The sequence below is a fragment of the Mya arenaria genome, chromosome 3 (genome assembly GCF_026914265.1).
Source record: "Mya arenaria isolate MELC-2E11 chromosome 3, ASM2691426v1".
In the NCBI taxonomy this organism is placed as follows: Eukaryota; Metazoa; Mollusca; class Bivalvia; order Myida; family Myidae; genus Mya; species Mya arenaria.
The window spans coordinates 86096022-86212674 of NC_069124.1; the positions used below are offsets into that span (position 1 = coordinate 86096022).

The 116653-nt window shown below is 37.5% G+C and overlaps 9 protein-coding genes across 9 annotated transcripts; 4 read left to right on the forward strand and 5 right to left on the reverse strand.

Annotated features, from left to right (window-relative positions):
• Positions 1 to 8539: 8539 nt before the first annotated feature.
• LOC128226861 (uncharacterized) lies at positions 8540 to 15301 on the reverse strand. Its single transcript, XM_052936947.1, has 2 exons — positions 14757 to 15301; positions 8540 to 11774 (listed from the first exon to the last, which is right to left on the reverse strand). Exons 1-2 carry the CDS (start codon positions 14815 to 14817, stop codon positions 8902 to 8904), a joined length of 2934 nt encoding a protein of 977 aa, XP_052792907.1. The 5' UTR covers positions 14818 to 15301; the 3' UTR covers positions 8540 to 8901.
• A 28050-nt stretch (positions 15302 to 43351) lies between these two features.
• Positions 43352 to 46331, forward strand: LOC128228342 (uncharacterized). Its single transcript, XM_052939602.1, has 4 exons — positions 43352 to 43488; positions 43757 to 43846; positions 44098 to 45442; positions 45681 to 46331. Exons 2-3 carry the CDS (start codon positions 43783 to 43785, stop codon positions 45432 to 45434), a joined length of 1401 nt encoding a protein of 466 aa, XP_052795562.1. The 5' UTR covers positions 43352 to 43488; positions 43757 to 43782; the 3' UTR covers positions 45435 to 45442; positions 45681 to 46331.
• Positions 46332 to 56189: 9858 nt separating this feature from the next.
• Positions 56190 to 57565, forward strand: LOC128228816 (P2X purinoceptor 7-like). The gene is made up of 3 exons (XM_052940315.1): positions 56190 to 56468; positions 56838 to 57068; positions 57279 to 57565. Exons 1-3 carry the CDS (start codon positions 56272 to 56274, stop codon positions 57427 to 57429), a joined length of 579 nt encoding a protein of 192 aa, XP_052796275.1. The 5' UTR covers positions 56190 to 56271; the 3' UTR covers positions 57430 to 57565.
• A 2620-nt stretch (positions 57566 to 60185) lies between these two features.
• LOC128226366 (uncharacterized) lies at positions 60186 to 64091 on the reverse strand. The gene is made up of 7 exons (XM_052936245.1): positions 63714 to 64091; positions 63034 to 63126; positions 62707 to 62808; positions 62285 to 62392; positions 61563 to 61646; positions 60950 to 61043; positions 60186 to 60309 (listed from the first exon to the last, which is right to left on the reverse strand). Exons 1-7 carry the CDS (start codon positions 64089 to 64091, stop codon positions 60302 to 60304), a joined length of 867 nt encoding a protein of 288 aa, XP_052792205.1. The 3' UTR covers positions 60186 to 60301.
• Positions 64092 to 64524: 433 nt separating this feature from the next.
• LOC128229175 (P2X purinoceptor 7-like) lies at positions 64525 to 65900 on the forward strand. The gene is made up of 3 exons (XM_052940901.1): positions 64525 to 64803; positions 65173 to 65403; positions 65614 to 65900. The coding sequence occupies exons 1-3, from the start codon at positions 64607 to 64609 to the stop codon at positions 65762 to 65764; spliced, it is 579 nt and encodes a 192-aa protein (XP_052796861.1). The 5' UTR covers positions 64525 to 64606; the 3' UTR covers positions 65765 to 65900.
• Positions 65901 to 68521: 2621 nt separating this feature from the next.
• Positions 68522 to 72426, reverse strand: LOC128226368 (uncharacterized). Its single transcript, XM_052936246.1, has 7 exons — positions 72049 to 72426; positions 71369 to 71461; positions 71042 to 71143; positions 70620 to 70727; positions 69898 to 69981; positions 69285 to 69378; positions 68522 to 68644 (listed from the first exon to the last, which is right to left on the reverse strand). The coding sequence occupies exons 1-7, from the start codon at positions 72424 to 72426 to the stop codon at positions 68637 to 68639; spliced, it is 867 nt and encodes a 288-aa protein (XP_052792206.1). The 3' UTR covers positions 68522 to 68636.
• An 11814-nt stretch (positions 72427 to 84240) lies between these two features.
• On the forward strand, positions 84241 to 85922 carry LOC128229294 (uncharacterized). The gene is made up of 2 exons (XM_052941127.1): positions 84241 to 84330; positions 84446 to 85922. The coding sequence occupies exons 1-2, from the start codon at positions 84295 to 84297 to the stop codon at positions 85346 to 85348; spliced, it is 939 nt and encodes a 312-aa protein (XP_052797087.1). The 5' UTR covers positions 84241 to 84294; the 3' UTR covers positions 85349 to 85922.
• A 3609-nt stretch (positions 85923 to 89531) lies between these two features.
• LOC128228916 (follistatin-like) lies at positions 89532 to 110619 on the reverse strand. The gene is made up of 8 exons (XM_052940463.1): positions 110152 to 110619; positions 97546 to 97740; positions 97108 to 97326; positions 96155 to 96379; positions 95133 to 95378; positions 94596 to 94787; positions 90028 to 90104; positions 89532 to 89739 (listed from the first exon to the last, which is right to left on the reverse strand). Exons 1-7 carry the CDS (start codon positions 110234 to 110236, stop codon positions 90043 to 90045), a joined length of 1224 nt encoding a protein of 407 aa, XP_052796423.1. The 5' UTR covers positions 110237 to 110619; the 3' UTR covers positions 89532 to 89739; positions 90028 to 90042.
• A 3908-nt stretch (positions 110620 to 114527) lies between these two features.
• Positions 114528 to 115472, reverse strand: LOC128226369 (collagen EMF1-alpha-like). Its single transcript, XM_052936247.1, has 2 exons — positions 115089 to 115472; positions 114528 to 114902 (listed from the first exon to the last, which is right to left on the reverse strand). Exons 1-2 carry the CDS (start codon positions 115470 to 115472, stop codon positions 114528 to 114530), a joined length of 759 nt encoding a protein of 252 aa, XP_052792207.1.
• Between the last annotated feature and the right edge of the window lie 1181 nt (positions 115473 to 116653).

A 116653-nucleotide genomic window follows, 5' to 3' on the forward strand; every position in this document is an offset into this window, starting at 1 on the left:
ATTTGTTTAAAACAAGATTAAAGGGAAAATTTGGGTAAAATGGTGTTTTGTGTCAATAAAGTCTTTCGACATACGGGGACAAGGCAAGTAACATAGAGTGTGAACATTGAGTCATACTGGGAGAAGGCAAGTAATCTAGATTGTGAACATTGAGACATACGAGGACAAGGCAAGTAACCTAGATTGTGAACATTGGGACATACGAGGACAAGGCAAGTAACATAGAGTGTGAACATTGAGTCATACTGGGAGAAGGCAAGTAACCTAGATTGTGAACATTGGGACATACGAGGACAAGGCAAGTAACCTAGATTGTGAACATTGGGACATACTGGGAGAAGGCAAGTAACCTAGATTGTGAACATTGGGACATACGAGGACAAGGCAAGTAACATAGAGTGTGAACATTGAGTCATACTGGGAGAAGGCAAGTAATCTAGATTGTGAACATTGGGACATACGAGGACAAGGCAAGTAACATAGAGTGTGAATATTGGGACATACGAGGACAAGGCAAGTAACCTAGATTGTGAACATTGAGTCATACTGGGAGAAGGCAAGTAACCTAGATTGTGAACATTGGGACATACGAGGACAAGGCAAGTAACCTAGATTGTGAACATTGAGTCATACTGGGAGAAGGCAAGTAACCTAGATTGTGAACATTGGGACATACGAGGACAAGGCAAGTAACATAGAGTGTGAACATTGAGTCATACTGGGAGAAGGCAAGTAATCTAGATTGTGAACATTGGGACATACGAGGACAAGGCAAGTAACCTAGATTGTGAACATTGGGACATACGAGGACAAGGCAAGTAACCTAGATTGTGAACATTGGGACATACGAGGACAAGGCAAGTAACCTAGATTGTGAACATTGAGTCATACTGGGAGAAGGCAAGTAACCTAGATTGTGAACCATGGGACATACGAGGACAAGGCAAGTTACAAAGAGTGTGAACATTGAGTCATACTGGGAGAAGGCAAGTAATCTAGATTGTGAACATTGAGTCATACTGGGAGAAGGCAAGTAATCTAGATTGTGAACATTGAGTCATACTGGGACAAGGCAAGTAACATAGAGTGTGAACATTGAGTCATACTGGGAGAAGGCAAGTAATCTAGATTGTGAACATTGAGACATACGAGGACAAGGCAAGTAACCTAGATTGTGAACATTGGGACATACTGGGACAAGGCAAGTAACCAAGATTGTGAACATTGAGTCATATTGGGAGAAGGCAAGTAACCTAGATTGGGAACATTGGGACAAACGAGGACAATGCAGGCAACCTAAATTGTGAACATTGGGACATACGGGGACAAGGCAAGTAACCTAGATTGTGAACATTGAGTCATACTGGGAGAAGGCAAGTAACCTAGATTGTGAACATTGGGACATACGAGGACAAGGCAAGTAACCTAAATTGTGAACATTGGGACATACGAGGACAAGGCAAGTAACCTAGATTGGGATATTGGGACATACTGGGAGAAGGCAATTAACCTAGATTGTGAACATTGGGACATACGAGGACAAGGCAAGTAACCCTAAATTGTGAACTTTGAGTCATACTGGGAGTAGCCAAGTAACCTAGATTGTGAACATTGGGACATACGGGGACAAGGCAAATAGCCTAGATTGTGAACATTGGGACATACGGGGACAAGGCAAGTAACCTAGATTGTGAACATTGGGACATACGGGGACAAGGCAAGTAACCTAGATTGTGAACATTGGGACATACGAGGTCAAGGCAAGCAGCTTAGGTTGTGAACATTGGGACATACGGGGACAAGGCAAGTAACCTAGATTGTGAACATTGGGACATACGGGGACAAGGCAAGTAACCTAGATTGTGAACATTGGGACATACGAGGACAAGGCAAGTAACCTAGATTGTGAACATTGGGACATACGAGGACAAGGCAAGCTGTCTAGATTGTAAAAACTGGGACATACGAGGACATGGCAAGCTGTCTAGAGTGTGAACATTGGGACATACGTGGACAAGGCAAGCAGTCTAGATTGTGAACATAGGGATATACGGGGACAAGGCAAGTAGATTGTGAACATTTAGACATACTTGGAGAAGGCAAGTAGCCTAGATTGTGAACAATGGGACACACGAGGACAAGGCAAGCATCCTAGTTGTGAAAATGGGGACTTACGAGAACAAGACAAGTCGCCTAGATTGTGAACATTGGGACATACGGGGTCAAGGCAAGTAGATTCTGAACATTGGGACATACTGGGACAAGGCAAGTAGCCTACATTGTGAACATTGGGACATACGAGGACAAAGCAAGCAGCCTAGTTGTGAACATGGGGACTTACGAGAACAAGGCAAGTCGCCTAGATTGTGAACATTGGGACATACGGGGATAAGACAAGCAGATTGTGAACATTGGGACATACGGGGACAAGGCAAGTAGATTGTGAACATTGAGTCATACTGGGAGAAGCCAAGTAACCTAAATTGGAAACATTGGGACATACGGGGACAAGACAAGTCGCCTTGATTGTGAACACTGGGACATACGGGGACAAGGCAAGTAGCCTAGCTTGTGAACATTTGGACATACGGGGACAAGGCAAGCAGCCTAGATTGTGAACATTGGGACATACGGGGACAAGGCAAGTAGATTGTGAACATTGGGACATACGGGGTCAAGGCAAGCAGCCTAGATAGTGAACATTTTGACATACGGGGACAAGGCAAGCAGCCTAGATTGTGAACATTTAGACATACGGGGACAAGGCAAGTCGCCTAGATTTTGAACATGCTTCTGTTGTAAGGCGCACGGGTCAAGGTCAAACAAAAGTATCAAATAGGAGGCACAACGTTACAAAACAGTAAACATCAAAGCGGTTTGCAGGCTGCCCAACGTCAGACTTCAAAACCAATTAGTGAAAACCATATCAAAATAAGCCCCATCGAAGGCAGGCTCGACTTTGGGGCGATGAAGCATAACACAAATACATGATTTTAAGCAACATATTAATCATTTTCAAGACTTCCTTGACCATAATTTGAGTATTTTTCTATTAATTTATTTTATTGAATTTAAATTGTGTAAGGGCTGCCATCGATCCTATAATTTCGTATATTTTGTTCGAGTGCTTCAATCGCGTAATTTCCCTGGAGGTAATATGGCTGAGCCATTGGTGGGGTAATCGGACTGTCTCGGCTATTTCTTTCGAAACAGTCTCTGATGAAGGCTGGGACATCAGTAGAAGTACTTCGTTAAAGCAATGATAATACAATAAAAAAAAATTATAGTGTTTTAACGTGTTATTTGCATAACTAAGTTCAAATTGATTCCCCGAGAAGTGTATTTTTGAATAAATAATTAATATTCCTACGATTAATTACTACGCGATCTACTTAAATGTTAATAAATATGACAATGTAAACCGTCCATATACATCCGAGGTTGTTTTCGATGGAAATGGCCGAGGAGTTTCGATTGATAGTGGGGCCAACATAATTTCATAGTAAAACTTAAACATTGTGGTTAATCTGTGTATTGTATATATCCGCCCTTCGACCCCCCCCCCCCCCTCACACACACACCAAAAGAAATAAAAATGAAAAAAAACTACATCTGACTGACTGCTCGCGCCCATTAGTTGAATAGAGGCTTGGCCACGCCGTGGCGCCATCACGACTTACAATAAATTATATTTAAAGCGTCAGGAGTTTAATGTAAAATCAACAACTTAACCCCGAGTGAATGACTGTCATCGGAAAAGGGTGCGAAAGTTCCATAACAATCGTAATAGTTATACGATCAAGCACATCAGCCAAAAGCGTAGCTATGCTCTTCTTATATAGGCCTAGTCGAGACTAGACTACAACTAGCCTTAAACTATGGAGTCTCTAGACTAGACTACTTTTATCCAAATCAAAAATCAACGACACTTGGCTCTAACAACCAAAACCCTAGTCGAAACCTAACTACACATACTCAAACCCAAGGGACACTGGATTACAACATCCCAGTTCTTAGTCGACATCCGACTGAACTAACCCAAACACTAGCAAACACTCGACTACACTAACACAAACCCTAGCGAACACTCGACTACACTAACCCAAACCCTAGCGAACACTCGACTACACTAACCCAAACCCTAGCGAACACTCGACTACACTAACCCAAACCCTAGCGAACACTCGACTACACTAACCCAAACCCTAGCAAACACTCGACTACACTAACCCAAACCCTAGCGAACACTCGACTACACTAACCCAAACCCTAGCGAACACTCGACTACACTTACCCAAACCCTAGCGAACACTCGTCAACACTAACCCAAACCCTAGCGAACACTCGACTACACTAACCCAAACCCTAGCGAACACTCGACTACACTAACCCAAACCCTAGCGAACACTCGACTACACTAACCCAAACCCTAGCGAACACTCGACTACACTAACCCAAACCCTAGCGAACACTCGACTACACTAACCCAAACCCTAGCAAACACTCGACTACACTAACCCAAACCCTAGCGAACACTCGTCAACACTAACCCAAACCCTAGCGAACACTCGACTACACTAACCCAAACCCTAGCGAACACTCGACTACACTTACCCAAACCCTAGCAAACACTCGACTACACTAACACAAACCCTAGCGAACACTCGACTACACTAACACAAACCCTAGCGAACACTCGACTACACTAACCCAAACCCTAGCGAACACTCGACTACACTAACCCAAACCCTAGCAAACACTCGACTACACTAACCCAAACCCTAGCGAACACTCGTCAACACTAACCCAAACCCTAGCGAACACTCGACTACACTAACCCAAACCCTAGCGAACACTCGACTACACTTACCCAAACCCTAGCAAACACTCGACTACACTAACCCAAACCCTAGCGAACACTCGACAACACTTACGCAAACCCTAGCGAACACTCGACAACACTTACCCAAACCCTAGCGAACACTCGACAACACTTACCCAAATCATAGCCGACTCTCGACTGAACTTACCAAAACTCATGCCGATATTCGAATACATTTCTCAATTTCACCATCATAAAACCTAGCCAACACCCAATTCCACCATCATAAACCCTAGCCAACTTCCGACTACACCATCATTAGCCCAGCCAAACACCCGACTTCACCATCATAATCCCTAGCCAACCGCCGACTACAGCATAATACACCGTAGCCAACACCCGATTTAACAATCATAAACCTTAGCCAACACCCGATTTCGCCATCATAAACCCTATCAAACACCCGACTTCACCATTTTAAACCCTAGCCAACACCCGATTTCACCATCATAAACCCTTCTCAACACCCGATTTCACCATCATAAACCCTAGCAAACACCCGAATTCACCCTCATAAACCCTAAACCAACACCCGATTTCAAAATCATAAACCCTAGCCAACACCCGATTTCACCATCATAAACCCTAGCCTACCGCCGACTACACCATCATAGGCCCTAGCCAACACCCGATTTCAACATCAAAAACCCTAGCCAACACCCCATTTCTACCATCATAAACCCCAGCCAACACCCGATTTCACCATCATAAACCCAAGCCAACACCTGATTTCACCACCATAAACCCTAGCCATCACCCGATTTCACCATCATAAACCTTAGCCAACATCCCATGTCTACCATCATAAACCCCAGCCAACACCCGATTTCACCATCATAGACCCAAGCCAACATCCGATTGAACTATAATAAATCGTAGACAACACCCGACTTCACCATCATTTACCTTAGCCAACACCCGATTTCACCATCATACGCCCTAGCGAACACCCGAATTCACCATCATAAACCCTAGCCAACACCCGATTTCATCATTATAAATCCTAGCAAACAACCGACTTCACCATCATAAATCGTAGCCTACACCCGACTACACCATCATAAATCGTAGCCGACACCCGATTTCGCCATCATAAACCCTAGCCAACACCCGATTTCTCCATCATAAACCCTAGCCATCACCCGATTTCACCATCATAAACCCTAGCCAACACCCGATTTCACCATCATAAACCCTAGCCAACACCCGATTTCACCATCATAAACCCTAGCCATCACCCGATTTCTCCATCATAAACCCTAGCCAACACCCGATTTCTCCATCATAAACCCTAGCCATCACCCGATTTCTCCATCATAAACCCTAGCCAACACCCGATTTCTCCATCATAAACCCTAGCCAACACCCGATTTCTCCATCATAAACCCTAGCCAACACCCGATTTCTCCATCATAAACCCTAGCCATCACCCGATTTCTCCATCATAAACCCTAGCCAACACCCGATTTCTCCATCATAAACCCTAGCCAACACCCGATTTCTCCATCATAAACCCTAGCCATCACCCGATTTCACCATCATAAACCCTAGCCAACACCCGATTTCACCATCATAAACCCTAGCCAACAACCGATTTCACAACATAAATCATAGCCTACACCGACTACACCATCATAAATCGTAGCCGACACCCGATTTTACCATCATAAATCCTAGCCAACACCGATTTTACCATCATAAAACCTAGCCGACACCGGACTATACCATCATAAATCCTCGCCGACACCCGACCTCATCATCATAAACCCTAGCCAACTCGCGACCGCACCATCATAAATCGTAGTCGACACTAGACCACACCAACAAACCCTAGCTCACACTCGATTACACTGACCAAAACCCAATGTGTTAAAGCTTTCATTAATTGGGCTAAGTTTAAAGAAGGTTTTTTCTCACAAAACCATTGTATGTCACACTCTGCAAAATAGCGACAAATGTGACACTTGTTTTTTAACAACTGCAAACGTGTGTCAGTTAAGCTTGTCTAATTGAAAACAGCGCAATTCATTCGTTGATGAAAAAAATGTCTTGTCCTACTCCGGGGCATTGTCGTAATTTTTACACAGGATGCAAAAGAACAATAAGGTAATTATCTGACTTGCAGTGTGAATTCGACCAGGAAATAAATCTAAGCGTAACCTGTTTCTAAATGAGATACATTTGTAACTTTATGAGGATATGTCACGATGAAAGATTAACGAGGACATTGTTAACTAGGGGTGATAGATGCTTGAAATAGTTATCGTTTATCTAAAAGTTAATGTATCTTTGCTGATGCATCATGTTTCCATTATGGTATTATAGTACCACATATTACATAACTCGGTCGACGGGACTTGGCGGACATGTCACATGAAAGACGTGCAGTGAAACACGCGCCTTGATATACACCACTTACACACGTCCATAACGGAAGTTTATTTTTGCATGTTTGATGCTTTAACTTTTTTGTACAATGTTACAGGTTTTTCATGGAGTGATTGTGTGCAAGCTCCGAGTGAATGCATCGAATTATCATGTTTGTGTGTTAAAAATATAGTGTCATTGTTGCAGTACGTTGCTGTCTTTTATTGAATATTCACTTTTGCATATTTTTTTATATGAAGCTTAACAGTTAAAGCTTATATTCTTTCTATTGTTTACAAAAAACCGACACGCCGGCATGTACGTAAGTGAACATTTCAGCATGAAAGGCCTGCATCGTTTTGAACTGATGAAGCGTTGTAATATTGGCATTAATTATTTCATCTAAACGTCGCGAATTCAAGAAGTATTTATTTACATTTTGCCTTGTTTTATAAATATATAAATAAATAAACCACACTTAATTAAAGTGTCATAACTTACTAAACAAGAGGTGAGTTATTGCGCGTGACTCATCTAAAATAGATGCTAGCACGGCCAAATTAATCGAAAATGCCTATTAGGTGTGCTAAAAGTGATCACATTAGTATTTCTACTTTTGATATGTTTTGTCATTGTGACACTCCAATCTAAATATAAAATATGATATCTTAAAAATATTGATTGAATTTATACCTTTTCTCAACAAACTAATCATCACTTCGTTTTCGTCCGATGAATGTTGTGAAATTTACTTTCGGGTGAATATTTTGCCTAAGCAATCGACTTAGTTTTCTTTTTACATAAAGGCGTGTATTTGATTTGGTATTTACATGCTATTATTTTACTTTGAAATGGATGAAGTTTCAGTTAAACGTTCCGACGAAAAAGTTTAGAATGTAAAAATTAGGGAAAGGAGAAATAAGATTTGTATTATTATAATAACTATTTAAAAGTAAGTTATAATGTAATATATTCTCCATAAATGTACCCCTCGCAATAAAAATCCCTGCCAAGTAGGTTTAGTTGATAAACCTGTTCAGGCTATGGACCATTTGTACAGGATACGTGCGTTTATAAAAAAGCTGGAAGATTCACAAAAAGCGTTGAAATTTAAATTGATTGTAAAATGTTAATTTTTTACCTTAATCATAAGAACATGTTTCTATTATCTTTCTATAAGGCATTTATTGAAAGTGAATGATATCATTGAAAATACTTGACACAGCATTGTAATGTTTCTATGTTTAATTCTTTAAAACACTATATACATTGACAAACAATTTATTTTTGTTCATCTTTTATTTTCCTGATATTGCAACTTGATATGTTATACAAGTATCAGTACAAAGTGTGCTCCTTTCACTTCAACTGTACAACGATCTATTGCTAGATATTACAAAAGAAAACAAACAAGTTATGCCATTTACAACCTGGACACAAATATTGCACAAGGACAAACTCAAACACACTGCCGCGGGTACAAGAGAGCCGTTGACGTAGAGATCAGCTTAATATCCCACAGATGGGAACACGGAGGAGGGCTAGCAGTATGTCAGACAGCAGTTTCTCCGAACACGACGAGCTGTCATGGACACACCCATGGGTTGAAACAGTGATAAAGAATGAGCCGGGAACCATCCTACTGTCTAGATTCACTCCTGTTGGTTATTAGACGAAGCCCTAGACGCAAGTATAAGCGCTCCATGCAGGTTTGTGTGATCTGCTAAAAATTCATCAACAGAGAGTACCAACATAGCATCTAATGCATTGTTTATAGCGGTCTGTTCGTGGATATTAATATGTTGTCTATTATGAATGTTGTTGTTTTGGGATGCAAAGCGTCGAGCTGATGTATCTGGATACACTGGTCCATCAAGCATGACACCGGCTCTTTGAGACGGCCTCATGTCAGATTGCCTAGGAGACTGCCTTGCTAACATAGTATCGAAGTTATTATTCTGTGCATTAAATCTTGCCATATTATGTAGTTGTATCCTGCGGATATCATTTAATATATCAGACAGGGACTTCACTTCTTGCGGTGACCCACCTTGTACAGCATTTTCCCCTGTATCTGTCCAATGCCTTGGGTTAATGGCAGACAATAAATTGAAAGACGGTGGAGTTATCTGAGGGGCAACAGTTGTTGTTGAGACAGTGGCTCCTGTAGCTAAGGTCGTTGGCTGATGCTTGTTAAATGAATCGAATAAAGTATTTGTTGTCGATTGAGTTCCATATGTACTTCCGAACAAATAGACATTTTCTGTACTACTTGTAGCTGGAAACAATATTGAATCGGTAAATTGTGATTTTTTATTCGGACTAGGAGTTGATGTCTCCATAACATTGGTTAAGACTGGCGTTGTAGTTCGCATTTCTTCTTTCGACAGACTAGGCTCTGATGTTCCCTGCGTCGTGTCGTTATCTTTCAAGTTTTTCTCCAATAAACTACCTGTTACAGACTCCATTTTCGATTTTTCGCGGGCTGACGGCTTTTTATGGATGAGCAATTTTATTAATTCTGTTGTCGGTTTGATCGTTGTTTCTACTATTTCTTCGGAATTTTCACTCACAGATTGAGTTGTGTAACGTTTGGGATCCAACGTGCTGTGAACAACATTACGCTGCACTTTAAGTTCGAAGTTAAACGCTGCTTCAGCGTTAGTATCATTCATGACTTCTGTGGAACTATTAATAACACTACTGTTTTTAATCTTTTCTAAAACTGCTTTAACTTTATCAAATGGATCAGTCGCATTTGCTATGAAGTTAAATATTTCTAAGTCTGTTTCATCATCATTTTTTACCTTTGTACTTTCGTTATTCTTGCTAATAGGAAACGGTACCACCTCTGTTAGATTTACATCTCGCCATGGTGAAAAGAAACGTTCAACATGCTTTATCTCCAAAGTACCATTTCGCACTTTTGGTTTATGGTTATGTTCCGAAACGGTACTTGTATCAAACAAGAAATCGTTAAGAAGAAAATCACTCACAAATGCTTCTAGCGGATCGATAGTTGTTTCAAGCGTTTCAGCTGTAGTAGTATCTGCAATGAGATCTTCAGACGTTGTTGAAGTAAGTTCCATACTTGTGGTCAATACAGTTGTTGTTTCAGTGGCGCTTGTAAATTCTCTTGCTGTCGTAATTGTCGTACTGGGGAATAATGTTGTTGATTCGATAGCAGGATCTTTTGTGTACGATGATGGTTTGTTATGTGGAAGCTGAACTTTACTCGAATCATTCAGAAACATCATATCTATTGAGTTATTATCTCTTAACGGGTATACAACAAGGTATAGATGTCCGTTCTTTATCATAGCTGTTCCAACAATTTTATCGACACCGGCTGATTGAATACTTGTGCTGGCTTTGCTGGGTTTACCAGGAGGTGAAAGAGAAGCTGTGAGATGAATTGTTGGAATCGTTTTACTTTTGTTTTGTTGCCCGTTTGAAAAAGCTATGTGTATACCTTTTAAATGAATAAAATCTTTTGCAGATATTTGTTGTGGAGTTGGCCCAACAGTTGTTTTTGTATCTAAGATTACACCAGTCCTCTCTGTGGTCATTGGTTTTTGACTGGCTTGTGTAACGGAAACGCTCATGACAGGCTTACCATAATAAGGAACAGAAGGTAAAGTTGTTGTGTCTCCTATTTGTATTTTCAAAACGTTATCAATAAGAGTTTTGTGTGTTTTTGGTTCTTCGTCTTGTACTCTTCGTTTCGTTATTGGTTTAGAATGAGCTGTCGAGTGCTGATAATTTTCACTTGTACCAGGAACTTCTGTATTAATTGATACATCTCTATGTATTGGTTGTTTCAAAGTTTTATTCTGTAATTCATATTCATTCGCTTGATATTGATGGAACATACCCATCACTAATGAATTTACATTACCTGAATGATTGTTTTTTGCAGTATTTAACCGTTCTGTATTTTTGTGTACAACCGTGTTTGTGTTTGTCTTGTTTACCCCCTTTTCATAGTTGTCATTCGCGATTTCTTTGTTATATAACAACTTTTGTTTTCTCCGCTTATTCAAAAACTGTACATTTCCAATCCTACTATTTGCATCAGTGGTCACAGGATAGTTTCTATGAACATCATGAAAAGATGGATGTCGCACAATTTTTGTTTTAAAAGGGACGATTGGCTGATGACTTGTCTGTCCATGCAGGGTAATACTTGATCCAGTTAAGGCCTTCGCTTTTGCGGGTGACTGATGATCAAGCCTCCCATCAACACCGCTATTTGCAAGTGATCGGATTTTTACGTCCAACTCCCTCATACCAACTGTCTGCTCTCTCCTAAACTGCCTGTTACTTGGGACCTCATATATGGCGTCCAGGTTTGTGCTCGTCCCGCCAGCGCGAAGAAAGGTATTCAAGGAGTCCGTCTGGTGTGACCTCTTAACGGGCGGATGATAGTGGATGTGCCGATGGGCCCGCTGCGAGTGCTTGTCGCGGTGATAGTGAATGATATGGCCATGTCTGCTACCAAGGTCGGAAGGGCGCAGCGGCAAACCTGTAAATTCATAGACCACCATTAAAACACAAATAACTTTGTCGATGCATTTATAAGAACCACGCAATATTACAGACAAAGAAATTATCCGTACCGTACATAATATAAGTGATGCATTACAAAACTCAACCTCATTATAGAATAACGGTAATCAAAAGCTAATGTAAATTGTGTGTAACTTTTTAATTCAATTTAATTGAAAGATGATGTATCTGGGCTTAAGATCAGTATATTGTATTTATTCAAAGTTCGTTTCAATCATAACACGGAGTATACGTCACAATAAATCAGAGAAGAAATCGCGGAATATGTCACCACAGAAATAATCAATTATACTTTAATGGAACAACTTATGGTGAAAGGTTGTCAGTGTGAAATGATTCATTCTAATTTATATTCAACATTTGAAATAATTGCATAATGTTATCAACCTGTTGAAAATGCTACTGGGACAGTTTATTCGTGTGAAGCAAATGCTTCCTGGTATTATTATTTCATGGAACAGATATTTAAACACGTTCTTGAAATGCAAACTACACGATCAATTCATGCGGAAAGATTTAAAAATCTAGTTACTATGCATTGGATCCCAAGATGTAAGTTTCAAAGCTTAGAAAAAGGTTCAATTGTTTGTCTACCTCGTTAAGATATTAGAGTTTAGGTAATTTTCATGGTAGCCACTTTTGAGAACATAATCCACGTTCTACCAAAGAACGCCTCTCAAACATAATTGTAAATGAAAAAGGCACATTCATTACGTAAAATATGCTATGCAAATCAACCAACATAATATACCATAGTCAGAAAGTATACTTTACTTAAGTCTTTAAGTATCATTTACTATATCTTAGATCTGCATTTTGTACTTAAGATGTGCATTCGGTAAGCAGGGGCGGTTCCAGAATTTACCTTAAAGGTGCCAAGGCCTTGTGACGTGCGCCCCTCTCTGAGAACATAATTGTTGCGGTTATTTGTTAAATTATGTAAATAAAAACGAATTATCGGCCATATTTTACTCGTTTTGACAATTCTATGACAATTCTATGCATATTTTGAGAAAATACTGTATATCGCGAATTTTGGACCATCTGCTGACAGGTCCCTTTAAAATCAGTGCTTCATTTGATTAAATACTTCGGTTATTTATGTTTTGATGGATCAAGGCATGAATTGATCGTACAAGTTTTATTCATATTTGATATAGATATATATATATTATACAGATTCAAACATTCATTTTAAAAAAGAACAGAACATAAACTTTCAAATCATGAGTTCTATTTACATAAACGTTTATTCTTAACAAACTCACTGAATAGTTAGCTTAACTATTGTACATCCGCTCTTAATTTAGTTACTTATTAAATTGGCAAAAGCTAATTGACAAGCAACAACAAAATTATGGTAAAGCAAGGTCACTGTATTAATTAAGGTCTCGTCGGCCTATGTAGTAACTTGTATAGTCTTGTCTCACATTCGTAAATAATTTGTAGTTTACAAGTTTACATGTATTACGATACTAAACATTCGACCTTAAGCAATCTAGTCATTTACATAATGGGCTATAAACTCATTTCTTTACTGGTCTGCAGTAATACGACTTGACCACCTATATATTATCTAGATGGCTATATTGTAAGTTTAGGGACTCTTGTGAAGAAGCTGTATTGGTGAAAGGTAAACTATCGTTACCGTTTTGAATCAACAGGCTGGTTACATAAATGTATTCATTACAGAGTAATGTCGAGCAATTATCAAAACGAGACCAAATTCAATTTATCATTCATCAAATTTTTTTTATCCAATCATAACCAAATTCGGACACAGGGTTTATAATATACAAAGCCCATAAGTGTTTCCCCATGAAGCAGGCGATTAAACTTGCGTGATATTAACTGCTATATAATCCGGTTGTTCATGGAACCAAGTTTAATACGCATTAGTTAACATATGCTCAAGTTATAAGGCAAGGACAAAAACCATTGGCTTAAATTCTGAATACATTGTATTGCGACATGTATATGTTGCTTGATCTCAGTGTCGAATATATAATGCCAATATTCCATCACACATAACTAAGTTAGAGAGCGACCATGGACGTGTGACGCAGCGGGCGACGACGACGCCGGTACACCTAATACATAGATGTCTGTCATAATACGCAGGCGATAAAGGTATGTGTTAGCAAGTTATTTAAAATGGTACCTAAATGTAGACCTCTCTAGCGCCTCTTCTTCGTGGAGTTTAGACATTAACTTTTTTACTGAATGAATACATGGCGCTGATTTCAAATGCTGGCTGGTGCCATTTGCAAGACCAACTGACAGATCCCTAACAACTTTCAAGTTGCAACGTTTTTGTAAACTATATTGTTTTGTTTACAGATTTGTCTTATGCAGTAGGCGTTATAAGCCTTATATAATTTAAATTTGCAATTGATATTTAATGTTGGGACAAGTGTGGACAAGGTTGTGGTCATACACACTCGTGTTCTTTATTGACCGTTCCAAGCGGTGATCCCGTCATACATCGTAAACGCTATTTTTATGCGTGTGTGGTCGATTTGTGGTTTGCATTGTGTAGGTGGTGTTGATGCGTTTGTGTCTCTATATTTTATTGTCGTTTATGCCTTTGCATTGTGCGTTTAAACAGCGTTCATTTATGTATTTTCGACGACTTGGCTGTAGATTTCATTGAATTTAAAGAAACAGCAAAGCAATGCAGATAGCATTCAATTATGTATATCTATCTATAACACAAATGCGTTTCAACGTCATTTTTCTTAAGATAAAAAGCGTATATTCTACATTTACAATATCATAATTTTATTAGTGTAAAAACACTTGGTCAGCTGTAAAAAATCAAAAACAAAAACAGATTGCTTATTAAATCATGTGTGTTTAATAAACGATATTTCGTTTATAAGTAATGTTATCAAGTGAACATTTATCTGACTGAAAGGTGGTATTGGGTGGTACTTACAGAGGAGAGATCCGGCGAGAGACAGTAGAAATACAGGTGTCCACACGACCATTGTTGTCATGGTCCATGTTGTCTTCCACGATATGACATATGATCTTACTACAAATGCATTTCGTGTAATATAAATCACAGTTCGTAGATGTTCTTGCACATTTAAGCTTATTTTTAAATCGAGTCTCGGGTGTGTTATTCTGGAGGTAAAGTAAACTTAAGTTAATTTTCGTTGTGGTCAGCGGTCTCTGTCCGTGAAGATCAATGGAGGGTAGATTCCTCTTGCCTGAACGAACGATTCCGTAAACAACAGTCCGCTTAAACCAGGTGTTATCCCGTGTCTCTATACCATGGTGCACTGAAAGCCTACGTCTGCAGCTCGATCTAAGTACTGTCTCAATCTGCTTCACCTGATATTCACAACACCACAGAAACCAATTAATTTACGAATTTCACTCGCCTGTCTTCACGCCTCTGTCTTCAGCGTTACAAGAGATATTCTCACAGTTGGCAGCGTTGTTTGAAAATTTACACTTCACTGGTATTTCAACATGGTTAAACTTGTCGTGGCGTTTGCCAAGGCAATTTACATGACACGTCGTTTAAATCACAAGTACGACCCTGGGCTGTCATCTTCGTTTTACTTCAAAACAATGATAGTTGTGGTAATTCAACTAATTGGTACATTTAATTTGTACAATGTTTTACTCACTGCAACACGTAATCAACTTCCTGTGAAACAAATTAACGATAGAAACCTTAATTTATTCATATAATTTTTGCTTTCGTAACACTGGATGACTTGTCTTTCTATCAAGCGTAGGAGAGAAAACAACACATCGCCTAGAAAAATTTGATATTTCAGCAATAATCATAAAGGAGAAAAAATAATGATGGTCAAGCAATATAGCTCCGGTCGGCGATCTGTCATGACAGTCACGCCAACACTGCACAGGTCAACGCCACTGTCAATGCACTGCCCCATCTCATCTTATTAACATTAACGCCTTCCTGACGGCAACATCATATCCATAATGCATTATATGGCCCAGCAGTCTTAATGGCGACCGCAGGCAAGCCAAGGTTGTTTACTATCGTTAACTGCGATAATGGCATAAATGGTAAGACAATATTTCTCTACCGTGTTTGTATGTTTGATTTATATAACAAAAAAACAGCTGATATGTCCGGGGGGCTCTAACTCAAATGCATTCTGTCAACACTGATCACGCAATGGCAGATTTTGTTTTTAAATAGATGTGTGTGCTTCCATTTTCTGGGCCCTTCCAAACGTGCCTTTTTGTTTACGTTTTGAAAATGTCACGGCATGATACAAATAGACGTTGGTGTTATACGGCGGCAAAATGATAAACAATTCCAGCGATGCCATGGTTGGTGCAAGACAAGAACTCGAGCAATATTATGGTTGTTGCAACGCTACAACACGAGCGAGCAGCAACTGGACTTATGTTATGGTTGGTGCAACGCTACAACACGAGCGAGCAGCAACTGGACTTATGTTATGGTTGGTGCAACGCTACAACTCGAGCGCGGTCATGGTTGGTGAATCACTACAACTCGAGCGGTGTCATGGTTGGTGTTTTGCTACAACTTGAGCGATATAATGGTTGGTGGAACGCTACAACCAAAGCGTTGTCATGGTTGTTGAAACGCTACAACTCGAGCGATGTCATGGTTTGTGCAACTACAACTCGAGCGATGTCATGGTTGGTGCAACGCTACAACTCGAGCGATGTTATGGTTGATGCAATGCTACAACTCGAGCGATGTTATGGTTGATGCAACGCTACAACTCGAGCGATGTTATGGTTGATGCAACGCTTTAACTCGAGCGATGTCATGGTTGATGCAACGCTACAACTCGAGCGATGTCATGGTTTTTGCAACGCTACAACTCGAGCGATGTTATGGTTTGTGCAACGCTACAACTCGAGCGATGTTATGGTTGATGCAACGCTACAACTCGAGCGATGTCATGGTTTGTGCAACGCTACAACTCGAGCGATGTCATGGTTGGTGCAACGCTACAACTCGAGCGATGTCATGGTTGGTGCAACGCTACAACTCGAGCGATGTCATGGTTGGTGCAACGCTACAACTCGAGCGATGTCATGGTTGGTGCAACGCTACAACTCGAGCGATGTCATGGTTGGTGCAACGCTACAACTCGAGCGATGTCATGGTTGGTGAAACGCTACAACTCGAGCGATGTCATGGTTGGTGAAACGCTACAACTCGAGCTATGTCATGGTTGGTGAAACGCTACAACTCGAGCGATGTCATGGTTGGTGAAACGCTACAACTCGAGCGATGTCATGGTTGGTGAAACGCTACAACTCGAGCTATGTCATGGTTGGTGAAACGCTACAACTCGAGCGATGTCATGGTTGGTGAAACGCTACAACTCGAGCGATGTCATGGTTGGTGAAACGCTACAACTCGAGCGATGTCATGGTTGGTGCAACGCTACAACTCGAGCGATGTCATGGTTGGTGAAACGCTACAACTCGAGCGATGTCATGGTTAAATATTTTTGGATTCTTTCTTATAGCACGTTCCTTTTACTTTAAAGCATGGCCATTCGTTGATAAGTTATATTCTGTTCAAATGTTTGACATATGATATTTATTTTAGAGTACTTTGGTAAACATTTTGGTAATGATTTTATAAACTATTGATCTGCAAATCCTTAAAGATTACGTCATACAACCGTTATGACAACTCACGAAGAGAGGTGCATATTTCAATTGCAAAACAATCGGTCTAGGAAGTAATTATGAATACAAACAATGATTTACTATGATACAGTATCCACACGATTTAGGTACTGATGAGTTTCAGTAAAGGAAACTCCATCATCTAGTTATACACTATATAGTGCGTAAATCAAATAATGTATAGAGGAAACAGATTACAGGTTACCACTATTGTTTGGAAAAGTTTAAAGCATTTCATCGAAAACAAAGCGCGTAATTACTTTCCACGCCGAAATTATATGGACATGCTCTTGTCCGTTCGTCACGTGGATACGTTCGTCTCGAAGACGCACCCTTTGAACAACCACGTGCTTCTCTCATTTAACCAGAAAGTTTAGTGTCTCCTATGTATCCCAAAGAAAGAAAGAAGGAAAACATCTAAATTATCGAATTCATATTGGTACAATATTTGTTCAAACTTACAACGAGGGTCATGCTGGCATCGCACGGAGACGATTATAAAAATTAAATGATATTTGCGCTTCGTTTATTTAGACCAGGCGGATTTTTATGTCGAATGCTTATGCAATGTGGCAAAAACACGAACTCCAAATGATAATGACATACATATGCATAATAATTAAATAGTGTGAACGTACGTGTAATTTGCGGTACTTTAATGCGCAGTCAATTTCAAGCTTATTTTTGTATACAGTCGAACACCGTTGGCTCGAACTCGCTTGGCTCGAATTCCTCGTCGAGTCAAATTGGATGTATAGGACAGATTTTTTTATACTGGTGGTTAGCATTCCCTAACGATGTATTTACGTCGGCCCCTGGGAGTTCGAGCCATCGATGTTCGACTGTATATATCAAATTGAATAGTTCTTTTAAAATACAGTATCTTTTGAACATCATTTTATGACTAAATGTATGGATTATTTTATCAGCGATTTGTCTATATTTGAATATTAAAGTTAAAGACAGTTTGTCATCGGTCAAATAACAGACCCACGCTTAAGTTTGCACTATGGTGCTAGTGTTTAAACACAAGAGAGTATATAACCCTGTTGGAATATCCCTTCTTCATCTGAATTCTTATCCATCACATATAATACATGCACAAACCCCTTCTATGTAAAAATATTGAAAAGCTGGCTTCCATTATATTGTGGAGTTTTTTGTTTTGTTTTATCCTGTAGATCAAGTTGTTTTTGCAAAATCTTGATCCGATTTCATCATCTCCATCTTAATAATATAGAATTTATTTGCCTTAAAACGAAACGAAGGTAGTGATCATCTTTGACAGGGACAACATACAGTCAGCAATTTGTTTATACGTCACAAAGTTTAAACATTGTTTTCTTATTTATAAGCAAAAAGGCTATAGCTTATCATCGTGTTTTTGAAGATAATATAATGTTATCAGTGTAAGTTTTGTTGCGTTGCCTTTTAACAAATCAAACGAACATAATTTAATCCTTGTCTCCTCATGTGTACACTTTTGTAATAAAGTACTTGAAGAACATCATGGACATTGAATTTCTTTTCTTTCTGATTAATACTCCGTTAATCTGTCAGCATAACATGGAGAATTAGGAAGAATGACGACCACTTTTCAGATGGATAATAAATAGGTTTTGAATTTTAAACCTTATGCTTCAGAACATTAATTAAAATATTAATTACAATGACAATAATTGGGCGCATGTACTTCAAACAATGTTTAACGATACCAATAATACTTCCATATATTGCTATAACTTGGAACATAAAGTTCCTTGTAGACCTTGTATCAAAAACGTCAATGTCTCGAAATATAGAATTGCCTGAACACAATTCAGATTTTCTCCCAATAAATAAGCACTGTAGACTGGGAAATACAATTATATCTCTGAATATCAAAGACACTGATGGTATTGTTATATGAGAATCATAGAAATAGAGAATCATGTTCTATTAGAATTTCCGACACATTGTCATCTATTACCTAAAATGTTTTGAGCGTTCTTGCTGTAGTTGGCCTTCTTTACAGAAAACAAAAATGCTAATGTTCCTGAATAAGTCCAAATAAGCAAGCCAGAAATAAAGAAAATTAGTGGTTCTAAATTTAATGTACTTTGCATCATCATCCTGTTTGTTGCTCGCCTTAAACTATGTAAGCTTTCATTCAAAATAACAATTGCATTGTATTGTATGGTATTCAATGGCATTGCCTTGGATTGGCTCTTATTGTACTGTTACAATACAACGGTTTATCAAAGTATCCTTTCCGGTGGCTCATCAATGTTTATTAATGGGTTATTATTGAATGGGATTGTGTTAAACGGGGAAGCAACCTTAAATGTCAGCTCTATATTGAACAACCGGCCTTTTTTCTGTCCTAAAAAGGCCACGAGCGCGCACACAGCTGTCATAAAAGGTCAATGACGTCATTTTTAATTGATGTGACGTAAGAGTTAGAATTATCTTCAGATTAAGGTATTAGCCATGTAATACAACTCGGGAAACATCGGGTAACATCGACATATATCGCCACTCGCCGTAACAGATCGCGACGAACATCGGGCGTATTCGGCCTGTACCGGATGTTGCTATTTTTAGAAACAGAAGGTATTTCCCGGATATTCATAGGTCAATAATGGAATTTCTACATCGTAGGATTTGGAAACATTGTGATGTTTTTCTCATGAATATACGTTTAAAATAAATAAACACTAAAAGTACACGCTGACAGTTGATTACGATACATCCAACAATTTCAGTCATTACAGTTAAACATGGATTATAAGTGAAATATACGCGTAAGAGAAGATTTTCTCTCGAAAAAACGAACTGTCAACAATCGGCATGGAACTGGGATATTCGTATAAAAGGGCTCTGAATGTAAGTATCCTTGAGCAGTTTTGTACGTTGATGTGTTCAAAAACGTTTGTTTTTTAATTTATCTTTGGAATTCTTAAATCATTTTTATTAGCTAAATGTTTAGACAGCATGTTCATATTTTACATGTACTTATGTACATGTTACATATTTTTATATGTACTTATGTACATAACTTATGTTTAAGATATAATATGAGTATGTAATCTTTAAATTGATTGTTTTATCTTAGAAAAAATATTAGACTTAATTTTTTGTTTAAAAATGATGTGTTTTGGTACGTGACCTATTTCTAACATACCACAATACATGTACATACCCGTTATTTGTTTACAAAATGCATCTTTTCAAAGTTAACCTGTGAAAAAAAGTTGTATGTGGTTTGGGGCTTGAAGCTGCATCTGCTAGGACACTATTGACATTCATTGGCTTGGTGTAGGTCTCGTTAAAACCCCATACTGTTGTGAATCATTATCAACCATATGCACAACAACTACACATTTGTGCCTACCAACCCTTACTCTTGGCTAAAACAGATATTAGTGCAGAATGTATAATACTTGTGCATTTGTATTTTACGGTGGTAGTTTCTGCTGGTTGATTATCAGAAGTCTAATTTCTTCCAGGCAGGAAAATGACTGAATATTACTTAGTCTACAACACTGGGTTATGAAGAATTCCAGGCTGCATTAAATACTATGTTGGATCCTTGAGAGCGGATTTGACAGCCATGTCCATCCACAAGGCAGTCGCATCTGATCGAGATGATGTGAGTATTTCATATAAAACATATTTGACTTGGTTTTTGTTTTTATAAACCTACTGTATTCAATAATCAAGTGGTGGTGATGGTGGTGGTGGTGGTGGTGGTGGTGATGTGATGATGATGATGATGAATTTTATTGATAAATTTAATAATTTTCTTTATATATATACATGTATGTATCAGCTTGTTGTTGTTTTTTCAAAATAATGTCGAGAAATATTAAACTGTTTATATTTTATTTTGTATATGTATGGCAGTATAATTATCTATACTAATTAGTTAGAAAGGCTTTAAAGTACAACTTTTTTCCTTTACAGCACTAAACATTCTTGATGGGTAAAGTACCTAAGGTGCATGAAAACCAAATCAGCATTGACTCAGCATTGAGTAGTTATCATCTGTGCACACACTACAAGTACAAAGCATGGGAACAGACCAAACTTCAAATGTTGAAGAGTGAAGAATTATTGTGAAAAAAACTAATTGTTAGAATACCAATGACAAAATAAAACAGATGTACATCAAATTACCACAGAGATTGTTTACATGTTATAATATTAAAAAAAAACATTAGAGAGAGAACTTTCACTCTGATATTTTTGGAGGGGCGAGCCCACTTAGTGTTCTTGTTTCTTCACATATTTTAGCTTAAAAGTACACTCATTTGTTTTAAACTCTGTATTCGGAGTTAATATCATAAGTAAAATTCATTTATTTGAAAGAGTACATTTTATGAATAAGTCCAATTAAGCTTTATAATTTTTTACAAGAAAAAGGTTGATTTTTAAGCATTTTATTAGCTATAAAAATGTATGGTAACATGACATTATGTATATTTTCTTCAAAACTGGACGGTAAACTATCATAAATTGTCTTTTAAATTGTTCAATAGACATCATAGATAATATCTAAAATGATTTCAGCAGCTTGCCTTATAGTTAACTATTTTTTATGAAAATTCAAATATAGACAAAATATTTACTTGTCGCTCTTGGTAGCCCTTGGAGTTTGGGGGTGGGTGTAATGAAACATAAATAACTTTTTTAATTCACGGTAAAAAATCTTCAAAATTTGGATAAAAGTCCCATAGTGTACCGTGATAATAACTATGTTGTCGGTTAAAGCTTTTAAAAAAGTGTGTATTACGCGGTTAATACCTTAAATAGTAGTCCATATCATTTAAAATAAGTTTCTAGCATATAGAAAAGGATTTGATTTTGTTTCAGTGAAAATCGATTAAAATTTAACTCGTGATCACCGAGAGTTGAAATGTTCACGAGTGGCGCATCATTGAAATGTTCACGAGTGGAGCATCATTGAAATGTTCACGAGAGGCGCATCATCTATATCAACAGTTTCTACTGAAGTAAGTACAATATGTTTATTAACATGACATGTGATTTATACATAAGCATACAAATACATTATAACCTCAAATAATAAAAAAAATAGCACTATACCAAATGGACCTACAAGTCACATAGATTTAAAGCTTAAATAATGGTTGCTCGCGTGAAACAATCATACATACTGAAATTCAATTACATCAAATATATCAAGAAATTCATTAGTAAATGAAAAAAATCCGAATATTACATACATTTATGATATAAATAAACTGAAACCCAATCCATTATATAATTAAACATTTGTATTGTAGATATAATTTCGTGAATTGTTCCTTTGAATCGTTTACAAGTCAGGCCAAAACGTTTATTCCTTCATATTCATGTAAATGTACAACATGAAAATATTGAGGTATTAAAATTGACAATATAATGCAGAGAAACTATAATATGGTTATATATCTAAAATACAGAATTAATATTGAATACAAAAACAGTGTTTCGACTCAATGGTTATCAATGATTTTTCCGAGCAAAAAATACAGCATATAGTATAATAATTCAATGTACATCATATAAACCGAGAAAAAGTTTCGAAGCCACAAATATTTAATATATTTTGACACTACACATATGTTATTTCATGACATTGATATTAATTAAGTTTAGTGCAAATCATGTAAATTGGCAGTTTGCAACCTCTAAATTAAAAAAGCGGAAAAATAGCTTTACAGATACGGACAGAGGAGCAATTTCACGTCACAGTTTGCTGTACTTCTATTGTAACAAAAATAGAAAACTAATAACCTGTCCAACGTATGTTCATATAAATAGCTTGAATGCACAGACTATGCATATTTTGACAGTGATAAATTAACCTGGCTGTCAGCTGTACAATAATAGTATGCCTAATTATAGAGAAATGTCGACCACAAACCTTAAAATATATGGTCCCATAAAGTTTGAAATGAAAACATTGCCTTATATGGTTCTAACAAAGTAAATGTTGTTTTTTAATAATTCATTTTCTAATCTTTTAAGAAATTATTAAAGCCAATTTGTTGAATACATAACCCGAGGCTTTCATTACCGCTAATGTCAGATCATTAACATAAATAACATAAAACGTGCAAACCCCACCAATTCAAACGGAACGTTCTATTTACAGATCGTGTTTTAAACCTCAAGATGGTTTAAACAATTTAGTTGTACTGTTTTCACAGTATTATCTATCTATTATCACATAATACATGAGAATTGTCTTAAAGATAATTGTAGTACAGTTGATTGTATTTTTATACTACACTCCTATACTGTCATAGGCTTTCTCGTGGTGTAATTGACAACGAAAAGGCGTTTGACACGGCCATTCCTGACGATCATTCATGATGCTCTATGGATTAAATTTATACAATTAGGCATTAGTAATAAATTGTTAAATATGTTAAATTCTATATGTTTAATCATGTGTTTAAGAGATATTGATAATATGGCATACCCGACTTTCCTTGATGTATCATTTAGGCTGAAACAAGGCGAACCCTTGATTATTCAATATAGGCTGTCCTCATAAATGTTACCTCTTGCTGATGACATAGCCTTATTTATTACAGATCACCAGTCTACAAATTCCGCTCTATTGTATAAACAATTATTCACATTAAAGGGGTTTGAAAATTAATGCTAATAAAACAAATACTTATATTTTTCAGAAGAGACCGACACAAATATATTTTTGTATGATTGAATGATAACTTCAAATTAGTGGACCGTTTTGCATAATAAGGAATTCGATTTTAAAACACATAGGATTTTAATGTTGCCATTGAAACACGAGCATTAAAAGCTTTAACAATATCTTCAATATCTTATCTAAAGTTAGAACAGATTATGTTAAGACTTAACTGGTATTGTTTGACGTGTGTGGGTTTCAAGTATTGGGGATTTATAATTCAAATGAGGTGAAATGACAAGTTACTTTACAAATTGTTTAAATATATAATTTGGGTGTACGTCAGCAGACCCCGAACGCGGTGTTGTGGGTGAACTTTGCTTTACTGTTGTATGTAAAGAGAAAGTTCTCAGGCTTTGGTGTAAAGTTATGAATTCCTCGAACTGTTTATTTATGTCTCTCTCCTTTTATATAAATGTATGTAGAGACAACTCATTTGTAAACGTAAGTGTAAAGCTGAATAAAGTTTGAGTTATATTTGGTGAAATCATACAATGTTACAAACTGTGTACCCATGCCGAAATAAAGACTACGTAATCAGTATATTCAAATATGGTTTGATATTGTTACTTCACACACTAAAATAAAGGATTACATAAATAATTAACAGGAGGGACAATATGGCCCTGAATCGCTCACCTGAGATATGCGAAGAAAAACTTTACTTATATGCATCGGTCGGGTATCACGCACAGTTGACATGTAATACTAACGTTAGTATAATATACAGTACAAAGTGCATATTTTAAAAAAAAAAAAAAAAAATATTTTTTCACATATTCGGTATTATAATTTTTAGTGAAAATCCGGTGCCAGTGTGTAGCACAATGGTCTACTTCAATGGAACAGTCTGATTGAAAAAAAATTAATGTTAGGTAAAAAAGTGTAAATTTAGGAACTTACGAAACGAATATAATAATGTTAACCTATAAGTCTTTAATAGGAAAAATAACGTCGAAGTGACTGATTTCAAGTTTTTATTAAAGTAAAAATGTATTTCCTCGTTTTTAAAAAAGTATACTGGTAAATGTATATAATTTCCGATGTAAAAACATATAAATTATGTTCTAAGTAATAACCTACACAATGTAGCAATATTTGCTAATCTTGTTTCTAGTGTATAGTTTAACAATGATATTTTTTGTATATATTTTTAACTTACAATTTAACTATAAACATTAAATGGAAAAGAAGTTCAGAATTTATTGAAGTATAAACAGATATTAATGTGCTCTGTTGTATCTTAGATATAGCTTGAGGAACAGGATGTTTAAGATATTTTGTTGAAAGCAAAACCGAAAATCGCCGATTTTTCGTTTCTTGTATGACAATCGAGACGTTGTAGCTGGTTACCCTAGGGAGATTCCTGTAAACTTATTATAAATTTTACTTACTTGTTTCCGAGGAGATGCTTTAGGATCTTTAGGATGTTGTTGTTGACTCTTTATTGAAACGTCTTGTTGTAGTTTTCTAGGAGATCACCTTAGGAAGCTTCCAAGTAAGTTTCATTGCATTTGTTTGGCTGACGATTTTGCCTAATATATAAAAGACTGTTCTATTTTTTTATTCATTTCGTTTTTATATCTCGAAGAATATAAACAGCATTTATATATAATCATTTTTATTGTTTTATTATGTTTCATTGTGTTTTTCCTCCTAGTTTGTACAATGATACTTTCTTTATTAAACTAAATGAAGACATAATTTAAACCTGGTAAAGACGAGTTATGTCTGATAGTTGTCTTTGATGGACTTTATTGTATCTCTAAAGAGCTTGCACTGTTGCTCCGGCTTTCGTGATGTTTGTATCCGTCATTGAGTACCTGAAATCAACCAGTTAATGTTTTACTTTATTTTTCATTGCGTTCAAGTTGATGAGAGTTCTGATGGGGCTTACAGGTTTTAGTTTAGTAATTATTGATACATGTTAGGACAAGTGTGAGGTTATGGTCATGCAAACTAGTTCAAACCTCCAGTAGACTCGAGTTCCAGTGGACTTTTGTTTCACTGACAGTTTCTATAATTTATCAGAAAAGGTGTGTGCTCTGTATGTGGTGGTTGTACTTGTATCGGTGTTAATACGTCTCTAGTTTATTGTAGTTTGGGCCCTTGCCTTGTGCCCCTAAACAATGTTTACTTTTGAATGTTCTACTACAGGACTTGCCCCTATAGGTTTTATTGTATTATTAATTACCATCACGATTCAGAAAATATGTCTTTCAAGCAATTGCTGACGGGCGGACGAATGCCGAAAGAAAACCAATCCGAATCGTTCGCCTTAAGAAACTAAATTGAAATAGTTGATAACAAATACCATCGAACTGCTTTGTCAAGATTTAGATCGAGTGAATTACAAATAAACGTAGACACGATGGCAGTGTTCGAGACAACAGAAAATGTAAAATGTGTAATACAAAATCGGTTGTATCAGTTTTTGTACATTCGTCATCTGTGCTAATTACGTGAGCAATGTTTTGATAATGTAGAAAAACAACTTTCTGCAAATCGTCGAAGAGGGCGATAACTTTTTGTTTTTTATGTTAATCTCTGAAAGAAAGAAATAAGAAATACACATGGCCAATATATAAATTACTCCAATTCTGTATTCTAAAGTAAAAACATTCATTCTGTTTTAATATCTGCATGGTCATTTTGTCATCGATGTCTGAAAGTAGTTTAAACAAATTGTTCAGATTTATACAGGACTTCGTACAATTTTTCTGTCAAGCTTCAACAGCTGAAACTAAGTATTCATACAGACAAAACGGTGTTCGATTGTAAGTTATTCTCGTTTCATTGGAATGACGCAAAAAAAAATATTTTTAATAAGTCAAATAACGCATTCTCAACTTATTTGTGCTCGCTCACTTTGTTCTTACCTGCGACTTTAAACATTTCTGTACACGTTTTCGATATCGCATTGACTTGCAAATCCGATTATTGGTATATTATGTGCACAAGGGTCGACATATGACATGGAAAGTTCATCGGTTCGCCGATTTTACCATATAAATCTAATGCATATATATATATATATATATATATATATATATATATATATATATATATATATATATATATATATATGCTCTCGATTGAAAAATTCCTGCAAATGGAGTACAATCTTTTTAATTATAATTAAAACAATTCAACATCCATGTCGAGGAAAATGGGTCCTAACATATGTTCGCTAAAATTAAACACAATATACTGATTAAACATACAAAAGAAACATAAATACTTAACGGTTCTCGTCGGAAGTTAGTTTCCTACTAAATGAAAATAATTGCCACGTATTTGGCAGCCATGATACTGACCTGAGATTAAAAGCATGACCTGAATCGACACTATAAACAACTTTGTATCCAGTACGTACATAAAGTAGCAAATTGTCACATGTTCATTTGTTTTTTTCTTTGCATGGCCATCTGTGAATATATTATGTTGTTTGTGTTAGGCCAAAAGTATTTGCCAGTATTGCCAATAAACTGACAATTGAGGAAGCAACTAACATGAATTAAATATATATATTAACATTTAAAAACATAAAACAATCAGCTTAGGAATGTTTTCGGTATGATAATAATATTCACAAAAGTATGAAAACTGGAACCTGGAACTGACAAAAGTTCGCTTTTAGATTATAACAAGAGGGCCATGTTGGCCCTTTATCGCTCACCTGACCACAAAGGATTCTTACAATATTTAAATTTTATTTGCAAAATTTCATTAACAAAATAGCACATTGTTACTGTGAATAAGTTCATGATGTTTGAAGTAGATAAACAAAAATAATAATTAAAACTTATATACAAAAATGATTATAAGTATCTACCATGGCCGAGAGCGTAAGATAGGTTAATTCCGACCCTCGCGTAGGGTGTTTTGCGGAAACGAGGTTTACCGAGTTTCCACAAAACACCCTGCGCGAGGGTCGGAATTAACCTATCTTACACGAGCGGCTATGGTAGATGCTTTTTCTCCCACCTCAGTTAAACAAAATTAAGTAAAAATGTATTTTTTTTGCTGGAACTCTTTTGTGCTTAGTGAAAATAATTGCATATGGATATGCGATAGCACGTGGTTGTCATGGATATGCGCGCAGTGATCCAGTTAATGTTGATAGTCAAATCGGTCTTTTTAAATAGTTCTAAGGAGAAGGAAGCATTATTTCTTGAATGGTGCGTGAAAACTGTTTTATGGTGACATTTGAAGCGAGTAATAATTAATCAGCGTTCTAAATATTACCATAAGACAAGATTTCCATGATGCTTGTGACGACAATCTTCAACAAGGGAGGTAATTACAATGTGGTGACCATTAAAAAGGAGTTCCATACGGGCATTTTATCTTCGCCCGTGGGCAAGATAAGAATATCTAGCATGGTTAAATCATTGGATCTGAGGTGGGAGAAAAAAGGGTCGCCTAAGGAACACTTGAGTGAAAATATTTTGAAATCGGAAAAATGGTTACTGAAAAAAACGATTTTCAAACTTTTCCCCAAAGACATGTTAGCCCCGCCCCTGGCGGCCCTATTTGTTATGAATCACAATGGACTGAAGGAATTTGGTATATGGTCTAAGGAACATTTCTGTGAAATTATTTCGAAATCGGGACAAAGGTTTTTGAAGAGAAGATTTTGAAAGTTTCCCTTAAAGACATATAGTGGTAACTAGCCCCGCCTCTGGTAACCATGTTTTTTTTTTCTTTTCGAATGCCATAGCCGTTATGTTATGCATATAACAAATTTTATTAATGTCATCTGGAAGAGTACCACCCAAGAAACATTCCCGTGAAGATTGGTTGAAAATGTCGAGTTGGTTTAGGAGGAGACGTTGTTTGAAGGAAAATGTTTATGATGGATGGACGGACGGAAGACGACGGACGACAGACATTCACCCTAACACAATAGCTCCCGCCGCGCAATTCCTGCTCAGGCGAGCTAAAAATATCGCCAACCCTAGAATTTCGGAGGATCTGGATTCTTTTAATATTTTGTTGTAGGAAGTATGCTTAACTTCTTAAAGGCGAGTTTAATAAATGACCAAAATTACTATGGTAAAAAAAGATCAGTCTTTTCGCAAAACAGTTAACTAATAAATTATTTATGACGAATGTTACGTGTTTGATATTTATTGATGATCTTTTAAATTGTTTTCTAGACACCAGAACTGTGAGAGGCGAGGACACGGCGTGATATGCGACTGACAATGCATATTCCTGCACATCCACATCACACAACGGACCTACATATGACACAGCCTATAAATTACACCGTCTGTATCTGCAGGAAGTCAAACTCATAAATTACAAAAGCAATCTCATCTGATATGTACGTTACTTTTTGCTGATGTAACTATGCGCGTTACAAATCAGAATTAATGTTTAATGAATGATAATGGTAAATTTGTTACCGCATAACAAACTAATAAATATCATATTAATGATTCAATGTTTGAAGAATGAATACGTTGTAATATCATCTTGGTTTTGAAGAATTACATCATATTGAAGTACTGAATCATTACTTCATGAAAATAAAATCATGTGTTTGTGTCGTCTGACTATTGAGATATTCTTTGTTGAATTCAGGAGCAAAGAATCTACACCGTGATTTAATTTTTAAATAACCGACTTTTTCATGTTAATCAAACATCTAATGGTCTCTAATGTACGGGAGTATGCCACTCGTGTTAGTAATAAAATGGGTTCGCATTAATATTACTAAAATGTGCCTAGTCATGTCAGTAAAGAGATGTTTTAACAATGAAGGTAACTATATTGTTGTTGAAGCTCGGTCGTTCATCAACTAATACAGACATATTTGACATATTGAGAATAATAATTTTAACCAACTATTTATGTTCAGGACGGACTTCAAGTTTTAAGAAAATGGGGGTTCTTTTGCGAATTTGGTTTTAGCATTTTCTTATACATGTGTATGCATTTGTGTCGGATAAAAATAATAGCAGTTTGCAGTACTGCAATATCATTCACCACATATTACACTCATGTGTTGGCACCAAAGATGAGTTTTCCCGGTTATGTTTCTGAAACCACTGATATCAAAATTAATAAACCTCTGATACCGAAACTGCTGTAAAATAAAATGACAGTATAAAACCCAGGCTGTAGTGGGGAGTGAACTGTAGCCGGTACAGTCAAGAAAAAATAAATAAAAAATGATACCATATCCACTCGCCCATTAAGACAAGTACATAAGTTGACGGGTATTTTAATCTTTATCGAATACATTGGTAGAATAACGAGATAATGTCTATTAACAAATCCCGTCTTTTGCTGATTCGCGTTACTAACGCTTTTAAAAATCGTGGACTTATAAGACAATATTGGAGCATATATCAACATTTGTTGAAGGTTCCATCGATCAGTATCTTAGTTTTTACACTTCTTATGATTTTTTCCACATTTTTTTCCGTAATATATGTTTTTTAATATAACGTACATTATACAATTCATTAACTAGAAGTGTAGATAAGATTTCGATGCCTCTCCAATGTCGATGCCATCGCTTTGAAACGAACAGATTTGTTGTGAATATGTTATGAATGTCTAGATATCATTTGCGCTAATACTTTCACAAATTAATTTTCTAATAGCTAATGGTCAAATATGCCCCCCGTTAAAAATATCGCTTAATACATTTTTATAAATACAAACATCATGTGTGTTTTAGTTAATGTCAAACGAGTTAAAAATAGTAATGCATTAACATTTATACGTTTAATTTGTCCATCTTTCGAGTCTTTGTACCTTTAGGCACAGGGATCAAGGTCAAACAAGCACTTAATAAAAGGCTTAATAAATGACTAATATTTTGGAGTAAAGAAATAATATGGATGTATTGCATCGTGTTCAGTCCTGACAACGATTGTAGTTCCTTCGTAAAAATAGTAAAAAAAAACTAGTACATATCATTTAAATTATAGAGTACAAAAAGAGAGACAACCCAATACAAGAGAAAATAAAGGCCTTGATAAGTTAAGTATAATTGTACGTACATTTTAATTGTTGCCATGAGAAAAGCAAAGTAAATTTTACAAACCTTGCGCGTATAATTTAATTAAACACTTTAAGTGTTAACGCATACCAAAGCGTAATATAGCTTTTTATAGGGAGCATATTTCATAGCACAGACACAGGTACAGAAGAGTATCTCTACCATGTGTCATGCCAAATAATCCACAACAATAGGTTTTGTTCATTTCCTACATAATTAATAGAAATACGTGTACGTGTCCATGTTATTACATTATATCTACTCTAAAGTAAAAGTAGTTAGAAAGTAACGATCAGGAATTTGAAACTAAAAAAGTATTAAGATACTTTGTCGTAATGCTTATTGAAGACGTTTCCTGAAATTGCGGTATTTAAATTCTTGCATTCACAGTTTACTTACGCGAACAATTGGGAAAAATAAATGCACCGTAGGAGGGAAACATTGAAACATCGCCGGTCAAAGAAAGATGATTCATAATTTAAAGTTAAAATCATCTCGAAGTTAATAAAAAATAATGGTCAATTTCCCATATTTGATAAGTTAATGCTCTAACGATCTAAAACGAATAATCTTCATAAAACGTGTATGATTCGTCAAATCGTAATTCCGAAGGGGGTAAATTATTTTGATATTATCAGATAATAAGGAATTATCCGTACTTAAATTGTCATCACTTATTTAAACATGTTGTTAAATATCTCAACAAGAGCCATATTCCCAGATTTTGAACATTGATTTACTCTCTCTAAAGTATAAAAATATCTACAAGTAAATGTGAAAAGATTGATCATCCACACATCGGGGTCGAATTAACATCAGATTTAACCTGGAAAACTCATAATGGCGACATTATCGGAAAAGCAAAACAAATGCTCAACCTATATGGAGGCTATTCGTTGCCAAAAGTCCAGACGTGTAATTCCCACAATGTGCTTCTTAATCGTACTAAACACAATGGAGAACCCACGTGACTTATTTGGTAAAGTGCACGGCAACAGATGTCAACAAGTCTCGATCCAGGTAAGGTTTTTAAAGATAACTTTCTTAATATTTGGAGAATTTGTGTAAAATAAAGACCATAAACTCCGCATTTAAGAGCTCTATTCACGGTAATAAAGAACTTTCTCTAATATTCTAAAGTTTTCCTGAAAATCTTGACCAACTGGTTTCTCAGAGTTGAAATCTAAGGCAAAGTACACGGTTTTAGTTCATTTTTACCTTTTAAATAACTAGAAGTTAAACAATACACGGTGAAAACTATAAAAGAGATCAAATTTGCTTAAAATAAGAATTGTGTATGAATTATTTACGGCTAACATGAAGTAAAACGATAGATTTGTCAAAACCCGTGTACTTTGCCTTAGATTTCAACTCTGAGAAATAAGTTGGTCAAGATTTTCAAGAAAACTTTAGGATATTAGAGAAAGTTCTTTATTACCGTGGATAGAGCTCAAATAAGTCACGTGGGTTCTCCACCGTGCTAAATATCTCTTACATTTGTCAATGTAGACGTGCTATTTGTTGTTTCTATTGGTCAGTTTTTCCGTATTCCGTATTGTCATTTGTCATTATAGTAGTCAAAATGTATATTTGTCAGGTCTACCCTGTATAAACTCACTAAAACATAGATCGTATAACTTGCCTTTAACAATATGATGGTGTAATTTAGAAAGCCGAATCATGCATATGTAAAACTGCAATCCTACAGTCGACACTCGCATTCCTAAAATGAACATTTGCAGTCCAACAAGTCCAGGTTTACAAAAGTCAATTGACAAGTTCAGAATTACAAGGATAGACGATTTCGCCTACATACCTTATATGGTAAATGTCACCGAAAGAAACGAAGATGAATGGGCGGGGCTAACGAATAAGATTTTCTTTCGTTTATTTCCGTCAAATCAAGCAAGGGAGATAACATCTTCGCCTACCTCCTGTAAATTCCTGTTGTAAGTCAGAGTACTCTCTCTTTATTTCACAATAAAAACTTAAATTAACTTCATCTTTTATTTTATTTTGACGATCAATGTTCCTAAATGGCTTATAAATCACCATATTATTTAGTCAATTGCAGTTGGGTGTATCTGAGCTGGGCTCACGGACCCAGATTTATACTGCCACTGTCAGTTTTCTTTTACTTATATACACAAGCAAGCAAAAATTGTTCATTTATTTTATTTACAAGTGGACCATGGGCGGATCGTTCAGTGGTCAGTGTGAGTGTGTGTGTGGGGGGGGGGCTGTATAGCCTGTGCCCCCCCCCCCAGTTGGACCGCAAGTAAACTTAAAGGTTATTTTTTTGTCAATATTTCTCAGAAAAAAATACTTAATTACGCCATAATGCACCAATTCAGACTAAAAATATTTAAAATATCCTAGAGGGAGTACCCCTTAACCCCACTTCCCACATTTTAAACATATTAATGTCATGCCCACTCGAGGGATCATGTTCAAAAAGGTGTGCCCCTAAGTAACGCCCCTCTAACGCAAGTCCCTGTTCAAAATCTGATCCAGCAAACCCACGAAACTTTTGATGGACATCATAATGATATCCACCTAGTTTTATCTGACATTTCCGATCTTAATAAGCATGTATGGTGTAAACGTGTAATTTCAATACATCATTGAAACAAAGAAGAACAGCCCTCCAACCCACTTGTGTCCCCCAGTTATGAATTACGGGATCTGCCACTGTGAACCATTAAAAACAAATGGGGGGATTTCAAGAACATGAAAAAATAAATATCGTGAGTCTTAGATTAGAAAACAAACGCGCGATTTTTCCCCTCCAAAAGGGCTAGGTCCGCTTCACCTAAATGTGTAAAAAAAGCCCTGACTGTTGAGTGTGGGTGGGGTATAAAAGGTAGCAGCAAGTAATAATTGTTTATTAGCAATAAATTGACTTCATCATTAAAATACTTTAGTAATTACCAATAAAATAATATTCGTTACATTATAATGTACGAGTTATATGAAGTTGTAATCTAAGTGTATTACAGTTCCAGCTACCAGGTAAGAAACCTCTGGGGCATCTTAGTGAATAATTTCAACTTAATGAAAATTTAGATGTTTTTCTTCGTAAATTTTAAATTATCTTATATTACTTGCAATCTTAAACATTGCAAAAAGGCAAGAAAGTGTCCTCTAATGGTAGAATTTAAAATAGTGTTTAAGTAATTTAAAGCTGCACTCTCACAGATTGACAGTTTTGACAACCTTTTTTTGTCCCAGACTCGGCTGATTTTGGCAGCAATGCTTTCTATACAAATAATAAAATTACTCACACTAAAACAGATTTAAATTGATTGGAAAACTGCCGACATTTTTCAGTTTTCTTAAACCGTTACTGTAGGATCACTTTTAGCCATACAACATCAATTTGCGAACGTAAAACTGAAAAACTGTATCTGATCTTTTGTCAGCAGTCTTATACCACTGGTATCCAGACATTTACGCACAAAATGGCTAATTACAAAACAAAAAATAAAAGTAGTTGTCAACACGGTCAATCTGTGAGAGTGCAGTTTCACGGCGGGGAATCCACGTGACCAAATGGTAGGTTTCAGTGCAAGATGGCGTCACCAAAATGCTCGACTCGAGCCGAAAATCAAGGCAATACATATAATTATAAAAGTTTCTTTATTTTTTAACATAGTCTATCATATGCCCACCTACCTAGTGTGTATTAGCATATCCATGTTTTCCTTGAAACTTTAACCGTTCTCGAGAACACTTCTGCAATGATTCCAAAATGTACGAAATCCGACTGGTAGGTTACAGTTCCATTTATCATTTTGGTTCGGATTTAGCAGAAAATGAGGTTGTAATTTGGGAAAATCGCAAAAAAAACACTTAAGTTGTGTTTAAACATAACAGGCATATGGATTTGGCAACGAATATTTTAATGATTTGAAGAATAATTTAATGCTAATGACTTACATTTTGTTGTGTTTGAGTCAAGTATCATTTTGCATACATCTCATTTCATGTCATATGTGCGTCTTAATTACTATTATGTAAACAAAAACATGTTGTTAATATCATATATTATTTTATTCGACATGAAATAATTTATAATCCATCCTATTTCCAAATCATAGTCCATAATGTCATAATATAGATGATTCGTAATGTCCATAATAACGTTCGCAATGTCCATGGTCCTAAGTATCCATAATATCTATAAATAAAATTAATTTCATCTCGTAAACATGTTGAACTGCGAATGAAAAGTCACCACCATACAATGTACTTTGTAGAACTACGAACTGAAATCTGTCTTCTGCACACCGCAATGTAAAACTCGGCATGTGATTTTCACAGAATGACGTGTGTTTAACATACACAACTTTATAAACACGACTGAATCGTCTGTTGAATAGATACAACGAGAATAAAACTCCAATTGGTACAATGAAAAATGAAAATGTGCAGTGTAAAATGTAAACATACAACCGATGAGTTGGCGGTTGTAAAATGTAAATTGGTAAATCATCAATGTTACAAACCTAAAATACACACATACACGTCTGGACTTTTGGCAACGAATATCCTCCATAAACCTACTGAGGAGACATATTTATTACTGCCACCAAGAAAGCATTTAACTCTCTAGTACGACCACACCTTGAATACTCCTCTTCATTCTGGGACCCATACTTTAAACAGGATATCCAATCCCTTCATAATGTCCAACGCAAGGTGCCCGATTTGTCACCTGGAACTACTCTTATCGAGACAGCGTAACATCTATGCTCAATGACTTGAACTTGCAACAAACTCAACACATACATAAGAATAAGAGACCGACCCATTGCCATAACGCAGTTAGCACCCTTTTGCATTACCGGGCTATGCTACTCCAGCGCATTACCATGGTTCTAGGAGACATAACAAAGCCTACACTGAACGCTAGGACATCCACGAACAAAACAAGAACAGCCTCCTGCCTAGGACCATACGAGACTGGAACCCCCTTCCTTCCACCTGGTACCGATCAACTATGTATACGGCTTCAGCACCGCTCTGCAGACATACACGGCCTAAGGAACACAGACGTTTTATTTTCAATTTTATTTTCAATTTTAATTATTAAAATGCCTTATATGATATAAGATTTTTACCGCTTTAATGGCGTCACTTGCCTGCGATGCTCTAATGCCTAAACAGTAACGAGGTAGAAGTAGACGGCGACCATAGGTTTTACCATCCGTTTGCCTATTAACTCATGCCCAAATTTAGCAATGTTTGAATAAGTACGAAACAAAACACCACACTTTCCAGAGTTTTCATTCCCGTCTTACAATTGTTTTTAGTATGTGTTTTAAATGCATTTATGTAAGATGTTAGCAAAACAGAAACTTGTTTTGTATAACAAGAGAAATAATTCGCTTATATGGTGCTCTGAAATTTAGGTAGCCACTGATTGTTGGGATTCTTGTATTCTCTTCCTTCAATTATTCAAGTTATCCCTTTAAGGATAGCTTTCGTTATTGGTATCTTTGTAATGCATTTAACTAATGGTGCTCTTTTACCATATCCCCAGCAATCGCATGACGTAACTTATTATACTGGTCTGATTGGCCGCAGTGTGCACCCTCTACAAAGCACATGGTTATCCAGGCCTCTTTTGCTCCAATCATATTGAGGAAAAGGTCAGCCTTTGGCAGCTCTTTGATTAAATTCCGGTTTATCTTAATTTTTGATCTTTTCTTTAACAATCTGTTTAAAACATTATCTAGTTTTATAGTGGCACAGTTATTTTATATTCAGCGATATTAAATAATTATTTACAAGCTTTCATGCAATTTCTGAGTGTAAATACAGAAAGTGTATTTTCGCATGTTGACAGTGACTCGTCTGCATACAAATTCTAATTTATAACAAAGTAAACTTGTTTATTCTTCAATTGTTTTAAGCGTTTTAATTTTTTATCTTTCGTGTTTCATGTCGAGATGACCGAAACGTTCCGAATCGTCGAGCAGATCCGGTCAGCCAAGCGCGCCCGGCTTAATCCTCAGGCTGTACCAGTACGTTCCTAGGGAGGGACTCCCGCAACAAGAACCCCAACATGTTGTTACAGTCCAAAACGAGGATCCAGCCGCCGAAACCCACAGGACCAGGCATCTACGCATTCTCCCCACCACGTGATAACAACTTCCGGCCAGTGTCAGCCGCCGACAACCAGTGCTTCGCCATCGGCCGTTCAAATGCATGCGAGTGCTGAGCCAGACCATAGGCAAGGTATAATTACCCCTCCCCAATTATGTTCAGATTTTGATGTGCCCACTATGCTACCTAGCATCCACGCGCAGTAAGGATACTCTGTCGCTCCATCAGTATGAGAAAAAATTGTCTCGGGGAGCTATGTCGAGTTTGCGTCCTTGCTTGGAGAGACGTATACTGCGAACGAACAAGAACTTACAGTTGGTCAGAACGGGGAGCTTTTAATGAAACCAAAATCATCTCGGTCAAAAATTAAAGATATCTCCTCATGGACGGACGCTTTCTTTATTTATTCGTCCATCTTTTTGGCCGCAAGTACGGCAGGGACATTCGGCTTGGGGCTAAAAAATATCCCGGCCTGGGATGGCTTGACTATGATTAGCAGTTTCGTTTGCGTCTCTCCAGAGACCCGACTGGCCTTTCATTTTCAAAAATCGAGTATGAATCGTGGCTTCTTGTATAAGCTCTCCAAAGTCATCAGCAGATTTAGCGAGAACCAAGAAATGCAATGATTTTAATTACAGATAGTGCACGCTGTATCATTGCAATTACTTGCATAAATGCTTTAATTGTAACTCAGATCATCCTTTTATATTCTGTCCAAATAACTTATAAGGATTTGCATAATATGTGCGCGGGCATTTCAACTTCCACGTATATTCCATTGCGTGTTGCAAATTACTTACTGTGATGCCAGATTCATATATTTATATTAGAACCATGCTTGAACTATTTTACTTTGAAGTGCCTTGTTGTAAAAGACTTTTGTGCAAGAAATATAAACAGCCACAATAATAAGCACGCAAAAAGCAGATTGGACAACCAATGAAATCCTAGTTATCTTAACAACATATATGCAGTAATGGTCTTACACAGCTGTTACCATACACATGGCCTTCAGAATTCTTAAGTCCGGAACGCTTCAAGACTTGTATTGTCATTACATACGCTATGCTATGTTTGCCATGCTATGCTATGCAACACCCATTGTACACCATATTTGTCTATGTAAGAATAGCGAATTCCTCGAATTGATCGCGTCGCCATGAAAACGCCAACCAAATTATTGGCAGGTGACACAATTAGTAAAACTTTCCTGAGGCTACTTTGGCCCGGCCTTAGCTCTTTGCAATAGATGATGAAGATGTGTATAAAACAGAAATGCGACATTCAGCTTTTAAATCTTGCATACTTTTAATGCTCTTGGCTCTTCATATGCAATGTTTGCTACGCTATGCTATGTTTTGTTATAGTTGTTATAAAGTAATTTTCTTATGTACATAACACATTGCTTGGCGCATTCGCAAAAAACTGCATGCTCAATTTGTAACATTTCGTGTTGCCAAGCCAAAAAAAGCCAAAATACTTGACCCACTAAATATGATTAGTATTTGGTGTGTGTGGGGGTTTTTGGGTTTTTTTCTTGTTGTGTGTTTTTTTTTAGGGGGGGGGCAGATCGGCTTCCACTATCTCAGCCCCTCATTGGCGATTGGCAACTCTCAAATAACTGTTTATTGACATTTTGTGGAATTTAAATAGATTGGTCGGATCTGATCTTAGATATATCATGAAAGAACCGTTGACTTTTTATCTACACTTCGTCCGAGCCTTGCCCAGTATTTTTACATAAGGTAAAGACAATTAAAATGAAATAAATATTGAAAAGGTTATGTTTTCCTTGATTGTAATGATGGGTGATAGGATATCCACTACGCGCTTGCATTTGTTGATGCTCTACTTCCGATTATAAGTATACCAATAATGCAATACAATGACAACAAGAAAAAATATGCGTAGCATAAGGTTGGCGCGATACGAATAGAAGAAAAAAACATGCATGTGGATCACAAAAATTGAGATTGAGAATGATACTTCAGCTTTGTTTTTAGTCGGAGTGATGTACATAATTTATAGTTGTTATAATTTAAATTCAGTTCAATACCTGCACTCAGAGAAAAACAAATCATAAATATTTCAGATCTTATACAGTCTTTTGCTCAACTTTAATATCAGTTATTTTTCTTTGACATATCTTTTTTTATTGTTTAAATTGGGGTTTAAATTGAATTTAAAAGAAATTTGGGGTTTCCTTTCATGCTTTTCGATGAAATATGCAGTTTTATCAGTGAAGTAACAACAGAGAAAATAACAATTTGATATTTTCACTGCAAAATAAGGAGTGAAAATATCAACTTTCAGAACTACTTTTAAAATCCATTGTAGTAACTTCATCTGCATCAAAACACTTCACCTTTGAAACATGATTATGAAACATGTAACGTAAGTTATAAGTAATTAACAACTTTCCGTTTATTAGAAATATTAGAATCTTGTTGTTGTTTTAAAAGTTTTCTTGATCTTGAAGCTGAATGTTTAAACGTTTGATTTCATACCAAACAAATTACAGACGAAAACAACTGTTCGAACATAAATAAAATGATTTATCATAATTCAAATATATTTTGAACTTTTTGTCGTTGTAATACGTAATACGAACTTCCCTGAAAATTCACATAACAATTTACAGATTTACTGTTTTTTTACCCCACCTACGCCTCAAAATTTGTCAACAAACTAGCGTGGTCCTCAACATTACATGGTAATCGACCTGTCTTCAAGCAAAACAGACTGGTTTGTTAGATGACTGAGTATCTATGTATCATGAATAACACTCCTAAACTAAGAAATATGTTTTATATCCAATGATTATCCGCTAATGTTTTGCCAACACATTCGACCTTTCAAATTTCCATTCAATAAATTGCGGCGTAGTAATATGGTTATGTATTCATACAACGCTTAAAATAAAAGTGTTGTTTTTTTTTAAAGAGATGCACGTATAAAAAACTCCATTGATAACTGTTCATAAAATCTTTGCACTCGAAAACAAGCGAATAATGAACTATAAAAAGGAATATCTGAGATCTCTTTCTCAACATACCAGAAATAGAAAATTGACAGCTATAATTTTGCATGTTGGGCGCCCCACGGGTAGCGGCGTAAATAATACCCTTTTAAAAAAGGGGATAATTAAGAAAATAAATTAAAATTCTATAAAACTCGGAAAATAAGCATAAAAGAAACAGAACTTTTGTTTATTTCAGTGTAAGATCGTATTTTGTTCCACACGTGACCATAGAAAAACTATATTTTCACTCGTCGCTTCACCACTCTTGAAATTGTGTTTTTCTATGACTCTCGTGAAATAGAATCCGATCTTGCACTGAAAAAACAAATATTTTCTATGTCATATACGTGACACACTAGAAATGGCATTTTTGTGCTCCTGTTTGCACTGTTCAAAGTGTATAGGGAAATTAATAAGAAGTTTATAATCTACAGGGACCGAACAGCTTTGTCTGAAACGCGTTTTAGGGCAGGAACGTATTGCATTTAATTATTTCTAGAATAAAATCACCATTAAATACACTATTTTATGCAATTATCTTGTCCGGTTTATCAAAATATTACATTTTCTGGATTTACTTATTTCGTCTATTGTTTTTTAATTGAGTCGCCTGCATCTATACACGCACGCACAGTTTCGTGAATATTTGACCACGAGAATACTGTGCACATATGTCTAGAACTGCACAATTTGATGATTGAAATGTCATCTGAGTCCAGGTTCAGTTACCTTAAAAGTACGGCATGTTTGGCATAAAACACTTAAAACAAACGCAAAGGTGCCTGGATGACAGAATGTGAATTTTGAAAACCTGACACAGACAATCATATCGAGCTAGTTTGAGGTGCTTTATATTTATATGACTAATAAAAGGTGTTTTTCATAAAATATGCAGGGACTAGTTTACTTTATAACAAAAAAAATCATAATTATCTTAGAGATTTAATTTTGTTTGCTAGACTTGAGCTTGGCTGTCTTTCGGTCTGATGCAACATTGATTCCTTGAAAACATAACGGTGAGTGAATTTCCTTACGAGAAACGCGACATACATTGTAATTGTTTGAATCCAATGGGGTTTAACTCAATTCGAAAGAAAAATTATAAAGAAGATAAATACAGGGATAATTTCAAAATTCCTATTTTAGCGAAATTAGCAAAAGCTAGAAGAGCAAATGATTACGATAACATTCCACAATTCATTGATGATGCAATAAATATCTCACACTCAAGAACACACACTTTCTGCATAATGCCAGCAAGAACATTTTAAAACCATTCGAATTTTTATAAACAATTAGTGTATATATTTATTACCGTAGTAATCATTTATGAATATACGTTTTGCTAGTAATTGTGCATTTACGCTTAGAAATAATTGTCATCTTGAGCCAATTATTCCTAGTGATTAAACCCATGAGAACAACCACATACACCTCAAATAGGTATAAAAGGACAGCCTTAAACATTCCATCGAAACATAAGCCGTAGTCTCAGAAGTGCTTTCATTAACAATGTTCCAAGTAAAAACAGTGAATAGACATAAGCCTTAGAATGGAATTTCCGCATATATAACGCACTGAATGAAGAGGCTAGAGTAGCATGCCACTATCAACAACAATAGTTTTACTTATTTTAATGGTGATGCTTCTATCATGGCTACCAGAGCAATTGTTTACAAATATAGATTTTCATAAACTTTACCAGTATACAGTTCACAAGATTTCGATTTTGGTATACTGATGTTGAAGATTCGCATGACAAGGGCCCAAACGACGATGAATTCGAACACAAACGTATTAATATCAAATACACAAATACAAACAAGTTTCGAATAAACATTTGAAAACAAATACACAAAGGAATACCACTTTCAAAATTATGTGCCCAAGAGTTATACATTTTGCAAGTTACAAAAAATTCACATCACTACCTATTTTCGTTCCAATTCCAATGCTTTCCTTCATTTAATCTATTAGTGCGTGCGTGGACAAAGTTGCATTGTCAACAATATATATCTAGGTTTCTATCAATTCTTTCGATTAGTTTTTTAGTTCTACTCCGGAAAAAAATTGGTTGAAGAAAAGAAGAATAATTACCTTTTAATATACTGAATGCATAACTGTATTTCATAAAAACCTTTCATTTTTTGTAATGAAAATAATATTATAATAACTAAAGCTGAACAGATGAATTAAACAAAATCGTTGAGCCTGATTATCGAAATTTGACGTGCGCAGTACATTCTAAACTAATCGGCTTCTAATTCAAAAATATTGTTAGTGATATTTCAATAGTTATGCAATTCCATAAACTCTATTTGTTTAAAAAAGAATGATACGGTGATCGTCAAAGTTACTTTCCTGGGTGATAGTTGCTATTGTTTTCAAATCCGGCATGAAAGTGGTGTTTATGGCATACTACTGACAGACATTATGATGGTTGAAGTTAACTTCGAGTGTTACTTTGTTGTGACACTGTAAATGTTTGGTACATGCTCATTTTACTGTAGAATTAGCATGTCAATGAGCTTTATTATACTTAAATCAAACTCTGTTTTAACTGAATGCGAAATACTATGAACAGTATATAGGTGATGCTTAACCGCATCGTAAAGGTTCAACATCATCATTCAATGTTGTTTTTCTATATACATACGTTTAAACATCACGTTAACCGATACATTGTGGCTCAGTATTACTTTGTCATTTAAAATTTCAGTGACGTCTTTTGGTATGCAATGCACCTACTGATTAGCTCGCAGAACACATGCGTCAGACAACGTGAAACAAACGAAAATTCCAACGTACAGAGATCAATCACATCACTGGAAATAAACCCACGCTTTGCGATTTCAAGCTTTCCTAACCGATATTTCGCGTATAGTTAGACAATGATCATGTTAATTTTGACATTTGTGTCGTCGAAAATTTCAGCGGTTATGTTTTTATTATGAAACAACTGCGGTTTATTAATGCTTATAAATACGAAAACATACCAGACTCTTCAGACGAAACACTAAGACGGAGAAGGGTTAGGATTGAAAACTTAAACCACTATAACATAGCTATAAAAGCTAGTTTACAATTTATCAATCAACTAACAAAAACGGAAATACAAATTCATCATACACATTAGAACGAAGGTAGGTGTTTTTTTTGTAATTTTGATACAGCCTGCTTTAGGTAGAATGTTTTGTTTGCTTTTATTATTGCCATTCGTTCCAAAATCTCATGTTTTGAAAACATGTGCGTTTTTCATTTTTCCAAACAAAAAGTTGTACATCGAATGGCACTAGCGTAATATTGAGTTTAACACATGATGTAAATATCTACCAATCTTAGTTTGCATTGTTGAATATGTGTTAACAACTCTATATAAAAAAAGAAAACAATCTCCCATTTTTCCTCCAGAAACTGTATAGAGGTATCCCGCAGACATGAAGACTCTTCTACAAACGTTATTATGTTTCGTTTCCGTGGCGCAATGCCTATCGCTAATGGGTATGAACTATTTGTTGTTTTCTTTAGTTTTACTAGTTAACGTTGCATGATACTATTCGCTTAGTATTTTTCATAACATGTAATCAATAGCGTCTTGATAGCGTGCAAATGCGGATATCATTACCATTTCAAACCAATTAAACGAAAGTTTTATTACACTGTTTGATTGGCATTGCCATCAGTTATGCGCATTATTGCATGTTATATAGGCTCTGATTGTATATTGATCCAACGTGTTTTCTTTTGATTAGGCACATACTCAGGCAGACAAAGAACAGTCGTGAAGAAACCAGTGGTGTTCGATCAGAACCCGATATTTCATCCCAAGCCTATAGGTCCAAAACCTTATCACCCAAAGCCAGTTGTTAAGCCTGTACTGTTTGGAGTAGAGAACAGTGTCTTCGGTCAAAGACGTCTTTGGGGAAACGGTGCTGAGCCGGATTTCAATAGGTTGCTGTCAGGTGGCAACCAATTTGGTCGCCAAGCTACCAAGGAAACTCATAACATTCACAACATGGTGAAGGCTTCCGTTGGAACTGGTATCGGCGTTGGTCCGATGTCGCACAACATCGTCAAGTCTTCCGTTGGAAATGGAATCGGCGTCAATCATGTTTTCCATATGTCTGCACAGTCCGCAATGTCTGGACGTCATATAGGAGGAATTGGTGTTGACCCTATTACCCATAACATCGCTAAATCGACCTCCGTTGGTACTGGTGGAATAAGAGTAGACCCTTTTAATCACAACATCGCAAAGCAAATGCAATTTCAACATAACACGATCAAATCATCCAGCGGTATCGGACACATTGTCGCTGGTAAACCGAGTTATGGTGTCGGATTTTCTTCTGGTACTGTTCGTGTTGACCACCATGGACTCACTTCTCACAATATTGGAAATAGTCACAATCTTGCAAAAGCCACCGGCGTGCCCACAGGCTCTGGTTTCATGAACCCAGGATCCCATATCAACCGTAAAGCAGAAGCACAGGCGGGCCATGATTTTGCAAAAGCCTCTGGCGTGCACATAGGAAATGGCTTCATGAACCAAGGATCCCATATCAGCCGTAATGCAGATGCGGGCCACAATTTTGCCAAGTCAGGTGGAATGAATGAATTCAATTTATTTGGACAAACGTCAGGATCAAACTTTGTTCACGATATGAATAAGGCTCAGTCCGGTATTGGTCAGTTAAATGGCTTTGGACATATGATAAGACCCGCTGGTGGCGCATCAGTAGTCCACAACGTAAACAAGGTCGGAGCCGGTGGGGCTGCTGGTGTGGGACATGATAGGTTGGCTGCTGAAGTAGGACACGGACTTGCAAAGAATTCAGTTGCTAATGCTGTTGGGATTGTTGACATGGGATCTGGAGGAGCGGTATCTATGGGAGATCCCTTCGCAAATCAGGCTGCGGCGCGACTTGCCCAGGAGTCACTTCACGTCGCTCAAAAGACGGTCGGCATGGCTTCTAACGGAGGTGGTGCTTTCATACAGCCTGTTATGCATAAACCAGCAATGCCAAAGAAGCCTGTTGTCTTCCCTACCGGATACGGCGGTCGCCCTCGTCGTGTTCGCGGTCATTAGAGAAAATTGTAAGTATATATAAATATATTTTCATTTTAGATCGCTCAATTGTGATTAAGCATTATAGCATAGCAATAAGGATGGCTGTTTACTAACTGTACAAATTAACTTTATCATCTTATGATTGATAATCATTAAATTCAAAATATGTATCTTATCATGATGATTAGTTATCCTTTTATCATCATGACATTATTTTAGAAGCTGTAAGAATTATGTTGATATAAATATTGTTTTTCTTTGCAGATTTACTCAGTGATGTGCAATATGGTTACGAAATGGGCGAGGTACTTGATCCAGCCAGTTATTGTGATATGTACATGTAGCATATATTTGATTATTTATTGAAAGTTAAAATAAAAGCCATAAAAGCAAACTGTCATTTCATTTTAGTCCCTTTTGAATCTATAGTGATAAATGGTAACAAAAGCAGTTTCTGTTGTTGTTAGAGTATCGTCTCTTTTAAATATATACTAAATGACATCTTTGTACACGAAAGATAGAAGAAAACAATGATTTCAATAAAGTCTTAGCCTTGAAACCTTTATACAGATTTTATCAACCTTGATATTGATGAAGATTTCGTAGAGAAGTCATTATGAAGTTATTCTGCATTACGATCGTTTAACTAAAATAGATTGAAATATTTTGAATATTTGACGTTTCTACATCAATGTGTCGGTCAAATTAAACAATAAAATTTTAATTACTGGAACATAACGAGATCAATTACACACAATCGTAAATGCAATATCTTCATTATATTCCAATACAGTGTTCTAGTGACAAGTCGGTTATCTGCTGAAAAAAAATGAGACTGTAAGTGGCACGTGTAAACCTCCATTGTATTTGAATATGAATATGGAAACGATATTCAATAAAAGTCACAACCTTAAACGTTTTTTCTTTCTTCAAAATGATGACGTCTCACGCGGTTAAATGATGTCATTATTTTGTAATTTCCTGCTTTAATACAGTAATTGTTGATATTTGTAAGTATGATGTTGTATGGAATCAAGAGAAAATTACACGTTTTTCTATAATATTAAATGAAATATTAACTATTTTATTCCAATTATCTTCAACATAAAACAATGAGAAAAAACGTGTGTCTTGCTATATTTATGTCGGATAAAATAGCAGTTTGCACGACTGTAATACCATTATCTACATGTGTATTCGTGTGTTGGGACCAAAGATGAGTTTTCCCGGTTATGCATCTGAAACCACTGATATTACAGTTTATATTTCTCTGATACCGAAATTGCTGTAAAATACGATTAAAGAATATAAAACAGGCTGTAGTGGGGAGGGAACTCTATAGCCGGTAAAGTCGAGAAAAAAATAGAAAAATGATACCATATCCACTCGCACATTAAGACAATTACATAAGTTGACGGATATTTTAACATTTATGGAAACTACATTGGTAGAACTGTGAGTTAAGGTATATTAACAAATCTCGCTACAGTATTTTGCTGATTCGCGTTACTAACGCTTTTCAATTTTGTGGACTTCAAAATGACACTATTTGAGCATATATCAACATTTGTTGAAGAGTTCCATCGATCAGACTCTTAGTTTTAACACTCTTTTATATGATATTTGCCACATTTTATTCTGTAATATATATTTGTTTTCAATATAAAAATTGCACTGATTTCAACATTTTATTTACTATAAGTGCAGTCAGTATTTGGATCCCTCTCCAATATCGATGTCATCGCGTTGAAACGAACAGATTCGCTGTGTATTTGTTATGTATGCCTAGATGTCATTTGCGCTAGCACTTTCACGAAATATAAAAAAACAGTGACAAGACCAGTTGTCTAACAATTAACCAAACAATAATGCATATGGTTCGTGTACTGGAAAAATATAGTAGCCATTATGAATGGGGTTTCTAATTGCACTGATTTCAACATTTTATTTACTAGAAGTGCAGACAGTATTTCGATCCCTCTCCAATGTCGATGCCATCGCGTTGAAACGAACAGATTCGCTGTGTATTTGTTCTGTATGCTTAGATGTCATTTGCGCTAGCACTTTCACGAAATATAAAAAACAGTGACATGACCAGTTGTCTAACAATTAACCAAACAATAATGCATATAATTCGTGTACTGGCAAAATATAGTAGCCATTATGAATGGGGTTTCTAATGATAGCTAATGATAGCTTATGGTCACAAATGCCAGATATGCAACGATAGACAAGAACATTATGATAGTAGGAGATCTAAACTTCCATCTTAACATTCCAACAGACCAGTTCACCAGCACTCTTGAATCATGTGGCATGCAGCAACATGTTAATGGACCAACACATGTCGGCGGCCACACACTGGATGTTGTCATCACCAGGGATACAGATAACATAGTATCAAATGTAGCGATCACAGATCCTGGACTTTCTGACAACACGAGTAAAGTGGCACGAGACCATTATGCTGTTACCTTTACCGTTCAGGCTGCTAAACCAGCCCCTGTAAGAAAAACAGTTTCCTATCGAAAAATACGCTCAATCGACGTGGATTCTTTCAGGAATGACATTATGGAATCAGACATTCTCAGTGCCATTTTGGAATCCACTGATGCCGAAGAGCTTGTGAATGCATACACAAATGAACTATCATCTTTAATTGATAAACATGCTCCACTACGGACCAAAACGATCGTTTTACGACCTACATGTATTTGGTATACAGAAGACCTTCATGATGCCAAACATTTAAGACGAAAGAACGTAAATGGCTTAAAACTAAACTCACGATTGACCATGAAATATACAGAAAACAATGTGCATATGTGAATAAGTTACTTAGACGGGCTAGTGTTAGTTATTACTCGGACAAGGTAGAATCATGTGGGCGAGATCACAAGAGTTTATTTAAGATAACCAAACATTTACTGGGAGGTTCGAATGACATGGTCTTGCCTTCTAACAAAGAGTCTAAAAAACTGGCTCAGGACTTTAGTGACTTTTTTATCGATAAAATTGAAAGTATACGTAGTGAAATAACTACACACACCGATCAGACTGACACTTTCTCAGGTACGCAAGTGGTTAATCAACCATCAACTGTATGCCAACTTGTAGAATTTACGGCAGCTCCAGAAGAAGAGGTAAAGAAGATCCTTTTACGTTCCCCAAATACATTGTGTGAAATAGATCCTCTACCAACATGGCTTCTGCAGATGTGCATAGATGAACTATTACCTGTGTTGGCAAAGATCATCAACGTCTCGCTTGAAACTGCGTACGTACCAAAGTCTTTTAAAAGCTCACGTATCAGACCTTTTTTTAAAAAAGCCTGGACTCGATCAGAACACACTCAAGAATTACAGGCCTGTTTCAAACCTTCCTTTTATTTCTAAGGTTCTTGAAAAAGTAGTTGACGCCCGTCTGGAACAGTATCTTGCACTGAACAACCTACACGAGGAACACCAGTCTGCCTATAGAAAGCTCCACTCCACTGAGACCGCTTTAATCAAAGTCCAGAATGACATTCTCCAATCCCTTGACCAAAACAAAGTCACAGTACTTGTTCTACTCGACCTGTCTGCAGCCTTTGACACCACTGATCACAACACTCTTTTAAATAGCTTGGAGCATCATTTCGGAATTTCAGGAAAACCGCTCGCATGGATGTCCTCATATCTTAGTGATCTCTACCAGACTGTGTGTATTGACGGTGTACTGTCAATACCAGTACTATTGAATTACAGCGTACCCAAAAGTTCGGTTTTAGGACCCAAAAACTATATCATGTACACCAAGCCAGTTGGTGACATTTGTAGAAATCATAGACTTAAGCATCATTTTTATGCCGATGATTCACAACTGTACTTATCTTTTGAACCAACAGATACGGGTTCCCAGGTCGAGGCATTGCGTCGTGTTGAGGCCTGTCTCAATGATATTGTGTCTTGGATGCATGACAAAATGTTAAAACTGAACGCAGACAAGACAGAAGTAATACTTTTTACATCAAAACGCAATTCTAATCTCGTTTCGGATATCTATGTTAATGTTGGAGTCTCTGAGATAAAGCCAACCACATGCGTCAGAAATCTTGGAGCAATCTCTTGTGAACTCTCTAGTCACATCAAGACTCGACTACTGTAATGTGCTGCTCAATGGCATACCTAAGACCGTGATGAACAAAATGCAAAATGTTCAAAAAAACAGCAGCCCGCATTATAACGAGGACTTCCCGTTACAATCACATCACTCCCGTGTTCAAAGAACTTCATTGGCTACCTGTGCACTACAGAGTTCATTACAAAACACTCTCTATTACATACAAAGTCTTGCATGGCCAATCACCGGAATATATCAAAAGCATGTTAGAGGTATATAGACCCCTACGCGACCTAAGATCAAGCAATAACTCTATAACACTACAAGTACCAAGAAGTCGGACTGCTATGTATGGTGACAGAAGTTTCTTGACTGCTGCCTCAAAGCTGTGGAATTCTCTTTCAAGAGGAATAAGGAACTGTGACACGTATGCTTGTTTTAAAAGAGCCCTGATGACACACTTCTTCATTGAAATTTATGGGAACTAATTGTCATTATACACAGTTATCCTTAACCTGTCATTTTTAACGTTTGTTTATTTTTATTTATTCATTTTTTTATTTATTTTTTTAAGAACAGTTTATGATGTGTGTACACTTAATTTTACTCGGCCCGTGTCTTTTAAGTACTGTTTTAGTATCGCTTCTTATCTTTTATATTTTTTAATACCTTCTGAAGATTGGTTGTATGTAGCCGTAGTGTTTATTTTTATCATGTGTATCTGCCTTATTCTTTCTATACAGTATATGTTTTTGTATATATACTTATATTTGTTTGTTAAGCACTTTTGAACGTATGTTTTTATGATAAAAGTGCTATATAAATGGGGTATAATAATAATAATACATGTCCCAGTTAAAAAAAATTATGCGTTAACATGTATACGTTTCTTTTGAGCATCTATCGAGTCTTTGTACCTTTAGGCACAGGGATCAAGGTCAAACAACCACTGAATAAGTGGCTAAGTAAATGACTAGTATTGGAGTAAAGAAAGAATATCGATGTATTGCATCGTTTTCAGACCTGACAACGATTGTAGTTCCTTCGTAAAAATAGTGAAAAAATAGTACATAACATTTAAATAATAGAGTACAGAAAGAGAGACAACCCAATACAAGTGAAAATAAATGCATTAATAAGTTAAGTATACTTGTACGTACATTTTAATTGTTGCCGTGAGTAACGCAAAGTAGATTTCATAAATCCTGCGCATATAACTTGCACCGTAGCAGGGAAACATTGAAACATCACCAGTCAATGAAAGATGATTCATAATTTTAAAGTTAAAATCATCCCGAAGATAATGAAGTATAATGGTAAATTTCACACATTTAATACGTTAATGCTCATCTTCATAAGACGAGTATGATTCGTCAAATCGTAATTCCGAAAGGGTATATTATTTTGATATAATCAGTAAATTAGGGATTATCCGTACGTACAATGTGATCACTTATTTAAACACGTTGTAAAATATCTCAACAAGAGCCATATTACCAGATTTTGAACATTTATTTACTCCCGCAACAGTATAAAACATTTAACAAGTAAATGTGAAAAGATAGATCATCCACACCTCAGGGTCGAATATACATCAGATTGAACATGGAAAGCTCATAATGGTGCAACATTTTAGGAAAAGCAAAAAAAATGCTCAACCTACTGATGAGACATATATATATATATATATATATATAAATATATATATATATATATATATGTATATATATTCTTCAAGAAAGCATTCAACCTTCTAGTACGACCATATCTTGAATACTCTTCATTCTGGGACCAATACTTTAAGCAGGATATTTAATCCCTTGATAAAGTCCAACGCAAGGGAGCCCGATTTGTCACTTGGAACTACTCGTATCGAGAGAGTGTAACATCTATCCTCAATTACTTGAACTGGCAACCATCTCAACACATACGTAAGAAAAAAAGACTAACCCATTGCCATAAAGCAGTTAGCACCCTTTTGCAATTCCGGGCTATGTTACTCCAGCGCATTACCATGAGACATAACAAAGCCTACTCTGAACTCCGGCCATCTACGAACAATACAAGAACTGCTTCCATTCGATACTGGAAAGTAGACGGCTTCAGCACTGCTCTGCAGACATACACAGCCTAAGCAACACAGACGTTGGTTTGTTTCAATTTTAATTGTAAATATGCCTAATACGATATAAGGTTTTTACCGCTTTGATGGTGTCACTTTCCTGCGATGCTCTAATGCCCTAAACAGTAACGAAGTAGAAGTAGATAAGTAGGTTTTACCTACCGTTTTCCTATAAACTCATGCCCACATTTTACAAAAGAATGATTAAGTACGAACGAAACACCTCACACACCAGAGAATGTTCTGTAAATATAATTTAGGACGAAATGAATCTAAAGAATTGTTGATAACCAAAAATTAAATATTTCCAGAGTTTCCATTACCATCTTACAAAAGTTTTTAGTATGTGATTTAAATGCATTTATGCAAGATGTGAGCAAAACAGAAACTTGTTTTGTATAACAAGAAAAAGAATTCACTTATACGGTGCTCTGAAATTTAGGTAGTCAATGAATTGTTGGGATTTTTGTTTTGATTCGTTCAATAATGCAATACAATGACATCAAGAACAAATGTGAAATGATGCATAGCATCAGGTCGGCGCGATAAAAATAGAAGAGAAAACATGCATGTGGATCACAAAAAAAAATGTTGTCATTTACATCAGGATGAACCAGGCTGTAGTCTACGACGCCCTCTTATATTTAAGATTGATACTTCAGATACTTAAATGTTATCTAAGTCTGAGTGATGTACAAAATTTATAGTTGTTATAGTTTAAATTCAGTTCAATGCCTGCACTTAGAGAAAAACAAATCATAAATATTTGGATTCCTTGAAATATTAACGGTGCTCAACTTTAAGTTGAGTTATTTTTCTTAGGAAAAACGCTATATGCCTTTTTTATTGTTTTAATCAATTGGGATTTGAACTGTATTTAAAAGAAATATGTGGTTGTCCTATACGTGAAACACTAGAAATGGCATTTTTTATAATTATAAAGTGTTGCCTGTGTGCATTGTTCAAAGTGTATATGAAAATGAATAAGTAGTATATAATCTAAAGGGACCGAACAACTTTGTCTGAAACGCGTTGTTTTGGGGCAATATATGTATGGCATTTAAATATTTCTAGCACAGGATCACCATTTCATACACTATTTCATGCATTCCCGTTTATGCATCTGAAACGACTGATATTACAATTAGTATTTTTCTGATACCGAAATTGCTGTAAAATACAATGAAAGTATAAAAAACAGGCTGTAGTGGGGAGGGAACCCTAACCAGTAAAGTCAAGAAAAAATAGAAAAATGATGCCATATTCAATCGCACATTAAGACAATTACATAAGTTAACGGATATTTAACATTTATGGAAACTACATTAGTAGAACTGCGAGATAAGGTATATTAACAAATCTTGCTACAGTCTTTTGCTGATTCGCGTTACTAACGCTTTTCAATTTTGTGGACAAAATGACTCTATTTGAGCATATATCAACATTTGTTGAAGAGTTCCATCGATCAGTATCTTAGTTTTAACACCCTTTAATATGATTTTTGGCACATTTTATTCTGTAATATATATTTTCAATAAAAAATGCACTAAACATTTTACAGTGAAACTGCGTTCCCTCGAACAAGCGGTCGCTCGAGAACCGGCGTTCCCTCGAGGTCGGAGCTTGGTCCCGAACTTTTTTCCTTCTATTTTCATATAAAATATACCCACGCTGCCTCGAAACCTAATTATGTCGAGCAGTCGAGCAATATCCTTGGTCCCAAGTACACAAATCGTGCACAAAACCTTATGGCTCCCTCGTGGTCACAATTTCACACTTTTTCCCGAACGCGTGTTCCAAAATAAACAAACAATTGCCAGGTTTTAAAATTTTCGCAAGTTGTAAAAATTGCAATGTCAGTTAAAAGGCAATTTGATAAGGTGTGAAAAAACCGTTTATCCCTTTTAACGCATGACCGATATTAGTTGATATGGGCATTAGAGATGATAATTATGACAAGTTAATGACGAGAAGTTAATTGTGAGAAATTTAAATGAGTAATAAAAATATGATTAAAACACTACCATATCGATCCAACATCGGAATCTCTGAAAAGAATTCCTTCTTGTCACTTAGCTTTGCAATATGGCAAATGAGAAAGAAATATAATTTCCTACGTTTGAGTAAAACGAATTAGAAGGAAATTAATTTCCCTTGTTTATAATGTAATAACCGCCAGGTGGCGATTGATAAGCACGAGGAATTCGTGCGAATATGAATGTAAAGGCATTCAGCTTTGGGGAACCGATCCGTTCACATCGATTCAATTGATTGTTAAATTTGAGGTCGTACCGGGCAGTATGCAGCAGTCCGTGTTTACTGAATAGGCCGTATAAAGCATGGTTTAAATCCTCGTGCAGAGGGTAAGTCGTATTGAAAATATGTTTGTTGGATTTATATGATATTACGAATTACATGTATGATCATAATTATTCAATATACGTAGTAGAAAAGTGAAAAATTCAGAAATGATGAGTTTATTCAGTTCATATGTATTGTGTTACTAGTGAGAAAATGTCATTGTTTTTAAAAGCATCGATAAATTTGTTCTAGAGAAAATATTTCCGCTATTTTCATATTTAGTGCTTCGAGTTTTACTTATAAAGAGTGTTTTTCGTTGACATATAATTAAAGAATTTTTAGGTGACATTTTATTTCTGTTTTGCGAGCTACACGTTGGAGAAAGATGCAAAACAAAGAAGTCGGGGCTACAGGATTTCGCGGTTCAACCACGTGGGTGTGAACGCATGAGCTTGTCAAGCTGGTCATCTCGTGACAACTTTTTTGGGTTGATGTCATCGCCTGTTTACGTGCCACGCTTCCGGTGTATTTCCCTCGACTGTTGGGGTTTTCTGTTATAATATCACCAGACAGCGTCACCCATAGTTGTGACCATACAGGCAACATAAAAGATAAGTATTATAAATAAAATTCAATCAGCTCTGAATTGAAAGAGAAAGATTTTAAGCAATGCTGTTAAATCTGCAAAGCATTACAAATTATGATAATTATGGCAGAGCCATTGGCTTTAAGTTCATTGATGAGGCGTATGGAGCGTTATGGAGTCTGTCCGTGTGTATGTCAGTAAAATGTGTTCGATATAAAAGGAATTCATATACTTATTATTCAATATTCAGTTTGTAAATGGTGTGATACTACCGACATATTCAAGTACTTACTGTATATAAAAGTGTATATACATTAATTTTCACAATATTTCAAATTCGGTAGGAAAGGCATTTCTATGTTATACGCAAGGATTATCAAAAGTAGTAAGTTTTTAAATAAAACTGCTCGCAAAATGTCATGAAAGATTGCATGGGCTAATTTGGGTTGGTCTATTTGTGCCCCCGATCACAATGATTACACATGTATTCAAGAAAATGTCATTTGATAGAGCATCAGGAGTTCTGATTGTTCCATGCTGGAAATCGGCATTGTTTTGGCCGTTTATTTGTCCGAATGGATCATTTGTAAGGGAGGTAACCGATTGGTTTGATTTGCCTACTAGGAGACAGTATTATGTCCCTTGCAGAAACGGTAAAGGCATGTTTGGTAACACGGACTTGAAATTCCGCATGTTGGCTTTAAAAGTCGATTTTTCTGTGTAAATGAACAGGCAATGATTTACGTTACGTATTGATATATGGTCTTTGTATATAGTAAAAACAGTATTGCACGATTTGATCTAATGTTGCTTGGTCTAAGAAATATGACAGTATTGTCCTTGTTTGACCGCGGGCAGTATTGCAAGGCGCGGAAATCTATTTTAATCATGTAAATAGCGCGGGCAATATTGCAAGGCGCAGCACTTTATTTTAATTATGTACATAGCGCGGGCAGTATTGCAAGGCGTTGGTTTTGATTCAATTTGATATTTAAAGAGAGCGCGGGCAGTATTGCAAGGCGCTGTATTTGATTCATTTAGACATATGAAAACAGTGTGCACAGGCAGTATTGCAAGGCACAAAAATGCATGATAGATAAACATAATATGCACAGAGCGCGGGCGCGCAGTATTGCAAGGCGCCAATTTTTCTAGTTGAGCTATTTAAAGAGCGCAGGCAGTATTGCAAGGCGCTGTATTTTTATAATTCAGTCATGCAAACAAAGCAGAGGCAGTATTGCAATTTTTGGATGTAGATACGATTCGAATGTCATTGATGTTTCTTTGGAGATAAAACGTTGCCAGAATTGGTTTATATTTGCATGTAAAATAACATGATATATGTCGATTTTGAATGTAAAATAATCATGCATAAAATTTTGGTTGTATTCGATACTGTTTTGTATTGTAGATATTATTTAATGCAATTTTATGATTAAAAAGAAAAAGAGTATGTTCAGATTTGATATTTTTTCGTAAAACAATTACATTGTTTACAAAAAGAGTTTTTGGTTTTGAAAGATATTTAAAGGTACTATGCAGCCTTATTTTAAACTTTTCGGTATAGGTTCTATTCGGCATCATATTTTGATTGGTAATTTTCTTACGAAAATTTACGATCATTTTACCTGTTTCCGAACGGTATATTACGCTACATTTCATACCTGTACGGAAAATGACGGAAATATTTCCGGAAAAGTGCGAAGTCGATGATCAGACTGTGACGTCACAGTCGTGAATCCAAAATGTCTGACAGCGAGAATTACACAACTGACGGAGATGAATCGATTGATTTTTCGGATACTAGCTCGTATGACGCTGAAAATAACATTGTTCCATATCAGTTTGAACCATTAAATAGGGATGATTTAATTGAAGACGACATTAATCGTCTAGATCTTCACGACGGAGATGATGGAAATCGAATTGGCAACACGAACTGGTAACCTAAAGTTACTAAACTTAATTTGAACTTCTTTATCTATGCGGAATCGATACCCAAAAATGTTAAAATGCAAATTCAATTTGAATACAAGTTTGGTTTTAAGTCATTCAGTGTCACTGTTTTTATATTTTGTAATTCATGTGACAATTAAGAATGTCGTGTAATTCAACATTTGTCAAAACTGAAATGTCTGAAAATACATGAACGTGACTATCTGTACTATAATATTTTCATAACTATTGCTTGGTTTATAAATTATTTTGTACATCAAATTTCTAATCTAGATTATCATTTATAATCCCATATCCAGCAAAAGAACTTGATTATAGTAATTTTGTAGTTTATTTGATGATTTAATTGTTTTAGTTGCAGATGCAATAGCTGTATTGCTATGCATACAGAGCGGGAATCGGTATGCTGCCGTGATGTTGAACAAACAAACTTCAAACTGGATGTGTTCAATGAAGAAGGCCATGACATTGAATGTATAACAGACCACCCCGGGTTTGGCACTGTTTGCCTGGACCGCTATGTGCTAGAGACTGCATACTACCAGTACAGACAGCAGTATGGAGTGCCGCAACAGGAAGATAATGAGTAAGTCTTAGTTGTATAAAAGAAATAATCAATGCATGTGGTTCAAAGTTTATTTACATTCTGTCAGTCACTAGAATGCTATCACATGATATTCTTAGAACTTCATTTTGTTTTAATATCATCAATATTATAACCGCATATAAAAATTAACCCCCTATAATTGGGAGTTACTTGTATAATTTCACATTGGTTTGACATCTTATTTTGCAGGCAACAGAGATATGTGGCATATCGCCAGTTTGTCAGATGGTGTTGGGGATATTTGGGAAGAGAGGTGCGTGTTGTACTTCCATCATGTGCAGTTCAAAGGATTAGGGCGCAGTTTCCATCACAGCAGTATGAGGGATTTCAGGACTTATAGGCAGTCATGACAGATGTTTGCGACATATTGTTTGCTACTTATGTGTCAGATTTCAATTTTACTATTCCAATATTTTACCACAAGTGTTTTGTGTTTTTTGTGATGAATCAATTGAAATAAAATGTTTGACAGGTTGGATTACTTTTGCATTTGTTTGAACTACGAAAATGATTCCTTAGTGCAAGGCCATGGCAATATTCAATATCCATCATATATGCATGAAGCATTTGTTCCATGTTGTCATGTTTTGGTCACTCCTTAGTTAAATGAGTAAAGCTTGTAATGACAACAATTAAAGGGTCTGTCTGACAAGTTATTTACTAGTGGAAGTAATTTGAAGAAGAGCACTTTAACATATATCCTTCAAATAATTCAAAGTTGTTTGAGTCGCCCCAGCCCATGTGATAGGGACATAATGGCAACTACATTAAACTTTATCCATCGCAATGCAACAGTTTTAGCTGTAAAATCGACTGATCACTTTGTCTAATTTGACATATTGCCCACTATCCATAAACTGAGTTTCATGAACTAGCTTTGATACTTCTTGAATTATCACAGGAACATATTGGCTATATCTTTAATGTCAAGGGCAATAACTCGCTCTGATGAAAAAATAAACTAACGTGCATAATCTTCATATTACTATCTATCCACATACCAAGTTTCATCAACTTAGCTAGAGAACTCTTTTAGTATTCCAAGGACCGATAATTTTTCCATCAACAGCTATATTTTTATATTTCAAGTCAAGGGCCATAACTCGGCATACATTTACCTGAAGAAAAAAATAAACAAATGTGTATTATCTACACACTGCCCTCTTTCCACATATGTTTCATTTAACTTGGCTTTGATTCTTTTTTTCCCTATCACAGGTTCAAATTGGCTATAGTTTTAAAATCAAGGGCCATAACTTTGTCTGACAAAAAAATTAAACTAACATGCATATTGCCTCTCCACTTACTAAGATCATTGACCTTTAATACTTTTTGAGTTATTGCCTGACTGAGATTTTTGTGGGCGGACTGAGGGTAAACCTTGAGCCCCGTCCGATGAAACCGGTAGGGGACTAAAAGAAAAATAAGATGTGGTATGGGTTTAGGTTTGTAATTTATATTAAGGATGATTGTTATTTCAAACAATAAAAGCACCAAATGATATGTACAACAATTCTCTGGCATTGAATTAACAGAAAACAAGGACTAGAATGGCAAACATGCACTTAACAAAGGAAAACAATCAATCTAAACTTTTGAAACCTGATCAAGAGGCTGGATAAGAAAAAAAAGGTATTGCTAATATTACACAGATACTATAAAGTTATTTTTAAGTAACAATATTCAAAACTTTAGTGAAAGTATAATACAAAAAAACCATTCCACTGTCACAAAGATTCATTAGATTATACATGCATATATACAGAAACAACCACCATTACAGGAAATAATATTCAATTAAGATACAGGTTATACATGTAGTGTTAAAAAAGGAAAATGCCAAATTGTTGACAAATCTTGGGATATATTCAAACAGTCACAATCTATGTTTTTTCTTATTTCCCCTACACTAATATTTCAACCTTTTGTTTTTTCCTAAACACCTTGTTACCTCAACCTTGGTTGGCTTTCTTTTCCCTGATGTGAGGGGAGGTGGGGCTGGGGTTGACAGTTTGTTTTTTTCACCACATATTTCTATACACATGTCAAGAAGTTCCTTTACATAACCAAAGGTCATTTCATCATTCACAAACTTGACTGAAAAGTCATCCTTATATTTTGGAAATACTATCTTCAGGTTGAACTTTCCATTTTTTGATATTTTTTTACCTCTTTGCACATTTTCATTGAAATGTAGGGCCGCCAAGTATTGGCGACACATTTGTCCGTGGAAGGAATATGCTGTCATTTTTGGTGCAAAGTGATTGATTACACTGTGAAATGATTCCAGTGTTGACGTTTGAAATCCTGTGGACAGCTTTTTGATGTCCTTGCACAGTCTCTTGTTTAGCAGAATGTCTTCCATTTTGGCAGCTGCCTTTGAGCCCTTTTTTAACCATTCTCGGGGTTCAAGGGGACCATGGGTGCACTGCTGGTAGAGGTCACCATGTCCAGTGTGAATGTCTTGAACATGGTTGACCACTGATGTCCACTTTGCTGCAATCATGGAGCCCTCCTCTCCCTGGGATGATGCGGCTGACCAATAAAGGTGATTGGTGATACTCTTCATCCACTTGCAGACTATGTTGCAGTCTTTTTCCTTGGACAGTGCAAGGAGCTTCTTTTTCACAGCTGAAACATAGTAAGAGTATGTGAAATATGTACTAAATGAAACTTTTGGAAAGTATCATAAGCCAAATGTTGGGTTTAAGTTTTTTATCACATGTTGGTTTTGAAATGATCACTAAAGAATAAAGTCTTCTTTATGAAATGAACAATGTTTTGAAATGAGATCCTTTGGTTCCCCATTGTGACTGTTTAAGCAAAATTTGGTTGAAATTAACCACACTTTGTCTGATAATGAACAATAACAATTGCTCATCTTTAGCACTTGTCAGAAGTAGGTGGGCTTTCCAACATGCTATTATAGCATTCATGAGACTTATAGACTGACAATCTAGGTCAATCATTATGATTTAACCCTAGATACGGTAATACATGTATGTTTCCACAGCTGAACAAAATATGTGTTACCTTTTCCAATATGCCACACATCAAAGGAATGGACAGTCCCAGGTAAATTCTCTCTAATCCACTTTTGTATTTGCAGATGCCTGTCTGTAATGATTTCTGCAAGGGACAGGCCACATCTGCGTAAACTGTCAGTTGCTCTCTTAAGGCCCTCCAACTCCATATGGTAGCTTTACTTCACTTCATTGGACTGAAAAAGATAGCAGAAATAAATAATTATCATGTTGCTAAATCACCGTGGTATCAATATTCATACAATGTAACTGTTAAACCAGTGAAGACATTTTTTACATAAACACCCTGGACTTTAATTCAATATATTCTCATGTAAACTAGGCAAAAAGGTAATAATCAAAGGCAGTTGTATGTTTATTTACCATCATCTTATTTGAGAAACTAGGACTAGTGCACCAGCCTTCACTATTATGTTATCAAGTTACAGAATGTTTTTGTTCTTGCCAAATCATATGCAATATTTTGTCAATCTTACTCAAGAATAATGAATACATCTCTTGAAAAGTCAACAAAATTACTAGTTATTCTAAAATATCCCCAATTCTGTTTGACATCAACCTTTGGCATTCATGCATTGGTCTTACACACAACAGAAGGCATCGTATGATCAACTATTATGTCATGTTATATCTTGCTTCAGACCCAAAATACATGGCAATGTCCCCAAGCAGATAACTTCAAACATTTGGAGAGACACATGATGCAATAATAACCACTCATTTGACTTTGAAATGAAACTTTTAAGCAGTCAGATTTTCAACCTCCAGCAATTTGACAGCTGCATAATATGGATTTTATTACACAAGTAGAATTACCTTTAGTTTTTCGCTTAATTGGCGGTGGCCTGCGATTCACTTGGGTACCCCGGACAGCAGTTGTTACACAACACTTTGGACATGCACATGAGGCCTGAAAAATGTTAAAAATTGTAGACTGTCTTAGTCAGATAGTTTTTGTAGCTTATCTGGAATAATATGCATTATTTGGACTTTATCTTCTATAATTGTAACATAGCATGGCTTCATGTCAGCTGTGCTTGTGGTAATTTCAAGTTTTAAAAGGGCAGGGTGCTGCGGAAAAGGCACATGGCACTAAAATCTTGGTTAGAATGGCACCTTCTAACTACTATGAAAACCTTAATTATATTTTTTTAGAAATATGGCTAAATTGCTTAAAATACAAGATCAAGACATTTGTTTGTATTTGAAATCATATAACAAGTTTTAAATGCAAGCGAAACATATGTATAGGAAATATTTTATTATCTGTTAGCTTTCAACAATTACAAAAAGACATCGTAGTTCACAAGCTGGTCTTCATGAAAGTGTAGGGGTGCTACTAAAACATATATATTGTGTAACACCCTCCATATAAACTCATAAGCTAAAACCGAAAGAAAATGATAACAATAATCAAATTATTCATTACCTTCTTATTGCTGGTATTCATTGATCTCATCTCTGTATGTTTGAGTTTACCCATGTTCCTTTTCAGGGAATCATCACAAGATTTCTGAAATAATACATAGTAATGCCAACAGTCACAATAAATGTTCACATGAACATATATGAATACCTTTAATATGTACAACTTACAAATAAAGGTGTTTACTTCTTTAAAAAGTAATTGCCAAAGCTGCTTTACTATACACTGGAACATAACATAACAATGAGGACATTCTCTTTAATGGAGATATACACAGTATGATGAAATAGCAAAAAAAGAAGAAAACTTGTTGAACACTGACTTAGACATGGTATCAATGTGTACAATGCATCACATAGTTCATTCTTATGCATGATTGATTAGCCAATGTTATCACGTGATATTACCAAATTCAGTATATAGCTCAGATATTCAATTGTTCATGGTAAGCCTTGGTAGCACAGTGGATATGACACTGGACTGCAATTTTGGCCACACCAGTCCGAAACCAGTCTCTACCTCGATTTTTTATTTGCATTATGGTCCATTTTTTTTTACAGTTGTGTTATCTAAGGGTAAAACATTGTACCAAATTATTGACTTTGTGCTAAGATTCTTTACCAATCTGGTGTATAGTCCCTTTACAATCAGCATCTCGAATTGATAATAATTAGGTTTGTTTTTATTGGTGTCTTTGTTTCAAATCAACGATTTTCTATATGTACCTTTGACTGGATCTTAGCATCAGTACTGTGAGTTTCTAGGTCTTGTTGAAGGTTAAGGGCTGAGGCTACTGTTGAAGACTGGTCAACGGGAGGTGGTATTTCAGCGCTCTACATAAAAAACATTGATAGTTGAAAATGATATCAAAATATTTATTGCACACTAAATACAGTCATCGAAATAAGGCTTTTGGATGCACAAGCCCGAATTCACATATCACTGCTTGGCATTACATCTTTGAACAAGCTCTGCTGTATAAAACTCAGACTTTGAGCAAGCCCAGAAAGCATTTTAACAGTGCAGGCCTTGCTGGCTTGTGCTAATTTCGACCACTGTAAATATCAGTAATTGACCCTATAATCCTTCCTTTTTAAAGACAAGTGCCTTTAAATGATCATCACATAAGTGTTTGAATAAATATTACCTGCATGACAGTTCTTTTACTGTTGTCCAACTCCATGTCCATGTCTAATTCAACTGCGTCAACTGGAAACTCAGTGGATGGAGGGTTGGCGGTCATGTCACCCTAATGAAAGGAACAAAGTGCCCATTAGTATTGATAATATATACTCAATACAAATAGTTTTTAAGGAAACAATTACACACATGTACACTTCATTTCCATAAATGAAACTGCAATTTGATTTCATGGTGGGTGTATATGATTTAAGAGGGAAAAATCCCAAACAACTCTAGAAAATCCATTGAAATTTTAAACATCCTACAAATGAATACTAATATAAATACATACTAGATTAACAGGAGATAAATCTGGAACAGCATCTGTATACGTTACAGCAGTTGATTTATCAACTTGGCCTTTCTGGTTGTAGTCACTCAGTATCTGAAGGGGAAGCGATTTTTTATAGGTATATATATACAATAACCCTTTACTCAAACTTGAGATGTTAAAAGTCAAAACATTTATAAAGCATCTTCAAGGTTCTTTCACTAATACTTCTATACCATAAGTTTTTTTTATATATCCGCAATATAATCCAGTAAATGAAAGACAAATTATGAACCATACTTGCAACTTTACAACTATTTTAATCTTATAATATGCCTAAAAAACATGAGCAAAATAAACACAATGCGTTCATCATCCTTTATTTACAGAGCCTCTGGAAGATACAGATTAAATCAAACGGTAGCAGTATAACCCGTTTTCATATCGTACAGTCAGATCTTGCTTTTTCATGAATGTATGTCTATTCATGATTCATTTATATAAAAAATTTTATTACAAATAAGTCCTGACATACATGTTTTGCACATACATTCAGTATGCACTAATTTGTATACATTTTAAAAAGAGTGTTCTGCTCAGGTCTATTTACAAATACTAACCATCCAAGTTGAAGGGCTAAATTGAAATGTTGACTGATTAAGTCAAATAAACCTGTTAACATATTAAAATGTGCAACATACCCTCCTCACTTCTCGTTTGCGCACTACCGGTCTTGCTTGGACTTGGTCAAGGTTGCTTTTCCTAACTTTGTCGCCAAATAATGTGGGGATAGCTTCGTCTATTAAAGCAGTTCTATAGGTTAGACCGAGACTCCATTTAGTTCTGGTAGTCATCGTGAACATTGTCAACTCAAAATGCTCAGAACACACAAGCTGTGCATTTGCGGAACCGTTTTTCGAGGGACCTTGCCATCCGGCCCTTGAACACTCAGACCCAGTCATCTGAATTGAACGAATCCATTGTTTCCGGAGTTTCTCTTCTTTGGGAAATGTGTGCAGACTAATTCCATTTCCTGGCACATTGCTACATCCCCCAACACAACACCGAGACCGTCCCATTGTTTACACTAATTAATATTCCACACTTAAACTAACATCCGTGTCGTTCTTTTCAATGTAAATAAACAATATGGCGGAGACGAGTAACGACTCTGACGTCACGACGAAAATTTACGAATGAGAAACCGGACTTTCCCGATGATGGACAATATCGGAAAAGTACAATATGCGAATATGATTAGTCGGCTACTACATCGTAAATATTCGCAAAAGTTCGGAATTTTCAGTTCAGACGTTATAAATAGACATATCTTAAGCCAAATCAACGGTGTTGACATAGTCACTGCATAGTACCTTTAAGGTACTATGCAGCCTTATTTTAAACTTTTCGGTATAGGTTCTATTCGGCATCATATTTTGATTGGTAATTTTCTTACGAAAATTTACGATCATTTTACCTGTTTCCGAACGGTATATTACGCTACATTTCATACCTGTACGGAAAATGACGGAAATATTTCCGGAAAAGTGCGAAGTCGATGATCAGACTGTGACGTCACAGTCGTGAATCCAAAATGTCTGACAGCGAGAATTACACAACTGACGGAGATGAATCGATTGATTTTTCGGATACTAGCTCGTATGACGCTGAAAATAACATTGTTCCATATCAGTTTGAACCATTAAATAGGGATGATTTAATTGAAGACGACATTAATCGTCTAGATCTTCACGACGGAGATGATGGAAATCGAATTGGCAACACGAACTGGTAACCTAAAGTTACTAAACTTAATTTGAACTTCTTTATCTATGCGGAATCGATACCCAAAAATGTTAAAATGCAAATTCAATTTGAATACAAGTTTGGTTTTAAGTCATTCAGTGTCACTGTTTTTATATTTTGTAATTCATGTGACAATTAAGAATGTCGTGTAATTCAACATTTGTCAAAACTGAAATGTCTGAAAATACATGAACGTGACTATCTGTACTATAATATTTTCATAACTATTGCTTGGTTTATAAATTATTTTGTACATCAAATTTCTAATCTAGATTATCATTTATAATCCCATATCCAGCAAAAGAACTTGATTATAGTAATTTTGTAGTTTATTTGATGATTTAATTGTTTTAGTTGCAGATGCAATAGCTGTATTGCTATGCATACAGAGCGGGAATCGGTATGCTGCCGTGATGTTGAACAAACAAACTTCAAACTGGATGTGTTCAATGAAGAAGGCCATGACATTGAATGTATAACAGACCACCCCGGGTTTGGCACTGTTTGCCTGGACCGCTATGTGCTAGAGACTGCATACTACCAGTACAGACAGCAGTATGGAGTGCCGCAACAGGAAGATAATGAGTAAGTCTTAGTTGTATAAAAGAAATAATCAATGCATGTGGTTCAAAGTTTATTTACATTCTGTCAGTCACTAGAATGCTATCACATGATATTCTTAGAACTTCATTTTGTTTTAATATCATCAATATTATAACCGCATATAAAAATTAACCCCCTATAATTGGGAGTTACTTGTATAATTTCACATTGGTTTGACATCTTATTTTGCAGGCAACAGAGATATGTGGCATATCGCCAGTTTGTCAGATGGTGTTGGGGATATTTGGGAAGAGAGGTGCGTGTTGTACTTCCATCATGTGCAGTTCAAAGGATTAGGGCGCAGTTTCCATCACAGCAGTATGAGGGATTTCAGGACTTATAGGCAGTCATGACAGATGTTTGCGACATATTGTTTGCTACTTATGTGTCAGATTTCAATTTTACTATTCCAATATTTTACCACAAGTGTTTTGTGTTTTTTGTGATGAATCAATTGAAATAAAATGTTTGACAGGTTGGATTACTTTTGCATTTGTTTGAACTACGAAAATGATTCCTTAGTGCAAGGCCATGGCAATATTCAATATCCATCATATATGCATGAAGCATTTGTTCCATGTTGTCATGTTTTGGTCACTCCTTAGTTAAATGAGTAAAGCTTGTAATGACAACAATTAAAGGGTCTGTCTGACAAGTTATTTACTAGTGGAAGTAATTTGAAGAAGAGCACTTTAACATATATCCTTCAAATAATTCAAAGTTGTTTGAGTCGCCCCAGCCCATGTGATAGGGACATAATGGCAACTACATTAAACTTTATCCATCGCAATGCAACAGTTTTAGCTGTAAAATCGACTGATCACTTTGTCTAATTTGACATATTGCCCACTATCCATAAACTGAGTTTCATGAACTAGCTTTGATACTTCTTGAATTATCACAGGAACATATTGGCTATATCTTTAATGTCAAGGGCAATAACTCGCTCTGATGAAAAAATAAACTAACGTGCATAATCTTCATATTACTATCTATCCACATACCAAGTTTCATCAACTTAGCTAGAGAACTCTTTTAGTATTCCAAGGACCGATAATTTTTCCATCAACAGCTATATTTTTATATTTCAAGTCAAGGGCCATAACTCGGCATACATTTACCTGAAGAAAAAAATAAACAAATGTGTATTATCTACACACTGCCCTCTTTCCACATATGTTTCATTTAACTTGGCTTTGATTCTTTTTTTCCCTATCACAGGTTCAAATTGGCTATAGTTTTAAAATCAAGGGCCATAACTTTGTCTGACAAAAAAATTAAACTAACATGCATATTGCCTCTCCACTTACTAAGATCATTGACCTTTAATACTTTTTGAGTTATTGCCTGACTGAGATTTTTGTGGGCGGACTGAGGGTAAACCTTGAGCCCCGTCCGATGAAACCGGTAGGGGACTAAAAGAAAAATAAGATGTGGTATGGGTTTAGGTTTGTAATTTATATTAAGGATGATTGTTATTTCAAACAATAAAAGCACCAAATGATATGTACAACAATTCTCTGGCATTGAATTAACAGAAAACAAGGACTAGAATGGCAAACATGCACTTAACAAAGGAAAACAATCAATCTAAACTTTTGAAACCTGATCAAGAGGCTGGATAAGAAAAAAAAGGTATTGCTAATATTACACAGATACTATAAAGTTATTTTTAAGTAACAATATTCAAAACTTTAGTGAAAGTATAATACAAAAAAACCATTCCACTGTCACAAAGATTCATTAGATTATACATGCATATATACAGAAACAACCACCATTACAGGAAATAATATTCAATTAAGATACAGGTTATACATGTAGTGTTAAAAAAGGAAAATGCCAAATTGTTGACAAATCTTGGGATATATTCAAACAGTCACAATCTATGTTTTTTCTTATTTCCCCTACACTAATATTTCAACCTTTTGTTTTTTCCTAAACACCTTGTTACCTCAACCTTGGTTGGCTTTCTTTTCCCTGATGTGAGGGGAGGTGGGGCTGGGGTTGACAGTTTGTTTTTTTCACCACATATTTCTATACACATGTCAAGAAGTTCCTTTACATAACCAAAGGTCATTTCATCATTCACAAACTTGACTGAAAAGTCATCCTTATATTTTGGAAATACTATCTTCAGGTTGAACTTTCCATTTTTTGATATTTTTTTACCTCTTTGCACATTTTCATTGAAATGTAGGGCCGCCAAGTATTGGCGACACATTTGTCCGTGGAAGGAATATGCTGTCATTTTTGGTGCAAAGTGATTGATTACACTGTGAAATGATTCCAGTGTTGACGTTTGAAATCCTGTGGACAGCTTTTTGATGTCCTTGCACAGTCTCTTGTTTAGCAGAATGTCTTCCATTTTGGCAGCTGCCTTTGAGCCCTTTTTTAACCATTCTCGGGGTTCAAGGGGACCATGGGTGCACTGCTGGTAGAGGTCACCATGTCCAGTGTGAATGTCTTGAACATGGTTGACCACTGATGTCCACTTTGCTGCAATCATGGAGCCCTCCTCTCCCTGGGATGATGCGGCTGACCAATAAAGGTGATTGGTGATACTCTTCATCCACTTGCAGACTATGTTGCAGTCTTTTTCCTTGGACAGTGCAAGGAGCTTCTTTTTCACAGCTGAAACATAGTAAGAGTATGTGAAATATGTACTAAATGAAACTTTTGGAAAGTATCATAAGCCAAATGTTGGGTTTAAGTTTTTTATCACATGTTGGTTTTGAAATGATCACTAAAGAATAAAGTCTTCTTTATGAAATGAACAATGTTTTGAAATGAGATCCTTTGGTTCCCCATTGTGACTGTTTAAGCAAAATTTGGTTGAAATTAACCACACTTTGTCTGATAATGAACAATAACAATTGCTCATCTTTAGCACTTGTCAGAAGTAGGTGGGCTTTCCAACATGCTATTATAGCATTCATGAGACTTATAGACTGACAATCTAGGTCAATCATTATGATTTAACCCTAGATACGGTAATACATGTATGTTTCCACAGCTGAACAAAATATGTGTTACCTTTTCCAATATGCCACACATCAAAGGAATGGACAGTCCCAGGTAAATTCTCTCTAATCCACTTTTGTATTTGCAGATGCCTGTCTGTAATGATTTCTGCAAGGGACAGGCCACATCTGCGTAAACTGTCAGTTGCTCTCTTAAGGCCCTCCAACTCCATATGGTAGCTTTACTTCACTTCATTGGACTGAAAAAGATAGCAGAAATAAATAATTATCATGTTGCTAAATCACCGTGGTATCAATATTCATACAATGTAACTGTTAAACCAGTGAAGACATTTTTTACATAAACACCCTGGACTTTAATTCAGTATATTCTCATGTAAACTAGGCAAAAAGGTAATAATCAAAGGCAGTTGTATGTTTATTTACCATCATCTTATTTGAGAAACTAGGACTAGTGCACCAGCCTTCACTATTATGTTATCAAGTTACAGAATGTTTTTGTTCTTGCCAAATCATATGCAATATTTTGTCAATCTTACTCAAGAATAATGAATACATCTCTTGAAAAGTCAACAAAATTACTAGTTATTCTAAAATATCCCCAATTCTGTTTGACATCAACCTTTGGCATTCATGCATTGGTCTTACACACAACAGAAGGCATCGTATGATCAACTATTATGTCATGTTATATCTTGCTTCAGACCCAAAATACATGGCAATGTCCCCAAGCAGATAACTTCAAACATTTGGAGAGACACATGATGCAATAATAACCACTCATTTGACTTTGAAATGAAACTTTTAAGCAGTCAGATTTTCAACCTCCAGCAATTTGACAGCTGCATAATATGGATTTTATTACACAAGTAGAATTACCTTTAGTTTTTCGCTTAATTGGCGGTGGCCTGCGATTCACTTGGGTACCCCGGACAGCAGTTGTTACACAACACTTTGGACATGCACATGAGGCCTGAAAAATGTTAAAAATTGTAGACTGTCTTAGTCAGATAGTTTTTGTAGCTTATCTGGAATAATATGCATTATTTGGACTTTATCTTCTATAATTGTAACATAGCATGGCTTCATGTCAGCTGTGCTTGTGGTAATTTCAAGTTTTAAAAGGGCAGGGTGCTGCGGAAAAGGCACATGGCACTAAAATCTTGGTTAGAATGGCACCTTCTAACTACTATGAAAACCTTAATTATATTTTTTTAGAAATATGGCTAAATTGCTTAAAATACAAGATCAAGACATTTGTTTGTATTTGAAATCATATAACAAGTTTTAAATGCAAGCGAAACATATGTATAGGAAATATTTTATTATCTGTTAGCTTTCAACAATTACAAAAAGACATCGTAGTTCACAAGCTGGTCTTCATGAAAGTGTAGGGGTGCTACTAAAACATATATATTGTGTAACACCCTCCATATAAACTCATAAGCTAAAACCGAAAGAAAATGATAACAATAATCAAATTATTCATTACCTTCTTATTGCTGGTATTCATTGATCTCATCTCTGTATGTTTGAGTTTACCCATGTTCCTTTTCAGGGAATCATCACAAGATTTCTGAAATAATACATAGTAATGCCAACAGTCACAATAAATGTTCACATGAACATATATGAATACCTTTAATATGTACAACTTACAAATAAAGGTGTTTACTTCTTTAAAAAGTAATTGCCAAAGCTGCTTTACTATACACTGGAACATAACATAACAATGAGGACATTCTCTTTAATGGAGATATACACAGTATGATGAAATAGCAAAAAAAGAAGAAAACTTGTTGAACACTGACTTAGACATGGTATCAATGTGTACAATGCATCACATAGTTCATTCTTATGCATGATTGATTAGCCAATGTTATCACGTGATATTACCAAATTCAGTATATAGCTCAGATATTCAATTGTTCATGGTAAGCCTTGGTAGCACAGTGGATATGACACTGGACTGCAATTTTGGCCACACCAGTCCGAAACCAGTCTCTACCTCGATTTTTTATTTGCATTATGGTCCATTTTTTTTTACAGTTGTGTTATCTAAGGGTAAAACATTGTACCAAATTATTGACTTTGTGCTAAGATTCTTTACCAATCTGGTGTATAGTCCCTTTACAATCAGCATCTCGAATTGATAATAATTAGGTTTGTTTTTATTGGTGTCTTTGTTTCAAATCAACGATTTTCTATATGTACCTTTGACTGGATCTTAGCATCAGTACTGTGAGTTTCTAGGTCTTGTTGAAGGTTAAGGGCTGAGGCTACTGTTGAAGACTGGTCAACGGGAGGTGGTATTTCAGCGCTCTACATAAAAAACATTGATAGTTGAAAATGATATCAAAATATTTATTGCACACTAAATACAGTCATCGAAATAAGGCTTTTGGATGCACAAGCCCGAATTCACATATCACTGCTTGGCATTACATCTTTGAACAAGCTCTGCTGTATAAAACTCAGACTTTGAGCAAGCCCAGAAAGCATTTTAACAGTGCAGGCCTTGCTGGCTTGTGCTAATTTCGACCACTGTAAATATCAGTAATTGACCCTATAATCCTTCCTTTTTAAAGACAAGTGCCTTTAAATGATCATCACATAAGTGTTTGAATAAATATTACCTGCATGACAGTTCTTTTACTGTTGTCCAACTCCATGTCCATGTCTAATTCAACTGCGTCAACTGGAAACTCAGTGGATGGAGGGTTGGCGGTCATGTCACCCTAATGAAAGGAACAAAGTGCCCATTAGTATTGATAATATATACTCAATACAAATAGTTTTTAAGGAAACAATTACACACATGTACACTTCATTTCCATAAATGAAACTGCAATTTGATTTCATGGTGGGTGTATATGATTTAAGAGGGAAAAATCCCAAACAACTCTAGAAAATCCATTGAAATTTTAAACATCCTACAAATGAATACTAATATAAATACATACTAGATTAACAGGAGATAAATCTGGAACAGCATCTGTATACGTTACAGCAGTTGATTTATCAACTTGGCCTTTCTGGTTGTAGTCACTCAGTATCTGAAGGGGAAGCGATTTTTTATAGGTATATATATACAATAACCCTTTACTCAAACTTGAGATGTTAAAAGTCAAAACATTTATAAAGCATCTTCAAGGTTCTTTCACTAATACTTCTATACCATAAGTTTTTTTTATATATCCGCAATATAATCCAGTAAATGAAAGACAAATTATGAACCATACTTGCAACTTTACAACTATTTTAATCTTATAATATGCCTAAAAAACATGAGCAAAATAAACACAATGCGTTCATCATCCTTTATTTACAGAGCCTCTGGAAGATACAGATTAAATCAAACGGTAGCAGTATAACCCGTTTTCATATCGTACAGTCAGATCTTGCTTTTTCATGAATGTATGTCTATTCATGATTCATTTATATAAAAAATTTTATTACAAATAAGTCCTGACATACATGTTTTGCACATACATTCAGTATGCACTAATTTGTATACATTTTAAAAAGAGTGTTCTGCTCAGGTCTATTTACAAATACTAACCATCCAAGTTGAAGGGCTAAATTGAAATGTTGACTGATTAAGTCAAATAAACCTGTTAACATATTAAAATGTGCAACATACCCTCCTCACTTCTCGTTTGCGCACTACCGGTCTTGCTTGGACTTGGTCAAGGTTGCTTTTCCTAACTTTGTCGCCAAATAATGTGGGGATAGCTTCGTCTATTAAAGCAGTTCTATAGGTTAGACCGAGACTCCATTTAGTTCTGGTAGTCATCGTGAACATTGTCAACTCAAAATGCTCAGAACACACAAGCTGTGCATTTGCGGAACCGTTTTTCGAGGGACCTTGCCATCCGGCCCTTGAACACTCAGACCCAGTCATCTGAATTGAACGAATCCATTGTTTCCGGAGTTTCTCTTCTTTGGGAAATGTGTGCAGACTAATTCCATTTCCTGGCACATTGCTACATCCCCCAACACAACACCGAGACCGTCCCATTGTTTACACTAATTAATATTCCACACTTAAACTAACATCCGTGTCGTTCTTTTCAATGTAAATAAACAATATGGCGGAGACGAGTAACGACTCTGACGTCACGACGAAAATTTACGAATGAGAAACCGGACTTTCCCGATGATGGACAATATCGGAAAAGTACAATATGCGAATATGATTAGTCGGCTACTACATCGTAAATATTCGCAAAAGTTCGGAATTTTCAGTTCAGACGTTATAAATAGACATATCTTAAGCCAAATCAACGGTGTTGACATAGTCACTGCATAGTACCTTTAATAGTATGGACAACACATGTATGATGAATGGGGTACTTTGTCTGGAGTGGCTGATTATCATGATACAGGTACTTGTTAATATGCAAATATCGTTATAAACTTATAAAAAACCGGCATTGCTGATTCACGGAAGCATCATCAGAGATGTTTTGTTATAGTACACGGTGGCATCACCAGTAATAGTTTATATGTAATTATTGTTATAAAGTTTTTAACAAACGATATTGAAGAGTCATTACGGAATCGTCAAAAAGCTGATTCGTTTTAGAACACGGTGGTAATACCAGATATAGTATATAAATGTAAATATTGTTTTAAATGTGTAAAATCAACACTTATGATTCATGGAGGAATCGAAAGAGCTTAATTGTTATAGTACACGGTGGTTTTACCAGTAATAGTTTGTATGTAAATATTGTTATAAAGTTATAAAAGCAACATTGATGATTCAACATTGATGATTTAACGACAGAATGGCCGGATGTGAAACATATGAAGTTATAATAAGCGGCATCGCTGATTCATGGCGGAATCGCCAGTGATGAATCATTTAAGTACACGGTGGAATCACCAGTACTAGTTAATATAAAGATACTGTTATGAAGTTATTTAAAACGGCAACCCTGATTCATGGCGGAATCGCCAGAGATGAATCATTTTAGTACACGGTGGAATCACCAGTACTAGTTAATATATAGATACTGTTATGAAGTTATTTAAAACGGCATCCACTGATTCATGGCGGGATCGTCAGAAATGAATGAGTATAGTACACGGTGGTTTCACCAGTACTAGTTTATATGTAAATATTGATGTTTTGTTGATTTGTATGAATGTAATAATTCTCCAGGATATAGCTATTAGTATCTTCAAAGTTTGTATGAAAAATTCAATCTCGCTTGAGTTAGAATGGATACCGAGATCCCAAAATGAAAGGGCAGACTTCTTATCTAGAATAGTGATTATTATGATTGGGGTATCTCGTTTGAAATTTTGGACATAGTTATTCAGAGGTTTGGCATATAAGATGTAGACTGGTTTGCATCAGAACACAATGCTAAATTGACAGTATTTTTCTCTAGGTCTTGGAATCCGTCTTCAACAGGGACGGATGCCTTTTTTAGAGTCATACGCAAACTAAAAAATTAATCGAGTAAAGGGAGTTTTGGTAGTTCTTTATTGGAAGTCAGCTATGTTTTGGCCATTATTGTGTCCAAATGGGATATTCATATCAAATATTGTTGATTGATTTTAAGGGAGAATATTCTGTAGATGAAAACTAATATGGATTTTATAACCTCCCTTTGCATAAATGTACGAAAGCGGCTTCGCTGAGCTAAGGCGGCTTCGCCTTGAGAGACATTCATAGGCGGCTTCGCCAGAAATGAATGAATTGTAGTACACGTTGGCTTCACCAGTACAGTTATTATATGTTGAAACACATTGTTATAGCATCAGTCATAAGCCATGATTGTTAACTGAACTAGTTTATGTGAATAAGTTATAAATGATGGTTTTGCAGAAACATTTTCGTGTAAACGTCTATTTTTGCAGATGCATAAGGATGGCATTTTACCAAATGGTTTACCAGAAGGCTTGGCGGGCAAGGTGGATCTTCTCCCGGAACTGCTAAAGAAGTGGATGGCAAAAAGTATTATTCTCGAACGAAAGTTATTCATTCAGTTGGAAAAGTAGGAATCAATTTACGGTTTAGGGAGAAGGGATATTTTGCCTGCTAAAGTTTTTACTATTACAATATATTCATTTTCATTAGGTTGAAGTGCCTCAAGTGTTTTGCGACTTTCGCTCTTGCAACTGTATTGGTTTAAGTACAGTATTCATGAATGATATGTATTTGGTATAAATCTATATAGTAAGCCCATAAGAGACAGTTCGATAATTAACATAGCTAGAACTCATTCCAGCTTGTGTCAATTTCAACTGTTGAAAAAGGATTCAATTGATTTGAAATGAAGGATGATTTTATCCGAAATGTATACTGACTATACATGATATGCTGTTTATTGATATATTATACGGATATATGAGATGAAATTATTCGGACAAATTGCTCCTGACATTGACGATATTAAAAGCAGTGAACATTGATTAAGACCGGCTGGAGAAACAAGTGTGTTCAACAATGAGAGTTAAGGACAGAATGTCAAAAACATGCTGTTAATTAAGTGAATCTATTAAACAAAGACACGTGTAAAGGTTTCTTTATTGTTTGAAATCGGTATTTAGTTTGTAAACGGAAGATTAAATTTCCATGTCAATTATGAGTATATTTGGAAAAGATCATGATATTAAGAATATTTGGTTATTTATATCCTCATACCCGTTCTTTGAACTTCATCGGTTTCCCAAGTGCTTCACTCACTGTGACTTCCAAAATAATACCACTGAAAAGTATTGATTTTGTTGTTTTCTATAGGAGGTTATAGAATGGTATTCAGGGAAATATAATTTCCTACGTTTGAGTAAAACGAATTAGAAGGAAATTAATTTCCCTTGTTTATAATGTAATAACCACCAGGTGGCGATTGATAAGCACGAGGAATTCGTGCGAATATGAATGTAAAGGCATTCAGCTTTGGGGAACCGATCCGTTCACATCGATTCAATTGATTGTTAAATTTTACAAGAAAATGTTTATTGTGAAAGGTTTTCAGTTACTATGCAATTTCATCATATGAATGATAAATATGTTTTTCATTTTTCTTCAAAGAACATAATCATGTAATGTACATTTGTATTAATTGATAAAATACGTATACATGAATCATAAAATTATATGTTTTTCTATACATCTTTGTTAAGGAGCTTATGGGTGATGAGGCCCGACATCTAGTGGAACGAGACAAATCCTGTAAATCTGGATGACAAACGGGCAGAGGTTTCTCCAGAAGGAGGGTTTTATCTCAGTTTTTCCTCGGCCAGTCGACCACGTCTGTAAGCTCCATTTTTGTCAAGCATGTTGTTAATAAGACATACTTTGCTCATGTTGCAAGTTCATGCTGTATGTGTTCATCGGTTTCCCAAGTGCTTCACTCACTGTGACTTCCAAAATAATACCATTGAAAAGTATTGATTTTGTTGTTTTCTATAGGAGGTTATAGAATGGTATTCAGGGAACTTACAAATTGTCGAACACCTGAGCAAACTAGTGAAGGACCCATGACTGGGGGGATAGCTAGATCGGGTTTCTTACTTTCAAAATGTCACATCCAGATGAAAGAAAATAATTGTCAAACACCTGAGAAATCTAAAGAAGGACCCATTACTTATACCAAGACACCAACACGCTCACTCACGTCCTTTACAGGAAAGAATCGGTGTCTTAGTAAACAGTCTGTTTGACGACTTAAAATACACTGAAAGATATTTCATATCAAACTGGAAAATTGAAAATCGGGTCGCTCGAAACATCGGTTCCCTCGAGGTTTTGTCTCGGTCCCTGGCGACCTCGAGCGATCGCAGTTTTACTGTATTTACTAGAAGTGCAGACAGTATTTCGATCCCTCTCCAATGTCGATGCCATCGCGTTGAAACGAACAGATTCGTTGTGTATTTGTTCTGTATGCTTAAATGTCATTCGCGCTAGCACTTTCACGAAATATAAAAAACAGGAGCAAGACCAGTAGTCTATCATTTAACCAAACAATAATGCATAAGGTTCGTGTACTTGCAAAATATATATTTCTAATGATAGCTAATGGTCACAAATGTCCCAGTTAAAATATTTATGTATTAACATTTATACGTTTCTCTTGAGAATCTATCTTGTCTTTGTACCTTTAGGCACAGGGATTAACGTAAAAAAACACTGAATAAGTGGCTAAGTAAACGATTGTAGTTCCTTCGTAAAAAATAGTGAGAAAATAGTAGTACATAACATTTAAATAATAGAGTACGAAAAGAAAGACAACCCAATACTAAAGAAAATAGAGGTATTGATAAGTTAAGTATACTTGTACGTACATTTTAATTGTTGCCATGAGTGACGCAAACAATAGAAGGTAGATTTCATAAACCCTGCGCATATAATTTGATTAAGCACTTCAAGTTATAACCTAAGCGTTATGTTTGCTTTTTGGACGGTACTGCAAGTACCGTTCATAGGTACCATGCTACTTTTCGACAGGCATGTATCAATTTGGTTCCCGCTTTCAAAGCTGAAAACAGCAGCAAGCGCAAACCGATACCCAGCATTTTACACAGTCACATCCCTCGGAATTATTTTTCTACGCGAATCGAGATATCTGATATTCTGAATACGCTTTGTATAAACATGTTGAATGCGAATTCTAATTCTGAATAGAAATTCCGTTAAAACAACTGCTGTTTTAACTATGTTATAACTAGAAGTAAAATATAAATTCTGTATTCAAAATAAGGTGTAAGTAAACACACAGTGTACGCACTTCTTTCCTCACCTCGATCATTATCATTAATGACCTCGAAGAAGATGGCCGTATTCGAGATCGATCGAAATATTTTTGAACGAAAAAGGTTTGTTATTTTGCTACTTTATTATGACGATGAAGAACATATATTGTATAAAAATATTTGATTGATAATACTTCTACAATATGTCAAGGTCACGGTTACACTGAAAGCAAAAAGCTTGTCTGTGTGATAATTCGACAATGCCTGCACCCATGGTCCTCAAACTTGACATTGAGGTTTGGTTGACCAGTAGATGACCCCTATGGAATTTGAGGTCAAAAGTCAAGGTCACAACTCGTATTGGTCATTAAAATTACGTATAATTTACTTATTCCCAGCTGCAAAGAGGATAACATGTTTATCTGCAAATATCAGTTATCATCTGAACAGGATGTACCAGCCATTCTCACACTTTGAATGGTCATTATCTTAAAACTGAATTAGAGACATCTTATGTCAATGACAAATTAGCTGTCATTTCAGTCCATACATATATATTTGCGTTGTGTTAATTTGTCAATGTTATTTAACAAATTGTTTATGGTTGTTGATGCATGGGTCTATCACAGTGGTCTATGTGTGTTAATTTGAGAATGTTGTTTAACATATTCAACTGGTCTGTGGTTGCTAAGGCATGGGTCTATCAAAGTGGTCTATTTGTTTGCCTGTTATGTAGATTTTACTTTGTAAGTTGAATTTTACTGGAAAACATTTACAACTTTTGCAAATAAATTTATTGGATATGTACTACTGCCTTTCGTGTTTTTATTGTTTTATTCTCATCAAAGACAAACATTTAAGTTGTTGTTTGAGTCTTTGTGCATAAGTTGTCGTTCCATTATTTTTAACGTTGCCATAGAAGTCTGATTGTTTCTACAAAACAAAGAGACTAGTAATGTTGTATGGTTCAAATCACTTTCATCTTTCTAGCACTTACATTTACACTACCAGTTGTAACATTATTGCTGCCAGCCTAAAGCAGTACCGTCTCTCAGCACCTTTAGTGCTTAGATTATATTGAGCAAATGTCCGGCTTCTTTCAAAGCACATACAAAAGTTACAGAAGAGTATCTCTACCATGTGTCATGCCAAATAATCCCAAACAAAGGGTGTTGTTACCTACATGATTATAAGAAATATATGCAATTACATTATACCTACTTTTAAGTATTTATCATTAGCAAAATTGAGTTTTGTGTTTCGTTACAGTCCCATCCTTTGGGGGAAAATACAGAGATAAGGTCAGAACTGCTATCTTAGCTAAATTAGCAAAAACTAGATGAGCAAATGATTATGCACCAGTCAATGGTAACCACGCCCCCAGGTCCGGGGGAAATGGACTGTGTTTTTACCTTTCAGGTGGCCCCACAGAGCCGAGTGAATGAGGTGGATTTATTTTCGCTGCGAAAAAAGCGGGGAATGGGCCTTACGTAGGTATCTCGGGATGCGGGGGGGGGGGGGCATTTGGCGGAAATTTTATCTGCAATTTTTTCCCACAGGACGGTGATTTTACCCGGGATTGGCTGGACTGAAAGTCAAATTCCCTGCTATTCCCCGGACTGTGGTGGGGGCGTGGTCACAATTGACTGGTGCATTACGAAAACATTAAATAGTTCATTAAAGAATTCGTATTAAGATGCAATAAATATGTCACACTAAAGAACAAACAATATCTGCATAATGCCAGCAAGAACATTTCAAAACCATTTGAATTTTTATGAAACAATAAGTGTTATATATTTGTTACCGTGGTTCTTATTGATGAACATGCGTTTTCGGGTTAATTGTGCATCTACGCATTGAAATAATTGTCATCTTAAGCCAACTTTGCTATGTGATTAAAACCATGAAAACTACCACATACACCTGAAATACGTAGTAAAGGACAGCCTTAAACATTCCATCTAAGCCGTTGTCTTAGACGTACTTTCATTAACAATGGTCCAAGTAAAAACCATTAATAGACATCGTTAGGCTTCGTTTTCGAAAATGATTCTTAAACAAAGAAAAACCGCAACATTCATACTTAACAATAGTATAGTTAGATTTGAAGATTTTTTTTGGTTTTTAATGCTAGTATATTGATTACTAAATTGTTAGTTTGTTCATATAAGGCTGAAATATTGTACTTATTCAATACCTTACTTAATTCTATAAATCATTCACTACCCTTATAATTGACTTATAACTAGTTAAATTATTATCTAAAATAGATGCACTTGTAAACAAATTTAATTTTATTTGATCCATAGCACTTGCCGATACATAAATCGACATTTAAATGTCATTATTTTACTTCCACCATGATTCAAAATGATTTTTGTTATGGCTAAAATGTGTCGTGATATCAGACTCACCCCAAGAATTTAAAAAAATGGAAACATAAATAATATCTTTAAATGTAAGAGGTTTAGGCAACATTGGAAAACGAAAACAAATCTTAGAATGGATTAAAAATAATAATTACGACATAATATTACTGCAAGAAGTACACTGCTCTAGACAACTATTTTTAAAATGGAAAGACGAATGGGATGGACCTTGTGTTTTTAGTGGTAACAGTTCAAATAGCGTGGGAGTCGCAATTCTTATCAACCCCAGTACGAATATAACATTAGCAAATCATACCGAAATTAAAGAGGGTAGACTTCTTACAGTAGACATCATATCAAACGAAAATGAAATAACCTCAATTAACATATATGGACCCAATAAGGATGACACTAGTATATTTGATCTGCTACAAAAATATTTGTTGGAGAATAATGATAAAACATATATTATTGGTGGTGATTTTAATACTATTCTCAATTGCTCTTTAGACAAAAAGAACGGCAAAACTGACACGCATAAAAAGTGTAGAGATAAAATACATGATATAATAAATTCTTGTGAAGTAGTTGATATATGGCGACTACTCCACCCATCTAAAATGCAATATACCTGGCATTCAAACTCCAAACCACATGTACATTGCCGTCTAAATTATTTCCTTATATCAACTAATATTTTAAATTACGTACAGAAAAGTATGATTAAACCAATATATAAACGGACCATTCAATTGTATCAATAACGATATACGATTCAAAATGCGATAAAGGTCCGGGATATTTCAAACTAAATAATGCTCTTTTATAAGACAATGAATATCAGTCAAAAATAAAGGAATGCATACAAGAAACAAAATATCATAATGAATCTGCTAATCCAAATACATTATGGGAAATAATTAAATTAGGAACACAACAATCAAATATGCATCGCATAAAAAAAGAATACTTAAATCAGAAGAGGAAAGACTATTAAAAGAAATTAACACCTTTGAACAACAGCTAAATATAGAAAATATCAACATCGACAACGTAACTGAATCTCTTATACAGAAAAAACAAAGACTTGACGAACTTCGAAGTGAATATATTAATGGTCATATTCTTAGGTCAAAGGCAATACACGTGGAAATTAATGAAAAGAACACAAAATATTTTGCAAATTTAGAGAAGAAACACTCTGAGAAAAAAACAGTGTATAAACTTAAAGTGAACGATAAAATTGTATAAGGAGTTAAAAACACATTAACTGAAAAAGTAAAATTTTATAAAAAAACATCTTTAGTAAGAACCTAAACCTTGAAAACAATATAAGAGATGCATTTATTAACACAAATAAGAATAAACTTCCAGATCTCGATAATAATTTATGCGAAGGTCGACTCTCAATATATGAATGCGGAAATGCTTTAAAAGATATGAAAAATAATAAAAGCCCTGGTTCAGATGGTCTGACTACAGAATTTTATAAAACATTCTGGAACGATATCCAATCCGTTCTTATACACTCATTGAATTACTCTTTTCTACATGGACATTTAACACCACTTCAAAAGCAAGGTATTATAACACTTATTTCTAAATCCGGTAAAAAATTAGAAAACCTTTCCATTTGGAGACCGATCAGTCTATTGAGCATAGATTATAAAATAGCAACGAAAGCAATAGCTAAAAGAATTAAAAAAGTACTACCTAAAATTATTGACTTTGAACAAACTTGTTTTATCAAAGGAAGATACATCGGCGAAATTGTTCGTCTTATCATAGAAGTTATGCAATACCTTGAAGAAAATAAACTACCTGGACTCCTATTTTTTGCAGACTTTCAAAAAGCATTTGATAGTATTGATCATTCGTTTATACTTGACGGTTTGCGATCCTTTAATTTTGGCACAGATATAATTCAATGGACTAAACTTTGTTATACAGATATTCAAAGTATAATTATAAACAATGGTCACATGTCGGAGGCCTTTGAAATTGAAAAAGGAGTACGCCAGGGGTGTCCACTTTCTTCCATTTTATTCATCATTTGTCTACAAATACTTTCAGGCTATATAAAACAAAACGTTGATATCAAGGGTATTAAAATCGGTGATACAGAAATAAAACAATCTCTTTTCGCTGATGATGCAACGTATTTTAATGATGGCTCTGACCACTCTTTTAAATCTTTGGTTAATTCATTAGCATCAATTTTAAAATGTTCTGGTCTAAACCTCAACACAAATAAATCCATCATTCTTAGAGTGGGAACCTTAAAAAACACAAGAATAAAGCTCTGCAATAATAAACAATTATTTGGACTTCAGAATGCTCAACCGCTTTAGGTATTACATTCTATAATGACAAACAAAAAACAATAGACGAAAATATTAATAAAAAGGTCGAAGAATTTCATAAAGTTCTAAAACAATGGGAACATAGAAAACTATCATTAATGGGTAAAGTTACAGTAGTGAAAACATACGCATTGCCCAAAATCATCTACCCATTCACTGTTCTCGCAAATCCAACCAGGTATATTGTTGAAAACATTAAACTATCTATCTTCAAATTCATCTGGGACAAGAAGCCAGACAAAATTAAAATAAATATTATGTACCAAAACCACGAAAACGGTGGACTAAAACTTACAAATGTCTTAACTTCATTAAAGCTGTCTGGGTTAAAAGACGACAAAAACAAAAGTCAATGGAAAATTTTCTTAAAAAGAAGCAAATTAACTATGAAAATGGATTGGTTTGACTGTGAATTAGGCAATACCATAATAAATAAAATTTCAAAAGATGGTTCATTCATAAATGATGTCATCAAAGCCTGGAGTAAAATTAAGCAATATTTGACACAAACTCAATAAAAACAGCTAAGGCAGTGGTATGGAATAACCAAACAATTTGCAATAATGGAAAAACTCTGTTTTTCAAACAATGGTATGAAAAAGGTATTAAGTATTTTGAACATATTTTCGACTATGTAACAAACAATTTTTACGAATTTAATCAAATACAATACCTATACAACATAAGGAATACAGATTTTATAAATTATCAAACACTCGTTCGATCAATTCCATTACATATAAAAACACAACTGATTTCGGATGGGATTATTTACGCTAATACTCAACAATTCAAAGAAAAAGTTGAAACATCAGTACAAACAAATAAACTACTGTATTCAATTTTGTTGCATAATATTCTCCAACCGATTTCAGAAGCAAAATGGAAAGAAACTTTGGAAATGAGTAAACATCTGGAATGGAAAGCTATTTAGAGTAATACTTACAAATCAACGATAGATACAACATTGCGTAGTATCAACTATAAATTCCTTATGAGAATATTACCGACCAACAAATTTCTGTTTAAAGTCAAATTAGTCGATTGCAGTCTATGTACTTTCTGCAATATATATGCAAAAAGCTACAGAAACATGCTCAGTAGCAAAAAGTTTAAACATAAACCCGGTTTAAGGCAATGAGCAATCGCCAAAGACATAGAACACAAATTCACAAACAAGATAACTCAAATCCAACTCAAATATTGAATCAATTGAACATTTATATTGGGAGTGTCAAAAAACTCAACAGTTATGGAATAAACTAAACAACTTTATTACATTGACATCAATAAATATAACAATTTACAAACAGGAAGCCCTATTGGGAACAGTCAAAAAAAGCAAATACAGTAATATCTGTAATTTTTTAATTATCTTAATGAAATTTTATATCAATTCATCAAAATGTAATGACAGACAATTATCCTTCGATGCATTTTTGCATTATCTGAAATTTAGAATCAAAATAGAAGAGCAAATAGCATTAAATAATGATAAGTATGAAACCCACAGAAAAATATCGAGTAGTACTCGATATTCTTAATAACTAAAAAAATAGACACATTTAGCCTAAACAATGCATATCTTATTATTGTTTTTACTCATGAATATGAATAAAGTAATCTTTTGAACAAAACAGGGACATCACTCTGTGTGTGTGCGTGTTTGTGCGTGTGTGTGTGTGTGTGCGTGCGTGCGTGCGTGCGTGCGTGCGTGCGTGCGTGTGTGATAGAAATTATTTTTTTGATACAACATAGAGATGTTTTAACATATATATGTTTTTGATAAATTACGTAAATATGATTTATGTTGAAAATAAATGAAAAAACAACAACAATTAATAGACATAAGTCTTACAATGGAACTTGCGCATATATAACACACTGTTTTAAGAGGTTGCATGTCACTATCAACAACAATAATTCTACTTATTTTAATGGTAATTCTTCTATCATGGTTACCTGGAGGCAAATGTTTACAAATAAAGATTTTCAGAAACTTTACTAATATACACTAGACAAGAGTGCGATTTTGGTATACTCATTATTGCTTACAAAAAGGAGAATTGGAGGGAAATTTAAAACCGTGTAGTTAAATACAATTCCTAAAATATAATTATTGTCGACTTCTTCAAGTTGTTCACCATTGTGGTACCCTAGACACAATGGTAACTACAGGGAAAGAACGGTATTCAGAAAAATAGATTTTTTAGATGCACAAGGCAAGGGCCTAAACGACAATGAACTAGAGACACAAACGTATACATATCAAATACACAAATACACACACGTTTCGTATGAACATTTAATTATAATACAAATACTTAAGGGAATAAAACGTTTAAAATTATAAAATGTAAACTTTCTAATTACGCAAATATGGGGGTAGTTTAGCTAAAATTATGATGTGAGCCATATCAAGCATTTTCATTTCGTTGTTTGATGGTAAAAATGAGAGGAATAGATACATTTGGACTCGTAAGTACCATGTTTTACTTTCTCTGTCAATAACTTCGCCGCGTGGTGTATATAATTAATAAAATATTATCTTCATTAACTTGCAATACGTCTATTCTTCCCAATCTGATTTTAGACCTTCCTGTTGGTGATCACCCAGCACGTATGCTGCACAGAAGACGAGCGGACAAGGGGCGCTGCAACCCCTGAGACGGATCTTGGGCTTGGGGACGTTGGGATGAGGCCGCCGGTCATCTTCCCATCCTCAAGCCAGGGCGCGACCACGGACAGTCACGTAGCCGCCGCCACAATCACACGGACACCATCAAACTCTTCTATTCGACCAATTACGAGTGAAACTGCAGTCACAACTAACGACACGCCCAAGAGCACTACGACGAGCAGCACCAAGAAGACCACCAGAACAACGACAACAACGCCAGAAACTACAACTGGTTTGACCACTACTGCTTCAACAACATCGAGTCTAAAAACCACGAGTACATCCGACCCTACAACACGGGCAACCCAACGATTTACCGACACACCAGTTGCATTTGTAAGTCATCAGTTGACCACTAATGTCGCTTCAAAACAACCAAATAGAACAGAGTCAGTCCAAGACGCTTCCGTGGCAATGCTAAAATATACTACACTGAATGAGTCAGAAACGACAACGGCAACCCATACCAGCCCTAGTGAAATAAAGGAGGTGAATCAGACGCAATCTGCTTCTTCCGGGGTTACACAATCTAGTGGTGATTTAGAAGCTACAGAACCTGTCTTCAATACAAATAGTTCCATTCAATATGAAAAAAATAACAATAATACGAGCAACATGACAGATTTAAACGAATCTTTCCCCGTAGAAGACTTTACAACATACGACACTTTTTGGCCGATCGCGATGGCGTTAACTATAGGGATTCCCGCCATCGCGGTGTTCGGGGTGACGATCGCGGTCCTCTACCGGAATCGGCTTGGCAAACCCCGTGGCCTCCTCGCCGCGTTCGACGACGAATACAACAGGAAGTTGTGAGGCGGGCGACAGGGTGTACAAACACGAACGCATAACATGTGACAACTGTGATAAAAGAATTGACCGTTAAATATTGTTGAATCTCTTTTGATACACGAGTACAAAAGGAGGCATGGCAATTCGCTTTTAGGGAATAGGGAAATTGTTTAGGTCAAAGAAACACGTTCTGCGTGTGAATCATTTAAAAGGGACCCTTAATTATGGTCTTTAGCAAAGCCATGATATTTTTGATGGATTGATAACATCGCCATTTATTTTGTTAAATAAAAAATAACATTGAAAGTTCTGAAATCTTCATATGAACTAGAGCTGATTTCATATTGGTAAGTTATTCGACAATATACCTTTGACCGCAGGAACTAAATATTCTGACATTTACAGGCACTTTAAATTCTTCATGTTTTTCTAGTCATTTGCAGTACCCAGTGCTTCTGCTTCCAACTGGCACGAAATTTATTAGTTCATTGCATGTCTGCATCAATGGTTTCAAACGAGTGTTCCTCTTGCACTGATTATTGAGTAGTTCCTTTCAATCCATGCAAAACTCTAGTTGCCGTGGTAACGAAAAGGTAACAATGTGTCAGGCAGGAACTGACCAATATAGACAGGAATGCTTCTTGACATAGGTGACATACTTGTATACCCTTGACCAACATGATTCCAGCCATAATCGTGATTAACATGGCGTCCACAGGACGCGTGACTTTTTACAGTAATCGCACTGTCCGTCTGTGTGTCCGTCCCTTTTTTTACATTTTTGTCTAGGGCAATAATACTTGTGTTAAAAAGTGCTTTGCCTTATTATTGCAAATAGAAGGTTAGCTCGCAAAATATATGTGGCTCTTGTTATATTCTTGTGAGCATGCAACTGGTTACAATAATGAAATAAGTACGCTTCAGTATTGATGCCTCGTTTTAATGAACGAATCTATTAAGAGTGTTCACTGATTCTTCTGGTTATACACACACACAACAAACTTTGTAGGGGATAGGGTGAAGGGGACGGTCGGTTGGTTTGTTTTGTCACGACGATAACTCATAAAATGGTCGACGGATTTAAATATGTTTAGTACGCATGTTTTATGACCATAAAATAAAGGTTAGGGTTAGACTTTGGCTGCCATCCATTACTTCTTAATGGAGAAATGGCCCCTTTTTAACATAGAATTTGCCAAAGCTATGATGTCATGAAAGGGTTGACGTCTTTAAATGCTGTTTGATACACATGCTTAACACCATACAATTCAGGTCAAGTATCACTTTGGTTACAAAACGCTTATTTCTCACGGAGTTATAATCCCTTTTCAACTTATAAGTTGCAAAAAATACGGTGTCCGGACAATAAACTGTACGTCGTGTCCGTAACTGTCCATATTCCTCTACGCCGTGTCCAGGTCCATATACCTGTATGCTGTGCCCGTGTCCGTATGCGTGTACGCCGTGTCCGTAATCATATACCTGTACGCCGTGTCCGTGTCTTTATACTAGTACGCCGTATCCGTATCCAGATACGTGTACGCCATGTCCGAGTCCATATACTTTAACGCCGTATCCATATGCGTGTAGGCCGTGTCCATATTCATATACCTGTACGTCGTGTCCATATACTAGTTCGCCGTGTCCGTATCCAGATACGTGTACGCCATGTCCAAGTCCATATACTTGTACGCCGTGTCCGTGTCTTTATACTAGTACGCCGTATCCGTATCCAGATACGTGTACGCCATGTCCGAGTCCATATACTTGTACGCCGTATCCATATGCGTGTAGGCCGTGTCCGTCTTCATATACCTGTACGTCTTGTCCATATACTAGTTCGCCGTGTCCATGTTCATACTAGTACGCCCTATCCATAAACATAAACTTGTACGCCGTGTCCGTATCCATATACCTGTACGCCTTGTCCAGGTCCATTTACCTGTACGCCCTGTCCATATAATAGTACGCCGTATCCATGTTCATTTATGTGTACGCCATTTCCATGTTCATATACTTGTACGCCGTGTCCGTGTCCATATACCTGTACGCCGTGTCCGTGTCTATATACTTATACGACTTGCCCATGTCCATTTACCTGTACGCCGTGTCCATATACTAGTACTCCGTGTCCACGTGCATTTATTTGTACGCCGTGTCAGTGTCAATATACCTGTACTTCATGTCAGTGTCCATATACGTGTACGCCATGTCCATGTTCATAGACGTGTACACCGTGTCCAAGTCCATATACTAGTACGCCGTGTCAGTGTCCATATACGTGTACACCTTGTTCGTGTCCATATACGTGTACGCCGTGTCCGTGTCTATACACTTGTACGCTGTGTCCGTGTTTATATACTAGTATGCCTTGGAATGTCTATTTATTTGTTTGCCGTGTCCATAAACTTGTACACCTTGGCCCTTTCTATATACTAGTACGCCGTGTCCGTGTCTATATACTTGTACGCCGTGTCCGTGATCATATACTAGTACGCCTTGTCCATGTCCATATACCTGAGCGCCGTGTCCGTCTTCATATATCTGTACGCCGTTTCCATATGCTTGTACGCCGTGTCCATAAACTAGTACGCCGTGTCCGTGTCATATACTTGTTAGTCCTGTCCTTGCCCATATACCTGTACGCCGTGTCAATGTCCATGTACCTCTACGCCGTGTCCGTGTCTATATACTTGTACGCCGTGTCCGTGTCCATATACTAGTACGCCGTGTCCATAGTCATATACTTGTACGCCGTGTCTGTGTCCATATACGTGTACGCCGTGTCCGTGTCCATATGCCTGTACGACGTTTCCGTGTCCATATACCTGTACGCCGTGTCCGTGTCCATATACCTGTACGCCGTGTCCGTGTCCATACACCTGAACGCCTTGTCTGTGTCTATGTACTAGTACGCCGTGTCCATGTCCATATTCTAGTACGCTATTGTCCACGCCATATACCTGTATGCAGTTTCCGTGTCCAAATACTTGTACGCCGTGTCCATATACTAGTTCACCGTGTCCATGTCCATATACTTGTATGCCGTGTCCATATACAGGTACGCCGTGTCCATATCCATATACCTGTACGCCGTGTCCATGTCCATAAACCTGTACGTCGTGTCCATGTCCATATACCTGTACGCCGTGTCCATGTTCATATACATGTACCTGTGCGCCGTGTCCATGTCCATATACCTGTACGCCGTGTCCATGTCCATGTCCATATACTTGTACACCGTGTCCATGTCCATATACCTGTACGCCGTGTCCGTGTCTATATACTTGTACACCGTGTCCATGTTCATATACTTGTACGCGGTGTCCATGTCCATATACCTGAGCGCCGTGTCCGTGTATATATACTTGTACACCGTGTCTATGTCCATATACCTGTACGCCGTGTCCGTGTCTATATACTTGTATGCCGTGTCCATATACAGGTACGCCGTGTCCATATCCATATACCTGTACGCCGTGTCCATGTCCATAAACCTGTACGTCGTGTCCATGTCCATATACCTGTACGCCGTGTCCATGTTCATATACATGTACCTGTGCGCCGTGTCCATGTCCATATACCTGTACGCCGTGTCCATGTCCATAAACATGTGCACCATGTCCATGTCCATATACTTGTACACCGTGTCCATGTCCATATACCTGTACGCCGTGTCCGTGTCTATATACTTGTACACCGTGTCCATGTTCATATACTTGTACGCGGTGTCCATGTCCATATACCTGAGCGCCGTGTCCGTGTCTATATACTTGTACACCGTGTCTATGTCCATATACCTGTACGCCGTGTCCGTGTCTATATACTTGTACACCGTGTCTATGTTCATATAATTGTACGCCGTGTCCATGTCCATTTACATGTACGCCGTGACCGTGTGCATATACCTATACGCCGTGTCCGTGTCCATATATTTGAACACCGTGTCCATGTCCATATGCGTCTATGCCGTGTCCATATACTTGTACGTCGTGTCCATGTCCAAGTATACTTGTACACCGTGTCCATGTCTAAATACTTGAACGCCGTGTCCATGTCTTTATACCTGTACGCCGTGTCCATATAATAGTACGCATACGCATGACACAATATTTTCGGACGGACAAACGGGATAACAAAAGCAAAGATACACGCACACCCTTTCAAAATTGGAGGCAAAAACAACAACAAACTGATATATGCGCCATCATGTTTTGTAAGTAGTTATTTGACATAAATACACAACTAACAAGTTTTTTTCTACAACTGTAAACACATAATTACACCGACGTACTGGATGAAAGCTATGTATATCCGGAGGAGATCTGGCGTCCAGCGCCCATAATGTTCGACCCCGGGTGGGGCCCTGTAATATCACAAACTGTTTACCCTGTACGCCCAGCTCATGTCCAACACTGAAAATATATCTAGAAATATAGTGGCCTACCAAGCTAATGTTCGATATATCACTCGTAAATCTAGGGGCAGTGGGTCTGTCCATTACAACTCTTTAAATATTATATTTTGTTGACAGATGCTTCTCTGAGGTATATGCTATTTTTGGAAATACATCTAGTTAAATCAACTTACATTATATTACTGTATAGGACTGTTATGAAATAGAATTGAGCATTTAAAAGTGGCTGGTAATGCAGAGCATATAAACGATACCTACTAGAATAACAATAAAGCCTCTATTTTACCTCTTCAGTAACACATCAGGTGTCGTTTCCCACGTGCGTCTGTAATTTGACCTTGGCTGCTTCACGGCTAGACTTGGCTGCAACAAATAGGCACATAATTATTCAGCTAATAACTTGATTTTATGTGTGTGTGGGGGGAGGGGGGGGGGCTGACGTATTGAGCAAGGCTTAACAACGACACAGATCAGATAAAAATGGATGATGAGTTTAACTCTTTCTTTAGGTCGAATTAAATGTCATCTACCTCCACATCACACCATGACTATCTCCAATTTGAAATAATCACACAGACATATATATATGTATTATGGTTTTAAACCTATGTACTAAGTCCATGCACTAAAATTATTTAAATTCGTTGACCCTTTCATGGCCGTTTTCTTTTGCAAAACTTAATTTGTATAAGAGTTTGAAAACAAGTATTTAAGGGCCTTCCACAGTGGGTTGAGAAGGCCAAAGATTAAACCATTTCAAAAGTTCATGTTATATCAAGTTTTGAGGAGCAATATTTCCGAGGAAAACAAACATTCTATGCATGATGTTTTGGGGTTTTAAGGAGTTGCCCAAATATTACGAAAAATAATTGTATCAGATTTTGGGTAAGAAAGCATTTGCATTTCCTCGGAAACGCTTTTCTACAATATAACTATTTTTTGTGTCAAAATGCCCCAGACTACCTAATGAACAATGTCTTGTGGGTTCTTGATGATATATTATGAGATAAGAAAATAATGAAACATAGCGGATAAAATTCATTTCCTAGTTACAAAAATGCAAATCACTTTCATAAATTAGCTGCAATTACCACAAAGCCACAAGACATTGTTGATTGGGTAGGACTGACTTCTTGTGACATGAAGGATATATTCATTTTGTATAAAGACATTTCCGGAACATGCAAATGCTTATTGATTGTAAATCTGAATTTCGTATCATTTGCTCAACTCCAAATTACTGATACACATGTTGCAACGGATATATATATATATTATTCTTGCTAAATATTTAACCTTAAATCTAAATAAAAAAACATTTTTTGCTTTAGTCCTTCAAACGACGTTTGCAATGCGGAAGGCCCTTAAGTGTAAAACAAGTGAGGCAAAATTTATCCAAATCCATAGTGCCTGTTATGAGGTATCGCCCGATCTAATTTTCTTTAGCTGAAACGGGGCCATAACTCCGTCGAAAAAAACTTAATCTTAAGTCAAAAATGACCAGTATATATGGTATTAAATGAACATGGGTCCCAAAAAGTATTTAAATCCGTTGACCCTTGAGTTATCATCCCGACAAAATCAACAGATTAACCTACCGACTGACCTCCAAAAGAGAAGCATGATTTATTTAAAATACTAATATTTAAATGTTAACCAGGATACGTAAAAACTACCTGATAAAATGCAATAGAAACAGGTTGGCAGTTTCTTGAAAGGGTATAACAAACATTAAACCTCAAATCCCGTGATGTGGCCCATTAAATCCCCATATTCCGTGATGAGGCCCATTAAAACCCCATATTCCGTGATGAAGCTCATTTAAACCCCATATCCCGAGATGAGGCCCATTAAACCTCATATCCCGAGATGAGGCCCATTAAACCTCATATCCCGAGATGAAGCTCATTTAAACCCCATATCCCGTGATGAGGCCCATCTCAACCCGATATCCCGAGATGAAGCTCATTTAAACCCCATATCCCGTGATGAGGCCCATCTCAACCCGATATCCCGAGATGAAGCTCATTTAACCCCCATATCCCGTGATGAGGCCTATCTTAACCCCATATCCCGTGATGAGGCCAATTAAACCTCTTATTCCGTGATGAGGCCCATTAAACCTCATATCCCATGATGAGGCCCATTTAAACCCCATATCCTGAGATGAAGCTCATTTAAACCCCATATCCCGTGATGAGGCCCATCTTAACCCCATATCCTGAGATGAAGCTCATTTAAACCCAATTTCCCGTGATGAGGCCCATCTTTACCCCATATCTCGAGATGAGGCCAATTAATCCTCATATCCCGTGATGAGGCCCATTAAACCCCATATCCCGTGATGAGGCCCATTTAAACTCGATATCCCGAGATTATGCCCATTTAAACTATATATCCCGAGATGAGGCCCATCTAAACCCCATATCCCGAGATGAGGCCCATTTAAACCCCATATCCCGAGATGAGGCCCATTTAAACCCCATATTCCGAAATGAGACCCATTTAAACCCCATATCCCGTGATGAGGCCCATTTTAACCCCATATCCCGAGATTATGCCCATTAAACCTCATATCCCGTGATGAGGCCTATTTAAACCCCATATCCCGTGATGAGGCCCATATAAACGCCATATCCCGTGATGAGGCCCATTTAAACTCCATATTTCGTGATGAGGCTCATTTAAACCCATATCCCGAGATGAGGCCCATTTAAACCCCATATCCCGTGATGAGGCCCATTTTAACCCCATATCCTGAGATTATACCCATTAAACCTCATATCCCGTGATGAGGCCTATCTTAAACCCATATACCGTGATGAGGCCCATTTAAACCCCATATCCCGAGATGAGGCCCATTTAAACACCATATTCGGTAATGATGCCCATTAAACCCCATATCCCGAGATGAGGCCCATTTAAACTCCATATCCTGTGATGAGGCTCATTTAAACCCATATCCCGTGATGAGGCTCATTTAAACCCATATCCCGTGATGAGGCCCATTTTAACCTCATATCCCGAGATTATGCCCATTAAACCTCATATCCCGTGATGAGGCCTATTTAAAACCCATATACCGTGATGAGGCCCATTTAAACTCCATATCCCGTGATGAGGCTCATTTAAACCCCATATCCCGTGATGAGGCCTATTTAAAACCCATATACCGTGATGAGGCCCATTTAAACTCCATATCCCGTGATGAGGCTCATTTAAACCCCATATCCCGTGATGAGGCTCATTTAAACCCCATATCCCGTGATGAGGCTCATTTAAACCCCATATCCCGAGATGATGCCCATTTAAACACCATATTCGGTAATGATGCCCATTTAAACCCCATATCCCGAGATGAGGCCCATTTAAACCCCATATCCCGAGATGAGGTTCATTTAAACCCCATATCCCGAGATGATGCCCATTTAAACACCATATTCGGTAATGATCCCCATTTAAACCCCATATCCCGAGATGAGGCCCATTTAAACCCCATATCCCGAGATGAGGTTCATTTAAACCCCATATCCCGTGATGAGTCCCATTTAAAGCCCATATCCCGAGTTGAGGCCCATTAAAACTCCAAATCCCGTGTTGAGGCCCATTTAAACCCCATATCCTGTGATGAGGCTCATTTAAACCCATATCCCGAGATGAGGCCCATTTAAACACCATATTCCGTAATGAGGCCCATTTTAACCCCATATCCCGAGATGAGGCCCAATTTAACCCCATATCCCGAGGTGAGGCCCATTTAAACACCACATTCCGTGATATGGCCCATTTAAAACCCCATATCCCGAGATGAGGCCCATTACAAGCCCATATCCCGAGATGAGGCTCATTTAAACTCCATATCCAGAGATGAGGCCCATCTAAATCCCATTTCCCGTGGTGGGGCCCATTTTAACCCCATATCCCGTGATGAGACCCATCTTAACCCCATATCCCGTGATGGGGCCCATTTAAACACCACATTCTGTGATGAGGCCCATTTAAAACCCCATATCCCGAGATGAGGCCCATTACAAGCCCATATCCCGAGATGAGGCTCATTTAAACTCCATATCCAGAGATGAGGCCCATCTAAATCCCATTTCCCGTGGTGAGGCCCATTTTAGCTCAATATTCCGTGATGAGGCCCATTTAAACCGCATATCTCGGGATGAGGCCCGCTTTAACCCCATATCCCGTGATGAGGCCCATTTAAACCCCACGTCCCGAGATGAGGCCCATTTAAACCCCATATCCCGTGATGAGGCCCATTTAAACTCCATATCCCGTGATGAGGCCTATTTAAAACCCCATATCCCGAGATTATGCCCATTAAACCCCATATCCCGTGATGAGGCCCATTTAAACTCCATATCCCGTGATGAGGCCTATTTAAACCCCATATTTCGTAATGAGGCCCATTTAAACCTCATATCTCGAGATGAGGCCTACTTTAACCCTATATCCCGAGATGAGGCCCATTTAAACCCCATATCCCGAGATGAGACCCATCTTAACCCCATATCCCGTGATGAGGCCCATTTAAATCCGATATCCCGTGATGAGGCCCATTTAAACCACATATCCAGTGATGAGGCCCATTTAAACCCCATACCCTGTCATGAGGACCATTTCAATTTTGCGTCTATGATTCAGTGCAGATTAAGTTGAATTTGCGCTTTAACATGTCTAATAAACATCAGATTGAAAATTATGATATTTATAATTGGTTTTCCCAATATAGCTAAGAATAAAGCTGAATTATAAATGCTGATAGCTCTTTGAAGTTTTAACGTGCATTTCAAACATTCACTACTCCAAATCATGAGCGTATTTTCAATCAAAATTATATCCCACCTTTTGTGTTGGTATTTTTTCTAACCCCGTGTGTTCCGTGCTTTTCCTTTCTTTGAAGTTTTTGTTTCCTTTTGTCCTTTCTTCGTTTTTGTCTTCTGTGTTTTTGCCTGCGTTCTTTTCTTCTTTGCCTTCTTTGATGCTTTTCATTTTCTTTATTTGATTTAAGCGACTGTTTATTTACCTTTAATTGGTCTGAAAACAGTTAAAAAGAATTAAAGAACAGATTGGCAAACTTAACAATACAATAAAATACGAAATGAACTGATGAAACAGCAAATGAAGCGTGGCGTGTATGAGAAACTGCGACAAACAAGGTATATCCGAATTTTCGTCACCAATTTTCAGCTTCAATTCGTTTCGAGATTGATAAATCGAATTTCATCTGATTATTTTATCAACACCTCCCCTTCTGCTGCTTGTCTTCTTCATCATCATCATCATCATCATCATCATCATCATCATCATCATCATCATCATCATCATCATCATCATCATCATCATCATCATCATTATCATCATCATCATCATCATCATTACCTATTTTCTTAGTCTTTTCCTTGCACAGGCCATTTCGACGAGTTGTGACGAAGACACCTCGTGAACACGCGGAGCTGGTCATGTGACAGTAGCTGCTGTATGTGCGCCCGTCTGTGCCGCAGACGGGCTGGTCAACGGTCGGCAAACAAACAGTGTTGCACGTGGCGCACACTGGCTGGCCGTTGACGGGGTTCACGAGGCAGTTCTGACCAGACGGACACCCGTGGTTGGAGCATTTGTACGTTTCTGCAATATATATATGTTAAAAGGTAATCAATGTTAATATCGATATCAATGACGTAAAAATAATAGGGTAAGTCGGGGAAAAAAGGGAACACAACTTTAGTTTACGCCTGATGGGTAAAGCTGTGTCTATTGTGATGTACGCCTGACGGGTAACAGAAAGAAATGCATGTACATAAAACTTCATTATCTGTATTAAAAATTGTTCAGTACAACACATAGACAAGAACACATTAAACTATCTTCATTTTTCAAAGAAGCGTATGTATAAGACGACCAGTTCTATATATTGAATTATAATAATGCTTGTTTTTGTGTTTTCATTTTTGGTTTATCCTCATCTAATTTGATGTCCATGAATTTGTATTCTTGCTTGTTATCTGACTTATTATTGTATAACCTGTGTTTTCGCCAAGTGTTCAATCATCTTATACTAGTATTTATGTATTGTTCAAGGTCAAAGTTACGTTATGTACAAGGAAGTCGAACTAGTATGGATTCAAGGAAAACAAACACCGTTTGAATGAAGAACGGGCATTTATTAAAATGCCGTAAATGTTGATAGGTTACTAAGAATGTATTTAGTATCTGTGGTTAAGAAGATGGTATACTTTGTATAAGACTTAAGAAATTATCTCTTCTGTTCGGTAAAGCTGCGTCTATTTTGATGACAATTTTGTCTCTTTTGGATTAATATCTAATATACTAATATTAATATAGTTTAATATATTTAAGTGTCGTATATCAGATGTTTGTGATCTCAAGTCGACACTACTCACGGTTACAGGGTCCGTCGTAGGCTAGCCGTATGCTCTTTCCGGTTCTGCACACTGCCGCCTTGAGCTGACATGTGTTTATGTACGTGTTTCCGTCCACACCGCAGACGGGGCGGTGTTGCTGTGAGGTGCGCGTACATGTTAGGTCACACCTGACGCAGTGCGGGAGACCGTTTTGGTCCTCCAGGCAGCGCCACCCTTGTCCGCAGTCCACCCGCTTACACGACCCTACACGGTACAGACGAGTGGCTTACAAACAACATACACATAGTAAAGTGATCAATAAAAACGGTAGTTTCAGGCCACACTTATTAACTTCAAAAGCACGTTTATAATATTATAGACTGCATTTAACTTTTTAATTATAGCTTTCTAATGCATTAATTAGCTCATTAAACCATACATTGCCTTATTCAAGATTGATTTGTCAGAGAAGAAGTGAACTGTTCAGTCTTTGGTAGTTAAGCAGACCTTTTGGCTCGTTCTAAGCCGGAGTACCAGACGGAGCAATTTTATTTGTCTGTATGTGTTAGAAAATTAGATTTATAACCCATATCTTATACATTTAAATTCAAATTTACGTGATTGAACCCAGTATGTAGCAGTCGGCATGATCATTAAACTTCATTTCATACACCGTTACTTTTATTCTTCGTTAAAGACCTTCTATCATAAGTCAGGATAAAGTTAATTACATATAGTCATAACTCTTAAATTTTGGTGTGATGTGCGTTTATTTCAATTTTAAACTTTTAAATTGGTTACTACTTAAAACAGAGACGTTTTGATCAACATGCGATGATGATTTCTTTGAGATTATTCCTTGATTAAGTGTTTATGAGGCATGTATCCGCTTGAATTACCCGTGGTAAACAGAGAACAGTAAATGCGACTTTATTGCTTTTCAAAGTATTGCAAGAGGTGCAAAAACTCTTCAATCAAACAACAAGTCTTACTTCTGCATTTGCCGTAATACTCAACACCGGTGTGTCTGTTTGTGAGGCAGTTGGTTTTTTCAAGGACGCACGAGTTTTTGTACGGCCGTCCGTCCGTGCCACAGAGGCGGCCGCGCGCCAGGTCTGTTGGGAGACAAATTGGGCTGCAGACGCACTGGAGGCCGCCGTCCCGCGTACGACACTCCCGTCCGTGCCCACACGTCACCGTTGAACAGTTCGCTTAAACAGTAAAAAAAAAAACATTCACATAATTACGTAAAACATCATTTTATATTTACTGAAAGTAAGTTAGGGAAATGTCTAACTTTGTAGAGTAAACGAACAAACGAAATGTTTTATTAGACGCTTTAAACCTTACTCATACTTACACGTTTAGAAAATGCTTGTGGGGGATGCACGCGGGGCGTTATCTGACCTAAGCAAAAGGACCCCACTTACTGTGACAGGGCTGACACTGTGGCGCGCCCCTGGCCAGAAAGTTGAGGTAGAATATGTTGTTGGTGGCGGTGTGCGGGGACCAGGCCACACTTGCGGAACCCTGCAACGAGCAGCACTCGGACCGGTTCATGTTCATGTAGAATGCTTTCATGCATAGACCACTGCCACCATCAAACATCTCCCAGCAAACACCGCCTGCAATGCCAAGAAACTAGCTCATATGATTTTCAACCAGAGGGTAACGCTGATTATTGATCTGGGTTCACAATTGTCGAATATCTACGTGGGACCCTTTTTGTTATTCACCATTCGTATGATTTTATTAGCTATTTTATCATCGGGCCTTCCGTTATGAACAACTTATATATTTCCAAATGCAATGGTGGCCATCTTTTTCTGCGACGGGTTGAACAACTTTGGTATTAATATTAAAATGGATGCATAAATTACATAGAAAGTATGATAACAGCATTCGGTTGTACGTTGACGTGTTACTAAATAAAGGACAAGAATGTCCAAACAATCATGCATGTGTCGTCAGATGAATACCGCTTGTAAGTTTGTGCCTAACAACACTGAACGCCACTTGTGCAGCAACCATGTAACACTGAACGCCACATGTACAGCCGCCATGCAACACTGAACGCCACCTGTACAGCCGCCATGCAACACTGAACGCCACCTGTACAGCCGCCATGCACCACTGAACGCCACCTGTACAGCCGTCACGCAACACTGAACGCCACCTGTACAGCCGCCATGCACCACTGAACGCCACCTGTACAGCCGCCGTGCAACATTGAACGCCACCTGCACAGCCGCCATGCAACACTGAACGCCACCTGTACAGCCGCCATGCACCACTGAACGCCAGCTGAACAGCCGTCTCACAACACTGAACGCCAGCTGTACAACCGCCATGCACCACTGAACGCCAGCTGTACAGCCGTCTCACAACACTGAACGCCAGCTGTACAGCCGCCATACAACAATAAACGCCAGCTGAACAGCCGCCTCACAACACTGAACGCCAGCTGTACAACCGCCATGCACCACTGAACGCCAGCTGAACAGCCGTCTCACAACACTGAACGCCACCTGTACAGCCGCCATACAACAATGAACGCCACCTGTACAGCCGCCACACAACAATGAACGCAAGCTATACAGCCGCCACACAACACTGAAAGCCAGCTGTACAGCTGACAAACATCACTGAACGCCACTTGCACAGCCGCCATAAAACACTGAGAGCCAGCTGTACAGCCGCAAAACAACACTGAACGCCAGCTGTACAGCCGCCAAACAACACTGAACGCCAGCTGTACAGCCGTCAAACAACACTGAACGCAATCTGTACAGCCGTCAAACAAGATTGAAGGCCAGATGTACAGCCGTCAAACAACACTGAACGCAATCTGTACAGTCGTCAAACAACATTGAACGCCAGCTATACAGCCGTCAAACAACATTGAACGCCAGCTGTACAGCCGCCACACAATACTGAACGCAAGCTGTTCAGTCGGCATGCAACACTAAACGCCAGCTGTACACCCGCCACACAGCACTGATGGCAAGCTGTACAGCCGCCATACAACACTAAACACCAGCTGTACAGCCGCCATACAACACTGAACGCCAGCTGTACAACCGCCACACCACACTGAACGACAGCTGTACGGCCGCCATACAACACTGAACGCCAGCTGCAGTCACCTTACAACACTGAACGCCAGCTGTACAGCCGCCACACAAAACTGAACGCCAGCTATACAGCCGCCACAAACACTGAACGCCAGCTGTATAGCCGCCAAACAACACTGAACGCCAGCTATACAGCCGCCACACAACACTGAACGCCAGCTGTATAGCCGCCACAAAACACTGAACGCCAGCTGTACAGCCGCCACACATAACTGAACGCCAGCTGTGCAGCTGCCTTACAACACTGTACAACAGCTGAACAGCCGCCACACAACACTGAACGCCACTTGTACAGCCGCCACACAACACTGAACGCCAGCTGTGCAGCCATCTTACAACACTGAACGACAGCTGAACAGCCGCCACACAACACTGAACACCAGCTGAACAGCCGCCACAAAACACTCAACGCCAGTTGTACAGCCGCCACACAACACTCAACGCCAGCTGTACAGCCGCCATACACCACTGAACGCCAGCTGTGCATCTGTCACACAACACTGTGCACCGGCTTTACAGCTGCCACAACACTGAACGCCAGCTGAACATCCGCCACATAACACTGAACGCCAGCTGTGCAGCAGCCACACAACATTGAACTTCAGCTGTGCAGCATCCACACAACACGGAACGCCAGCTGTGCAGCAGTCACACATCACGGAACGCAGGCTGTGCAGCCGTCAAACAACACGGAACGCAGACTGTTCAGCCCCAACCCAACACGGAACGCCAGCTGTGCAGCCGCCACACAACACTGAACGCCAGCTGTGCAGCCGCCCCACAACATTTAACGTCAGCTTTGCAGCAGTCACACATCACAGAATGCAGGCTGTGCATCCGCCACACAACACGGAATACGGGCTGTGTAGGCGCCACAGAACACGGAATACGGGCTGTGCAGCCGCCACAAAACATAACGTCCATTAGCACATAATTGAGCGGCATTCTCTAAAATTCAGAGCCCTTTCTTTGAAATTATTTCAAAATGTATATCATTTGATGTTGCCAATAGCAGGCCATCAGTTTCTGGCAAGAAGTATTCTTTATTTAAAGTTTTCACTATTAGAGCTATATATGGATAACCAGCCGTAAAACCAGCCATATATGAATAACCAGACTCAACCCTATGTGTTTCATGTTCTTTTACGTATCACGAAGCTTTAACAACTTCGGTTTAGAGTCACTCAAGAAACATTTCTTTGAAATTATTTCAGAATCAGATCATTGGCCGGTTTCTCACTCCACTTGACCGGATTCCTACAGGACAGTCATTACAAGCAGATAATACGCTTGGTTGATACTGGTGCAAGTGGTTTAGGAGAAGTCGGATAAAGCGACATTGAACGTTTAAGACATTCAAATGATGACAAATTTTAATTCAACGTTGACAAAATACGCCTGCATTTCGTGATTCCATATGCCATATCAAATCAGAATAAGTTATCAGCTGCAGTTGCGCTTTGGATATAAAGATCTATCACATTCAATTATCTCCATTGTTCTTTGTATAATGATAATGTATAATGTCTTTGTAGGATTTGTCTACTAAAAATAAATCAATGCTCCTACCTTCTTAAAACTGTTTGTGTTTTTGTTCTAAAACTTCAGAAATATTATAGCACTGAGACCTATACCCATATAGACCCGTTTCAGCATTTTATATTATATTTTAAAAGTTGTATACTTCTTAAGCACAAAATACAATGCGGCAATGGAACGTAAACAAATATCAGTGGCAATGGTAAGTGCAGCTCTGTCAACGCCCCATAATACAGAACTCAACAAGAATCAGCGAGTATATATAATCCTGTACACTACATTAAAGAATGAGGAACTGCTGATGAGGTTCCGGAGTAGACACTTCCGATTTAAATGACAAATCAGCAATTTAAGTGATGGCTAGACGACTCATTGATGCTGAATGCGAAATGATTCTGGGAAAATGTTCTAAATTGAAACAAAATTGGTCTAGACGTATATAAACAGTAAACACTATGTAAAACACGCAAAGTACATTTGTCCTGTTTAAAGACACAACGCAGAAGAGATAACAAGACCAAAATAAATATCGCCAATTCTCATTGCTGTTTAATTTATAGTATTGTTTAATACGCATTGTGTTTTATTCGAATTGAAATCATTCTATAGAGCATTATTCACCAAACTGTATCAGTGCTCACGTGTGTTGTACTTTAAATTGAAATAAGGATTCCCCAACATATAAGAGCCTAATACTGCTTAAACCAAGGGCACAGGGATCAAGGTCTATCAGACACTACACGACAGAAATACAACGTCATAAGACAATACAAATTACACACTTCTCAAAACACCGTTATAGGTAAAGTAACTGTCATTCGGAGCTTCTCGGCCATTTTTATCGAAAACAACCTCGGATGTATTTGGACGGTTTACAGACTCAAAAAGCGGTACGTTTAAGTCCGCTGCTAATAGATCGCGTAGTAATTTTATTTAGCAGTTAACCTTGATAATCTTAACTATGTTTGCAATAATACACTTCACTGGCAATCAATTTAAACTTCGATCAATAAATACAACTCTAAAACACAACATTTAATTAATGATATAATTTAAAAATTTACGAATTACTTCAACTGATGTACCGTACATCCGAGGTTGTTTTCGATAAAATGGCCGAGGAGTTCTGAATGGTAACTGTCTTATCACGGTAAACAAAATCTTAAGCAATCACTGGGGTGTTTTAACCGGTTAACGGCGCTTAATCTAACTAACACTTGCCCAATATTTATCAAGACATTAAGTTGAGCACAATGTATCATCAAACAATGTATGATGTGAATTTAGAGAACTAAATACAAAGTATTGCGAACAAAATATCTTTAACATGCAAAACCAAAAATAAGTGGATTTGATGCGAGCAAGTGCGTGCAATTTTAGGGGTGACATCGAAAAGCTCCGAAGCGACATTAAATATAAGCAGCACTGGCACCGGATTTTCAAACTTAATCATTTTTTTTTTTTTAAATCAAGAAAAATCTTATAAGTCCTTACTAAAAAATATAATACCGAATATGTAAAAAAATATTGAAAAATATATATATATTTTAAAATATCCACTTTGTACTGTATAATATACTAACGTTAGTATATTATACAGTACAAAGTGCATATTTTTTTTATTTTTATATTTTTCAATATTTTTTCACATATTCGGTATTATACTTTTTATATTTTTTAGTAAGGAATTGTAAGTTGTTGTGTTTTTTTTTTTAGAAAAATGATTGAGTTTGAAAATCCGGTGCCAGTGATAAGCAGATACAAGAGTTTCGCTTTCAGCTCATGAATTGCAGAATGCAAGCACAAAGTAACTGCGTGCCGTCTTTGGCACATATATATAAATAAGATATCATGTGTTTAACATTGTTGCGCAAAGTTCCGTGAGAGTCAACATGCCATTGTAAATTGAATGTCTTTAATGCATTTAAGTCAATGCAATAAGGTGGGTTGTTTTTTCATATTCAACACAATTTGTATAGTTTTCAATATGTTTATAACTTGAGAGCGGCTTCAATGACATGTTCAATATCACATGGGATAACATGCGCGCTAATGTGCAGCCTAGGAGCACGCTTGTACGGCGTTCTGTGAGACATATGTGGGGCAATTGTAACTCATGTTGCATTTTATAAATTTGAATAAGCTTTTCAAGCCAAGTCCTCTGCAATGCTCTTGAACCTTTGATCAACATTTGAATATCGATGTAATTATACAATATGTCCCTCAATTGCTTCATTAATTGCATACCTGTGGCAGCGTTTCTGCAGATACAAACTTTGTGCACTGTTTTTTGAAAGTGTAAAGCCTTTGTGTTATAGTATTCTTTCCTGCTGGTTTATTTGTCTGAGTGTTTATTCATATCATTGTGCGGTTTATTTCAGTTACTGTAAACGAGAGTTTCATTGGAAGAGCATTTCTTGCAATCACCAAGCCCATCCGCTGAAACAAGACTTATGGTGTGTGTGTGTGTGTGTGTGTGTGTGTGTGTGTGCGTGCGTGCGTGCGTGCGTGCGTGCGTGCGTGCGTGCGTGCGTGAGAGAGAGTGTGTGTGTGTGTGTGGGGGGGGGGGGTCTTGATATAACCTTATTTGAACCATTTTAATAGATAAACTCGAAATACTTTATTAATAAACACACTTGAAGTGAAACTATACTAGGGTACGCTTGGGGCAAATATGCTAAGATCATTTATAAACGATTAATAATAGCTATATTACTTCCAGATAAACAAACTTCAACGTTTAAAGGTTTGGAAGGAGTCCAACAGACATTGCACCATTGCACAATTAAATACAACTATATTGTCAATGTTCTAGGAAATGAAGCTTCTATTATTAGTTGAATGGTATTGGTGTCTATACCAAAATGAATGGTGATGCATCATCAATAAGTGCTTACAAGTAACCCTTTAACCAACTTAATGGTCTAGAATATATTGCGTCTACTGGCTAAGCCTCTGAATAAATCTAATGATTCACCGATTGCTTATTTACAAGTGAATGGTAGATTTGTAAAATACTGCCATCCTATTGGCTAAAATATAATTTCGACCACTAAGTATTATTTCCGCCGGATATACTGTATCAACGAGTTTCCAGATTCTCCAATATTTGACAATGAGATCATGGCTTCAGCCTATGCCCAACTGAGCTACAACTGCAGTCAGATCACGCGAAGACAATGCAAAAGTATTATGATTTTCGTCGAATCTTAGGAGCAACAGGACAGTTTAAAATAGTTCAAAATTGCCGTGCCTCTTCCCGATTCATAAGGATTCCCCAACATATATATATATTAATAAACTTAATAAAGATAAAAATAGAATTGGCTATATCGTTGATAATCTTGGCTGGTCGTCATGACTGCAATGTTATAAAGATTCAGTACAAAAGGGCTGGTATCCAATATTTGTTTTAATTGGAACTAAGATTAATGTAGGTAATTGGACTGCATGGTTAAAATAACCAACCGATACAGTGTCTCGTGAATTAATCATAACAATATAATCATGTTTTCTGACAAAGAATCAAATGGAGTTTACAAGAAAATTATAATATTTGGCAGCCATCTTGGACGCCATTTTCGATATAATTGATATATTATAAGTATATTCTATCAATACATTTTCATATTTCCTTTATTGGGAAAATAAAAATGAGATGATTATTGTACATTTGAACGTACTGGCGGCCATCTTTAACGCCATCTTAAATATATCGAGTTTCCAAACGGTGACGCGAGGACATCAATCGGATTCTTGTATTGGAAGGTCTAGGCTAAGTATGCAACATTATTTTCTATACATTGCGACGCAAGGTGTGAAACTTTTTTACTGACCAATAGGTTTTAGAAACTAAAATTCAGTGAAATGAGACGTTGCCTTTTAATGTAAAAGGGCATAAACGTCATGTATTTTGTGAGATTTACTTTCCGATCGAACTTGGTCAGTAAATAAGCCTACAAACACTGTCTTAAATTAAACCCAGATTGGGTTCTAATTAAAAAAGTAATTGTCTGAACAATTAATTAAACAACTATATTTGACTGTAAACGGGGCATAACTCCATACTTACTGCGGCGAGTTACTCAAAGATATAAATTGCCCGAAAAACTGTGTCCACATACCCTGTCACCAAGTTTCATCATGCTTGGATAATAAATACTTAAGTAATTGTTCGCACACGACAGAAACCTTTCATTATTTCATACTAAAGAGGCTTAAAGTAAGAGTTACTGAGGAGTTTTACCGCAAGATCAAACTTGACCGAGATGCTATGCCCACGCACACTGTCAATAAGGTTCATTGGATAATCAATACTTAATTTATAATTTGCACAAGGTTTTGTTGACACCACCAGTATAACGTGTATGTCGCCTGTTGAGGCAACACAAAAAATGTCAGTATTTACGTCAAAATACTTACAATTTAAACATAAATAAATAATATCATTATACAAATGTTTGAAATCTCAAAGCTCTTAAATTTTACAAGTGAAATAAAATGTCATTTTAATTCCAAGAACGATCCCAAACAAATAGAGATATGACACGAACTACATGCATAGAGATATGACACGAACTGCATGCATACATATAAGCTCTGTCCAACTACCGTAAGATAACCTGATTTAACACGAAACAATTCGCGAACGTTGACAGGTTATCTTAATACAGCAGTTATATGCAACCATACTTTCACGATTTTAATAAAACACTTAAAGAATTTAATTAGAGCCAGATTAGAAATTCATTATATATATTTTTTCTGTTGTACCATAGCCATTTCGTGTAGACAAGTACTGTTTAAACAAAAATATTTATTTCGATAATTTTATTAGAATCTAGGGATGATACGTACGATAGGCAAACAGATGGATAAGGACACAGGTGCAGTCCGTAGACACAGAGACAGTCCCAAGACACAGGGGAAGTCCCCAGACACAGGGAGAGTCCCCAGACACAGGGGCAGTTCCCAGACACAGAGACAGTCCCCAGACACATTGACAGGCTCCAGACACAGTGACAGTCTCCAGACACAGGGACAGTCTCCAGACACAAGGACAGTCTCCAGACACTGTTACAGTCCATAGACACAGTGACAGGCTCCAGACACAGCAATTCCAGACACAGGGACAGTCCCCCGACACAGTGACAGTCCCCTGACACAGTGCCAGGCTCCAGATACAGCATCTCCAGACACAGGGACAGTTCCCCGACACAGTGAGTCCCTTGACACAACGACAGTCTCCAGACACAGGGACAATCCCCAGACACAGTTACAGTCTCTAGACACAGGGACAGTCTATAGACACAGTGACAGTCCCCAGACACAATGACAGCCCACAGACACAGGGACAGTCTCCAGACACAGGGACAGTCCCCAGACACAGTGACAGTCCCCAGGCACAGTCTCTAGACACAGGGACAGTCCCCAGACACGGTGACAGTCTCCAGACACAGGGACAGTCTCCAGACACGGTGACAGTCTCTAGACACAGGGACAGTCTCCAGACACAGTGACAGTCCCCAGACACAGTGACAGTTCTCAGACACAGTGACAGTTCCCAGACACAGGGACAGTCCCCAGACACAGTGCCCAGACACAGTGGCAGTCCCCAGACACAGTGACAGTGCCCAGACACAGAGAAAGTGCCCAGACACAGTGACAGTTCCCTGGCACAGTGACAGTTCTCAGACACAGTGACAGTTCCAAGACACAGTGCCAGTTCTCAGACACAGTAATAGTCCACAGACACAAGGGCAGTATCCATACACACTGACAGTCCCCAGACACAGTGACACTCTCCAAACACAGGGGCAGTCCCCAGACACAGGGTCAGTCTCCAGACACAGGGGCAGTCCCCAGACATAGAGACAGTCTCAAGACACAGTGACAGTAGTCCCCAGACACAGTGACAGTCCCCAGACACTGGGACAGTCCCCAGACACAGTGACAGTCCCTAGACACAGAGACAGTCCCCAGACACAGTGGCAGTCCCCAGACACAGTGACAGTGCCCTGACATAGTGACAGTCCCTAGACACAGTGGCAGTCTCCAGCCAGACACAGAGACAGTCCTGAGACACAGAGGCAGTCTACACACACAGGGACAGTCTCCAGACACAGAGGCAGTCTACAGACACAGGAACAGTCTCCAGACACAGGGGCAGTCTCCAGACACAGAGACAGTGCCCAGACACAGGGGCAGTCTCCAGACACAGGGACAGTCCTGAGACACAGGGACAGTCCTGAGACACAGGGGGCAGTCTCCAGACACAGGGACAGTCCTGAGACACAGGGGCAGTCTCCAGACACAGGGGCAGTCTCCAGACACAGGGATAGTCCTGAGACACAGGGGGCAGTCTCCAGACACAGGGGCAGTCTCCAGACACAGGGATAGTCCTGAGACACAGGGGCAGTCTCCAGACACAGGGACAGTCCTGAGACACAGGCGCAGTCTCCAGACACAGGGACAGTCCCAGACACATTGACAGTTCCCAGACACAGTGACAGTGCCCAGACACAGTGACAGTTCTCAGACACAGTGACAGTTCCCAGACACAGTGACAGTTCCCAGACACAGGGACAGTCCCCAGACACAGTGCCCAGACACAGTGGCAGTCCCAAGACACAGTGACAGTGCCCAGACACAGGGACAGTGCCCAGACACAGTGACAGTTCCCAGGCACAGTGACAGTTCTCAGACACAGTGACAGTTCCCAGACACAGTGCCAGTTCTCAGACACAGTGACAGTTCCCAGACACAGTGACAGTTCCCAGACACAAGGACAGTCCCAGACACAGTGCCCTGACACAGTGGCAGTCCCCAGACACAGTGACAGTCTCCAGACACAGGGAGAGTCCTGAGACACAGTGACAGTTCTCAGACACAGTGACAGTGCCCAGACACAGTGACAGTGCCCAGACACAGTGACAGTGCCCAGACACAGGGACAGTCCTGAGACACAGTGACAGTTCTCAGACACAGTGACAGTTCTCAGACACAGTGACAGTTCCCAGACACAGGGACAGTCCCCAGACACAGTGCCCAGACACAGTGGCAGTCCCCAGACACAGTGACAGTCTCCAGACACAGGGACAGTGCCCAGACACAGTGACAGTTCCCAGACACAGTGACAGTCTCCAGAAACAGGTACAGGCCCATGGCACAGTGACAGTCTCCAGACACAGGGACAGGCCCAGACACAGTGACAGTCTCCAGACACAGTGACAGTCTCCAGACACAGGGATAGTCCCCAGACACAGGGACAGGCCCAAGACACAGTGACAGACCCCAGACACAGTGACAGTGCCCAGACACACCAGACACAGTGCCCAGACACAGGGACAGTGCCCAGACACAGGGACAGGCCCAAGACACAATGACAGTTCCCAGACACAGGGACTGGCCCAAGACACACACAGAACACGAGCTTATTGAACGCGCGTGAGCCAAAAACCAAGCAGACACCCATCGAGAAAATGAGAGTAATTTCCATTGTATTACGAACATCATACGATATCGTTTATCGTCTTACTATTAAGTTGTAGCGTAATGAATGTTATGAGAGGCAATTCAGCACTTATAAATAAACTCGTTTTCTGTTTGATATCCTTATGTCCTGTATATCGTTCATAATTATATTACATAGGATTAAGCAATTGGTTACCCAAGCTATTTATTAAAGACAATGCGTATATTATAGCAATTCTAACACGGTTTTACTGTAATTAAAGCGTTATAATCAATATACAAAAATCATTTCCGGTGGATTATAGAATTTTAGCCCGCTCTAACGTCCATATTAAACCTCAGCGCGCAAAGCGGGCTGCGACGCAATTTTAACGTCGTTATTCCGAAGTTATGTAACGTTCAAATTTAATTTGGCACGCCATACTGGAAGACTACATTAAACTGTCGTTGTATATCCTTTTAAGCATAGAATACATATATGTTTTCAGTGTACAATCGCAATAAATGTCACCCCGTTAACGCGACAGGAAATTGTTATAGCTTTTGGTGCTTACTCGGTGGAATATATCGCGATGTTATACTGAAACAAATAATTATCCTCTAAAATCCGATTAATGTTATATCAAAGCTGTTTTAGCAGACGCTTTATATAGAACACCAGAACAATTAGTGCTCTAAATTGCATACACAGACACCAGTTCAATAGCACAGCAGGCACCTCGCATCCAAACGCATAATTATCTACTATATTATAACCCGTAGTGTTAAATTGCCAACACTACCACTTTTAGAATAAGAACACAACGGCACGTACAGGGACAACCCCACTAATCACAGACATCAGGAGGACTTTCGAGGCACAATGTTCATTCATTGAGAGTCGTCACAATTCATCAAAACAGATTGCATAAAAACAGTACGATGTCTTATAAATAAATGTTGGTATTATCGCCATGGGAATGTCAGCAAAAACAGAAGCGACACTGGGGGTTCTACTAGTTTAGGGGAACTCTGCCTTCCACATTCAGTTCCCACATTTATCAATTGTAGAAACACAAAGCCGGATCGGAGTCAGCATCAATTTGAAGACATTTATGTTTCAAGTAAAAAAAAATGGTATAAACTCATAAATACAGACATCGCCTGTGGAGGAATGAATCGCCGGAGCAGCAATAAACCATTAACAATACTTGGGGATTCAACGATAGAAAAAAATCTTTGGCATGTCCCTTTAGAAGGCCGAAGATTATAATGTCAAATGATAAAATTCTTTTCAAAATCTTAATCAAATCGTCATAACATGCATGACTAACAAAAATACATATACGATCTATTGAACTACATAACAAATATACCATCATCGATAATATTAGTTAAATACAGTCTGAACACTTCGTAAACATACAAAATTGCCGGTCAGCATTGCAAATATCGGCATGGTTACATTTGTCTATAGACGACAATATGATAAAATATTAATTCACTGCACACATTTACCTAAGAGTACTTTTAAACTTAATGAAATAAGATGTGAATGATAACAATTTAAAAAAAATCAGTGGTTGGTATTATCGCCATGGGAATGTCAGCAAAAACAATTGATAACAAATGATAACAATTAAAAAAAATTCAGTGGTTATGTTTCATTGCAAAAATGAAGATTTATAAAAATAACCATAACAATTTTCATAGACTCTTTAATTGTAAAATAAATCCACATCATAAATTATATCTCAATTGAACTCATAGTAAACTATTTAATATTTCAAAGTTTTCAACGATTATTATATCGCAAAAATGAATTAAATTAAGATTCCACAAGAAAAGCAAACCTTTGTCCAAACTGTAAAGTTCTCTCATTTCAACATATCTGAAAAGCACCCGACATACCTAGTACGACCTTTATTCCGAGGGCCACGGCGAGGTAGATAAGTCGGTGGATATACGATGTATCCACCGGGGCAGACTGGAGCATAGTGTCGGAGAATTACAGAAAACCGCTTCTTAGCATCCTCAACACAATCAGTTCACTACTATCGCAGTCAAGTCTCCACCATTTATAGTGGTCGCTCACCACATATATCTAGTCCTAAATTCTTTCAAATTCTTATTCCTATTAATCCTTAGCCTAGCCTAGCATAATATCATCAGATTTAAATGCATACAAAATTAAAGTTTGGAAGAGAAAATAGCAACATTAACAGTGTAAGACTATTTATTATTACAATGCAAGTCTAAAGAAGCCAAGCACATTGGTAAAACAATGTATTTGAAAACCAATCTTCGGCGTCTAATGATTATTAGATCCAGTTTATATAGATATTCGGTTAAGTCTGTACTTCATATATGAAGCGGAGAAGCAAGCATGGTTATGCATTCTACCTTGCCGTCTACGAATGGCTGATCAATGCTAATGAACGGGGCGTGGCATATGGCAAGGAGTTGTCAGATATATCTATTATAGCATTCGAAAATGTAACCATGAAGGATAAATTGTGTTTTGCATTTCTTTTTAAGATAAACACCTATTATAGCATTTGCATGATGAACGACATAATGATTTAAACAGAACTTCTAGAAGGGAAACCCTAAGGCAGCACCAACTGATACATCCATGGTCTGGAAGGAGCAGTCTCTTTGAATTGAGCAGCTAGAACCCGCTTCAGCACGTTTTCAATTTTAAATGAAAAGTTTTTATTCAAAAGAAACTGCCGTTTTCATTTTGTATGCTGTTTGTGCTGCCAAAGGCCGTATGCATATTTTCACGATCATGTTCACGGTCATATAAAATGATCCCGAATAATAAGAAAATAATTGCTTTTAATTAGTTGTTGACGTAGTACGATGCAGCTATTTTACGGCCATCTCACACAGCTATTTTACTGCCATCTCAAACAGCTATTTACGGCCACCCCACACAGCTATTTAAGGCCATCTCACACAGCTATTTTACGGCCATCTCAAACAGCTATTTTACGGCCATCTCACACAGCTATTTACGGCCACCTCACACAGCTATTTACGGCCATCTCACACAGCTATTTACGGTCATCGCACAAAGCTATTTTACGGCAATCCCACACAGCTATTTTACGGCCATCTCACACAGCTATTTTACGGCCATCTTACACATCTATTTACGGCAATCTCAAGCAGCTATTTACGGCTGTCCCACACAGCTATTTTACGGCATTCTCACACAGCTATTTTACGACCATCTCACACAGCTTTTTTACGGCCATCTCAAACATCTATTTACGGCCATCTCACACAGCTATTTTACGGCCATCTCACAAAGCTATTTACGGACATCTCACAAAACTATTTACAAATATATCACACAGCTATTTACGGCCATCCCACACAGCTATTTAAGGCCATCCAACACAGCTATTTTACGGCCATCCCACACAGCTATTTTACGGCCATCTCACACAGCTATTTTACGGGCATCTCACACAGCTATTTTACGGCCATGTTACACATACATTTACGGCCATCTCACACAGCTATTTACGGCTGTCCCACCAGCTTTTTTACGGCCATCTAAAACAGCTATTTACGGCCATCTCACACAGCTCTTTACGGCCATCTCACACAGCTATTTTACGGCCATCTCAAACAGCTATTTTATGGCCATCCCACACAGCTATTTTACGGCCATATCACACAGCTATTTACGGCCATCTCACAAAACTATTTACGGCCATATCACACAGCTATTTACGGCCATCTCACACAGCTATTTTACGGCCATCATAGCTATTTTACGGCCACCTCACACAGCTATTTTACGGCCATCTCACACAGCTATTTTACAACCTTCGCACACAGCTATTTTACGACCATCTCACAAAGCTATTTTACGGCCATCTCACTTAGCTATTTTACGGCCATCTCACAAAGCTATTAACGGCCATCTCACACAGCTATTTTACGGCCATCTCACAAAGCTATTTACGGCCATCGCACACAGCTATTTTACGGCCATCTCACACAGCTATTTTACGGCCATCTCACAAAGCTATTTACGGCCATCTCACACAGCTATTTTACGGCCATCTCACACAGCTATTTTACGGCCATCTCACACAGCACTAAACGCCAGCTGTAGATGATCACAGACATGCATACACAAAACTATCAGATCGCTTCGTTTTCCGTCCACAGTCACTGCAGTCATTCGTCTTAGAATGGTTCAACCACATAACTGGGTAAATGTATACGTTTGATTGGTGAAACTAGACGATCACTTACAGACGTTTAAAAGTCAAGCTCCGTCTAAGTGAAATACTTTAACTAATTTGAAACAAATCAATGTTACAAACTAATTATTCGAAACAGACAGTATGATTGTCTATTGGGCCTGTCCCAGTATTTTCCATTGTTCAATTAGTAGAAACTTTGTTAAGTTAATGATGAAAATTGTTCAACTATCTTAGAAGCAGAAGACCTCTAAAAAAGGACCAACGCTGACCTTAGCCACGCCATTTTAACACATTTCGTAAACACTACTACCTGATACCTTACAAATTCACTTACCAAAACATGGACGAACTTCATATAATTGGTAGATAACCACCGTTCCATGCACAATACTTAGATCGGAGAACAGCACGCTCCTATTTAATGAAATTACCGCAATTGTTAAGGTACATATAATTTAATCAACGGTTCATTGGTGCCACTGAAAAGCTTGAGGAAGTTTAAGATCAATTGCATTAGCTGGCACTGGAATTTTCGCGTAATACAGTACAAATTGAAAAGAAATATAAACATTATGATTTACATTAATTCAAGAGATGATGAGAAGAGTTTCATCAGATACAAGGTAGTTTCTGAGATATGTGCATGGCAGTGGCTTGCATGCCAAACTTGACCAAATGCTGACTCAAGTAAAATCGCAACGGCCATCCTCGACCAAACCCAACACACAATAAAAACTCACCACACCATCAAAAACCCACCGCATCATCAAAACCCACCATGCCTACCAAACCAACAACACCATCTAAACCCACCACACCATCTAAACCCAACGCACCATCTAAACCCACCACACCATCTAGACTCACCACACCATCTAAACCCACCGCATCATCTTAACTCACTACACCATCTAAACCCACAGCACCATCTTAACTCACCATGCCTACAAAACCCACCACACCATCTAAACCCACAGCACCATCTAAACGCATCATGCCTATAAAACCCACCACACCATCTAAACCCACCACACCATCTAAACTCACCATGCCTACAAAACCCACCACACCATCTAAACCCACAGCACCATCTAAACTCACCATGCCTACAAAACCCACCACACCATCTAAACCCACCACACCATCTTAACTCACCATGCCTACAAAACCCACCACACCATCTAAACCCACCACACCATCTTAACTCACCATGCCTACAGAACCCACCACAACATCTAAACCCACCACACCATCTAAACCCACCACATCATCTAAACCCACCGCACCATATAAACTCACCGAACCATCTAAACCCACCGCACCATTCAAACCCACCAGATCATCTAAACCCACCGCACCATCTAAACCCACCGGATCATCAAAAACCATCGCACCATCTAAACTCACCACACCATCTTAACCCACCGCACCATCTAAACTCACCACACCATCTACCCACCGCACCATCTAAACTCACCGCACCATTTAAACCCACCGCACCATCTAAACTCACCACACCATCTAAACCCACCGCACGATCTAAACTCACCACACCATCTAAACCCACCGCACCATCTAAACCTACCTCACTATCTAAACTCACCACACCATCTAAACCCACCGCACCATCTAAACTCACCACACCATCTAAACCCACCGCACCATATAAACTCACCGAACCATCTAAACCCACCGCACCATCCAAACCCACCAGATCATCTAAACCCACCGCACCATCTAAACCCACCGGATCATCAAAAACCATCGCACCATCTAAACTCACCACACCATCTTAACCCACCGCACCATCTAAACTCACCACACCATCTACCCACCGCACCATCTAAACTCACCGCACCATTTAAACCCACCGCACCATCTAAACTCACCTCACTATCTAAACTCACCACACCATCTAAACCCACCGCACCATCTAAACTCACCACACCATCTAAACACACCGCACCATATAAACTCACCGAACCATCTAAACCCACCGCACCATCCAAACCCACCAGATCATCTAAACCCACCGACCCATCTAAACCCACCGTATCATCAAAAACCATCGCACCATCTAAACTCACCACACCATCTTAACCCACCGCACCATCTAAACTCACCACACCATCTACCCACCGCACCATCTAAACTCACCGCACCATTTAAACCCACCGCACCATCTAAACTCACCACACCATCTAAACCCACCGCACGATCTAAACTCACCACACCATCTAAACCCACCGCACCATCTAAACTCACCTCACTATCTAAACTCACCACACCATCTAAACCCACCGCACCATCTAAACTCACCACACCATCTAAACCCACCGCACCATATAAACTCACCACATCATCTAAACCCACCGCACCATCTAAACCCACCGCACCATCTAAACTCACCACACCATCTACCCACCACACCATCTAAACCCACCACACCATCTAAACCCACCACACCATCTAAACTCACCACACCATCTACCCACCGCACCATCTAAACTCACCACACCATCTAAACCCACCACACCATCTAAACTCACCACACCATCTAAACCCACCACACCATCTAAACTCACCACACCATCTACCCACCGCACCATCTAAACTCACCACACCATCTAAACCCACCACACCATCTAAACCCACTGCACCTTCTAAACCCACCACACCATCTAAACCCACCGCACCTTCTAAACTCACCACACCATCTAAACCCACCACACCATCTAAACCCACCGCACCAACTAAAGTCACCACACCATCTAAACCCACCACACCATCTAAACTCACCACACCATCTAAACCCACCGCGCCATCTAAACTCACCACACCATCTAAACCCACCGCACTATCTAAACCCACCACACCATCTAAACCCACCGCACCATCTAAACTCACCACACCATCTAAACCCACCACACCATCTAAACCCACCGCACCATCTAAACCCACCGCACCATCTAAACTCAACACACCATCTACCCACCGCACCATCTAAACTCACAACACCATCTAAACCCACCGCACCATCTAAACTCACCACACCATCTAAACCCACCACACCATATAAACTCACCACACCATCTAAACCCACCGCACCATCTAAACCCACCACACCATCTAAACCCACCGCACCAACTAAACTCACCACACCATCTTAACCCACCGCACCATCTAAACTCACCACACCATCTAAACCCACCGCACCATATAAACTCACCACATCATCTAAACCCACCGCACCATCTAAACCCACCGCACCATCTAAACTCACCACACCATCTAAACCCACCACACCATCTAAACCCACCGCACCAACTAAACTCACCACACCATCTTAACCCACCGCACCATCTAAACTCACCACACCATCTAAACCCACCGCACCATATAAACTCACCACACCATCTAAACCCACCGCACCATCTAAACCCACCGCACCATCTAAACTCACCGCACCATCTAAACCCACAGCACCTTCTAAACTCACCACACCATCTAAACCCACCGTACCATCTAAACCCACCGTACCATCTAAACTCACCGCATCATCTAAACCCACCGCACCTTCTATTAATAGAGCTGTTGCCAGTTTGGATAATAAAGTATCATTCCGATAATGCAATAGAAACCACACCCACTTCTAGTGTTCTAAACATCCACGAAAAACTTATTTACTGGCATATGGATCGAAAGCTTCACAACAACACACACTATTCACACCAATTATCAATAGAAACTATTATCAGTAAAAGTTGCATTCACGGAAGGTTGTATATAACTGTTGAAAATAGAATAAGAATAGCACGTATATGTACCTATCAATGTTTTTCCCACCGGAGGTGAAGAGGGCGGGACAAAGGGGACTTATGACAGCGGGTGGTTTCCGACAGACGGGATTTTGACAGCCCTTGCGAGAGCATACTTGGCATGTCCCGGCAGTTTTCATTGTATTTTTAGCCGGATTTATCCCAAAACAATTTTAATGTTTGGAACACTCGTGACCCCAGGCATTTTGACAAATTTCCCTGCTCCAAGATATTGGCAGTTTGACTAAATTTTCTGGTTGTTCCTGCCCGCTCTCTCCGTCCGGAGAGATTTGCATCGGGCCGTGTTGCACTTATCATTAAGTGCTGTCGATGAGCAGTTTAACCCCAACCGAGACTGCTGTCTTC

What these genes read in the sequence shown, in the direction of transcription:
- LOC128226861 (XM_052936947.1), bottom strand. Translation starts at nt 14,817, where the DNA reads ATGACAACAATGGTCGTGTGGACACCTGTATTTCTACTGTCTCTCGCC. An exon ending in TCTCGCCGGATCTCTCCTCT is followed by an intron (nt 11,775 to 14,756) that starts GTAAGTACCACC and finishes ATGAATTTACAG; the next exon opens with GTTTGCCGCTGCGCCCTTCC.
- LOC128228342 (XM_052939602.1), top strand. Translation starts at nt 43,783, where the DNA reads ATGAAGACTCTTCTACAAACGTTATTATGTTTCGTTTCCGTGGCGCAA. An exon ending in GCAATGCCTATCGCTAATGG is followed by an intron (nt 43,847 to 44,097) that starts GTATGAACTATT and finishes TCTTTTGATTAG; the next exon opens with GCACATACTCAGGCAGACAA.
- LOC128228816 (XM_052940315.1), top strand. Translation starts at nt 56,272, where the DNA reads ATGTCTGACAGCGAGAATTACACAACTGACGGAGATGAATCGATTGAT. An exon ending in CGAATTGGCAACACGAACTG is followed by an intron (nt 56,469 to 56,837) that starts GTAACCTAAAGT and finishes TAATTGTTTTAG; the next exon opens with TTGCAGATGCAATAGCTGTA. An exon ending in CCGCAACAGGAAGATAATGA is followed by an intron (nt 57,069 to 57,278) that starts GTAAGTCTTAGT and finishes CTTATTTTGCAG; the next exon opens with GCAACAGAGATATGTGGCAT.
- LOC128226366 (XM_052936245.1), bottom strand. Translation starts at nt 64,091, where the DNA reads ATGGGACGGTCTCGGTGTTGTGTTGGGGGATGTAGCAATGTGCCAGGA. An exon ending in GCAAACGAGAAGTGAGGAGG is followed by an intron (nt 63,127 to 63,713) that starts GTATGTTGCACA and finishes CTTCCCCTTCAG; the next exon opens with ATACTGAGTGACTACAACCA. An exon ending in ATGCTAAGATCCAGTCAAAG is followed by an intron (nt 61,647 to 62,284) that starts GTACATATAGAA and finishes GTATTATTTCAG; the next exon opens with AAATCTTGTGATGATTCCCT.
- LOC128229175 (XM_052940901.1), top strand. Translation starts at nt 64,607, where the DNA reads ATGTCTGACAGCGAGAATTACACAACTGACGGAGATGAATCGATTGAT. An exon ending in CGAATTGGCAACACGAACTG is followed by an intron (nt 64,804 to 65,172) that starts GTAACCTAAAGT and finishes TAATTGTTTTAG; the next exon opens with TTGCAGATGCAATAGCTGTA. An exon ending in CCGCAACAGGAAGATAATGA is followed by an intron (nt 65,404 to 65,613) that starts GTAAGTCTTAGT and finishes CTTATTTTGCAG; the next exon opens with GCAACAGAGATATGTGGCAT.
- LOC128226368 (XM_052936246.1), bottom strand. Translation starts at nt 72,426, where the DNA reads ATGGGACGGTCTCGGTGTTGTGTTGGGGGATGTAGCAATGTGCCAGGA. An exon ending in ATTTATCTCCTGTTAATCTA is followed by an intron (nt 71,144 to 71,368) that starts GTATGTATTTAT and finishes TCCTTTCATTAG; the next exon opens with GGTGACATGACCGCCAACCC. An exon ending in GTAAAAGAACTGTCATGCAG is followed by an intron (nt 70,728 to 71,041) that starts GTAATATTTATT and finishes TTTTTTATGTAG; the next exon opens with AGCGCTGAAATACCACCTCC.
- LOC128229294 (XM_052941127.1), top strand. Translation starts at nt 84,295, where the DNA reads ATGGTAAAAATGAGAGGAATAGATACATTTGGACTC. An exon ending in GAATAGATACATTTGGACTC is followed by an intron (nt 84,331 to 84,445) that starts GTAAGTACCATG and finishes ATCTGATTTTAG; the next exon opens with ACCTTCCTGTTGGTGATCAC.
- LOC128228916 (XM_052940463.1), bottom strand. Translation starts at nt 110,236, where the DNA reads ATGCTCCAGTCTGCCCCGGTGGATACATCGTATATCCACCGACTTATC. An exon ending in ACAGTGTCAGCCCTGTCACA is followed by an intron (nt 97,327 to 97,545) that starts GTAAGTGGGGTC and finishes TTACTGTTTAAG; the next exon opens with CGAACTGTTCAACGGTGACG. An exon ending in GGAAAAGACTAAGAAAATAG is followed by an intron (nt 94,788 to 95,132) that starts GTAATGATGATG and finishes AACTGTTTTCAG; the next exon opens with ACCAATTAAAGGTAAATAAA.
- LOC128226369 (XM_052936247.1), bottom strand. Translation starts at nt 115,472, where the DNA reads ATGGTGCGGTGGGTAGATGGTGTGTTGAGTTTAGATGGTGCGGTGGGT. An exon ending in TGGTGGGTTTAGATGGTGTG is followed by an intron (nt 114,903 to 115,088) that starts GTGAGTTTAGAT and finishes TGGTGGGTTTAG; the next exon opens with ATGGTGTGGTGGGTAGATGG.